This window comes from Gymnogyps californianus, chromosome 4, assembly GCF_018139145.2.
Source record: "Gymnogyps californianus isolate 813 chromosome 4, ASM1813914v2, whole genome shotgun sequence".
In the NCBI taxonomy this organism is placed as follows: domain Eukaryota; kingdom Metazoa; phylum Chordata; class Aves; order Accipitriformes; family Cathartidae; genus Gymnogyps; species Gymnogyps californianus.
The window spans coordinates 50,954,184-51,059,202 of record NC_059474.1 but is presented as its reverse complement, the minus strand read 5'-3'; the positions used below and the strand labels follow the sequence as shown (position 1 = coordinate 51,059,202).

Here is a 105,019-nt window from a genome sequence, read left to right as displayed (position 1 = left end):
AACAGAAAGCTGTGATGGTGTGGCAGCATCAGCCGGGCATGGGATGGGGACCCTCCAGCTCAATGGGGACAACAGCTTGGGCTTCTGCCAGTTCCCCCTTTCCACAAAAATACACCCTGCAGCAGGGTGGTGCCTTTCCCAGAGGATGCAAGCATCCCTGCGGTGTCCTGTCTGCTCCAGGCGGGTGAGGGGACAGGGGTTAGCTCCACACGGGCCACGTGCCCTGGCTCCCCTTGGCTGGCAGCTGGCATCCTCCGAAGCGCTCGTTCCCCTCTTCCTGTCGCCACTGCCGTGCCACCAGCTTTCCTGTGCCGCCCTGGCGCTTGAGGTGAGTGCTTGAAGTTTTTCTTTACTGATTACTGTACTGCAACTTAAAAGGAAGCTTTCTTTTTCTTAATACGTAACAATGTCCTTTTTACTGAGCTGGAAATTCATAAATAATGCCTGTGTGTTTCCAAGGAAACATTTACTTTCCTAAAGAAAAAAAAAGCACTAGCCTAACAGTCACTTCCAAAAAGGTTTATATCATTTACTGGCATTTCAAAGAGGCAGCCTTCCCGGTCCAAGAGGGTGTGCATGTGATACCCAGCACAAAGTCAAGACAGAACAGGAAGTAAAAATTCCTGCCACCTTCTCACTTTCAATTTTTACATTCATCTAAAGCACATTCTGCACCAAACGTGAAAGACCTTGACTTGTTCAGCCTATGCAATGCATCTATTTGAAATACACTTACATCAGCCTTTGACTCCTCTTGTGAATGGCTTCCCTGTATCAACGAGGACAGAAAACACAGATACACTGTCATGCATAGGCAGCTGCATAATGAAGGAAGAACACAACTACAGGTGTGGAAATTTAATCTATCATCATTTAATTCAACACAGTAAAAGTCTTCTTTACATATATATGTCCACTGACACATTTAACACGCCAAAGGAAAGAGAAGACTGCTCAAAAATCATGATTGTTGTCTCTCTCTCGCTCTTTTTTACGCAAAGCAAAATATACAGAAAAAATACACATCCTGCCTTTACATCCTGCCTGACATTGTCAATATCCTGCCAGTGCTATGCACTGTTTCGACAATGAGATTTCAGCAGCCCTGCAAGCCTCATGTCCACAGGGTTCTGTAGACAGAGCTATTCTGCAAGCAAAACAAAACAAAAATTTTGTTTAATTGCCAAACATCTCCTTAGAAGATATACAGAAACATGACAAATATCACAGTGTTATCACACTAAATAATAAAAAATCCATTAATGCTTTACAAATACAGCTTTTGACAAAGTCTAGGAATGATCAAATCCTCATCCTAAGAACTTCTCTCAGATAAGTCAAAGGCCATACCCAGGTGAGCACAGACTGCTCCTTCAATTCACAGTTTGCAGGAACATGTCTCCTTAGTGTTAGTTGCTCCCCAAGAGAATCCTTAACTAATACAGATGAAAACTTTACCCTAGCTTCCTCTTGCAACGATGACTGCTTAGCACATACTGACTATATGTTTGGTAATGTACAAATCACAGAATCCCTGCTGCTGAAAGCTCACCAACTAAACAAGACCACCACAGAGCAGACAGGATGCACATACCTGTAAATCTACTTGGTTATCAGCTTGCTTCTTGAAAGCATGTTAAATAGGATTCTTCTTTCTAACTTTATAATCTAACAATCAGGTATCTGGTCTAAGCTCATTTTTATAATCAATACAAAGTCTCAGTGAATACACACACTCAAGTGTTTATAAAGTGCAGTAAAAATACGGCAGGGTAGAAACCAGTAAATTGGAATTATTAAGAGAAAAGTACGACAAGTGAAACAAAGACTTGTTTTCTTATTTTTGCTTTAAAGTGCTCCTGACCAAGAGTTAGGACAAGCCAAATTTTTCATTATGCTCTATGGCATAGAGCAACTTCTTCTTGAGTATTCTTTTCCTGCTGTATCTGGGGAGGAACAAAATGCGGCTGCAGGTATTGGCAAAAGGATAGACCTCATCTGGATTTTCTTCTTGAGGATCTTCAATAGAAAATGTAAAAAGTTCCAGTCCATATCCAGGGATTCGATCAGATCCTGACAAAAAAGCTGAAGGAAGAGGAAAAACAAAAATAAGTTAGCAAATTAAAAAAACAAAGATAATGTTATCAGAGGATGAAAATCATGAGGGAAAATTAGTGTAAAAATATGGCTATGCCCATAAGCTACTTATTTTGCTTTGTTGAATTTGCACCTGAATATAATAAAGTCTCTTGCTGATTCACAATAATTGTAAGTCCACTTTTACTTTTACTTATACAGACTTTGTGGATGAGAAAGGCCAGGCTAGGTTTGACCTTCTACATTTAAAAACGATGAGCTAGCTTCTGCAATCCTTTGAGAAAGCTAAACTGCTTAGGTCAACATAGTCTGCTCGCACAGGTTGAAGCCTCTGACCCAGCAACTGATAACCACAAAAGTAAGGGATAAAGTAACTGCAAGGCTCAAGGCAGTCAGATGCACTCAGGCAAGGCTCAAGGGATGTGAGGAGGGTCAGAGCTGTGTCTGTGCAATTCTTTGTGTCACTTCTCTGTGCCTTTCACTAGAAAATGTGGCGGGGGGGAACATGTCGAAAAGCTGTTTGGAACTATAGTATTTGCATGTGCAAGCATGTAAAATGTGTGTTGTGGGGGAGAGAAAAGGGCTATGAAAAGTTTAAAATGCCTGATATATTACCAAGAAACATTTTCTTTTTTTCTTCTGGGAGTTTGTGAAACACAGTCCAAAAATTCCTGATGGTTTGATCAAACTTTTTATACTGTCTGTACTTCACATTCTGTCAAAGAGATAAAAATAAAACAGGCCAGTTAATCCTCACTATTTCCATTTTTATTTAAAGCAACAACAGTTTATCCGATAAATTTTATAATCCTGTTCATAGATATTCCAATCCTCTTAACCTCTGGAATCTGCTTGTTCATTTGTTTTTCAAAGATTCATATGACAATCCTTGAGCTACGACTTGATTTTTAGTCCCCTTTATTCTTGTACATGCTGTAGATTAGAAACAGACTCGAAACAACAACACAAATCAAAAAAAGAGAAAGTCCCTTGAGCTTCTGTTTTTCTGTTCATGACCTATGCACTCAATGAAAGAACAGGTCAGAAGGAGTTTATGCTCAGCAGATATAGCAGAAGTACACTGTGCTTCTATCCAATACCTTTTCCAGCAGATGCCAGTCAAATGTTGTGTGTCCCTGGAGAACAATCTGGAGCTCTACAGGGAGAAACATCTTCCACTTCCTAGCTGGGCAGCCTCTTAAAAACCCTTGCATAAAGTCCTCAAATGGCTTCCGTATCGATTCATTGAACACATAATTCACATACAAGTCCACAAATTCTTTCCTGCAAGGATATTTTGAATTAAACAAGCAATGCAATAGGTGCTTTTTTAAAAGGAGAATTATAGAGAACTTTATTCCTTATTCCTTTATTCCATATGACCTGCTCTACTGTAAAGACTCAGTCTTTACCGACAGCAGTCATCACTGGCAATTATTTATTCACTGAATAAGCTGGGAGGATCATCACAAATAAAAAAGAATGCTGGCCAACACAGATTCATTTTGATAATACTCCTTGTACTTCATGTGAACACTCCAATGAAATCCTATCAGACACTTCACTATTAAGATGGAACCTAGCAGACCTATATGGTGTAAATTCAGCAAAACTCCCACTGAATGCCCAAGAATTACCCTGAAATCAAAATAAAGATTTGCACAGCTGCTAATCAGTACAGTTTCACTCTTCTCTCTATTTGTGATGGGGATTTGTTTAGTGACATTGTACTTGTACAATCAACTCAATGTAAACACTATACTTCAAGCTTCCTAAACAGCCCTTTCATGCATCCCTATGGGTCCTCAGATCATCTGCATAACTCAGGCCACAGAATTTCTCTCTGTCCCCTGTGCTGAGTTTAATATTGACACAATACCTTATTGATAGATTGCTCCTTCTCTGTTATATACAAGATACATTCCATGTACGTAACTAAGCAGGAAACATTTTGCTCGTAAAAAAACCTTATAGAGGTGTACCTATAGCTGGATTTCCCAGACAAGTTGTCTGTATTTCCCTGAAAATATTGTTCAGGGTTATTTTATACATTTGCTAGGAATTTCCCTGATAAGGCCGGGCATCTCTGTATATGCAGATGCCAGATGTCCAACAATCCCCTTCTCATCCACTGCTTGCACAAACTGCTGATGTCTGGCACATATGCAGCACATACAGCAAGAACCGAAAGCATACAACCTATTGGACCAAGACCAATGGCACAATGCCGATGTTCAGTATTTTCTAAGAGTATATGGGGATAGGTATAGATATGGTATTTCATACACTCATAACAAGACAACAGGATAAGAAAAAGAAAAATAAAACCGACCTGTTATCCTTAGTGACAGGAATGTTGGCACCATTTTTTTTAAGTTCAACAGCAACCATGGAACCTCCTTCTTCCATAATCTATGCAAATAAACGAAAACATTGGATGCTATATCTATATATGACAGATATATATGTGCTACATCTATCATTCTTTCTTTCTGCAGGGCCTGACGTAGCACTCTCACTAGTTTGAGTTTACAGACAAGTTGTGTCATTTGCAGTGGGACATTGTCTTGCCTGAGTACATGCATGGCATATCTGAATGGCACAATAATGTCTTACCGTGAAGTCCATGTCCAGGCTCTCAAGGATATGATCACATTCTTCATCCAAGATTCCCTGAAGACTCCTTTCGAAAAACAAAGGGGAAAAAAAGAGAGAAGAAACATGACCATTCAATGCATTTTCAAATTCCACTGAAAACCATCTTTTGACAAGCAGTATTTAAATGCATATACATACAGAACACCTATGCTCACACAGAACCTTCATATATGGCCCTAAACTGATCCACACGCTTATGTCCCGCTGCTGCCATGAGCTGAGGGCAAATGCCTTCACCACAAAGGATTCCAGGCAAGTCCATCCCCAGGCCCTGTGGGGATAACTTTACACAAAGTTCCATGGCAAGTGGGAGTGGACCACAGCCTTGTTCTTCCAGGTATCATCTAGTGAGGAACTAAGTGTGGACCAGTGGGATGATCTGGGAGAACTGTTTTGGGGTGCAGCACCTCTCGAAGTATTGCAGGCAACCTGACGTTTCAGTCCACTGAGGACTCTTTTGCACCTCAACACAGTCACTGGCTTGTGGGAAGGGGTTCTCATCTTCTCGGTTGTTTATAGCACTTGCGTGGAAAGCTGGGCTTCAGGGGCCTAGAAGCTTTATGTTGGTGGCAGCAGCACGTCTCCCTGCTATATCTGCCTGAAATCTCCTTTCCCAGTGCATGGAAAGCCTGCACGCGGGTTCTCAGATTTGGCACAACTGCAGCATATGGTAATACTGTGCTTGTGCATAGCAACGTTGTGGAAACTGATAATTAGTAAATCAGAGAAAAAACCAACATTAGTAATTGGGTGCTTAGTTCATCCAAGTCCGAACTACAGCTCAGTTTTGAACTATATATTCACAGCGTGGACTTAAGCTCACGCGGAGCAGAAATCTGACCCCTTCTAAGCCATGGGGCTTGACTTTCTATTTTGGCGATGCCAGCCTCTGTTCGAGAGCAACATCTGTACCCTGGGCAAGGACCACCTTGGAAATCTGTAGCTTTTAGCAGCTCTGCAACGGCAAACATAGCTGCCATAGGTACCCCGAATACGGCCTTGGGGATCCCCGTGCGCATCGTCAAGCTAGGAGACCCGCCTCGGCCGCAGCTTCCCAGCAAAAGCTCGGGCCGTGCCTGGCTCGTACCGGCCTGCGGCTGGCAACAGCTCCTCCAGGTCCTCCAGGGTGGGCGCCAGGCCCAGCAGCTTTGTGTAGAGAGCCCTGGGGAAGGGGAAGGGCGCCATGCACTTGTTATACAGGGCCATTCCGCACAGCGTACCGATTCGGAAGAAGGTGTCCCCGCAGCCCGAGGCCTGGTTAAAAACAAGCACACAAAAAAAAGCGGTGACTGCCGTTTCCCGGGAGCAGGCTCCCCACCTCCCCGGGCCGCGGGGCCGCCGCGGCGGGCCGGCCCCTTACCTGGCTGGGGAACCACACGAGGCCGGAGGCGACGCGGCGGAAGGCCCCGGTGCCGGGCTGGCAGAGGGTCCTGGCGGCGACGCTGAAGAGCTCCTGGGACAGCCCGCCGTCGTCCAGCCCTGCCTCGCCCACGAACGACACCTGCAAGCCCCGAGACACCCATAGCACCTGGGAGACCGGCACCGGCAACCCCGGGGGAAAGCGGGGGGCGGAACCACCGTGCGCTGCACCGCAGCCCGGGGCGGGTTGGCGAGCGCACCGGAAGCGGCGCGGTGCGCGGCGGGCGGAGGGGCAGCGGCCATGCTGCGCGGCGGCGGGCGCGGCGCGGCGGCGGTGCTGCTGCTGCGACGGGCGGCCGCGGGCGGCCGCACAGCGAGCGGCGGCGGGCAGGGCCAGGACCCGGGCCAGGGCCAAGGCCAGGGGCAGGGCCAGGGGTCGGGCTCAGCGCGGCCGCAGCCGCTGGAGCCGTCGCTGCTGCGCTTCCTGGTGTGCCCGCTCTCCAAGCGGCCGCTGAGGTGAGGGGCGGGGGGTCGCGCCGGGCCCTCCACGGCGGGAGGGCAGCTCTCGCTGCCCGCCCTTGGCCTGCCGCTGCCCCGAGTCGAGCGAGGGGGGCTGCCAAAGGGCAAACCCAGGTTATTCACTCTTCCTTTTGTTTTGTTTGTTTGTTTTTTTCCCTGACTTGCCTGGCCAGGTACGAAGAAGCTACCAACGAGCTCATTAACGAGGAGCTGGGCATTGCATACCCCATCATTGACGGCATCCCGAACATGATCCCAGAGGCTGCCAGGACGACTCAGAAGAAGCTCCCAGCTGAGGACGTGAAGCAGCCCTGAGGACGCACCAGCCACAGTGGTAAACTGGGGCCGATGGCCAGAGGAGGCATGCTCCCCTCCCTGCCCACACTGACTGTACTTGTTCCCCTCCTGTCCCTAGCAGGCTTGTTTTACTCAGCCAGCGTAGATGAAACCTTCCCACAGGGCTGCACCAGCACAAACAGCTTATGTTTCTACAGTCTCCTCCTTCCTGTTACAATACCAGTTTATGTATTCTTCCACCTGTGGACCTGGATGGGGATTAAGCTTTTTAGGCACAACTAGTGCGATGCATTTGCTCACCCCTGGGCTTCTCTAAAGCAACACAGTTTATTTAATCTAATGAGGTATTGCAGTTGATTTGAGAGAGTCCCCTTCTGGTACTAGTGACTGTCGTCATTTTCCTAGTAGTATCTGGAACTGTATGAAGTCTTCTGCAGCAGCCTATTACTTAATTACTGCTAGGGCAGATAAAGAGGAGGAATAACAGGAAGGACTAATTCCTTCTCGTGTATCCCTTCAAGAGTGTTGTGCGTTTGTAGTGGCACTAATGAAAATCTAGGTGGTGACCATTTTTACGAGGAAGAACTGTATCCTGACTGAAATAACTGATCTTAAATACTAAGCAATGACAACATGCAGCGATAGGAATCTGTCTTTGATTTACGAGCTTCAGTTTTGTTTTGAACTGATGTGTGTATTGAAATGTATTTGTCTCACTGTCAGAAGAACATAAAATAAATTAGGCTGATGTTTAATAACAAAACTTGAGTTAAATGGAGAAATTAACTTGGATGATACCCATGTCTGTATGTCCAGTAGCTAGCGCTGCAGAAAAGATTGTGCATTTGGGGGTTTTGTTAGAGTCGCCTCCAACACATTCCAGTGTCTGCTTAGGAGATGTATGTCCCTGTACTATTTGTAAAATGTGTCTGAGTGCCCAAGTTTGATTGCCAGGCTGGGTCATCTTCATTGAAGAGGCATCTCCTGACGGGTTAGAGGAAAAATAACTCCAACTGAGCCCAGGATTTGGTAGCCAAGTCGGCAGCTACAAATGCTGTTTAAATATGTAGAGTATCTTTCCCCTTAGCACTATCCTCCTCAGTAGAGAGGGAACAGAAGATACCTCTGCTAAATACTTCAACCTTCCCTGTTTTCATTTACAGCAACACTAGAGAATGGAGTGACAGACCACTATGAGGGTGTCAGGTGCAAAGAACTATGTTCTCAGCATTGTCTGACAAAATGTCTTCACAGGACACAGCTATGAAGGGGATGGGTTAATGCTATGATAATCTATTACAAGGGGGGGGGGGTGTTTATATTTTGTTAATGGGTGGTTTATATCTGCAACACAGACACGTGAATGTCCTTTACCTGCTGAAAAATTCAGAAATGCAGCACCAAGCTGTAAATACTGCAGACTTCAGTGTCTCTTGGTGGGATACTAATAATGCAGTCAAATTGATCAGGCTGCTGCTGGGCAAATAATGCTGTGATGCACAGTATGAAAGGGAGTGCCCACAAGAGGTGTATTTGAAGGCTGACTCTAGCAGCTGTTTGTCGGGGCTCCTTGTACAATCAGTGGAGAGAGACTGCAGATCTAGAGGACAGTACAGAGCACAAGTCTTATTGCCTCCGTAAATAAATGCCTCTTTCAGCTGATGCAGTGAGGAAGGGGAAGGAAAGGTAGCTCTAGGAGCCACTGTGAATTGTCTCCTAAGTGTACAGGAAAGAAAAGCTTTGACAGCTCTGGTTGGCAAGAAGGCTCACTTGGAAAGAACCAGAACTGGGTAATCGGGCACTGAGGTTGATAGTTCCCGCTGCGCAGGCATGGTGCCAGACTCTGACGGCCCTCGCGTTAGTGACTGATACGGCGCGAGGTCCCTGCGCTGAGCTCCACTCTGGGCGGGTGCCCCATTCCCACGTCAGCCATCTCATGGCTTTTGCAGGGCAGGGCTAGCATTGTGATACCTGCAGAAAATACAGCTGCCAGAACCTTTGGGTTTGTGTGGAAACCACAGACTAAAGCCATGTGGAGACAGCAGCATTGTAATCAGCTTTTCATTTTTTTTCTTGCTGGCACTATCCTTCCTTTCCCTTTAGGCAGCATCTCCATGAGAGAAATGGCTTTTGTGGCTATGTTGCTTGCTGTTCTCTAAGGCTGGCTCCCCAGCCACCAGGTTTTTCACGTACTGCAAGCTAGCCTAGAGTCTTTAAAGTCAGTCTAGCAGTAATATTAATGGATTTTGCCAATTACCGGTTTCCTGAGCAATCCTATTACATTACCCCAAAGCAACTTCACAGTAAATATCACTGCCACTTGCATTTAACTTATGCCAACAAAACTTGATGGCTACCTGGAATAAGAATGTAAGATACTGTCCTTCAGATTTACTCTTCATCCCCCATGGAACATGTTTTATAATAATTTGATGAACAGTTGTTTTGTTGTATGCTCAGTGAATACTGAAACCCTTCTACCAATACTTCAGTAACACTGAAAACCAAAGAACACTGCAGCAATATATTCAGAGCTAACAAATAATACAATTTGGTATCTTACCTTTAAGATCTTCCTGAATTGCTGGATTGGTGCATTATTTAAATGGGTCCATATGTCTTGCAGAAGGCACTGTCTTCTGACCGGAAAAAGCCATAGTTCCTGGCCCATCAGTATTAAGTATATCTGAAGATTGAAGTAACAGTCTGTTAGCAGTGTGTTTACCTCTTCTAAATTGTAAAAAAATTGGCCACACTTACATTATAAAAGGGGCTGTACAGAGCGTCACATTCTTTATAATGAACAACAATCTTGTCTTGTATGTCAAAGATGCATGGATATTTGGTCAGCTTCCATAGGGCCGTCTGAAATGACAAGGAAGAAAGAAAAAGATGTGTTGATTTTCTCTTGCAGAATCAGAGTTCGGGGGTACATGTGGAGACTGAACTGCCAGTCTGTACCCTGGCAAACTCCTGTATCTCTGAAACATGCCCCTGTTGTGTACATGAACACTACACCAACAGAGGCACACTTTCTAAAAGCAGCTTCTAAACATTTCTGTGAGTGGGAAACCCTGACAGAGAGGCATCTGAACTGTCTGTGCAGGCAGACACTTGTGTTACAGTGCCCCAAGAATAAAACAGAGAGAGAGTGATTTTAATAGCATCTTCCGTAATTCAGCTAAACCAAAACACATAGTAAAAATGTCCTGGATACCCAGGTTATGGTACATTGTTGTTAAAAACTGTTGGGTTTATTATCTGTAATACCAAAAGTAGATACTGGTATACAAAATAACCTAATTCAAAGTGTTACACCTCCAGTGTTATAAGGCAGCAACTTCAAGTAATGTCCTATTTGGCTTTTGATTCTATACTGTTTCTCAAACCTCCTCCTCCGCTCTGGTTAATTGGTACAAAATTGGTACGTTAGCAAATGAAAGCTTATAAAAGAATTAGGCAGTTGCCCTGTGAATTCCAGCCAAGTTGCCAGAAAACTGCATTTTTTTGCCTAGGGAAGCCCCTACTATCCACGTTTCCATTTCATGCTGCTTCCTGTGACACTGATTGCATTTGGTAGCTAATTTTCACTCCTTCATGTCATCAAGAAATGAACCATTTCACAGATCATTTTTTGTTAACACGGCTTTGGTTTTAGATGTAAGTAAATTGAAATGCTCAATAGGGTTTCTACATAAACGATTAAAGAGACCTCTCAATATTTCTGTTAATTAAACATAATAAAATCCAGAGTATTTTAGCAACCATCCCTCACGGTGCTATTTCACACTGATCACCAGTTCAAAGCAAGTAGAGCTGCTTAAGATGCTGGAGGACAGCTCCAACTCTCAGAACCAAGGGTCGTCTTGGGAAAGGCACTATAGTAGCTGCTAAAATACTGGGATGGTAAATGGCTTGCATAATTTAGAACTAGGGAGAACTAGGAGGACTAAGGAGGACTAGAGAAAACGCATTGTCTTTGAGATATACTGGGCTAGAGTCTAGAGTTGACTTTCATATATATCGACTCATTTAAATAAAACAGAAAAAAAAAGTGTTTTGCACTGCTGGTAAGGTTTTGTACTTACTTCTACATTAAAGCCCCAACACCATCTGATAATTGTTTTCACTTGAGGCACATAGAAGTTGTTTTCTTGTACTCTGAAACCAGTTCTGGAGTTCACCTGCATTGATACACGCAATATGAAAAGAGGTGTCAGCAGATCTAGTGAGCTATGCATCTGTGTGGCAGTGTATAAACTACCAGGAAAGCAATTTTCATTTACAGTGAAGACCCCTTAACAGGACTCTATCGGGAAAGGTATGTTTCACTTTGAGTGTCTTTCATGTTGCAGGACAATCTGAAGTTCCCTACTGACGTTCATACTTGTTGCTTGGCAAAAATATGATTTGGGGGGGGACAGTGAACATGTAAAGCTCCAATGATGTAACCACTTACAGAGGAGTAGGCCTGCTGCACTTCTGAGTTTATTTATCTGGAGAAACACAGATTCAAAAGTCTAAATTTCGAGGCTCAAATCTGCATTCTCAGCCAAAAGGATATTCAATTCTGAACAAAATTTAATGACCATCTGTGATTCATATCAAGTGCATGCTTGAGCTCTTGACTTTCATAAACTTTGAACATCTCAGCAAGATGTTCTGTCAAGAAGAATACAGTTATTGCCCCCTTTCTTCCCCTTGTTCGTATGCAGCTAAAGATGCTCTAATTCTATTGTCCCATAACATTTCTCAGGTAACAGGCTCTTAAAGCATCACGCAGCGTTACTGTGGCAGCCACGATGTGCCAAGCAGGTGGGTTGTCTTTTAAATGCTGTGAGCAGTTACTGGGGTGAGGGATCTCACCAGCAGAAAGGGGAATGGGCATGCTACTTAACGGACACCACATCCATAGCTCTGCACACATCAATGCATGCACTCCTCACACCACTGAAAGCATCCCTCCCCCTGCCTGGGGCTATAACATGCTTCAGCTCTTCATTTCTATAGAGGGTCAGCCAGGCACAACTCAAGAGCAGGATTCCTTCAAAGCTATGCTGGTGTAGAGCCAAAGAGATTCCTGAAGCAATGTCAAATGACAAGGCCCCATGTTCCCTTGTAAGAAGGAAACCCAGAGAATTCAACAAGTAAAAAGGATTAAAATACTCTAACTCGTACTGATACGTGCTATCTAATCAGGATCCAAACACTTTCTCACCTGGTAAAGAATCTGCAGTATTTGCAGTGTCAGTGTTTCATGTGGGTGCAGGTTCAAGGGGTTTCTTCGGTGGCTGCTGACTTCCATGATAAATTGAGACAGATTTTTCTGGGACACCCTCTGATATAGAATGACCAGCTCCTTGAAAAAGGATGTTTCTAGATTTGACCACAGGCGTTCTGTAAAGAAAACAGCTAGTGAAGCATCCATCACAGGTAACATGCAAATAACTGCAATTTCTGGATGAAGCTGCATTTTCTCTTTTTATCAAATGAACTAAACCAAAAAAATGCTTAATTTTGCACTACAAAAATTAGTAAACTTCAGACTGAGAATTTTTTTTTCTTGTGTCTTGCTGCGTAGTACCCATGTTTCTACTTCTACCGAAAGCATTTCTTTCAGGCTGAACTCCGGAACAAATTATGTCAGCGATACTAACTCCTGCTCCGCAGCTGAAAATGACCAAGCATTTAAATCATTCAGTTCTATCACCATAAAACCCTACCAAGAGCTTGCAGGGCCTTTGGCTGGAGCTTTGTGATGGCTTGTGCTAGAAGCCTGAGACAACGGTAAGAGCTGTCATCCTCTCCCTGCAGAAGGAAAGGCAAGATCAAGTAGACTCTGAAATTTTCAGGTGAGACGGGAGAGGAAGACAATGATGGCAGTAACTTCTCAATCTCCTTTTGCACCTTCAGAGGAAAAAAAAAAAGAGACAAGGGTTAAAAATGCAATTTTGTTTCGCCAAAATCATCTATGAATTAGGTTGGCACGAAATTCCCAAGTTTCATGCAGAAATCCAGAGCTCCTCAGCGTCTGCGTAGTGAGAATCCTTATATCGAATCCTCACATCGAATCCTCACCTCCTGGAAGACCTTTGGCTTCTTGCTGACCTTCTCATAAAAACGTTGCACTTCTGACATGTCTACACCCGAGACTTCTTTGGAAGTTTTGAAATGTTTGTCTCTATCACAAAGGAAAAAAAGAACACCAAATGATGTGAGAAGCTGTTTTTTATTACTGACTGAATAGTGAAGCATCCTAACATCAGAAAATACTTGGAAAGTTCAGCCCCAGCTCCAGTGGGTATAATTTCATCTGTTCTGAGAAGACACTCTCACTGTGGTGTGACCTGATTAATATTCTGTCCTTCCTGTCTTGTGTGGCTGTGCACTGTTAATGGTAGGCTTCCTGTATTTCACGCTAAAACGACTTGCACTTCAGTGCCAGGAGGACCTATGATGGATCCTTTGGGAGTTGTAATATTGCCTAAAGGGATTATCATCATCTGTCAAATGTCACTATAGGATAATCTGCTAGAATGTGAGCTTCTATAGCAAATTTAAATAGGACTGGGGGGATAAAAAACTTAATTTTAGCTTGGGCTTTGAAAAATAGAGACTTGCTTCTTGCAAATTCAGATATGACTAATCTTCTCTACATATGTGGCCTAAAATAACACTTTCTGGTCAGTTTACATGCAGCCAATATATTCTGTTATGTCTCCATCAGCGCACACTACCTTTTCTCCAGGAAGCTTCCGTTGATGCAAGCCTCAGATGAAAAGATCAGTCTGATATTCCTGATAGTAAAAAACAAACCAAAGTCAATTCTTTCAACATGAGTAGCAGCTTCAGGTTTTTAATTCTGAAAGAACAAAAACTGTGTGTACAAGTATGCCTGCACCTGACCACATAAAACTTTCCTTGGCACCACCGCATTGAGAGCATTGCAGAAGACATTGCATTTGAGGAGTTAGTGATCGTCAGCAAGCCACCTCTGCTCTCCTGGGCCTTGTAAGGGAACCTGCTCAAGCGCCCCATGCCAGCCTGTGTTGCAAGCTGGTGGGTGTTGTGATGGAGATATCTTCCCCTGACAGGTTGGGACGTTATCTGGTTTTGTTGGTTATGCAAAATAAAAGGCACTGCGGCATGGGAGGGAGGAGGAACCCCTCCACGGACGGGATCTTTGTAGCACGCTGAGGGAAAATCCATCAGGGTATCCATTTGCTGCTGCACGAAAGCTGGGTTCCCAGCATCTGAAGGGACGCTAGACTTACTCACTACCTGAATTCCTGGTTCTATTCTTATTAAAGCAGCTATTTTATCAAGCAATTTGCTGTCGGGCCCTTCCTGTTGAGATCTGGAAAGAACCCCCTCTCTCTCACCCTCTCAACAACCACTTCCCATATGATCCAAACCATACTAAAGGTGGTCAGGGAAACATATAGATCCACATTAGCCAAGATTTTTAAATGCTCAAAATCAGCAGCTGGAGTCAGACTTGCCCAAAGAAAGTAACCTCCCACGTAAGATCTGAAAAAAGACTACGTAATCATAATTCTTAGCCATAAGTGTAAGGCTTCCCACAGTAGTATATACTTACTGCTTTTGAAAATGGGTAACTAAAGAAGGGATCGCTAATTTTTAAATGCTGACACACACAAAACATTCCAATTTGGGTACTCTGGATTATGATTTTTGCACAAGGCCTCGGACCTCTGCGGACCGAATCTTTCACTGATTTAACTTGTTGGCTCTTCATCAACTTAACCACCATTCTGTGCAAGAAGAGGAGGACGGGCCCCCAAAGCCAGGCAGTACGTCTGCTCCGTTTCCTGCAAAAGGGTTATCGAAGGGCTGTTGCTTATCAACATCTCCTTTTCCTGTGCAAAACCTAAGAAAGAAGTGCTGGTACAAGATTCTGTCTCAGCTAAGTTCTTGAACATCAGTTCCTACAATAGTCTCCAAAGAATAATAATTTTTAGAGAAAATCATGTATCAGGGCAAAAAAAAAAACCCAGCAGGTTTCTGACTTACTTTTGTATACTCTCCCAGCGTTGTGAACTAGAATTAGAAATCCATGTGTCCACATCTTCATCCTTCAGAGTGGCAATTCCATTCAAATAGGAATTCTGTGTGAAATGCATGAAAATATTGATGAGATTACAGGTCTAGCAGATGGGATTCTTTTTTTCAAGCCAATCATTACAAGAAGATTTCAGCCTAAGTATGAACAAATTAATGGTCATCCAGCATGATCCAGATGCATTAACCACAGAACAGATATATTATTGCACTACAGGTTGGTTTCTGTGTAAACATGGAAAGAACTGCAAGAGACATATATGAACTTGGTGTGCTAAAAGCAGGATGGAAAATCCAAATGTTTCAGCAGTAATAATGGAAAACAATGGTAAAATTAGAAGCCATGATCAAATATGCACATACCTTGTTCTTCTTGCAAAGGACAATACTTCGGTTTCCTCCTGCAATAATTTCAATCACCTCTTGTGACATGTTGTTTTCTGTGAAAGAATAAAAATATTTTCAAAGGAACATTTGAAGAGACAGTCAATATCTTCAGAGAGTTCAGCGCACAGATGTGGAACAGTAAAAAAATCCCTCAGATAGTAGCTGTCTGTCTAAAAGTTGATTCTATGTGGCCATTACCCACGATGATAAAACAAGCAGCAAATGGAATTATCCGTTGCTAGAATCTGTTGGGATGACCAAGCAAGCGTGAGACATAATGTTAGCCTCTCAGTGTAAACATGAAATCAAGAAAGCAAGCATCTCCCTGGAAGAAACGAATACAGATTGTACACATCTGCAGTAGTCATTACCCTGACAGGATTTTCCAGTATTCACTGGTGAATTGATAGGAAGTGGTATCAACTGATTAGGCTTTCTCTCGTCTCCCAGCTGTCCTTCTTCGTCAGAACCAAATGAATAGACTTTGTCCAAGGAGGGGACATAGACCAGGGTGTGCTGTCTGTTCAGAAAAAGAAAAATGGTCATAATAAGCTAATACCACTGGGCTAGTCAGAATAAAATTTACAGATACGTTTTCAGAGTGGATAGCTGAGGCTTGTCTTTAAAAGTCCTGACAGTCAGCTACAGAATCCCTTTAACCAAAGTCTTAGGACCCTTCCTCGCATAAACATTCAGCAATAAAGAAACATAAGGACTCAAATTTCCTATACTATCCTCTAATGTTTGTGATTTACCCTGGTTCCGCATACAAAAATGAAGCGTTATGCCTTGCTAGCTTCACACCCTTCCATTTTTTCAAGCGCAACTTCTATGCTGCTGAGCCTGATACAAAGCCCAGGAAAGTTGACAGGAGACTTTTTCTGGCCCAGTTCCAGAAAGGCAGAATGAAATTGGATAATTATCACCACTCTCCGGTTCTTTCTAAGGACCCACCAGTTTGTCAAAGTGGACGGGAACTCTGTGACTCTCCTGACGCAGGCTTTTGACAGTCTTTTGCCCTTTGGAACCCAGTACACCCTTCATTTCTTAAAAGAGCAAAAACCAAGGGCTTCTGGTATTTTTTGCAGCCCTCTCCCTCTGCTTGGCACGGGCCGAGGGTTCGGCTTTCAGAGGGGCTGTGGCAGGAGGGTGGCTTACACATGAGGAATGGATGATATTCTGACAGTGCTGACCTACTGGGGTAGAGGGATTTGAACATCTTGGTGACTCCCCTCCCTACTGTTCCTCAGTGATTCCCCTAAGACCTTGACCTTAGAAGGCATGTTATTGGTACTTTCCCACCTGCCGCAGGCAACCTGTGAAACTCTTGCTCCCCACAGCTCGGCCACCACACGAGGTGTGAGTTCAGTCCGGGTGGAGTTGTGACCGAGCTGGCCAGCCCCTCCTGCTCCAAAGGTGCACACCAACCCCTCCTTGAAGATGAAGAAGCAAACAACAGGATCACTGCATTATTAATGGCATTCAAATGGTCACCACTGAGACTGAGAGCCAGCAAGACACAACATGTTATACGGGACTTGATTGAAAACATCCCTGATTCAAACACAGGTACAGTTCACTTTGCATCAAGCCTAATCTTACATTGTCTAATGTCCAAATCATTTAACTCCTGAGAAAAGCACTTTAACTCCTGAGAATAATTCCCTGTTGTTTAAGAGTTTTACTTGTATGAGTAAACCCTAGTGAATTAGGTATTGTTCACATTTTCTGAAGTCTCCAATATGCTACAAAAAAGATAATATTTTTAAAAATACTGAGAGTTGAACTGCACCTCTTTGCCCCAGGATTCCCATTCACCATCTCCCTGAAAAATTTTGCATGCAGGTGACGGGAATCTGAGAAAAGGCCAGTTTTCCCAATAGCTTAGTTAGCATCCCTTGGGGATCGTCTTCAGGCTCGGATGGAAGCAGGCGTTGCCATCCCAATTTCTCCGTGCTGACTTCTAGCAGTGTATCTTTTCTCGCAAGGTGAGGTCTCAGATGCTGACTTTCCATTTCAGACTCACCTTGGAGAGAACTGCAGTATGATCTGCCCCACATGAGATAAATACAGTCTTCCAGTGCTCTAACGCTCCAACGTATGACGGGCAGTTCCTGTCTGGAAAGAAGATAGCACTGCTAAAGTGAAAGAGTACTGGGGGGTCTCATACAAAGAAAGATTTAGAAAATAGGGGGGTTTAGCACTTTTCAGTCCTCTCTTACAGCAATTCATGTATTTAAATCTGCTTGCCAAAAGGTACTTGGCTTCAAAATATCTGACTCTCAAGGGTGTGGACTCATTCAGATCCCAGTGACTTCAGGTCCGTCTGGCTACAGCAACTCTGCTCTAGCCTTCTATGTTTGAAGACAATGGGTGATTTTAATTATTCTCTCACCTTGTGTTTACAGAGAATTAAAGAAGGCAAAGAAGTATAAAATTTCTTTCTTTCATGCAAGACTGCCTGGAGAGAGAATGGGAGTGGCAAGAGACCTCTGAGACATATGGTTTTAAGAGCCCACGCTATCCAGCTGGCCACATAAAATGATTGGAAGTTCTCTGTAGAAATACCACCCCTAAATCCCTTGTCCCTCCATGCCTTTCCTGGCCAGGAAACAAAGAACTTATCCAGATATACTTTCTTCAAAAGACTTCACTGTCCATTGCTGCTCCAAAGGGGCTTGACAGTCCTGAGGAGCCACTCCTGTGTCTGCAGTAAGCTCACTGACCAGGAAAACACCTTCCTAATGCTCTCCTTCCTTACCTTCTGTGTCTCCGAGTCCCAGCTGTCCAAAATCGTTCTTTCCCCACGAGTACACAGCTCCAGAGAGTGACACGGCAGTGCTGTGAGCTCCTCCAGCAGCAATGTGAGCGAGTGAGATGCCCTTTAGTCTGTCCACCAGCTGTGGCTGGGGGATGAGCGTGGTTTGGCTCCCCACTCCAAGCTGTCCGCGGGCGTTCTGGCCCCAGGTAAAGAGCTCACCTCCTTCACACACAGAACAAAAGAAAACAGCTCAGCCTCACTGCTTCCCTTGAGTCTTTGCACTTTGGGAGTGGGAGCGAAAATCAGTGCTGTTTTCAGGGACCCAGCTCCAAGGTGAGACCGTCATCTGTAGCCACATCTCCCTGTTTGCTTCTGACCCCTTTGGGGCAGCCCCATGCTGCCCGTGTGACTCGGCACAGCAAGAATAAAGGCAGGGTGTTTCCACCTCTAAAGCCATACTTGCAAAAAGTTCCCAACCAAAGAGGGGCTCCAACTTAAGAATGAGCAGTTGTGGTGACGGCAGAGTGGGGCGGCCACGTCTGCTCTCCACAACACACCTTTGCAGAGGGGTAGTGCTCAGGAACTGGACGGAGACAGAGCTGCAGGTCCCTGGGTGCTGGGAGGAAAGGGCAGCGCTGATAGCCAGTGCACTTTGTGTCCCCTGCCCACCGCTCATTACTCTCTAATGGTGTCACCAACTACTGGAAGTAGTTCAAACACTCCCTTCTGAGGGCAAGCCTGCCGTAACGTGACTCCCATTTGGAGGAAAAGTGTGCTGGAAAGAGGAGGCTACCTCTGGAGAGCGCCACGGCGTGCTGGTCCCCACACGCTATTTGAACAATATCTTGGTTTCCTAGTTCTTTCACCAGCCTACAAAAAAAAGGGAAAAAAAAGCCAAAACCAAATCAAAATAGATAGATGCTGTGCCATCAGACAAAGTAAAGGAAGAAGATCCTCTGCTCACCAAGTTCTAGCATGTTTAGCGGGAATTACGTGGAAAAATATAGATCACCTGTAAGTTGATTCACCCTGCTCTTATGCTAGCCTACTGCACCTGGGCTAAGTGATTTGATTGTGGTTTGCACCACAGGAAGCTGGAAGAGAATCAAGCTCAGCCCTGGGCAAGCTAACAGAAAATCCCACAGCAAACTGCTGTGCCATTTTTAGATGATGGTTACCTTCACAACTTAATCAGAAGGTGGCAAGGTTCAGGTGTGCTTGGGTCTTTCACCCGCAGCTTTGCCAAGCCATGTGTGGTTTGCAAGTCATCTGCATTACTCTGGTATGTGCTACCGGTCCTTACTAAGCTTGAGAGAAACCTGTCTCGTGTGCATCCCAAGCAGCTCAGATCTTGGTAATATCCTCAAAATCAGTGCACTTCTTGCTGGGTTAAAAAAGAAGATAAAGTTTTGGGTGCTAGGACTGTATGTGTTCCAGTTCACTCTCTACAACAGGAACACGGCTCAGTCTCTTGGTTGTTACCTTTAGGAAAAGTGGGCCACATTTTCTGATCGTTACCATCCACACCTCCACCCCGTGAAAGCTTCTTACCTGGTCTTAGAGCAGTTAGCTGAAGCTGTAGCCCAGTGTTCAGAAAGCTTCCCATTAGGGGAGAGAACAAGCGTATGTGTTGCATCATGGTTTGAGCACCGCGCCTTCTCATTCCTCTGCGACTGCGTGTGCTCTGCAGAACAAATACAGACAGGGCACAACAGTCACGCTAGGGCAGCAGGCATCTTAACCACCTCGGCCCCCTCCCCAAGATCTCTGTGTGTTACTGCTTTCACCAAGAGCTTCTGCTCCTCAGGAAGAAGTGAGACAAGTGTATATGACTTATTTTCTCAGGCCCCTTGGGGTTTCAGTGTCCAACCCACTGCTTGGTTTCACAGGATGAAAGCCAGGATAGCCAGATGACTCTCCTGGCTATCACTAAAAGACATTTCTCTATCTCTTAGGCTGCTGTGCCACCAGCTCCCAAGACGATCAGTAAAATGTCAGCAGAAGCACACTCCGTTACTTTTGCACAGCTGTGGAGAGTGTCCTGGGGAGATAAAGCACTTCCTGAGGTATCTGACCACCCCAGATTTGTCACAGCCTTGGGGACGGATGCCTTGAAGTCAGATGTTTTACAAGACACTGGAGAAGCAATGACGGACAATTCACACATTGCCTATTTACAGCAGAAGGAAGTCCCTTCTTGTCTACAGCTGAGGGGCTGTAGGTGCTTCCCTGACCCTGAGGCACCAGATCTACTCAGCTACTCGCGTGTAGCCCTATCGCAGCACAAGTGTCTGAGAGGCAGGATGCCCAAGCGTGAAAGGTGGTCACCAGCAAAGCCTTCCCTGGTTTACCCAAGACCTCTGGAGATTCACTGTGCACCCTTCTCACACCTCCCCAGCTTAATCACAGCATGTAAGCAGCGAGGAAAATTCATGTCTATTGCCCGGCATGGTCTCCCTCCTTCCAGCCTCCCCCGATTGCTGCACACTGGGACATGTTTAAGCGCCTCATGCAGTGGCTCGCTCCCCCTGAGAGGCAGCGCAGCAGATCATTGCCACTTCAGCGGTTTCATCTCCACGGACCCGTCCTCGCCCACGCACGGACCCGTCCCGGAGGGTCTCACCGCCGAGCGCGACGCGCACGGCTCCGGCGGCGGGTCCGCCCTCGGCCAGGAGGCTCCCACCCCCGGCAGGGCTCTAGCCGCCCCCGCCGCCCTCCCCGACCGCTCCGCCGCCCCTCTCCCGCCGGTCGGTACCTCCGGTACTCCGCGGCCGCCGCGGGGGGCCGCTCCCCCGGCCCTGCCGCCGCCGCCGCCGCCGCTGCTGCCGCCGTCCCGCCGCCATCGCCCGCTCGCCGGCCGCCCGACAGCTCGACAGCGCCGAAGGCAGCGCCGGGAATGGCCCGCCCCATTGCGGGGAAACGGGAACCGAAACTCGTCGGGTGCCGCGGCAGCGGGAGGAGGAGCGGGCCCGGCCGGTTCCCGGGATCCCCGGCAGCTCAAAGTCCGGAGCCGGCACACTCTGTCCCCTGCGCTGATAAGGTGTGAGCTGCTGCGCTTTGGTGAACTCCCGGCTCTCTTCGGTCTGCGGGAGGCGGCTGCTGCTGGGGGTGGGAGGAGAGGGGAAACCAGAAAGCGGGTGGAAGGATGCCGGCGTTTTCCATTTGAGTTCATTATTCACCTCGGAGAGTGACCCGCCTGCGTCCATCCTCTATAGCTTTCTATAAGCTCAGAGACCTACTCTGCCGCTCCCTGTATCCTGAGTAAGAGCCGGCGCAAATTCAGAGGGGCTGCTTGGCTGGGTGAAGTCAAGCAGCAAGTGAAATGGCCGGTTTAGAAATATATCAACATCTAAAAGCCGTCTGCTTCCATTCTCACATAGTCTCTCCCATCGTCTGCTAAATCTCCCCCTGCCTTCAAAGACCCTGGAAGCTTCCCCCCCAGGAAAGGCCACCCGGCCTGCCCCACCTCCCACACTTTCTCACTGGAGTGATGCATGCAGGACCATCTTGATGATGCAATAAGGGATACCCATGTGAATGATGAAATGGATGGAAACACAAGAGCATTTTTGCTGTATTCCTAATAGCTTCCGCTGATGAATTAAATTCACCCTGCTTAAGAAAATGTTACGCTGCTGAATACTAAGCACAGATTTTCTCATGGCACTCTACAAAAGTCCCAAGAAGCACAACATGAATCTACAGGTTTATACTGGCATTCACTGAAACACCGTGGAAAATTTATTACTGAGACGCCAGAAGCATTTAATGTAATATATTTGAATGGAGCAGCCTGTGGCGCACAAAAAGGCACACAGAGACCCCTGGGGTGAAGAAAAAAGGATGTGGAGGAGCCGTGGAAGCAGAGCAAGGTGAACCTGGGGCATACAGTAATTTACTTCTCCCCAGGGAGGACCAACCCAGCCTGTCTTTCCCAGCCACTTCCCTACACACACGATGGGGACCTTATCTCCTTCCACAGTACATAGGAAGGTCTTGAGATGAAGAAATGCCGAGCTAGAGCTGTGAGGCCAAAGCAGGAGCTACGAAGGGACACTAGAGGTCCTTCTGCACCAAAGCATGAACTAACGCCTCCTCCGTGGGAGGAAAAACTGTGCTCCAAGCAGAGGCAAGGGCACTCGCCTCCTGTTTGGCACAGAAATGAAGAGATTCAAGGGGAGGAAAGGAAACACGTTGATGTCCTTCATCCTTTCAGAGCTACATTTTTCCTCCTGCCAAGTGGACTGCTGACAGTGACTTCATGTCAGAAAGGTTTGCTCTGCTATAAGCTACTGCAGGTTCCTTAAAGACCCTGCAGTTCTCTGCCCAAGAGGTATCAGGGCTTGTGACACTCTGACCAAAAGGACTCTGGGGGGACCATGAGGGAGATGCCTGGCAACTGGTAGGAGACAGAGGAAAGAGGAGAACTGTACAAACTGCTTTTCATAGCTAGAACTGGGTTTGACAGATGTGTCCATCTGTACTTTGGCTATTTCACCCCTTTTCATCACTTCTATAGTGACTTACCCACACAAAAAAACCACCAAAACCCTCATGTGTCCAACACCTCGAGTTTGGCGTAGTGCTTGCTTATGAGGGCAGCCCTTCTCCCAGGAGAACAGCACGGAGCACTTCCAGGGTGAGAGGAATGGAGAAATCCAAGGAAATGTATGCAGATGCCACGATGTCCCAGGAGGAATGTCCCATGGTGGGCCCCAGGGAGCCAAGGAAGCATGCGACGGAAGCCCATTCCCACAGTGTTGGCAGCTGAACGGGCATGAGCAGGTCAACCTCTCCACAGCAGATTTGGGAGCGTGAGGAACTTGCAGCCCCTCTCAGCCGGCCTGTCTGACTCACAGCCCCCAGCTGCTCTACATGGGAAGGGACATGGTGACCCGGGAGCCACCCAGCAGGGCTCAGCCGCTGGCAACCCATACCAGGCACGGCCGCATCCTCCAGTTTCACAGCGAGGGACACCGACTACCTCCATCCTTCTCCACTTCAGAGTGCCAAAGCAGCGCCCGCCGCGCAGGCCCCAGCAGTACCAGGGCTGAGCATCGCCTCGGCCTGGACTGCCCAGCACAAGATGAAGCCCCCGCAGGCGCAGCCAGGCCTGAGGGGAGGGAACAGGGCAAGGGCAGAAGAGAGCACTCTGTGCCACCCCACCGCCCGAGGGGTTTAACAGCACCACGATGCTTTGGGGCGCTGCACTGTCAGGGCACTGTCCCAACAGACTCAAGCAGCATCGCCCAGCGCTGCCTGAGGAATATTCCCAGTTTCTGCTGGTGGCAACAGCCCTCCGCCCTCAGCCCCTCAGGGACCCCTCAGGAGCCATCCCGGGGCAGGTGCCACAAGCCAAGGTGAAAGGCGGCAGCGGGCAACTTTGTCCCAAGTATGTACAGAAGAAACCCGACAGCTCTCCTTTTGTCTCTCGTCCCCACTCCCGCAGGAAGCCGACCCGTCTCTCGGGCTCACCGGGGCCTCTGCAGCCCCTCGCAGCCCATGGCTGTGAGCTGAGCACGGGCGGGTGGCAAGAAGAGAGGGGACCAACGTGATGCCAGAGCTGAGGGGCAGCCGGGACAGCACACGAAGGGGCCGAAGCCGGCGGTGCGGAGGGGCCGGCGGCCGCGGGAGGGCGGCGGCGCCTCGCTGCCGTGGCGGGGGCCGTGGCCGGGGCCAGGGCCGGGCCGGCGCCGCCGGGGAGGGGTTTCCCCCGCCGCGGCTTAAGTGCCTGCCGGGGGCGGGCGGCTGCCTGCCGCCATGCCGCCCTCCGCGCTGTTGCTGCTGCTGCTGCTGCCACCGCTGCTGGCGGCGCTGGCGGTGCCCGCTCCGGCGGCGGCGGCGGGGGGCTGCGGGCCCTGCGAGGCGGAGCGGTGCCCGGCGCTGCCGCCGCGGGGCTGCCCGCTGGGCCGGGTGCGGGACGCCTGCGGCTGCTGCTGGCAGTGCGGCCGCGGCGAGGGCGAGGCGTGCGGCGGCGGCGGCGCTGCGGGAGGCCGCTGCGCCCCCGGCCTCGAGTGCGTGAAGAGCCGCCAGCGCCGCAAGGCCAAGGGCGGCCCGGCCCCGGGATCCCCCCTGGCCGCCGCCGCCGCCGCCGGCCCGCCCGGCGTGTGCCTCTGCAAGAGCCGCTACCCGGTGTGCGGCAGCGACGGGCTCACCTACGGCAGCGGCTGCCAGCTCCGCGCCGCCAGCCTGCGCGCCCAGAGCCGCGGCGAGCCTGCCATCAGCCAGCGCAGCAAGGGAGCCTGCGAGCAAGGTGCGGGGCGGCGGGCGGGAGCGGCGGCCGGCGGCGAAGCGCTCGGGGAAGGGAGCGGAGCGGGGCGCGGCGGGCGGGGCGGGCGCTGGCGCGGGTCGGGAGGGTCGGTGTCCGGCTGTGCTGCCTGGCCTCACGGTGAAAAAGCTGGTCCGAAGCGCTCCTCCTACTGTTTTATCCTGTCGGGATGCTCATTTGTAAAGTCAAGATGATTTCAAAACCACCTGAAATGGACCTGAGAGTCCCAGTCGGATGACGCTGCCTAAACTTGGAGTAAGACTTCAGACCGGCCCCAGAAATGCAGAGAAACTTGGCCACTCACTCCTGGCTTCCAGCTGTGCTGGAACTGCACTGCCCTGCTTTTCATACTTTGCCTGCAGCTTGCAATTTAGGATGCTGTGACATGGGACAAAAGGGTTGAGCTATCCAGGGGAGGGTTCGGTAGAGGAAGATTGCAAACAGTGAGAAAAGGAAATGATTAAACAGATGTGAAAGCTACAGAAATGCAGAGCTGACATTCACTGGCTTGCTTTGGTTCGAAATGAAAACAAGCAGTGACTTTCCTATGAGCTGCACATAGGAGTTTGCACTTGCAGCATTTCCAACCAGGAGCTCGATTCTTCCCAAGCTTTTGCTTAGGGATGGTGCTCAAGGAAGAAATTGTTCTGCTACGTAGCCTCTACTAGAAATCCTGGCTTCTGAGAATGGGTTTTGCTGGGAGGGAGGGAGGGGTGGGACATAGCACGCAAACCTTCTAGTGAACGTCTCAAGGACAATATTGCAGTGCCAATGCCGTTTTGGTGGAGGAGTGTTTTCATAAACACAGTATGTGTGGGGTCACAACCTCCACCTCCTCCTTCTCTTTCTTCCCATAACTGAGGCCAAGTATGTCTTGCAAAAAAACGTTTCTGAAACTCCCAAGGAAAGCATGAAAGGCTGGGTGAGGACTGGGTTATGCACTTTGATGTTGTCCATTAAATGCCCTGTGTGGCTTTTCACAAACCTTGTGCAAAACATCAGGCTTATATATTAGCCAGGAACATTGTGTTAACTCCTGGAGGGAAGGAGCTTCAGCCCTCGGGCTAAGGTGGGATGAGATGAGAACGGCCTCTGTCTGGGCCTCTGTCTAGCATTTGGAAGGAGCCTTTCCTGCCCAGCGGACTCAAGAGACGGTCACAGCAGTCCTAAAAATGGGTGCTGCTTCTTGGCCCTGCCAGCCCAGACCAAGCGTTTGAAAGATGTCTGCGGTCACACTTCAGGTGTGTACTTGAGAAGAGGGCTGCGTTGTCACTTGTCATGCCCAAAGTTACCTGGGAGTTCGTGGCAAAACAGGTATTGATACTCATATTGTAAACTACTGCCCCAACCCTTGGCTGCACTTCCCTGTGTCTGCCCCAGACTGGATGCTGGCTTGACCTGGTGGGGCTTTGACCCAGACTATGGAGACAGAGTTTGATGAGGTCAATGCAAACACGAGCCGCTAGGCAGGATGGTGGGAGGCCACTGACCTGCCAGCCTCAAACAGCTCCTGCGAGACTTTCTCCATCCTCTGGTCATCGCAGCGGCAGCTTCTCTGAAGAGGCTCACAGTGCGGGACAGCCGCTCCATGCACAAACTGCATCCCTTCTTTGGAGAAGGTCCCTTCGGGTGTGCAGATGTGCAGCGAGACACCTTTGCAGGCTGTTACCTGTTGTTTAACAACTTCGCTGGAGCATGTGGTGCCGAGCCACTGGCAAAATGTCCCCTCCTCTGTCACTCTGAGGAGCTGCTCTTCTTTTGGCTCCTGCTGCTGGGAGAGCTCTGACCCAGCATCTCGGGGAAGGGAGCAGGAGGGACATGGGCTGCTCAGCAGTGGTGTCGGAACTGACTCTTCTGAGACTTCCCTCGGCTGCGTGAACCTTCCTTGTGCTGTGGACCTTCTTCTGGTGATACGCATCGCTCCGTGGCTTGCAGCTGAGGCAGGGACTCAGCCCACACACGTGGTAGACATCTGGAAGTATTTCTGCAGCCCTCAGGGCCTCCTGGCAGTTAGGACTGTTGGGTGGGGAGGGCAGGGGAGTTGTAATCTCCACACGGATTTTGAAACAGTGGCAGGAGAGGACATCCATCCCATCAGCCCCGCAGGGTCGAGCCTCTTTCAGTATCTTTCTGGATAGGAGACAGCAGTTTCCTGGCTTTCTGAAAGAACCTAGATGCTGTGGGAGTCAAAGAGTGGAAGTTCTGGCTTTTGCCATTTCCCACCACAAAGGGACGTGATCTTCTTAAGGCACTGTTTAGGGTGGGATCCTGCACAGGGAGACTGCAAACAGGCGGGATCCTGCCTGCGTCGGTCATTTGTGTGACAGCTTTTGCACAGAAAGAAGTCCTTGGAGGACAGGGGACTTGGGCTTCCTGCTCGTGGCAGATGGGCTCTGAGGTGTCTGCATGCACTTGCTGGACTATCAGGATCACGTCCTTTGGGTCCAAGAGCAAGCAGCCTTTCAAGTCTGAGAAGAGATCCAGAAAGACATGTTTCCAGCAGTGGGTCCTAACTGCGTTTGATCGCTCTTTTTTTTTTCCCAGTGGAGCTGGAGAGGGAGGGCTTGTTTTGCACAACCTATTTGAAAGCTGGTGCTCAGGAGGAGGAAATGCAGAGCTGCGGCTGCTGTTGGCCTTTGCTGTCGTCGGCAGGAAGGGCGGCAGCTGGAGATGGGGCATCCAGCAGAAGAAGGGAACGCATCTGGGAACGGCTTATTGGTAGATGCTACTCCTCACCCACCCGAGCACTACGGCATGCTGGGGGTGGCAGGGCAGGAGACAGGACACGGACAGATGCAAATGGGGCAAACAGTGCCGGTTTATCCCTTTCTTGATTCCTGCCGCTGTTTGCTCAAACCTCACCTCCCAGGCAAGGTGGGAATGAGGCTTACTGCAGCCATCTCCTCTTCTGCCCTGAAATATATGCTTGAGACAGGGATCAGCCACAAGCAATTAAAAGACTTGGGCTCCTATTCCTTGGTTAACTGGGGTTGCATTTCATACCCTCTCTCTCGCTTTGTCTCCCTCTCTGTCCCATACGTACCAGGTATTCAAAGGGTCTGAAGGAGGTATACCTGCTGGGAGGGGCAGTCCTACTGATTTGTCATAGGCAACACCATGTGGGCATGAGTAAAGCCACCTGGAAACAAAGCATTCAGCTACATAAGGCTTAACATGCAAAATACTCCTTGAGACACATCTTTTTCTACCGCAGATATATTTCCAACGGGATAAAAGTTCATTAAAATTATATTTGACAAAGCTGACCAAATGCATGTCCAGTTGAGCTTTTCATATTCATTACAGTGCCTATCACAGGGTTTTCTGTGCAATGCTCAGCAGTTTTTGCTTGCTAAGAGATACTGCCCACCAACTGGGAAAAACTTGGATGTTTCTTTGTTGTTAAATAGCAAAAGGAAGGAGCCAGTTCTCGGCCCTGCATAATTCGCCTTGACCTTGTCCTCGGGATTCTCTTTCTGCTGCTTGTTTCCCAGACCTCTCGGATCTGATGCCTGTGTTCTTTGTACAAAAATAGTGAAGCCATGCAGAAAAAGATATTTCCGTTGCAGCCAAAACTTCCTGCTGGAGGGCAAAGGAAGACACAGTTGAGAAGAGTTTGAGAGGATGGAAATAACCCTTGCTATACCTGCACTTGGCAGGTGCAGGGATCCAGCCAGTCCTTCCTGGAGTGGGGTGCACATGGGCAGGACTGTCAGGAACGGCTGGAAAAAGGCACCCTACTTGATTCCCAACTCCTTGAGGCTGCCTGGCTGCTGTCGGTTCTGTGTCAGCAGGGCACGGCAAAGCTGCCTGTGTTTGCTCTGGGGGAGCAGGCAGCGATGCCGTGGTGCTCCCTCCCGGCTGGGCTCGTGCTGTGCCCTCACGCTTGCACTCACAGCTAGCTCTGGGTTTGCCCCACTCCCTGCCAGGGAGCCACTACCTGCATCCCCTCTCTACCCTTGCGCCGCGGCAGCCTCTTTGTAACTAATCCCAATGCCGAGGCCGCGCAGATGGATGCTGTGAAGTTTTCCAGCTGCTTTCCAGCATTGCCTTTAAATGGATTGGCCCTTTGCTCTCTGCCTATGAATACGCATAGCTATGCTCAGGTCTGCTGCCAGCTCTTGCCGTCAGGGCAGGCCCGGACACAAAGCAGAAGCCTGCTGGTGGGGCAGGTACAGGCGGTCAGGGGTGTCACCTCTGGTGGTCCCCTCAGCCAGAGGGGAGGCTGCCGTGACAGCCGGGGAGCTGCCCTCTGCTGCTGCCGTCACCCGGCTGTGCACAGATGTTCAGAAGAGCCTCTTATGGAGTTGGTGGCTTCAGTAATTTAGGCTGAAATTCATTTTGCAGTGCACGCACTGAGGCTGTTTATGGCCAGCTAGGGGCAGGAGGACCATGGCACCCACGGCCATGCAAAGCCAGCTGGCATAAAGAATTAGGGTTGCGTGGCTCAGCTCAAGCCAGGCAGAAAAACAACCTCAAAGCACCAACCCCCATCAAAAAGCTAGCAGGATTTTTGGCACGACGATCTCTCTGAGATGAAAAATACCAGGCACGGACTTGTTGCCTCTCCAGCACAAGAAGGGACAAATACCCCCGAGTCTCTCTTATAATTAGCTACCAGCAAATACCTGCTTCGAGGGACATGTCATGACTGCTGGAGATACTGCTGAAGTTGCCTCATTACAGCCCAAACGCCTTATGGTTTCAAGTCCCTGATACTTGTTCCAGCAGGGTTGGGGTCTCCAGGTTGTTTTGCCATTGTCAGTCAAGGCTTTGTCTATATTTTATGCTCACTTCTCTCTTGGTGGAAGCCAAGTGCCTGTTCTTGCCCAAATGCAGCGTGCCACAAAGTGGCTCTCGGCGGACATGAGAGGACAGCGTTTCACTCTCCAGGGAACTGGTGCTGCTTTGTACCTACCTACAAAGACCTCCCGGAGGTAGAAACTCAGGGCCTCTCTGGGTGAAGGGTAGATTTGCTGGCTCACCAAGCAGCCTGCTTTATTTCTGTTGATCTGAACGTGGCTCGAATCTCTGTGGCTCCATGAAAGTCTTTCTCCAGTGTTGGGAACGTGCAGGGGTTTGCCCTGTGGTGACGAGGGCTCAGCACCTTGCAGGATCCATCCCATGGGCTGCAGAGCTTCTGAACAGCAGAACCAGGAGAGAAATTCTTTTAAAGCTGGCTGTAACCAGCACTAAACTTGCCTAAATCTCTCTTTCACGAGCAAAGAGATCCCAGTCACCGGAGCTGAGCTGTCCCCGCAGAGGGGTATCATTTTGGCTTGCCAGAAGCCCAGACAGCATCCCTTCTAGAAGGGTGTTTTTGCTAAGGTGCCACCCACCAGCTCTGGGGCTCAGGAAAAGGTGGGTGCAAGGTTTCTTGGCTGTCCACAGGGCTTAAAAAATGGGCTGATGGATGTAGGATCGTGGCTGCCAGGCTCTCGCGGAGACTCAGAGCCCCAGGGGCAAGTACACCCCGCCAAATTCCTGCCACTTTACCCCAGCAGTGGTTTTGCTTTGCTGGTGCCTCAGTGTCCCGTAAAGCTACATCTGCACTGCGAAGGAAGAGGTGCCGAGTTCCCACAGGTCAATTTTAAAACAAGAACCATAAATCACATCTGTTGGCTCATTCCATCCAAATTCAGCTGTCGAGGCTTTGCCAGAAATATTTTAGTTTTGAGGGTGGTTTGTTTTTTTTTTTTAATCCACTGCCAGAGTAGAGCAGAAACAGAGGGGTTTGGGCGAAAACCTTCCGGGAGATGGCAGACTGCTGTTATCACTGACGTTGGCTCATCTCCTGATACAGCTGCCTTAAATTCAAAGGCTCCCAACTCTTTTAGACACCAGGGAGCATAGTTCATATCCGATCACATTTTGCAAGACACTCGTCTGGATTTGTGCTTTTTAGTTAACAAGTGGCTTAGGTCGCTTTAGTTCTTTCCTCCCGTTCTTTCTTTCCCGGATTTTAAGGGACTTAAAAGAATATCCACATTTTATGAGTGCTTTCTTCTTTGCTGGTGAAAGAGAGATTTAGGGAAGTTTTTGCTAAGTCATCTGTGGTTGGAAATGAACTGAATTCCCTAATTCTCCTGGGAAGCTGGTTTGGATTTCTGCATCAGCTGGGAGTGGGGGGTCTTGCAGCAGTGGCCTGCTACCTGCTTTCTCCCACTGCAAAGGAAAGCGTTGCATTTTTATGTGGATCTTGCCACCATTTTTGTGCTGTGTCCAGAGAGTCCATGGCAGAGCAGAGCTGCGCAGGTGCATGGTGGGGTTACACCTTTTGTTTTGTACCACGGGGTCCTTTCAGCTGGAGTGTGGTGTGGGGATGTGATATTTTTCAGTGTGGTGCTTGCTTTCCCAGCACACAGTGCGTTGGGATTTTGAGACAGAGTTTATAGGGCTGAAGCTTGATGCTGGTATTTTTAAAATTCATCTGTAACTTTGGGTTTTTCCACTGTTGTAGGATAGGCCATAAATTCCTCCTTAAAAGGCATTTAGTTATTTGAAAAGGTTTTGGTTCATTGGAGCTTGAGTTTTTATGGTTACTGTGCTAAAATCTTATTAGAGAAGCTGTTTAATATATTACTCGGCAGCTCAGAGTCTTGGAGAGCACCAGTATGCCGGGGACTATGCAAACACCTCCACTGCCCAAGAGGATCCCATATTTCACCTGTGTCTTCATTCTCAATCATCATAGCGTATCCAAAATCACTAGGAAGGAATGATTACAGATCAGCAAATTCCTCCCCACGTTTGTTTTTTCTGTTGCTGGAAAGGCATGCTGTGTTTAAAAAAATGCGTTTAATCCTTTGTTGGGCTGAGGTTGATTGAGGTTCATACTAAATAGGAGATTACCACATAACAAGTTTAATCAGGTCGGATTTTTGAAAGCCCTGCTTGCTTTTCCATGCATAAACGCTGCCATGCCTTGTTTCTGTGTCTCCCACCGCAAGCTTTTCACATTCTTTCCAGGCTCGTGGTCGTCCTTGTGCCATAATGACAATTTTCTTAGTAAAACTGAGCCAAGGTCACACGAAGAGAAGAGAGGATGTGGTGGCTGGGAGGAGAGAAGTTTCTTGATAGAGCTTGTCCGGCAGGTCCAGGACAAAAAAAACCAAATATGCATCCAGATATGGCTGGGAAGCAGCAAGCGTGTTTGTAGAAAGCTACTGCCTGTTTGACCCCGGGGACAGCATACTTCAGAGACTGGCAAAAGGAAGGGGAGGTGGGAAGAAAGGGCAGGATGATGGGAAAAGGCAGGAGAGAGGTTGGCTTGTGGCAGTCCGCTAGCAAGGGCAGTGTCATCTCCACTCAGAGGGCTTGCCCTTTCCCCATTTGGCTGTTTCCAGGGGCAAGTGTGGTTATAAGCTTGCATTTGAGCTTCAGAGCAGCCTCAGCCACATCGGCCTCCCCATTGCCCCAGCTTTGAGATTCGGACTGTGTTGAGGATGCTTCTGGATGCGGCAGAGCGCTGAGCTAGGCACGAGGCATGCAGAGGCGCAGCCTTTTCTCTGGGCGCAACGCCAGGGCCAGCGCAGCCCCATCCTGCGTGCTAGGTAAGGGAAAAAGGGCTTGGGGTTTTGTTCTTTGCAGGGCCACTCCGTTCTCTGGGCCATCCCGTTCTCCGTCCCACCCATACGTAAACCCCACGGAGGACCGATAAGTAGCTGTATAAAGGTCATGCACAAGGTCTCTGAAGGCAGCGTTCCCAAACTATGGTAAAACAGCAGGGGTGGGATTTCCAGCTGTATTGGTCTGCTCCACGCTGAGCCTGGTGGGGTGGGAAGCAGGAGGAGATCCATGGCAGATAGATGGTGGGCCAGGGCCCTGCCTCACGCTGACTCAGTCTCAAGTCTCCAGGGCTTGGGGCAAAGCTATGTTCGCATTTGCAGCCTTTCCAGGGTCACTGGGCTGCTGAAGTCTGAAGGGGAGCATCCGAAGAGGCTTAGCATCCACCATCTCCTTTGGTCTGAATGTCTCGGAGCTTCCTTCTGTAACTCCTTAGTCTCTTCAAGGCCAGGTTAAAGGAGAAGGAGAAATGCCTTCAGAAAGAGGTAAAGAAGGTGGCTTGTAAATCTGCCAGAAAGCAGCAGGCAGCTTTGGGAACGGGGAAGGCCAGAAGCTGCTTGCGCTTCCCATCTGTTTCTGCCTCTCGCAGAGCACTGACCTGGGAGGGAGCAGCTGAGGCCATGCCAGCTAGAATGAGTAGATGCTGCTTACAGAAGGTTTCCCCTTCTCCATATAAAGTCATTTTGAAGGGAAAATACTTTCCCGGCAACTTAGGAGACTGGAGTGGGTCTATTTTCAGACTTGCAAGAGCTTGTGAGGGTGAACGATGCCTAGGTTTTGCTTTGATTTGCTGTCTCACGGGGAGCATTCCCAGTCTGTGTTTCACCCGGGGCTGTGGCACAGCATTGCAGTGCTCAGGAGGGCTGGCTGGGAACCAAGCTGGCGCTCACGCGAGCTTCAGCATGCGGCACACAACTTCGTATGTTCGTGGTCAGGACTTCCCACGCACACCCAAGCTCCAGGGCATACCCCACAGTGCTGAATGTCAAGCTTATTTTTGCCTTTAGTGACATACCTGTAGCCCTCTTGATTTTAGCAAAAAAGTTATTGCTCTGCTTGCTGGGGTGTGATTTATTGGGGGGGGGGAGGACGGACATGACACCAAAGGAAGATCAGCAAGGACCAGCTAACCCTGAGCTGTGACAGACCATCCAGGTACCAGCGAGGGGCAACTGGGTGGGCTGGGAGATGCCAGATCTCTGCCTGCTGTGGCTGAGCAGAGAAGAGGTGCCCACTGCGGGAGGGTTGTTGGGAACAGATGCCAAATGATAGCCTCTTCGAGGAAGTCACAGGCTCCGCCGCATGCTGCTGCGGCAGAAAAGCAACTACGTAACAGCAATGGGAACTCCTCTCCGGCTGCTGCTTTTGACATAACGCAGGCTGTCAGCTCCCCGTGATCTGCAGAAAAAACAGTCTCTGCACTTTCAGGCTCCTCTCCCGGGGTGAATGAGGTCGCTGGCTCTGTAAATAAGCCCCTTCCAGGGCCAAGGAGAGCCATTTGTCTTACAAACAATGGGCAGAGCGGGGAGGAAATGCCTAAAGTGCCTGAGGAGAGCAGCTGATCTCCATCAACAGCCTGCACTGTCCTCTTGGCCAAGGAGCTCCTGCGCAGTCAGGGCAAGTCCTGGCAGGGAGCATGCTGTACATCCACGGTGCCCCTGGCTCAGTCCCTGGTGGGGAGCAGAGACCACTCAGCCACATTGATGGTGGTGACCATTTTCATCAGCAGGTGCAACCCACAAGTCCCCAGCCCAAAGGAAGCGGATGGAGAGGCATTCCCCTTTGTGGGCACTGCTGCAAGTAGAGCAGCAAGGCCTCTAAGATGCAGGCTGTAGGATGAGGGCCAGGGGACTCCTTGCTGGCACGAATCAAGTCATCATCTGCTCTGTACGAGGTGGGCTTGTTTCCAGTCCTGCTGAGCGCATGGTGGCCTCGCTCCCTTCACAAGGACCCCTGAAGCAAGAGGGGTGACTTGCAGGAGGGCATTTCCTCACATCTTCTGAAGTCCCTGCAAGGCTCAGGCATCCCCTGCCTCTCCTGTTATGGCAGGTTGCCATGTCCCCTGTCCATCTCTGGCTGCTTCAGGGGACTATGGGAGGGAGCGTGAGTGGGACCAAAACAGGCGGTAAGCAGGGTGGCTCCCATGCGCCTGGGTGTCAGCTCGCCGTGGTGGGAGTATAGCTACTGCTGCAGCCTGTCGTGATTTGACTTTAAATCTGCTGACTTCTTGGCCTTTCTCATTTATTTTTAGTGGAGGAAGAAGCCCAGCTCTAGAGTTTTGGCTGTCTGGATTTAAGTCCAATATCCCAAGAGACCACACTGACTCTTCCCATGACACTGTTGCATGTCTCAGGATGTGTGTTCCCTCCCGACCTCAGGGCTGTGCTGGATAGAGGCAGAGGCCTGTGAATGCTCCCAGTTCATTTTGCAGCCAAAGGCAGAGTCTCACGTTCCTCCTGGTTAGATCAGGATGTACATCCTGAGCTCGAGCTCTGGGCTGCCTCATAACGGCCAGGCTCTCGCTGTGCTGTGGCTGCTGTGCCGAACCAGCCAGAGCTTCGCTGTGAAGCTGTGCAGGCAGTTCCCCTTTCCAGGGAAGATAAACAATTTCTCCTCGCCCAGGAGGTGGGTAGAAATTCCCTCTGTCTTTTCCCCTGCCAGCAGTTGCTGCTGAAAAATCCTTCTGTGACCTGCTCCTGGCAGCGCGAGCAAACGCCCATGGGCAAAGGGTGTCCGGGCCCTTGATGCAGGGGGAAACTCGGTGGCAGCCGAGACAGAGACACCTCAGGCAGTGGATGTTGTGGTGCGTTGAATGCTGCCAGTTCCCAGCCAGGGAAGAATTGAGCCAGATCTTCGAAGAGCATAACAGTGCCTTAAAATCCACCTGGCTTTTAACGTAAGAATCAGAATCTGTCCTTTTCTGTGGTGGGAGATGGTGGTCATTTGGGGGCAGCTGTATTTCTCCTGCCTCATGAAGAACCCCAGCGACTGGTGATAAAGAGGACAGTGTCATACAGGGGCAAACGTAGCCCTGCCTCTTGAGGACAGGCCCCAAGCTCTCCCCTAGGAAGGGCACCTTGGACGTGGAGGGTTTTGCATGTCTGGAGCAGAAGGCAGCAGCAGCGGCAGGCTGTGCTGGGTGCACATCTGCTGGAGGTCCTTGCAGAGCACGGGGTGAATTAAGCCACCTGGGGACATCTGGGTCCCACCAGAGCTGCCAAGTGCCCTATTGTCCCTGTTGTTCAAGGGACACCAGAAAAAGAACAGCAGAGCTGCTCAGGAAACCGTCGTGCTGGGGAAGGAGAGCAGAGTGCGTGACCTGAGGTGGCCCTGTCGTGGGGATGGCAGTACCCTGGGCTGGCCACAGCCCTGCTGCTGCGCAGGGGCCAGGCAGCGCTTCGGGCAGGAGCGTGCTGGGGGTGCTAGCCCCACGGATCACCCCACTGTACTACGCTATGGTTATACTCGGGGGAACAACCTCCAGCAAGGTGTTGCTGAGAGTGCAGAGCTGGGCACGGTCTGGAGGTACAGATCTGCTCTGGGCCACCTGGAGCAAGGATAACTCCAGCACCCTTCCATACAGGAAAGGGTGCTGTGACTCTGACATACGCCTCTCCTTGCCAGTGCACAGGAATCAATTCATGCAGCAGCACAACCAACAAGAGGGTAAGGGAGGTAACGAAACGCTGCTTAAATCCTTTTCTCAGCTGAGACATTCAGTTCTGGACAGCTGAGGAGCACCTCGGTTGTGGTGTCTGCCAGGAAACCAGCCTGTACTGATCGTTAGGTGTGGTTTTAACCATCGCCTGGGGCTACACATAAAACTTCCCTGCTTCTACGCAGCTACCTCCTGTTAAAACCAGGACTGGGATACCTCTGTAACGGAGAATTTGGACTGCAGCCACTCCTGGTCTCTTAGCAGCTTCCCACCAGCAGGCCGTGTACAGTCATTCCTGAACAGGGAAGTCTCGGAAGAGAAGAGCAAACACTTCTCTGGGATCACACCAGCTGCTCAGGAGTGGGGAGCCACCTCAGCATCCCTTGGGCTAAGACTGAGGGATGGCTGGTGATAGCAGTGTGGATCTGCCCCCAGATCCCGAGGAGGGAAAAAGATGCCAGATTTCTGCTGGAAGATGTTGGTGCAGTGGGATGCACCCGAAACCTGCTCCCCACTGCCGGCAAGAGGGCTGCAGGGCAGAGTGCACATGCGGGGCTGATGTCAGTGCATGTTCAGGACCCCAGAAGGAGCATCAGGACCCAAATCTGCCCCTCTTTTATGGGGCTGGGAATGAGCCATGGTCTGTGAGCCAGCATACCCAGGGGCTTCAGTCAGGCTGGCTCTGGAGTACTTGTTCTCATAGGAAATGCCTTCTCCCGGTGGAGCCTAATGGGAGCTTCAGTTTCCTGTTACTACCTGCATCTTCAGAGCAGAAGGGGAAAAGCTGCTGTGTTCTTCAAGCTATCAATAAGTGGAAATAAACACTATGTGCTCCTTTGGTCTGCACTTCCTATTGTGGGGAATTAATAGCTGCATTTTGCAAAACAGCCCCACTAAAGAGGGATTGAACAGAAAAGGCCATTCTTCCCTTCCTGGGATATGGGTTACGTCTCCAACATTTCCGAGCCCGAGGGATAAACATCTCCAACCAGATCTGCAAAACAAGCTCTGTTCCATCTGGCTTTGGAAACAACTCCCTGTTTAACCAGGGATTGGAGCTCTCTGGGGAAAAATGGAGCTTCTGCATTCTCCTGGTCCCTTCCCAAATCCCCCCAAGGAGAGCTCTGCCACCCTCCAGCCAGCCTCCTTTGGCTGAATATTGCACACGGGTAAAACAGGAGCAGCATAATATTGAATTCTGCTAGCCAGCTGCCACGGGCTTTGTTGCAGATTAAAGTCATGCTGGGAAAAAGGATGCTGCAAAGCTGGCCAAGCTCTCCGTGGCATGGGAGAGTGAGTGGGACCCACCCTGTCTCCTGGGGGGTCCTTTCCTCCATGCCAGCTGAGTGTCAACGATGCACTTGCTGGCTGCATGGTGAGCAGAGGCAGCAGTTTGTAAAGTCCTGCTCAGCCCCTGAGGTAACAGAATACAAGCACTATCTTACCTGTAACCTCAGTCTTGCAAGTAGATGGACCGATCACCTGAACTGCTCAACACTTGAGTTTCCATCTGGGGCAAGTGCCCATCAGCCTGAACAGCTTAAGGTCGGATGTGTGTGTAGCTTTGGAAAGGGAAGTGCTGTGATGTGGGATCAGTCCAGCAAGCTTTGCTCCAAGCAGGGACCCCCTTCACCTCATCCTCAAAACCCATCAGAAGTGATTGGCCCCACTTAAAAGGCTAGCAAGGAGACAGGCTTGCAGTCATCCGGTGCTTAAAAGCATTTCTCCCTTTCTGCAGGACCCTCCATCGTGACCCCTCCTAAGGACATCTGGAATGTGACAGGAGCACAGATCTACCTGAGCTGTGAGGTCATGGGCATCCCAACCCCTGTCCTCATCTGGAACAAGGTAAGGGCCCTGCTAGGGGTCCTTAGAGCATAGCAAACCTGAGGCAGCTGAAACTGCCTGGTAAGCATAAATTAGGCCATAGCAGATCCCTCCATAGAACCACACATCTTTGATGAGTTCTCCCATCTGCGCAGTTCTGTCCACCCCCAAAAATCTGGCTTTGCTTAGTCGTTAGTCATTGCTTTTTCTAAACTCTTGTTGGTCCCGAGGCAGAACAGGACTTGTGTTTCTCGTGGTAGCACCTGATATTCAGAGCACGCGGGGAATGTCCCGTGACCTGCTGTCACCCTGCTGGCGGCAGTGACTCTGAGGTGGCTGGACATGGCTCGCCCACGTCAGGAACAGGAACCGCATGGGGCAGTTATCTCCGGTAGCTGGCAGCACGCCGGTAACACCTGGCTTGGGGCAGGGGCCCATGTTGAGCAGAGAGGATCCTAGCTGTAGGGCTGAGAGCCACTGCATGGCCCCTGTAGCCTCTTCAAATGCCACAGGTTTGTGGACACTTGGGAGAGGTCTTAAAATTAAGCTGAAACAATGCTAGCTTAAGAATACTACAGAGAAAAAAACTAGATTGGCCCAAAGATTGCTCTGTTCTGAGACAGCAAACTTGATTCATAGGGGTCCCAGAGCAGACTGTCAGGTGGGCATACAATGTAGGCATGTTGACCCAGGCAGCATTTTCTGCTTGTTTACAAGCAGACGCCATGCTTACACTGACTGTCAGTGCTGCTCTGCTTTTTGTGCCTCTTCCTCACGGCCAAGAGACTGCCTGACCTGGTGATAACAAGGGCTGAGCGCCACTTATCCCATGCTACGCTCTGGGCTCGGATACACAGCACTGGGGAATGACTGCGCTGCTGCTCTCTCATCGATGCTGTGCCCACCAGGAGCAACTGCCTGGTTTGCTGCAGCAGAAACCTACAGGGCTGTTCCTGGCCTGTTGAGAAGAGGATAGGTCATGCAGGGAGAGCCCATTCCAGGAGCAACATGCAGACCCTCGGTCCTCTGCTACTGCCATGGTAAAAAGCCTGATCGTCAGGAAAGTTGCAGGGGAGCCTCTCCAAACAAGGACAGCAGTCAGCTCCTGCTGTCCCCCCAGTCCCAAGCCAGAAGGCGGCTGCTCCAGCCTGCTGATGTATGGCTGGACTGATGTATGGCTACCAGCAGCTGCAGGCAGCCAAATCCTCCTTGTTCAGCACAGGCATCATTTCATGGGCTAAACATACCCTTGGAACACACACACAAGTTCGGTGAGACCAAGTCGGTGCAGGGCATGTTTGCACGCCCCACTGCCCAGCACCGTCCACACCAGAAAGCTGTGCTGCTCTGTCCGTTCCTGCTGAGGGGAATGCAGCCTCAGTGCAGATGCTGAAGCATTGGGGTAGTGGGGCCGCAACGCACGGAGGATAAGGTGAAATGCTGGCACTAGAAAAAAGACTGCTACTGCGCCATGTAAAGTTTTACACATTCATGTAAAACTACTGTTGATCTTGTCTGTGTGCAGGTATGGTCCTAACAGTTCTAGCATAAATAAGCCCCAAAATTCTTACCCCTTTCTGCCCTTCTGTTTAGATAATTCGGGGACAGTATGGTGTCCAGAGGATGGAGCTTCTGCCTGGGGACCGGGAAAACTTGGCTATCCAGACCCGAGGGGGCCCTGAGAAACACGAAGTGACCGGCTGGGTGCTTGTAAGTACTTCATGTATGCACAGAGCTGCACAAACAGTACAGTGCAGTTTGCAAACAGCTCATGAACAAAGAACAGTACAGAAGACACATGGCAACAGACAGGGCATTTAGAGGAAAACAACCTGTGTGAATTAGGCATGAAGGGTAGGGGTGGCTGCTGGCTCCAGTCTTACCCGTTGCAGTTTTTCACCTCTGTCTAGCATGCAGCAGAAGCATACATTCTATGATCAGAGAAGGCTAGACTTAAATCAGCTCTCACTCAACAGACCTCCTGAGCTACAGGAGTACCTGCAGGCTAATCAGCGATTGCCATACGTTAGAGGGAGCTGCTGTGCATCCCAGTAAGGGAATTGCAAGTATGATGGCTCCTAGCTGCAGAGAAGCTGGCAGCAGGGGAGCACAGCTTAGGGTGTTGGTTCCCACAACACTTGCAAAAGCAGAGGTGGAAACCAGGAGAGGGAAGGGTTTGAGCTAATGATTTTGCTGAACTGAGTGACTGGATGCAGCATGTTGTAGGAAGGCTTTTTCTTCCTGCCTCCCTCCCCTTACCAAGCATACAGTGCTCTGACACACCTCCAAACTAAGTAAACAATAAAAGACAAGGAGGGAGCATTACAGCACACGTCATCTGGCCTAGCAGAGGAGAAGAAAGCTAGGCTGATCCACGGGAGCGGGTGCTTGTCCCAAACCTCACTGGAGAGCGCCATGACAATCTGAACCAGTTTAGAGCAGACAGAAGAAATCATGCAGTCAGTGTGGTCCCCAAGGGTTAACCGCTACTTCATGCATTCTTCATTTCATTATGTCTCACGCATTTAACAAGTTATATAAGATACCTTAAAACAGAATCACCTCTACCTATGCACAGGATACTTACTGGCGGATGGGGGGTGTGCTTCTCCCCTAGATATCTCCTCTGAGCAAAGAGGATGCTGGAGAATATGAGTGTCATGCATCAAATGCCAAAGGAGAGGCAACAGCTTCTGCAAAAATCCATGTTGTGGAAACTCTGCATGAAATAGCCCTGACCAAAGGTACGTAGTGCGGTTGAACACTCAAGCAGCTCTTTCCCCTAACAGTTTCCTCAGTTATTTGATACAAAAGGACCACCTCTGTTTAATGCTTTCTGAAAAAAAATACACACACTAGAAATACCAGTTTAACATGCAGCTTTTACTGGGTTTGGCAAAACATTGCCAGCAAATCTCAGCTGCTAGAGTTCTCAATTGATTGTTAAATAACCCCCCAAGTGTTGTAAAGTACTGGAGAACTTCAAGCACTTAAATTCCTGAGTCCCTGCACCTCCGTATTGTTCCCCACCCTGGAAACATCCCAGTCCCTGCCATTCTCTCTGCATGCTGGAATGTCAAACCAGGGAGGGGACAGATAATCCATAGCAGGCCTTTAGGCAAGACCTGAAGCCTTTATCCTCCAGCCCTCAGCCAGTTTTCAAACCCAGGTCCTCTTTGCAAGGCTTCGTCCAAAGCTGATGGCAAACCAACCACCCTCATTCCAGCTGCAAAGAGGATGGCTAATACCACAGCCACATGTGCTTCGGAATAAATCCGGAGAGCTGGAACAGTAACTGTAACCATGGTAGAGGCAGAGGCACTGGGAACAAAGCATCCAGCTAGAGAATACGGTGCTGCCCAAATACACTTTTGGACACAATCCTTAGCTTTAATCCCAGTAGCTTTATCCGAACTATATAGTCTTGACTTTCTGTATCCTTATATCCCTGAATAGCTGAAAGACTTCCTTTAGGAGAATATTAACAGCACCTGGCATTGAAATAAGAGCATAAAATGAATCCCAATATCACGCATAGGAACTTTGCTAAAGGTTTTTAGCTAGTCTCTAATCCCTTTTCAAACATCTTATTTATGGATGTGAATGAAATTGAGTTTTACTGAGTTGTGCCATGAGCAGCACCAGAATAGAAGATGCTCACTCCCCCTCTCACAGTAACTACTTCGAGGTTGTAGTACCATGTATATTGCCTCATGGTTTATTTCTTATACGCACACCACAGGTTACAGCTGTTTCTTTTCAGCTGTAGGAAAGCTCTGAAGTAAGCATGCTGTAGCTAAGCAATAAGCTGGCAGTCCACAATTACTTAAAGGAAATTGATAACGTTAATGGAACAAACTGTCAGACGTTAACAGGCTTCTCCATAGCTACACACTACGCAGTTAGGGAGTCTGCATCCCACGTCCAGGTGATCTCAGCACAGAAAAATGCCATGTATTACCATCCCCCCGCTGCTGTAGTCCTGCGGTAGGGAAGGAAGGAAGGAAGGAAAGAAGGAAGGAGGGTCAGGACCGAGTTGTCAGGTCTCAGCTAAGACATCAGAAAACTCACTCGCTGTGCTGCTGCCCAAGTTGTGGTATTACCCCTTGGACAGTCCAGAGCGTAACATGTCTTTGTTTTTCCACAGATGACGGTGCAGAGCTGTGATGTGAGGACTTTCACTTTGCACAGTTTTAAATTAGTATTTTGGAAAGCTGCAACCTCTGCCTTTTTCTAGCTCACTAATCATTGCCTCTTAACTCCCTTATTCTTTGATTACCAACTTGCTTGCACACGTCTTTCACAGATACACAAATAAAGAGATTCACAAGTTTGATTACAAATTTTAATTCTATTTACAGAAAATAAACATACTTTTGAACAGCACATAGCAGATGAGTAAAACTGTATTTAAATGCAACGTACACAAAATGAAACAAAACCTGAGCACTTCAGTCCCATCATTTAAAAAAAAAAAAAAAACCCTTTTAAAAGGCTAAACACTCATCATACGAGGTGCAATACTCATAGACATCAGTTCTTGGAAGAGGAGTTTGCAGGCATAGGGCATTCGAACCAAAGATATCTGGAAAGAGATTTCAAAAGGCTTGTGATAAGCACTCCTAAAGCATCAACTTCCACCACCCTCTACACAAGTAACTTGTCAAGTTTTTGGCTCAAAAGTGAATCTGAAGTTATGCATGAAAGCATTTAACAAGAATTGCTCACAGACAGTAACAAAGCAAGAGGGAAGCTGAGACTGTCTGTAGAGGCTACACAGCAGCTAACCAGAACACATTTTTAATGATAAAACCTGTAGCCAAGGGTTCTGATCTTAAACAAGAGCCATTTAACAAGGGAACATGTGCATAGCAAAGTGTGCCTGATGTGCAGTAAATGCAGTGAAGATTTCCAGCACACATCTCTTCAGTAACCCCAATGCCATTGTTAGAGTTGCAGCAGTCAGTCCCTAGCACAAGAACAAGCCTGTTTAAGGTAACTATTTTTATCTCTGCTGCCACTCTCCCTTGACACAGTTCTGTAACCAAGCACACACTCCAGAACTTTTTTTTTTTTTTTTTTTAAATTTAAAAAACAGTGCAACACAAAAGACCTCCCATGGGAACCCAGCTCTGCAAGCATAAATATCTTCACGGGGACAGTCACAAGGGCGATGGCTCTAAATTCCTGTGATTCTGAGTTTTACTTCTAAAAATAAGCTCTCAAGCGTTTACTTTTAAAGTCTCTAAAAACTGTGCACTGCAAAATACTTGAACAGCATTTCCTGCCAAGTGACAAGCCAACACTGTAAAATTAATAAGGAAACAACCAAATTAAATAGGACACTATAAACACTTAAAACAGTTATGAAACTAAAATAGCAATTGTTATGGTGCTTCTTTAAATATTTACTTCCCTATCCTCCTGTTCACCCAAGTGGCCTTTCCTCTTACCCACAAAGAGAAACACTGGCTGATGAAAAACACACGTACCTGAGTTTTATTACGGCATCCCCGGCATTCATAGGTGTGAGTCCTTGTGTTTGCAATTGCCATGATTCCACAGAGGTTACAGACATGCACTTGGTATGGGTCTGAAGCTTCAAACAATCTTTCTCTCAAGAACTGGGCTGCTCCATGAGCAATCTGGCAATCTCGTTCCATTTCTCCAAAACGAAGGCCACCATCACTGAAAAGAGGAAAAGAAAAAAAGAAAAAAACCTCAACTTTTTGAGTTCACTGGCAAAATACAGTTCTTGTTGGTGGAACAAGTAACTTATCAGAAACACAACAGCAGTATTACAAGGCAGGAGTAAAGCTGTGCATTAATTTTCCTCTAACACCTCAGAATAAAACAGTTAGGGAGAATGCAAACACAGTAATTTGTAACTGCTGCTGAGCATTTCTAAAGCAGATGTCAGGCAGCTAACAGCCACAGTACAACTGTATAGCAAAGTGAGGTAAACAACTAAATCATTCTCTACTTCTCTGTGGTGGGTTTAACCTTAGCTGGCTGCCAGATGCCCACCAAGCAGCTCTCTCACTCCCCCATGTCAACAGGACAGGAGGAGAGAATAAGATGGAAAAGCTCGTGGGTTGAGATAAAAACAGGGAGATCGCTTACTAGTTACCATCACAGGCAAAACAGACTCAGCATGGGGAAAATTAGTTTAATTTATTGCCCATTAAAAATGGAGTAGGATGGTGAGAAATAAAGACAAAACTAAAAACATCTTCTCCCCTACCTTCTTCACAGGCTCAACTTCACTCCTTCATTCCCAACTCCTTCCTCCCCTTCCCATGGTCACAGGGGGAATGGGGGTTGCAGTCAGTGCATAACAGTTCCTCTCTGCTGCTCCCTACTCCTCACACTTTTTCCCTGCTCCAGCATGGGGTCCCTCCCATGGGATAGTCCTTCACAAACTGCTCCAGCACGGGCCCTTCCCACGGGCTACAATCCTTCAGGAACAAACTGCTGCAGCATGGGTCCCCCACAGATCACAGCTCCTGCCAGGAGCCTGCTCCAGCATGGGGTATCAACACTGCAGCCTGTGGAAATCTGCTCTACCGTGGTCCTCCATGGGCTGCAGGCGGACAACCTGCTTCACCATGGTCTCTCCACAGGCTGCAGGGGAATCTCTGCTCCAGCGCCTGGAGCACCTCCTCCCCCTCCTCCTCTGACCTGGGTGTCTGCAGGGCTGTTCCTTTCACATTTTCTCACTCCTCTCTCACAGCTGCTGCGCAGTGTTTCTTACCCTTTTCTTAAATATGTTACCACAGAGGTGCCACCAGCATCGCTGATGGGCTTGGCTTTGGCCGGCAGTGGGTCTGTTGGAGCCAGCTGTAAGTGGCTGTGTCCAGCACAGGGCAACCCCTGGTCCTTTCTCAGAGGGGCCACCCCAGCAGCACCTCCTGCTACCAAAACCTTGATACCTGCACCCAATACATCATCTTAAGCCAAACACATGAAAATGGGTGGCTAATTGGGGTGAGCTAATTAAGTTCTAGCTGCAAAGTTGAGGCAGCTAATTTTTAGCACTAAAAACTTCAAAGAAAAAGAAAACACTGTATAGAAACTAATAAACATCCTTACCGAGATCTGCCTTCCATGGGCTGTCTGTTAAGTATCTGGATTGGCCCTCTTGCACGAGAATGGATTTTGTCATCTACCATGTGCTTCAACCGCTGGTAATATGTAGGACCAATGAAGATCTGCGATGTGATTTTTCGACCAGTGAAGCCATTGTAGAGGACCTGAAGTAGTCAATGCAGTCACTGAATCATAACCCTTACTATCCATCAAATGTATATTAAAAAAGTTACAGTGAATTGATATTTTGATTATACCTCATTTCCTCTTAGATGATAGCCATAATCTGATAAAAGATTGGAAATCTTCTGCACATTGACAGCATCATTAAAAGGTGTAGCATCACCAATTTCTCCCTTGTTTGCGGACACCTACAGGGAAGAGATTTGCCAAAGCTTTTCAGATTTCTGAAGGACCGGTCAGACAACATTAAGCTGTTTCAAACAGTTTTAACTCTTAATGCCAGAACTTGAGATTCCATGCCCGTGATAGTACCTTATCTTATGTTGTTTATCAGCTACAGAGTTTATAGTGAGATTTTAAAAAATACAGAGTATCAACAATTTTGATACTCCTTTTTCTAGGTCACATGAAATGTTTGGAATAAAAGCAACAGATGAGAGAGTACACTGTAGTGTGACTTGCTGCACAAAATTTACAGGACTGTAGGTCTTTCCCAAGAAACCTGCTTTTGCTATCAAGTAACAGCTATTATTTACTATTATTTTTTAGTGGATTAACACCTACCAGGGAGTAGTATTGGGGGGGGGGGGGGGGGGGGGAGGGGCGGGAGGAGGAAAAATACTCCCAAAAAACATTTTAATTCATATTGCTCAGACATGCAGCATAAAAGATTCTTCTTACCTTCCCCTGAAGACACTCAATCAAGTGACCAATGGTCATGCGGGAAGGGATGGCATGGGGGTTGATAATTATATCAGGTGTGATGCCTTCACAGGTGAAGGGCATATCCTAGAGCAGGGAAACAGACAGTCAGTACTTCCCAGAATATCAACTTTAAGAAAAGCAGTTGCGTGGATTCAAATTAAATTTTTTAAAGCATTTCAAAGGCACTGAAGTACCACGTAAGAAGCAGCTATGTCCCTTTCTAAACATATTTTAGCTAAATTTAAGCCAATATAATGCACCTGAGTAGGTACTCCACAGACAACTCACTTAAGGCAGTTCCAATGCTAAGAAGGAAATATGTTAAGAAGGAAAAAAAAGAAAAAAAAAAAATCACTACCTCTTGCCTGTACTGGATACCACACGTTCCTTTCTGACCATGTCTGCTGGCAAATTTATCTCCAATTTGTGGGATTCTTACAGAGCGTACCTGTAAGCCATAGGAAAACATTCAATTGGTAACTTAAATACAGAACAAAAATGATTAAAAGTAGAAAGCACACGTCAGTGCTCACCCGAATCTTGCAGAACTTGTATCCTTCCTGGTTAAGAGTTACCATGACCTGATCTACAATACCAGTTTCACTAGTTCGCAGAAAAGTGCTACAGTCTCTCTTGGTGAAACGTCTGTTAGTGCTTTCCAGTTCGTCTTCATTTTCTGGCAGCGTTACTGTTTTGCCAATGATGACATCATCCCCAGACACACGTACCCCAGGTGCTATCAAACCATCATCATCAAGTTTGTCATAGATTGCGTGTCTCATACCTTGGGGAAAAAAGAAAAAAAAAGTAGACTCTCAAATTTTTCAACATATCGACTCTGATGTTCTGTAGAAATTCAACAAGTCTGCTTGCAACTTCAGAATACTGCTAAAATGTCTAAAGATAATTTTATGCAAAAAATCTCAGCTGATGTATTTTGCTATTAATACAGACATTTCGGCTATTTTATACATCCCAAAATAACAACTGAATCAGTTCAACAACATTAACAACCTTGCCCACAAAAATTTAATTTAAGAACTCAGTCTTCATACACTCCTATATCTTACCTTGGCAAGTTTCACGTGTAGGCTTTTCAAAAACTTCCTCTTGGTCATACCCTTTTTTAGACTCTTGCTCTTTGTATGAGCGATAGAACACAGACCTGAAACAAAGTTATAAAGCCTTCTCCAGTGAAACCAGCATCACTCTTTCTCATCCGTACATCTCAATTTCACTATAATCACCCTTTTATCACATATTATGGCTACTGTTACTAATGACAACCAAAACAAGTAATGTTCACATGCCACACAACCTTTCCTCTAAAGTCTTGTTAATCTGACCATCACTGAGGAGGGGAAAACAAAAACAACAAAACCCCCCCACCAAACAAACAAAAAACAGTTTCAGATGGCATTTTGACGGTCACTTTTCAGATATTGCCAAAGTACCTATAGATAACATGCTAATTTTTGATGAACTGCAGAGACCTTTGGATCTGCTTGACATCTCAAAAGTAGTTATTATTCCTAAAGATTATTCCCATCTTCATCATATCATTCTCATATTACTTTTCTCCTTATACCTGCCATTTTGCAACCATTTTTAGGCTTCTACTGCTACCTTGCAGTGCCACACTCAGTACAACTGAGCTGCAGCGGAAAACTTTCAATTTATATAGGCTTCTTTCTGGGGCTTTAGGGGTTTTTGTTTGCTGCCTCAGTTGCCAGCACACCAAAGCCACAGCTTTTCAGATAAATATTATCCACGTTGAATTGCTCCCACGCACACAGGAGGTTCTACAAAAGCTTCATGTGAGCCGTAAAAGTCTAATAGTTTCATACTTATTCTACATTGGAAGGCAGTAGATCCAAGATACCAAGCACACACTTCTTAGGTTCAACTTGGACAAAAGAAACTGAACAAAACTAGAAACCCATTGACCAGCTATACAGCTAACCACAGCCATCTAAAAAACTATAATGCACAAAGTCACATCAGTTGCCAGTTGTCCCAACAGCAGTTCCTAGTAAGGAGAGGAACATGCCAATCCTCACTGGTAGCCACTGTCATGCTACTAAAGACAAGACTGTATTACAAAGCTGCAATATTGCCATTAAAAAGTTCGTATAACTGGCAGGAGTTAAATGAAAATATAACAGCAAAGAGTCCAAATATGTTTTCATTTAACCACCATACAAAGAACAGTAAACATAGTAAAGAGCAAAATGGAAGAGTTGGGAAGACAGAGCGGGAAGTCAGGTTACACAAAGGATGAACCATTCCTCACTGTGTTTTGCTAAGATACACATTCACCATTTTTATTGTGCTGCTACCTCCACCCCCGTTTACAAAAAAAAAAAAAAAAAAGCTTCTCAAGTTGGAAAGTTTTGGAGAACGGTGTCTTCCATCGTAAGATAAACTTTTCTTGAGCCTCTGGACAACTCAGTATACTTTTTTTTTTTCTTCCAAGGAGTTAAAAAAATTTACAAAGTCTTACCTGAAAAAGCCTCTGTCGACAGCAGAACGGTTCATGATGACAGAGTCTTCCTGGTTATAGCCTGTGTATGATGCAATGGCTACAATCGAGTTGATACCTATAATACGCAGAGCAAATACTTTGAAAGGATGCACACGCACCAGACAGGCATTACTTGTAACTCAGAATAAGCTGTATTCTCTACAGTGAAGCTGTTCTACCCTTTCTGAGATAAAATCTCCATGTCCCACACACAAAAACCACGTGGTATCAGCAAATACAACTTTGGGTAGAAAAGAGAGTAAAGAGTGACCCCTTGTGAAGAACCTAGCAAATACCAATACAGAAAATGCATTTTTCCAGTTAGATTTTAGCAGACTATATGGATAAAGTAGTTTCAGCTGCAACACTAGCAATGTATTTTTTGCAGTCTAGGTATCCAGCTACAAGTTAAAATTTAACCGATAATTAATTTTTAAATTACATACATTTGCTAAATATTCATGTATTCTACACACATCATTTGTGACATAGTTTAAACAAAACAGTAGTATTTTTGTTTAATAAACATTAACTGACAACATACCTGCTGGTAACTCTCTAAATCGCAAGTACTCCATGGAGCGTGTTGTTACAAGAGGCTTCTGAGGATAATACAACACATGTGCCAGCGTATCCATACGAACATGAAAGTTTGTAATGTAAACTCCCATAGCCTGTTTACCCATAGCAGACTGGTATGTGTTCCTGGGAGACTAGACAGACAAGGGAAGACCAGTATATATGTACATAAAGCTCTTTACACATACACCTGTGGGTTGTCTATCAGCTTTAAAAGCAGGATGTCAGAAGTGATGCACTGACCTGGTTGTGATCAGGGAAAGGGATAATAGATGCACATACTCCCAGGATCATAGATGGGTGAATCTCACAGTGCGTGTATGTTGAACAATATGCCACACCTTTCTCTTGCAAGTCATCTGGAGTCATTGCCAGCATCACAGTCTCTTCTTCCAGCGTATCAATGTACTCGACTACGCCACTGGCCACGAGATCCTGCCAACTGAATAACCAATGTCTGAAATACTCACATAAACTAACACATAAAATGGGTCTCTTCAGCAGTAACAAGAACAAGGACTTCTCTGGCTTATTATTACTACCACTGCCTCAGTGTGATAAAAAAATGAATTAAGCTACCAGGCAGAGAAAGCATCTTTGAGCTGCACAAAGCTTTAAACATTTCTCTCTCCAATCTGAGGGAACTTGCAGCTTCCAAGACAGAAAATTAGACATTCAGTTGAATTTCAGGAACATATCTCACCTGTAATTGTTATACTCTCGTTCCTTCAGTTGGTCAATATGCCTTTTCTTCAAAAGCAACTTCTGTTTTTCCACAATTAAAAGGGGTCGACAAATTCTGCCTGCATCAGTATAGATGCGGATTTCTCGCTCACGAATATCTCTAATCATTGAGACCTGTACAAGAAAGCAGCACCCCATGAGTATGAAGTCTCAGCCCGGAATCAGAACTATGGAACTCAAAATAGGGTAACAAAGTTCCCTAAAGCAAAGACCTTACAGGTGCTATCAGCAGCACAGAACAAACATTAACACTCCTACAAACAGAAGCATTTCAAGAGACTATTTTCAACTGTTTTTTCAACTGGATCCTCTTTAAAAAACAAACAAATAAACAAACAAAACCAAACAAACAAAACCCAAAACAAACCAAAAAACCCCACAACCAAACCACAAACCACACACAACAAACAAACAAACAAAACCCCAAAAAGCACCAACCCCCCAAAAACTCCCAAAACAAAACAAAAAGCAATGTGAAGTATGTTCAGAAAGAGACTTGCAAATAACGCTATTTGGAGCTTGCAAAGTAGTATCAAGGCATTACCCTCTCGCACCTAAAAAGACATCCAAACTCTAGATGTAAAATTTATACCTCTGACACAATGATGTCCATCTGACGACGGAGCTTCCTTAGGGTATTCATGAGCTGCTCTGGATCTTTGTGTATTCCTACCCAGCAGCCGTTAACAAAGATCTTGGTAGCACTAGAAAGAGGGAAAAACAAACAAGTAAAACCAAAACCCTTGAAGTGTTGTGCAGGATAAGAAGCTTAAGTCTGTTTAAACGGTTTCATTTGCACATACTCAGCTATTGCTGCTGGAGATATTTCTTCCAGGTTTTCCATACTCCACTCTTCCAAGAATTCCAAAATTGGGGATGGCTGAGACCCCACAGAAATGTAAGCCATCAGGGCTAAGTTCTTCACAAGTCCTACTGCATGACCCTAATAGAAACACAATGTTAAACTTGCATTTCCAAATCAAGAGATTAGCCCAAGAAGATCCGAAAACTTAAAGTCCTCAAGGAACTGAACACAAAACATGCTATTTACTTTATTAATTTCTACTATTCAACTACAGAGTTAGCTATAAAGCTAAACATTCATGTCAGCATTTAAAAAAAAGTGCAAGTGATCATCACAAGTGCCATGGCTATAAAATGACTAGCAGATAAAAGCAGCTAGGCATGAGTAAGTACTGACATAAATACTACTTTCATTACCTCTGGGGTCTCAGCAGGGCAAACCATTCCCCACAGCGTATTGTGCAGCTGTCTGGGCTTTGCTAGTTTACCATCTCTACCAATTGGAGAATTCAGGCGTCTCAGATGGGAAAGCGTGGATGCAAAAGTCAGGCGGTTTAACACCTGCATGTAGTAAGGAATTCCGTTAGTCAAAGCTTCTTAAGTGTGTTGTTGACAGGCATCATGACACATTAGAGCAAAGGATCAATGCTCTCTAGAAATGATGTACTTCAAAAGAACTAAAATAGCTCTGATTTTTGTTAGCTACACTTTTTAGTTCACCTCCATTAATCTTAGACTAAGTTTACCCTTAAAATCTGTTTTTTTGTAGTATAGCTTACTCTGATCAGGTAACTAGAATGAGTGATACTTGTAAAAATACTTTAAGCTGCATTTTCACCAGGAGGGTTTGCCAGTACAATAACACAGAGATCTTTTCAAACTTAGTTTGAAAAACTAAGACGACTTAGTTATTAGGAGCAAGTCAGCATTTACATTCTTTTCAGAATGCTCAAGGCTTCTCAAAAATTTAAGAAAATTTAAATTTACAGCCTGAAACATAAGAGTTTATTTAAAAAGCAAACAAGCCCCTCATACACATACACCAACACACACCATCCAGGGACAGCTACCATCTTCGCCCCTTTCCTAACTTTGCTTTCCCCAAATTATGATCTCACCAGGGCTCCAGACAACAAAATGTGCTGGCATTTAAAAACTGTCACCTCTGTCCTGTTTCCACCTTTATGAGAAACAGGCTCAACTAAGCACTACTCTGGGCTAAAGTCAGTGCTCCTCATCATTAGCTGTGGAATACATAACTGTTATATTACAAGGTGTCACTCAACTTTCTTTAACCACTTGTGAAGCACTGGAAGTAATTAAAGGAAAGAAATCCATCCTCCCTAAAGATTCCCTGGGACTAGGACTTGACCAGACACACAAGCATATGCTCTAACACAAAAAGTCTTTACAAGAGTTACACCAACTGTTCAGCAGTGAACACAATGGCTAAAACCAAAACCAAACAACAACAAAAAACCCAAACCCCACACCAGACTCAACTATTTGGATCCTCATCTGTTTCAGCTATGGAAGTTTTCTTTTAAAAATGGTTCTATTTAACATACAACATGCATGGCTGCCAAGCAATGTTAAACTCTTCCACAATATAGTTTTACTCTTATGTAAATCTGACAAATGCTACCATGCCTTATTCAGCTACTGTACCTGAGATACTCCTGCTCTGGCCTGATGAGCTTTCTTCTGGTCACCCCAGTTTCCAGTTGCCAATGAATACTTCAAACCATCTGAAATAATTCTTGTTTTAATCGCCAGTTCCAAGTTGAAATCTTTCCCTCTGTCAATAAACTTTTGTGCATATATTCTCACTTCCTTCAGCAAATTCTTAAACATCCTGTGGAAGAAGATGCCAAGAAACATGATTAAACAGTACTGTAGCAATTCAGCCTACTCAGCACTATTTGGAAAAAATGTCACTGGCCTCCTGAAAAGGAGCAAGTAATTTGTAACTAGAGGAAGAGGGAGAAAAAAACCAAAAAAAATTAACCTGTTTGTGAACATGCACAAAATATACTTCAAGACAAGTTGATGCTAGCCACCTACTATTAGAGGAAACCTACCCACTCTGTGAAAAAGTCGTAATCAGATACAGGCTGTGTTGCCCAAGACTGGCTATCAGACACAACAGAATAGTCTGATTGATTTAGAAGCACAGAGTTGGCAATGCCTCTACGATTAATTATCTCTGAAGAAAACGTATGTATTATAGTTACCCTCTGAACAGGAAAGCTAACAGTGGCCCAGCAAGATCCAGTCTTTTGTTGCCATAATGATCTCTGTCATCCAGCTCTCTTCTTCCCAGTGCTGCCAGCAACAATCTATGAACCATATACCTAAGCAAATGAGATAGTTGATGTTTTAAACTGACAGCAGACATTCACAACAAAGATCACATGCTTTCATAGACAAATCAGTGAACTGTTTCCTAAAGGCTGTCCATTCTGGATCTTTAGGACACTGCTGTCCTAAAACAGACCTCTTCAGCACGTACGTCCTTAGAGGTGAATGACCCACTGCAAGTTCAGGTAACTACAGAGAGAAGTTAGTATTTACATCATGACTGCAATGCGTCTTCTGCTACATGTCTGTCCTGTACTGTAATATGGGCTATGTTTAAGCACATGTGTGCAAAATGCTAAGTCTCCTGATGCTACAGTTAATCTGCATACCAATAAGCAGTGATCAAGAGGCTGTGTCAATAGTTTTAAAGAGTGGGTTTACATTACAAATAGCTTATCAGTAGTTATCTACATATTAGTTATCAACCTCTACATGTTGTCCACGCAACACAATGTCAAAGAGTCATTTAACACTATCATCACATCTAACTTAAGATCCAGAATGTGTTGGAGGCTTGTTTTGTTTCAATTTTTTTTCTATTTTATTGACATTTGCATTTTCTCAGCTACGAAAATATACCAGTGCCCTAAAGTTTATCACTGAGTATCCAGAAGACTGAGGTTAAAAACAAACTTCCATTCAGTGCGTTCTTCCAATCATATACATATATGTGAATAAAATCTGTATTCAGGGTCCATTTGCAGATGTGTGACAGAAAATACTGACATACCCTAGAAAATAGGCCTTTTTGGTTTCACAGAAGTCACTGACACCAACATGCGGGAGCATTTCTTTCTGCAAGACTTCTTTAGCGTACTTGATTCTCTTTTCTTTGGTGACACCTGGCTTTGCACCTCTTGATCCAATGAAGTTTAGAGCAACATTTTGCTCCTGAATGACAAACGCTTCATCCAGAGAAGGTTTGACCTAATGCACAAAATATAGCAAAATCCTGTAGCATCCAGTGCCTGTTGGGGTTGAAGGAAACTACGCAGTAGTTCGCTGATGATTCTTTTCAGGAACTGCTAATTACTGACCCAGTTCTTTCTGGCTTTACTATAGTAGCTCTTTCAAGAGCAGCAGAAAACAGTAATGGAGCATGTAGGAAGCACACAAAAAATAGTTTAGACTTCAAAAAATAATTCTCATTCAAGAACATTCTAGGCCTGTTGCTGTTTCAGGTATAAATCGGGATTTTACAATTAATGGGAGCAGGATAAGACCCTACCTCTCCAAATACATGTTAATTCTCTGACATTTCCATTGCACTCTGTTCACTTAAAACACTTACTAGAATAGGTTTAGGCAGAGAACTTTTGACATTTCTAATAGACAACCCACAAAAATAATAAAGTAATAAATTACAATTGGAAAATGAACAATACTTTGAATGATTAGCCACACCTACACATCACCAAATGTCACGCCAGGAAATAACTTATTTAACATATATTACCATTTCCATCATTTCTGGATCTTCAAAATCATATATGATGTGCTCTAAAATGTCCCTGTCGGACACAAAGCCTAGTGCACGAAAGACAATTATGATGGGGACTTCTTGTTTGATATATGGCAAAGTGGCTACAATGCGCTGACCAATAGCACTCTTCTTCGCACCCTGGAAAGATGGGGAAAAACATACATTAGTCTTAAATGATCTTGCTTTAAATAAAAATATCTCTCTGGATTTGGATGATACAGCATAAGTGTATTTATTCAGGCCCTACAGTAAACCATGACTTCTCAGCAGGCCAACTAAGGAGCTATTCTGAAACCTTACTCCAGCAGTGACTTTTTTATTTTAAAAACATTTCTAACTGTAGAAGTCTGCAAAAACTTGGAAGGTTTTTGCTGACACAAAGGAATTTAGTAGTACTCATTCACCCGCATGCATCGGTTCTCTCCCTTTGTGTATTTGCAAAGAGCAATCCTATTCACCTTCAGCTCTCCTTCTGCCATCTTAAGCCCAGCTTTTCTAATCCACTGTGTAAGACTCGCCATTGTTGCGATTATTCAAGTAGCTGCCCTCCCCTCCCAGAAAGAAACAAACACTGTGGGATGCAGAGGGACAAGAGTGCCCCAGCCATCAGGAGCAAGAGTGGCGTACGGCTTCTATTAAAGTTACCCTTGGAACATGTTTGGGAATTTCCAAACATCAGTGCAACGGCAAATAAGTATTGACACCTTCTGCTTTTGAAGTTACAAATAGCACTTATTTCCCCTCACAGATGGCACATTTAGATGTTAAATATGAATTAATAAGCTGTCTGCAAAACACATCTAAACACTAGGCTGGCCATCAGCAAAGACAGGGTCCCTGCCCCTATTCTTGTCCTTTGTCAAAAAACAGGATGCAGCTTGTTTGGATTTTCTAAAAACTCATTTACAGTAATTGTAAAATTATTTTTTAGCCTTGCCCTAAAACCTGCCACAAATTGAGTCTTCATTTCAATCCTCAAATTATTTGTCCCAGAGACAGGCATAATCTATGACAAACAGAACACATTTTCATTTAATTTTACGTTCTTTACAACTTAACATCAGAAGAAATTTCTTCTCAAAATCCCAAAAGTAAATGACATGAAGAGACAGGACAGTAACAAAACTCCTAAAACAACCTTTATTGTAAGCCCCAGGGCAGGGGTTATTACTGCTTAGGCATACCTGCCCACCTCTGGCCAGCATGCTAACCCATATAGTACTTGTTGGTCGAGAGGAATTTTCCAGACAAGATCTACATTCTCCTGTGTAGGCATATTTTGAATCTTTCTTTGCAAACACATACACTGTGTTTGTAGCCATTTTCTCTTGAGCAATCAGAACCTGTGTTAGAAACAAGAACACTAGTAAATAACTGACAGAAGGGCATGCTGAAAGTAACAAGCACAGTGTGTTTCTACTATTCCTTCAGGTGCCTTAAGAGCACTGCACAGCATGAAGTCAATTTGCCAAACTCAGCTGGATTATACTCTACATTTTAAAACTACAGTATTAAGCAAAGCACACACCTAGTTAAGATAGAATAACCAAAAGACTCCAAGAACACTGTTCTCTATGATGTACTTACTGCATCTGCTAGCTGTGCCGAGACATTTCTGTTAGCTTTAGGCACAACACTGATAAAGAAAGCATTTCACTATCTGTTTCCAAGGCCAACGCACTACACAGGCATTTAAATTTAAATGCCAGCTCTGACAGTCAAAGCCAGATTTTTTTTTTTCCCCCCAAGAAGAAAAATACAATTCTATTTCTTTTGCTGTGTTTGCCCAGGTGTCAGTTACAAAAAACTGGCAGTTTCATTTGTGAGGCACAAGCATGGAGAGGATACGATTTGCTGCAGCTGAATCCACAGCAATGGAGGGAAGAACCTATTCTTATAATAAAATGCATCTATATAGCTATGAACAAACTGGAGAGACTCCAAGTGAAGAGGTACCTCATTTTAGAGTGCATGCTGCTCTGCAATGTTGAAAATGGAAAGGAAAATACCTAGAGTACTTAGTGGCATTCAATGCAAAACAGTTTATGAAACTGAAGAAGGGAAACGTGCCTCAAAGAAGAAAAGGTGGCTCGAGAAAGTCCTAACAGAGGACTAAAAGCCCACCTTTCTACAAGATCATGAGCACCCAGAGTAACTGTGACACACTGGAATAAAAGTGCATATGCTCCTGGCAAAACACATGGAGACAAGTAACAGAACTTTCAGTGTCTGTAAAGATGGCTGTGCAAGGTATAATCCCTTACCTTTTCTGATCCATTAATGATAAAGTAGCCACCAGGATCAAGTGGGCATTCATTCAGTTCACAAAGATCACGGTCAGTTAAGCCATTCAACAAACAGTATGTTGAACGTAACATAATAGGAATTTTTCCTATAAAAGTTTTCTGATGCTGTGTCTGTAACTGATCCTCCCCTTCTTTAATAACTGTTTTAGTTATATCCACATACAAGGGGGCTGAATACCTACAGAATAAAAACACCATCGTGTTATCTGTCAGTTATTACTCAAGGTTGTACAGAAGGATAATGAATGCAGTTATTCAAGCACTCACTGGTAATATTAAGCATTATTACCAAATCATCAATCATTGTCTGGATTTAACAACATTGAAATTTAAATAGAGCAGTAATTATTACATTTTCAAGGCACTACTAAATTGAGAAAGACTATCAATTAATAATGCAGAGCCAGTCCTTCCTTGTGTTTATCCACTACAGAGTTTGTTCTTACGTAAGGTTTCTCAGTCTGGCTTCATTGGGCATCATAGGCGAGGGTGCTCCATCTCTTTCCCAATGTGTAGGTTTGGAGAGATAGATTTGTTCAAACTTCAACAGATACCGGGGCTGGAAAAGAAGACAACATTTGCCTGTAATGGAAGAAACATCCATTTTGGTTGTTCAAGAGTGATCCTAGAGCTTAATATGCAATGCTGCTGCATGTCCTCAGCTCAAGGTATGGAAACAATCCCTCTTCAGATGACTAGATCAAAAAAGCACTCAAAAACTTTCAATAATTTTTAAACACCTCATTAATAAAAAAAACAGAGGAAACTGAAGGGTCAAAACCATTGGTAAGAGAAGAACCAAGTACCCAAATAGGTCTTCTTCCTATAAAACAGCTAACAAACTCAAAATCTGCCAAGTCAGTGAATACATTAACAAATAGAATATGCCTTACATATGCCTACTTAGATATTTATTGTTTATGTAACTTTAGATAAAACTGCTAGTTTTATGATGCAAAAAGGTGAATCTGCTCCAACACATACAATGAGATAGCTGACATATCAAACAAGGTGTGAGTTTTTGTAAAGCTTTGCTCCCATGCATAAAACATTAAATTTAATAGCTTTGTTTTAGTTCCACAGAAATCCTTTCACGTGTTACAGTGAAACCATGGGCATGAAAGGACAGATACCTTTCAGCAACAGAACAATTCTCAGGATCTTCATTTTGCTCTGAGAGCCACTCACCCCTCAGAATCCTACTGCAATGAGATTTAGAGCCTTCAGTTCACTTAAATCAAAAGCCTTGCATTTAAAATAAAGGGGTAAAAGTTTTAAAAAAATACTCTTACCAAAGTGCATTTGTGTATCTAGTAGGGGGAGCTAGAACTTAAAAGAAAGCAAGCAGTTGCACAACAGTAGCTTCGTTCAAGTGTTTTGTTATGTGTGGTCTCAGTCCTGGTGCACAAGCTGCTGAGGCAACTTGGCTCTCAGCTTCCTTGCATGCAAAAGGACCTAGAGATGAGCCACTCTACTCACAAAGCATTCCTTCACAGACCAAAATCCAGGAGGGTAGAGAAACATAAGCAAATCATCAGACCTGCCTGCATACAAGTTGAAAGGCTTGTTGCCTTACATTTTCTTCAAGTTGCTATTTCCCACTGTGTTCCTTTGCAGAATAGAAGCTAACACAAATAAAGAACTACAGTGCTGCCACCCCAACTAATTATCTGCCTAGAAGCCACCTGAGAATATCTATTACTAAAACAAAACTTGAATTCCATGCAGGCATTTTACCATATCTCAGCCATAAGGACTCTGCTGTAGCACACCACCAAAGCAACACTTGCTCTAGCAGAGCAAGCTCCAATGCAGAGAAAAAAAAAAGTCAGTTTACGGTTTATGTCGCAAGTGGTTTTAGCCTTTCTAAAATATATTTTCAAAGTCCTCATATTCAGCCCTTTCTCTGGACTCACTATTAAAGGCAAAGGTGCAAATTATCCATCCCATACATTTTGTCTTACACAGAGCCACAGAAACCACCTTTTTAACATCTGCACTAGGTGGTTTTGTTTCCTATAGAGATTAAACAGATTATTGCATCAACTGTTTGTCTAACAAAGAAACTAAAAGAAATCTCAGTTATTATCTCTACAGGATAGTTGTTTGCCTGAAAAAAAAATGCAAAGGAACAATCAAAACATGTAACAAATTCAATGCTTAGGTGTCCTAAAGTTCCTATAAATCTCTACAGGGAAGCAGCAAGGTAGTGACTGATAGCAGGGGAACGGATCACTCATGGAACAGGGATCACACCATGTGAGGGACAAGGATGAAAGCATCACAGCCACTGTAGAAGGTGCACACTCATTGCAGAAGAGCCATCACACAGCGCAGACCTTAGATAATTTGTTCTCCTTTGGAACATGGTGCCAATGGAAGATGATGAGCAATGGCACCCTTTGAAAACCTGGACCTAACTTTGGACGAAGAAAGCTAACAGAGAACTTTTCAACCTTGGTAAAGTAAACCTTCCTTGACGTGGTAAAGCTACTGAAAGTCAAAATCCCCCCGTAGTTTGCTTTTGGCTACCTGACTTGCTCTACTACATCCCTGTCGGTGCACTTTCGTACAGAAACTGACAACATGAACTGTAGCAGCCAATTGTTCTTAGTCATTTCTCAACTCAACCAACAATTTAACCAGCAGGAGAGAGTAACTCTGTAGGAGAGGGAAGTTGGATTCCATGGATAACAAAGCTCTTGCATGTGTTTCTCAGCTATATACCTGATTATCTGGAAACTTAGCCATGTACCTCATAGACTCCAAAGAGTTCATACTTCTGTCCTATTTACTGCATGAGCAGTGTCATAACTCAGATGTATTTCTACCTCTTGAGATGGGGGCTGAATAAAACCCACCTAAAATCACTTTGCATTGTAAAAACACACCACCTCTCCCAGGTGTCTCCACTTACCGGCTCTTCCACTTCTCCTGTGGCATGCTGGGCTTCAGCTTGTAAATCAATTGGTGGAGCATCTTCAACAATTCTCTGCACAGACATCTGAATAAACTCATCAAAAGAATCCAACTGTTGCCTGACTAAACCCTTTTCATCAAAATAGGAGCTAAAAAAACCCAAAAGTGCATTAATGAACAAGAGATCTTAATTTAATTCATGTACTTTATACATCAACAAGCTTAAGATGTATTTATTACAAAACCTTCAAAAGCCATGAAATACAGTACAGAATCTAACACATTCACTTTTCCCAAGGCATGAGTTTCAAACACAGATGGTCAAAAATGCTAAACAATTCTCTCAGTGTTTGAAGGCACATACGCTACAAAGTGACAGACTTGCTGCCACCTCTTGGCTAAGCCATGACTGTACGCACAGTCTACCTTAAATTAGAAGGGAATCGCGATGACAAACCTCAGTAAAAGCAGCTTCAGCTAAAGTTTTCAATAATGTATGTAAATTACTTTGCTTTAACTAATTTTCCAAGCTGCGGTAAACTGAGTGCATGCCCCTAAATCAAGGTAATAGTTCTCAGAACCTTTCTTAGCTTGGATCCCTTCTGTTCCAGCCACAGATTCCCACTCCATCTCCAGATTTCCCTGAGCCTTTGTGTCACCTAACTTCAACCCAGCACAATCTATCCCTTGGCTATCGTTCTGTTGCCACAGTGAATCTTGCCAGCACAGTCTGCTATAGCACAAGGGGAAGGAGGAAGGGAAAGGGCAACCTGTATCACAGAACAGTTGAGGTTGGAAGGGACCTCTAGAGGTCATCTTGTCCTATCACCCCCCTCAAGTAAGGTCACCTAGAGCTGACTGCCCAAGACTATGTCCAGGTGGCTTTTGAATAACAGTAAGGATGGAGAAAGAGACTCCATGACCTCTCTGGGCAACCCGTGCCAGTGCTCGGAGACCGTCACAGTAAAAAAAGTGTTTCTCCATACGGAGTGAGGTGCAGCCTCGGCTGAAGGACTTGCCTCAGTTACCTCCCACCTGACTGAAAGCAAAGGTAGCACTCTTCACTGGGCTGCAAAAGAAAGGATCTCCTTCTGCCTCCAAAGTTTCTCATCTCTGCTCTCCATCCAGACTGCCTGTGGGACCACTCCCACAGATCTAACCTGTTTGCAACTGCTGCTCTAAGACACCAGTCATATATATTTTATGAATGATGCAATTAGCAAGAGAAATACTTTTTACTCAGTTCCACACAACATCCCACTCCTTAACAGTCACAAGAAGCTGCAGGTCCTGCACATTGATGTCTTGCTAGAAAAACACTAACACGGTGCAATAGCCAAGTACTGATTTCCTAATGCCAGCATCAGCTGTGAGAGTAGTGGGCAAAATCACGTGCTTGATATGGAATCAAAATCACTTCTTACTTCTTTCAAAACAGCGTACCCCACTGGGGGTCAGTACGGCTTCTTAAGTCCTAATGACAACCCTGCTGTTTCTGCTTAAAGCCCTTCTGCTCTGAAAGTGATAAATTTAGCATAACCAAGCCTGCAGCTTCCATGACGTGCTGCTAGCGAACCGGACGTCACCTGTAAGACCAAAAGCACATACGCTAAAGCGTTAAGAATAGTGAGTTTTAAGAAGTCACCTAATAACGATCCAGCAGGCTTCCTGCCACAAATCAGGTGTGATTTCATCATCATCTTCATCATACTGCATATCTGTCGGGGAAGCACAACATTTAAGCCACGCTCCAATTACCCCGGTGCCTCTCCTCGCCTGCGGGGGGGTGGGGAGGGGGGGCGGGGCGGCACACGGCGAGCTCAGGGACGCTCCGGCACCCCAGCAGAGCCCTTGGCCGCCCGAGGGCCGCAGGACCCTGCGGGAGACCCCACCGTGCCCGGAGCACCCCCCCACACCGCCTTCCGCGGGCCCTGCGCGCGCCCAGCGGCTCCCCTACCCAACCCCCCTCGCCGGGCTGAACCGGGGAAAAGGCCCAGCGGGGAACGGCCTGCAGCCGCGGCGCCCTCACCTTCGTCCGCGTCGTACATGGTGGCGGCGGGAGGAGCCGCGGGCGGCAGCCGAGAGAGGGGCGAGGGGCGCGGCGGGGCTCAGCGCTCAGCAACCCGCGCCCGGGTGAGCGGCAGAGAGACAGAGACGACGACGACGACGACGGCGCCGGCGGCGGCGGAACAGCGCCTGCGCACTCTGCCCGTGTCACGCGCGCCCCGGGGCGCCTGCGCGCGCCGTCTCCCAGGAGGCAGCGGGGGAGAGCGCGCATGCGCCGCTGCTACGCCCCGCCCTCCTCCCTCCCGCCCCGGTGGGCGCGGGCGCCGCCATGCAGCGCCTGGCCCCGGCGTTCCTGGGCCGCCTGGCCCGTGCCCAGTCCTGGGTCCCGGTGCGGTGGCGCAGGGCGGCAGCCAGTGGTGAGGAGGAGCGGTTTGTCTTCCTCGAGTACGAGCCGGAATCGAGCGAGGCGGCGGCGGCAGTGGCAGCAGCAGCGGCGCCCCGCCGGGAGCGGAAGCCGGGCAGGGAGTGGCGGGAGAGGGCCCCGGCGGCGGGGCGGCCCGACCCCTCGGTGCCGCCGAGCGGCGTGAGCTGCTCGGGCTGCGGGGCCGAGCTGCAATGCCGCGACGGCACGGCGCCGGGCTTTGTGCCGGCGGAGAAGTACCGGAGCCTGTCGGAGGGCCCGGCCGGCGCGGCGGGGCTGCAGGGCGCCGTCTGCCAGCGGTGCTGGCTGCTGGCCCACCACGGCCGGGCCCTGCGGCTGCGGCTGCCGCCCGAGCAGCACCGCCTGGTGGTGAGCGCCGCCCTGCGCCGCCCCCCGCGCCACGGCCGCGGCCCGCTCCTCCTCTACCTCCTCGACGTGCTGGAGCTGCCCGACCCGGTGCTGCCCCAGCTGCCGGAGCTGATGGGCCCTGACGTCCCCGCCGCCGGGGTGCTGGTGGTGGGCAACAAGGTGGACCTGCTGCCCGCCGACTCCCCCGGGTACCTGGGGCGGCTGCGGCAGCAGGTGGTGGCGGCCTGCACCCGGGCCGGCCTGCACGGAGCCCCGCTGGTGGATGTCCGCCTGGTGAGCGCCAAGACGGGCTTCGGCCTGGAGGGGCTGGTCAGCCGGCTGCAGCGCTCCTGGAGGTGTGCCGGCGACGTCTACCTGCTGGGCGCCACCAACTCCGGCAAGTCGACGCTCTTCAACAGCCTGCTGTGCTCTGACTACTGCAAGTCCCGTGCCCCCGACGCCGTCGACAGGGCCACTGTCTCCCCCTGGCCAGGTCAGGGGCGCTGCTCTTCCCATCGCGGTGGGGGTCACGCGTGGTGTCGGGCGCTCAGAGGCCAGCTAGCCCCGGGCCTCCTGCAAGGCTGCCCTCGGCCACCACTGGGGCAGGAGGACCTGTCACCGAATGGGTGCCCGCCACTCTGAAGGATCACCATTGTGGGCAGCGAGCTCCAGTGCTGCGCTGTGCTTTGAATCGTCACCTTCTTCAGGGCAGCAAGGGTGGGAGGCATGCACAGAGCGTGGTGTGCATCTCGTGGCACTAAGGGGCTGGTAAACCAGAGCTAGCCTGCGTGCTCCCCTGCCAGTGGGGATGGTACCCGATCCATGTGCCTTGCCATGTCCCTATCAATTAGGGGTGCATCCAGTCTAGAGAGGCCGGGAGGTGGACTGGTGAGCACCTGTAAAACAATTGTAGGCCAAACCAAGCTGCCTGGAGGTGGGACTTGCCTGGTGTGTATTAAGTCAGTCTTGGCACCACTCGGCTTTGAGACCAGTTTCATCGAACCATAGGTGAGAGCAGATCTCAAGTGGGTGGGTGCTTCGTTTCTGCTGCCCTGGCTGGGGAGGCTAGTACTTTATGGGAGCGGCTGTAGTTCCACCTCCAGCTTTGTGTTACTGGGTTTCACCCAAAAGTTGGAGAAGCAATTTTTTTTTTTTCCTTGTTCCTCGGAGCTTAAATGAGCCAGGTAGTCAGAGACCCAAATGTGCCTTCTGTTTTTTCCAGGAACAACACTGAACCTGTTGAAATTTCCAATTATTAATCCTACATGTGACAGGATATTCCGAAGGCAGGAGAGGCTGAAAGAGGAGGCAACAAAAACAGAAGATCAGCTAAGCAGTGAAGAAAAAAAGTACCTTAATCACCTTAAAAAGCAAGGTTACTTAGTGGGTGAGTATTGCCTGAGTAAACGTATTGCTCCTCTGCCCCAATGAAAATACTGCATTACACAAAGGACTGTTAACTTCTTCATTTGTTGTAGAATCCAGCTGGTTTTGGCAAGTAATTTCTTCCCGCTCTGAAAGAACTCATTTCCATTTAATTATTGGAAGAACATGCTATCTGTAGTAGCAATAAAAAATTTCCAAACTTGCATTCAAGTTATTTTGACCAGTTTTTGTTCCCTGAGTAATGAATGCAAGACCTCTAGCTCCTCCGTAAGTAGCATCATTAGTATTTCTTTCGAGTACTTATTTTTAAGATCCTGTAGTAGCATTGCAGAGGTTTCCTCTGTGCAGTGTACCTCCCATTAGCATTCGCTAACCTAGTTCAGATAGCTTAGTAGTATACAATGATATTGCATTATAGGTCATCTCTTGTTCCCAGAGGAAGAAAACAAGCTTCATTTTTAAATAATCATGTTTTGATTGTAACATGGGTTACAACATGTTGTAACAACAAACACTGGTTGTACATCATTTTAGTATGTATCCAAAAGAGGGGGTTGCCAGAAGATAGCTCTGATTTTCAGGTAAGTCTGTGTTTGACAGTCTAAGGCACTGAAAAAAGAAGGCAGCCTGCTTTACTGTAAAACAAAAATCATGCAGTGTCTGTGATCTGGTCCCTGCTAAGGTTTTGGGGCTTGAGGAGTGCTAAGCAAGAATTATAGAAGGGATTTCTCAGTATCTTGGCTTTTTAGCACACAAATTTCTAGCCATGTAGCATCTTTATCACCTTTATATTATCGATGTGCATCCCTTTTAAGCAAGGGAAGGGACAGATGTCCAATTGAAGGAAAGGCAAGTTAATAAATTAATTACCAGGAAACCTTTCATTTTAATCCAGGAAGAGTTGGAAGAACATTTCAACGGCAGAAGTCTAGCCCTGTGGTTGACTTTGACCCTGACATGCTCTCCTACAGCATAGATGAAGATCCCAGACATTCCCCTAAGAAGCAGAAGGAAAGGGAGGAGTTCACGTACAACGAAGTGAAGGATGCTCGCTGGTGTTTTGACACTCCAGGGATTGTAAAGGAAAACTGTGTAGGTACTCTGTGGTGCTGTGTTTCAGGATGACAGGGTTTGGGAGGGTTGTTCTGCCTTAGCTGTGCATGTGGGAGAGTATTTCTGCTGCAGTCCTGGGGTTAGGATTCTTTTGGTTTGGGCAATTGTGTTAAAATATGGTTTGTATTTACATGGGGAGGGTTCATTGTGTTAACGCTGTTGCATTTCTGAGTAGTGCATACTGTGATCTTTGCAAAGGAACCGTATGACTGCATCATCAAACTTTCTTCTAACATCTAAATGAAGGGAAGTAAGCGGTAGTGCTGTAAGCAAGTTTATACCAGCATCACCCAATGAAGTTTGCACTTTTTTAGCTCTACCAGCCTCCTGAAAAAGGTGGAGCTTAGGAGGATAACTAGTGTTGTGTGACTGAACCAAATCTTTGAGAAAGCATTCTCCTGAAGCTAACAGGATCTGCAGTGTTCCAGCTCCAATACATCAGGCCTACCTCAATGTTTCAGTAGAGCAGTGGCTCTGAAGCCAGTGCTCATGTAGTGCACACATCCAAAAAAGTCATGTTTTGATTTTTGATCACTTTGATATCTATGCAGAGCTGCAGATCATCTTTTTGGGAAGATTAAAAAGTAGAAGGAGATAGGAAGGCTCTGAAGAGAATGAAGTGCAAGAACTGTACTGAGACTGCGCAGCTCAAGTGCAGATGCTGCTTTCATGAACACTAGAAAACTACTGGTTTTCTAGTAGATTTATTTGCCAGATCATAACCCACTTTACTGTGGCACTTTGCTCTCTGATAACCAATGTAAAGACAGTCATCAGCTTAGAGACCCGGTTTGGTAACCGGAGATTGGATGTGTTCTTCCCCTCTTCTGGAGTTGAGTAAGTGTGGAAAACAAGTGGGCTTTCCCGCATCCAGAAATACTTGCTGCCATTTTTCTGATTTTGATTATCCTTGCTGTGCCTTTGGAGAGCTACATGCCAAGTTTCAGATCAAATTTTGTTCCTGCAGTCAGTGTTCGATCTGACTGGAGGACAAGCAGATTGTCTATGTTGCAGGTTTTGGCAGGGGAGATTTCTAGTTATAAGCAGGTTTGGGTTTGGTTTTTTTTTTTGGAAGAGGGAAGGAGAGTGGTTGTTAGCATATGATGGAATTAAATTTTTGTCCTTATTCCTTGGAGGTTGGTTTTTAGCTGCTTCCTCATGACTCCTTCCAAACCTAAACTTCTGGAAAGCCTAGAAGAGGATTACTGATAACTCAAATTTTGGTTTAAGCATTGCCAAACACATGAGAGAACCTGCAGCTAGCAGGGCAAAGCCTCCTCATCTTCTAGAATCGGTGTTGAAGGCTGCCCTGACTTTCAAGCTAAAGATTGTCTGGTTGTGAACACAGGAAGAGCATTAGGGGTTCTGGCTGCACCACAACCCTTGTTAATTTGGTCTTCTAATGCTGAATTGAGGTTAATCCTCATGGCCAGACTGCTACGAACTTGTATTTTCATGACTGTGGGATGCGTGGGGGGCACAGTTGGAAGCATTTCTGCTGTCAGTTCTGTGTATTTAGGAAAGAGACACCATCAACCTGGAGACTAGTTGTTTCCTTCAAGGCACTGCTTCCTGAACTTCTGTGCCTGCACGTTGTTTCATAGCTGGGTTTGAACAGTGCTTCTGTAGAAAGTGATCAGACCGCTGTGGCTGCAGCACTGCTAGTTAAGTCACTGGCTTTTAAGTAGACTTTGGGGTGGATCATTTCACTGAAGCAAGTTAGCCCCTACACAGATGAGCCAGTTAAGCCAGGAGATGGAAAGGAAGAGGAAGGAGAGGAAGATGGGCAGCAGGAGCATTTGGGAGCCCTCACAGAGGGGAGAGCTTGTTTCAGTGTGGTCAGGGTAGGGATCCACGCTGTGTGGCAGGCTGGTGATCCTGCAGTTTGAGTTGTTTCACAGTGTGATCCAGCACTTTTCTCTCAGTGAGATATTTGAGACTAGCTTTGCTGCTAGTATTGATTTGGCACTTTGCGTCACTACCTAAGTGGAGTAACTGAAATGTCATAGCCAAAGGTGGTCTCCAGTTCTGCACATGACTGCATTCATGCTAAAGCACAGTACATCTTGTAAATCTTGGGTGAGCTTGTTCCAGCCAGACCCAGGATTCCCAAATTCGTGGTCCAACAGGCTGCTGGCCGGTGCTATACTTTGTTATGAACCCTGCATTGCCATGGAGATTGGTGACCTCCCTACCTCCTCCTGTTTCTCACTTACTGTGTAGACCAGAATTGAACTGTTCTGTTAGATGTTCTTCACACTGCTCTACTTGATCTTTTTCCTCTATCAATATAATGCCAATATTAATTTAATTACCCCTATTGAAACATCTGGAATGAGTTATGGCAGTACAATTTATTTTGCAGGTTTTAAATCTCCTGACAGAGAAAGAAGTAAAGCTGGTTTTGCCAACACATGCCATCGTTCCACGGACCTTCATTCTCAAGCCAGGAATGGTGTTGTTTTTAGCAGCCTTGGGACGTGTAGACTACTTACAGGTGAGGGAAGAAAGGATTTTGTGAGTAGCTGCTTCATCTCTTATTATAGTACCAGACAATGAAAGACTTTCTGGGTAGCTTTCCCAGACGCTTTCTTTGCTGCTTTTGAGATGATGAATATGTTAATAAAGCACCACATAAAGTCAAAATGCCTTGGGATGGGGAGTTGCAGTTGAAAGGTTTGATACTTATTTTATGTTGTGTAACGGTAACTGCTTTTGAATGCTGACAAACGCCTTCAGCTTAATGTGCTTCCCATAACATACAAAGGCACGAGGCAGGGAGGGAGGAAGGAAGGAAGGAGAGTGCCAGAATTAACTGGGAAAATAGGTGGATTTCCTCATTTCTGTGTTTTGTGAAAGCTGTCTACCAAGAGAGAAAAGCATGGGCATTTTTCTTTCCTGACACAGGCCTCTGTGAAGAATTTGCCCAAGGAAGCCATTAAATGTACATGTATTTTAGTTTCTGTAAAAATATTTTTAAAAGGTGCTCTCTGTGTGTGTGTCCCTGCCAATTTCTTCTATTTATTAGAAATCCCATGCCATAGACCTTTATTGAGCTGTGTGGAGCTGACTTCCCATGTTGTTTCCTCTGGAAGGGGTGGTTTCTTCCAGATAGGGATCTAGCACTTATGATAATGCCTTCCTCAGTAGTTTGCCCCATTTTGGGAAGGGCAGTGTGTATGGTTATTCGTTTGTTTCAGTCAGCTTTCCAAGGTGACCACAGAAATGTTGAATTGGTACTTGGCTGAGGATGTTCTTGACCTGCTGCAAGAAAACCAGAAAGGTGGAGGGGACAGGATTCTGTGAGTAATAATGTACTAGCGTGGCAGGAGAGCTCCATCATAGTTAACGTGAGAATCCAGAGCCCGGTCCCAAAAAACAGTGTGGCAGTGTAAAGGAGTAATGCCTCAGAAAAAATGCTGTTTGTGAGGAGAGCAACCCAGCAGAAGAAAACCTGTCTTTATCCTTACTGGCTTGGGCAAAGCTCTCAGAAAAGAAATTCCCAGGCATGTTGGTTGGGCACTATCAGGGACTCAAGAAAGCACCTGGATTTGCATCCCTGACAAAATAGGGCAGCAATACAGGAGACATCTTGCTGGCAGTAAACACCCTCTGCAGAAATGCTGCGAGATCAGGCAGCCACAGGGCTGCCCAAGGGATTGTTTTGTCATGAGGAGTGTTGGGAGTTGTGGAGAATGCAGCTGGTGTTGGCAGCCTGGGGAACCTGAGGTCAGGGTAAAGAAGTGTCACACCATCTCCTGATGAGACCATCAGGCTCGGAGACATGTCCAGTGCAGCAGGGCTGGCAGTTAGGCTTTGTGCTATAAGCCTGTTCTCCATGTAATGGTGCTCCTAGCAAGCTGAGCTGTGCACATTTAGGGCCCCACAGGTCCTCAGTATCTGTCTCAGCCCATTCCTGTATCAGTCTTGCCTATCTGCATCTTCCAGAGACCTTGAAGGAAGACAGTTGTGCTCGGATCATGACAGAGGAGCCCCTGCGTCAGATTAGATCTGTGAGGAACTTGAAGGAATTGCTGCACTGGGGTTTCCTTATTTCAGGCTGCTAGCAGTGTTTGTAGAGGTTTCTCCCCTGTCTGACCTTGTTTGCTTTGTGTGCAAAAGTTATGAGAGTGCCTGCTGAAACTGTTCCACATTCAGTCTTTGCATAGCTTGAGAGCAGCTTGGAACCAAGTATGGTTTGATGAGAGCTGCGTGTTAGACACGTAAAGTGATAGAGAAGCAGCAGACAGGAGATGTCCATCACCTCTCATGCTAAATAACCGCACTGAGTTTGTTCTTGGGAATTAAACTTGAGCAAGGATGCCTCTTGGATGATTTGCCTGAGCTGAGCAGATGTGATGGCAGGGGATATGGTATTGGGAGTGCTTTGAGGCAGGATGGTGAAGCCGTGGGTGCTTCTCTCCGGGAAGCTCAGCTCCCCTGTTTATATAAACCCTGGCTGCTCTGCAGTGACAGAGGCAAGGACCCGTCGGACAAGGAGGGGACATCAGTCAAACAGGTTTTCCACATGCAGGAAAGAAACGGAGCAGGAGAGAGCAGTTCAGGGCTGCTTTTCTGTTATTGTAAGTAACATCCTCCTCTTGTTATTTGTTTCAGGGAGAAAAGCCTGCCTGGTTTTCTGTTGTGGCTTCTAACCTGTTGCCAGTCTACATTTCTACCCTGAGTAACGCAGATGCCATCTATGAGAAACATGCTGACCAAGAGTTACTAAAGGTAAGAGGAGGTGCTGTTGTGGGCTCTTGGTTGCAGATAGGCAGGCCGTCCTGGCTGGGGCACAATTGACAGGGAAAACCAGCATGTGTCAGGAGTTTGGGACTTCTGCGGTGGGAGAGTGGAGATCTGCAGTGCGGAGCAGTCTTGCACAGGCTGCATGGCTGCAGCTGTGTTAGGAGAGAGCACCCAAGATGACGAGTTTTCAGCAGAGCTTCTGTTTCTAGCATTCAGGCTGATAACATTTGCAGTGCTCTGCTCTCTGATGCTTGGCTTTTCTTGAACAGCTTTAAAGTGCAGGGAGCAACAGGGATATTTTCCATGGCAAACTTCAGACTGGGGTTTCAGAACAGATTGCAGTTGAAAAATGTACCTTTCTTATTCTTTCCCCGCTGGATCCTCTGCACATCCCTTCATCTTTCAGTGGTCTGACTTTTTCCTTGGTATTGCCACATACTGTGTAGCACTTGCAGATTGATGGGGGACAGCATGAGCTGTCCTTGTCCTGGCAGCTCTATTCCTGTGCACATTGAGAACAAGTGCTGTCACTCACATCAAGGCGGCTGGCTTGAGCCACCAGCTGGGTCCTGCAGTGGGCACTCCATCTTTGCTCACCTCTGAGCTCCCACTGGGTTGCTCTGGATGTGATCCTGATTCTGTTCTTGGCAAACCTGAAATAACTCCTGTAGGGTATTGTTGGTTTCGGCTGGGACAGTGTTAACTCTCTTCTTAGTAGCTGGTACAGTGCTGTGTTTTGGATTTAGTGTGAGAATAATGTTGATAACGCACTGATGTTTTAGTTGTTACTAAGTGGCGCTTATCTTAAGCCAAGGACTTTTCAGTTTCCCATGCTCTGCCAGCAAGCAGGTGTACAAGAAGCTGGGAGGGAGCATAGCCGGGGCAGCTGACCTGAACTAGCCAAAGGGATATTCCATACCATGGAACGTCATGCCCAGTATATAAACGGGAGAGTTGGCCGGGAGGGGCAGATCGCTGCTTGGGCATCCGTCAGCGGGTGGTGAGCAACTGCATTGCGCATCACTGGTTTTTTTTCTCCCCCCCCCCCCCCCTTTTTTTTTGTTATATTCCTTTTCATTACTATTATTATTATTATATTTCATTATTATTATTGTTAGTATTATATTTTACTTTAGTTATTCAACTGTTCTTATCTCAACCCACGAGTTCTACCTTGTTTCCTGATTCTCCTCCCCATCCCACTGGGAGCAGGGGGGGAGTGAGGGAGCAGCTGCGTGGTGCTTGGCTGCTGACTGGGGTTAAACCACGACAGGTATTCAAGCCAGCTCTTACTTGGCGAATTGTCTAATATCTTTATTCCCACTTGTGCCTTGCTTGCCAGTTTAAGGTAGGAGTGCTGAAGCATCTCTTGACTGTTAAATCTTTTCTCCATGTTTTGATCTTAGGTTCCCATGGGTGGAGAAGAGCGAATGAAAGAGTTCCCCCCACTTGTCCCTCAGGACATTACACTGAAAGGAATTGGTACCACTGAGGCAGTCGCAGATATCAAGCTTTCATCTGCAGGTAATTTAGTATTTCTTCATTAGTTTGCTTTGCAGGGTCTGCATCCTAGAAACTTTGATGGGAAGAGGCCTCTGAAGGGATGAAGCCGTATTTCCCACGAGAGCAGGACTGTCACCAACACAAAATCAGGGCAGCCATGACTTTGTCCAGCTGAGGCTTGGCAACCTCCAAGAATGGAGATTGACAACCATGCTTGTACAGGATGACCACATTGGAATACTTTATGCTCTGGCTGCCATACAAGTTCCACAGCATCAGGAATGGCTGTGACACTGTCGGCTGTCCAGGTGAGAGGGAAAGGACCATGGATTGGAGAGCTTTGTTATTGTGTTTTTGGTAGTTCCCACCGTCACTCTTAAGTTCACCAGAAAAGAGCTGTGTCTGGGGAGAATAAGATGTGGCTTTAGGTGCTGCCTTCTATTGGGAAAGGGCTGGATATTACCTTTGAGCTTGGTTTCTCAAAGAAATCACACCTGGGGAGCTCAGGTTCTTAGCCAACATGGGAGGCACTGAGTTTGTGTCAGAACCCTCATTCTGATATTAGTGACTCATCTTGCTGACTGTATTTTTTTTGGCTGTGCAGGCTGGGTGGCAGTGACGGCTCACGCGGAAGAGAAATTGCTGCTCCGAGCGTATACTCCCAAGGGCACTGCGTTGGTGGTGCGGGAGCCTCCCCTTTTGCCGTACATCAGTACCATCAGAGGGGCCCGAATCCCAGGCACTGCTGCCTATAGGACCAAAAAGCCTCCCACCCTGGTGGAAAACCTGAAAACCACAGGGAGGAGATAGCGCTTCTCATCTTCTGAGCAAGGCAGAAGACAGAACAGCCTCTGGAGAACTTTGTTGCTCATTGATATTCAGGAGAGCTTGAACTCCTTTTTAAAGGCAGACAGGCACATTTTTGAAAGCAGGCCTGGGGGGAACTCCACAAGTCCATACCTGATCCAGCTGCTGAACTGCAGCCATTTTGAATGAGTTGAGTGGCTGGTACCTTGCTGTGAGAGGTGAAACAGCTTCTCCCTGGGACCTGCCGGTATCTATGAGCAAATCACTTTACCTGTTCCCTCTTGAAATACGGGATGGAAACTCGCCTGCCTGCCCTGGGCTGGCTTTGCTGCTCATAGAGTAGGTCTTCTCTTGCAGACATGCTCCTGCAGGTCAGAAATCATCATCTTATTCTTGGAGGCTTTACAGTGTTTCCAAAGTTGAAGGAGGTGGAGGGAGTGGGGAGGAGGAGGGAATGCTCCAGTGTGGGTATGACCCTCCTAGTGGCCGACAGTAATTCAACAACATCGACCAAAAATCAGGTCCTTTCAAGTCCTTCAACATCTAGGGCAGATGAGGGAGTGCAACGCCCTGCTTTTGGACACAGGAAAGGTGAATTAATGAAAAGCAGGTCTGCTCATATGCCTGAAGAGGAAACTTTTGCAAATCACTGCTTTGATTGGTTTCTGTAGTTTGTGTAAAGGTTTCTGAAACTGAGGGTGTAGAATAAAACTTTTCAGAGACACTCCTTTGTATCCTTTTCAGATTGCTGACAAAGCACTCTTGTGTGGGCATAAGCATCCTGCTAACTACACGAAAGCTCCAGCAGGAAGGCCAGTGTTAGAGGAAAGTGTATCATGCCAGGTCTGACAGCTGAAGAGAGGTGATGCTGCTGCAGCTCCATCCTGTCAGGTCCAGCCACTAGTGAGGCTGAAGATGTATTCCCAGCAGGCACAGAGCACACATACGCACCACATACGTACACATCTGGCCACGCAGATCACGGAGAGAGACACAGCACTTAATGGAAGCATAGCACCAACGGCCTGTATGCACACGTGTGCACACATGGACACACACATGGTGGACTTCAGCTGCCGGGCTAGATGCTCGGTGATGCCACTTTCCCGGTTGCTGGCACCTGGAGATGTGAGCCCCTGAGGCTGCAGCCCCATTCCAGTTACTGGTACAGACAGTCTCGCTCATAGACATGCAACTGGCCAGGACTCTCCTGGTCCCATAGCCTTATGCTTTCCTAGAGCCATCCAGGTGCTCTGACACCCTGAGCTGGCCCTTAGAGACCCCCATACCCCTTTTCTCCCAGCCCATTTCACCCATTCTCCAGCTAGTCCAGCTTGGTCTTCGCTAGCGATAGTGTCCTGGTAGCACACCTGTCCCCACTTCAGTTGCTCCACTGTGGACACACAGCTCCTCCGACCCACGGTCTGACTCCGGTTGCTGCCCTCACATCCCCATATGGACACATGGACACAGAATACAGAGTCCTCACCCACAAAAGTTAGGAAGGAATTTAATAAGGAAACAGGACAGATTGTGCTGATCAGGTGCAGGGCATGGCCAGACAAGTGTACCGACTAGCCAACTGTTCACACACAACTAGCCCTTTTTATCCCCTTACCCCTCTATTTCCTGCACATGTTCCCCAAATCACCTAAATCCCTCCGTTTTCCCACCTTTGATTCCTCCCCTCAACAAGTCCTGTGCAATCTCAAAATGTTCTTCCCCTACATCCCCTGATGTGTCCCACACCCCTAGACAGCAATCCTCCTTAGCCCAGAAGGTGACCTGGAGAGCTCCATGATACACAGACTCACAGCACGGTTGAGGTTGAAGTGACCTCTGGAGGTCCTCTGGTCCAACCCTCCCCTGCTCAAGCAAGGCCACCTAGAACAGGCTGCCCAGTACTGTGTCTAGATGGCTTTTTATTGTCCCCAGGGATGGAGACTCCACAACCTCCCTGGGCCACCTGGGCCAGTGCTCCGTCACCCTCACAGTAAAAAAGTGTTTCCTGATGTTCAGACAGCACCTCCTGTGTTTCAGGTTGTGCCCACTGCCTCTGGTCCTGTCACTGGGCACCACTGAAAAGAGCCTGGCTATGTCCTCTTTGCACCCTCCCTTCAGGTGTTCATAAACATTGATGAGATCCCCCCAAGACAGAGACTTATGGTGATGGATTTCGCTCCTGGACAGAGGGGCTGATGGCTCTGCAAACACAGGCCTGAAAGGGGGCCAGACAGGCTGTTCGTTCCTCAGGAGTGCTTCAGTTGGGTTCCTCTCTGCCATTGTGCCCCTGTGCAGCTCTAGGCTTGCGCAGATGGGCCTTTGATGGGCTGATGGCCTTGATGATGGGCCCGGGAGTGGCCCGGGAGTAGCCCGGCAGGGCATTATTTGGGCTCCCCCTCCCACCACTGTCTGTGTCTGCTCCTTTGTGGGTGTGCAGCCTGGGCTGGAGAAGTTGCTGTAGTTTGGATGATGCTTAAAGATGCCTCTTCACTGGCCTGCACTGCAGCTACGTTTAGACGGCTCAACAGGGCCAGCCTGCAGAAATCTGGCACTAGCTCCATCTTGCTACTTAAAATGACATTTCCAGCCAGAGCTAACCACAGGCATCGGTTTTCACTTACGCTGTCACACAGATACACGATGTTTTGTGCCTTGAGGAGAACCTGCCTTGTGCTGGTAACACACCTGATTTAATGGGGAGGTGGGGAGGGAGTGGGAGAAAACAGTGAAAAGGAGAAGCTTGCACCTCCTCATTTGTTGGGGTTATGCGGAGCAGTCCTAGGAAAGCAGGCATGGAAAAAGGCACGGCGCTCTCAGCTAAACTGGGAGGCAGGAAAAGGGTCTGGCTGCCGTCTGTTCAAACTAGCCTGACAAATCCAAACCAGGCACCCCCTATAACATTCCTCTGCTGCTGTAGGTCTGGGAAAGACACAACATGAAGGCAAAAACAGCTCCACATGCGGAAAGAGTAACTGGAAGACCTGCCTCTGTTACAGCCGTGGTCCTCAGCCCAGGGGCTGGACGTGAAAAATTGCGGCCAAGGCAAGTGTATGGTGTAGCAGGTCCCTTGGTTTTGGGAAGAAAAAAAGCCTTTCTACAAGGGCAGCTGGGCTGCACATGAGCTTAGGGGGTGCCGGAGGCGTACTCAGGAGAAAAGGCTTGCTGCCAACGTGGGGATGTGTAGGGAGGGGGCATGCAGGCCTCCCATGCCCAGCGTCCTTTTGTGTCCAACCCAGACGTGGAAGCAGTGAGCTGGGGCCGCACAGGGGCTTGGCGTCAGGCAGGTGTTGAAGGGCTTTTGCAAAAGCTGTGCTGTGCCATGAGAGCAGCAGCCAGCTAGCAACAGCCCCAGCTGGGAACTAAAATGGGTGCTCCTGACAGATGCTAAACCTTGGCATGCAGGAGGTTGTAATGTGGAAGCAATTAGTGCCTCAATGAAAGCATAGACGTGCCTTTTATGAGCTCCCAGGGCTGAATTACACCAGAGCTGAAGACCTGCTCAGAAACACTTCTCAAAGGGAGGGTTCGTGTCTGGTTTATACCAGACAGCCTGAAAGGTAAGAAAATTTTTACCATGCCTGTGGACAACGGCCAATTTCATCTTAGCACGGGAGCCAAAAGCAAAGGTGGTTTGAGTCTGTGCAAAACTGAGGCATAAGGAGAGGGCTGGGAAGGTCCAGTCCCCTGGGAAGGTCTGCTCTTCATGGGTGTCCCAGTGTGTACTAGCAGGGTGCAGTCATTTATAGCTGCTCCAGAAGAGTGTATTCAGCAGAACCGCTCAGTTTGCTGGAGAACTGCAGAAAAAAACAGCTCACAGCTTCGGATGGGGTAGTTAAAATACAGGTAAAATCCTACAGAAGGACAGATTTGAACGTATAACAGCTAAAGCTGGCTGGCAGTGCCTTTCAGCCGGTGGGGGGGGTTGCAGCACCCAGGGATGTTTGTGTACCTGGACGGGGATGCTCCTCGACTTCCCGGCAAAGCGCAGAGCTGGGCTGGAGCGGGGCAGTGTGGTGCGCAGAACTGGGCCAGGCAAGGGAGGGCTGCATCTTCCCGCCACCTTGCAAGCAGGGACGTGCCGCTGCGGCTGGGAGCCCGTGGGTTGATTTGCTTTGGCACGCATCCGATACGGCGCCAGCTCACCCAAAAAAAAAAAAAAAGCAGCTTCCTTTCCCTGCCCAGTGGCTATTCCCTTTTCAGAGCTGCTCACAGCAGGGGACTCCCAGGCTAGGAAAATGGCCGCTGCTTTCAATGGCAAGAGCAGAACAAGTCCCATGTAAAGTTTGAAATTTTGCCAACCATTAACACTCCGAAAATACCCTCTAATGTGGGGAGAGATGCATTGGGCTGGGAGCCTAATGGTCCACCAGTTTCAAGCATCTGCTTCCTGCTGATTTTCCTGTGATTCACAGCTAGCAATTGCCCATAAACTTCCCTCACCAGCAACTGTCTTCACTGATCTTGTAGCTAAACTACTGAGGGTTGCCCAACATGACTGGTGCTGGAGCAGAAACTTGATGGTGGGTCCGTGCCGGTGGTGCACTGACCCATTCCGGTGGTTCCTCTGGTGGCAGAGGAGAGTTGTGTCCGTGCAGGTCAGCTAGCAGCGTCCTGAAACACCAGGGGGAATTCTTGACCGGCTGCTGTTGAGGATGAGTTGGTAGTAACGTCCCATGCCACATATTGGGTGCCACGGTGTGGCTGTGGCCATATCTTTGAATTATTCTGTGCCTCAGGTCCCCAGTCCAGCCTCACCAGGCAGCATCGAATCAAGAAAGAGGAGAAAAACAAAAAAAAATGCCCTCAAACCATCAGGGTTATTCTGGCCAGCACTGAGCAGGCCCAGGGTTTAGTGTCTTTTGGAAGGACTAGAGCAGCATATAAGCCCTTTATTAAAACCAGGACCCCCAGCACAGTGACAGGAAAGGGGCCGAGCCTTCTTTTTTGGTTTTCCTCCATGATTGCAGGGCTCAGGGATGCTGAACAGAGTGCAGACAGCCAGGCCAGATCAGAGGGCAGGCGAACATGTGCTATGCTGCCCGTGCGTTAGCTGGGGAGCGTGCACTATGCTGTGAGCGTGGGGTGCATGCCTGCAATGCCACAGCTGTGCGTTGGGTGCACTGCGCAAGCGCACGCTATGCTGCAAGTGCGTGCTCCTGGAATCTCCACTTAAAAATTACTGCCCCTTGGCAGTTTCACCTCCTGAGTCCCTGCTTAAGGCAGCACACACCTGCGCCAGCACTCGGGAGGTGGTCCTGCCACTTTGTAACCACCCAAGGCACTGCCGATGTCCCTGTCCCTGGCACCCACACCACCGGACCGGTCACCATCTTCCCATGCAACTTTTTGCTGCAACTCTCCTTCGTCTGTTTGTGATGGCAACAAACCCAGCCGCAAACCTCATCTGTCCCCTCACCTCCAGCACGGCCTCTGCTGCAGATGACAGCAGTGTGAGTGCTCTGACCTATACAGGGCTAAAGGAGACCAAGAATGGCTCCTTTGACCAGCCTGTTGGCAAAGGACAGGCTCAGCCACCTGGCTTGAGCCCGAGGGTGTCAGAGCACTGCTACGACATTGCCTTGCTGCAGGTCTGGTTCTTCCAGCAAAGGAGGGAGATGCAGGGAACTCAATTTACCAAGCTTAAAAATACAACCTGGCCAAGGGAAAGGTCTTGCCCTTCTAGAATTACCTTTTCCGATGTGTAGGTTATATTGTACATGAACAAGATAAAGCCACTTGTGTCAGCATGGCTAAGCTTTAAAAACAAACAAACAAAAACCAACCACCAAACCAAAATCGGGCACCTAGCATTTTGGCTCCTTCAGAGGATCAGCAAAGACTGAATAAGGCAGCTGAATTAAGACATGAGCTTGCTCTGTCCCCATACAAGCCGGCAGGAAGCTAAGCCATCCCCTGCTTGAGCTAATTCACCTTCTGGGCATCTTGGTGTGTGGGCAGGAACTCACGCTGGCCTGCAAGGTACCGCGGAGCCATGCACTTGTGCTCGGCTACCCAGTTCTATAAAAAAACAACTTAGCATAAAACAGCTTCTAAGTGTGTTTTCAGCCTAGCAGGTTTTATCCTGGTTTTCTATCAGGAAAAAACTAGCAGGTTTTCTGCCAAGGTGCAAGGGGCTAGTCAAAGATAAGGATGACCTGACTGCAGGTTTAAGGGAAAATGGTTTCTCAGGTTGCCAACCCACTTGTGTTCTCTCGTTTCAGCTAGCTTGTCCCCAGAACACCCTCCTGGGGGTGGGGGGGCAGCACTAGCTGGTGGTACAAAGGGCAGGGCCCCCTCTATCGATCCAGTTTGAAATCATTAACTCGCACAGCACAGGCAAAGAGGCACACAAGCACCCAGACCCTGCCATCCCTATGCCACGCTCTCAGAGCATCTCCCTTGCAGTCCGTGGGCAGGCTTGGGTACCACTCCTGTTCCCTGTCTTTACACCAGCTTTACCATAAACTGCATACACACCGTCTACAAGACTTCAAGGGGAGCGAACCAAAAGCTGCCCCTTACCCAGGTGATGACAGCCCCTGCCACCCTGCAGCCTTCCAAGGCTATGTCCTGTGGTAGCGGTGCACCCTGCTCTTTGCTGCTTGACTACTAACTGCATGGCTCAGAAACCCAAATTCCCACTGACAGACTAAGACGACTCTGGGAGGGCATTGCTTATGAGAAAACATTTATAATCAGAGAAGACAAAAGCTCACTTCTTGTGCTTCTAGGAGCGTCCCAAATTGTTCAAAGCTGCAGCAGCTGCATATACAACTATCCCCACAAGTTCATCAGATGTCGTTTGCCTTGATCCCTTGGCAAACAGGAGTTGTGCTGTGTTAGAAGAAGGTAAGAATGACCAAGCCCTAGAGGGCAGGTTAGCATCATGCGCTAATCCAGCTCAGGTTTTCTAAAAGGGCCAGGCTGGCAGATGAGAAGTCACCCTTGCAGGCTATACCAGGCTCCAAGGCTCTCAAGACATTTTCAGTATCTATATAGACAGTATCATAGCCGTAGGGATGATGGGTGACATCATAGTATTTATAAATCTACTGTTAATTCCCCAAATGAGACAGCGCCAGAGACCCTTTTGGAATGCAGGGGAACCGCCACGTGCATTACCTCTGAAACTCAAATTTCAGTTCTGCAGCTTCCATCAAGTTGCATTTCGTTTCTTCTCACGTGGCAGGGAATATGCCTTTCATGTCCATCGGGCTTGTCCTGCCAAGTCACAAACAGGTCCAGCATTAAGTCTGAACCTCATCCGTATGCGTACCTCTCGCTGAAGCGGGCAGGGAAATGAAGACAGTATGTTGAAATGGAAAAAAAACCTATTTCTGGAGCTGTTGTCCCTGTCTGCAGTCGAGTCTGTGTGTGCAGGCACATGGCATCTATGTACTGGCTCCCCCAGACCGTGCTGGCTTGAGGTCTTGAAGAGCTCTGTCAATGATGCTCCTGCCTTTAGTTACAAATGGCTTTCATAGCCATTAATAAGTGGGAGATAGAAGCTGCAAGTTCCTTAATAAAGTTTATTTAATCATAACTATGCTTAGGAAAATACACTTGTAAGGGTTAATATAATGCAATTTAGTTTAACTTTATACTACATTTTGGACAAAAGACTTCTTATACATGTTTTAGGTAAAAACAGGATGTATGATCTGGCTTGTTTTACATCTATTACAAACGTAGAAAAGACTGTCATGCACTACAGTAGAGAGAGCATGAAAAAAAAATTACCTTTGGTTTAATTCAGAGAATACAAGTATTGCACTGTAAAAGCATCAAACATGGTGCAACTAAACATCATAAACATGTTTCCATGCCAGCTTACAAAAGTTTGTTAGCTAGTGTAATTTCAGAGGGGGAAAATATATGTACACATAAAACAATTCCATTAGCTATTTGGATTCTGTTAATATTGTATGCACGCCACTTATCTACACAACTGACATTCAAGAAAACTCTTGAATTTGATTTAATACCTTTCAGCTAGATTAAATCTGTTGAAATCAATGACGTTACCGTATCTTAACTGGCCTGTCAGTTGTTAAACATTCTTCTTCTTTAAACAACTGAAGTTCCAGCCTAGATCATCAAAATCCAGAAATAGCAATTACAATACCGTGGATTATTAATGCCTAGCTACCCACTTCTAGACCATTTCTCAGGGCAGTTACATTGAGTGTATAGATTCATACAGCAAAAGCCCCAAACACCACATTGCTCAACTGAGGGCTGGCAGTGTAGGGGTATCAGTGTGCTCACCCTTCCAACCACATATTGGAGGCTGAACACTCGTACGGGTATTATTGCCAAGAAACACAAAAATGCTAGCAAAACCAACACAAAATAATTTAAGAATATTGAAAAAGACAAAAAAAAAAAAGGCATCATTTAGAGGGAGATACAGCAATGTAAGACCACCGTATATGGTGGGTTACCTGACCTGCACCCCCCCTCAAATACTCAATATTAGCAATGTCTAACATTTTAGGTACACATAATGCATTACATCCTTGCTGCTTTACCATAACGTACTCCCAAACCTTGGTCTTAACCAAGCAGAGAATTCCAACACAGTTCTGCACCAACATTAGGTATTTCAGGACGTTGTTGATGGGTCTCAGATAGAAAGAATCAACTTTTCTTCTTCTTAATATGTTAATAATTTATTTTCAGTTTCTAATCTTGTGGTGAGAAACACTGCCGAACAGGAGCTGACTGTCGTCTTCAAAGAGTTCTTGTCAGATCAAGCATTGAAACCTTGACCACTTCACAGAAATGTGCAGCAGAGTATCTCAGAGAACCACATCTTTGTTTTTATCTCATAGAGAGAGATTTAAAGTCAGTTAACACCATTATTTTCATTTAAAAACAAACCAGAAAAATTGTCAGGCCAGTCCACAAGTTTATTTGAACATAGCTAAAGTCCTTGAAGTCTCTCACAAGATGGCAAAGGCTCTTCGCAAGGATATGAAGGGAGCTATAAAACCTCTACACAGTACTGGAATTCCCAGCATCTGCTCACATCGCTCACAAATGGTGGCAACATTTATATATAAAGGAAACACTATTATGAAGAAAAAAAAATACACCTAAGATTATTACAACTGGTTGTTTAGGAAAACAATTCAACTAGGTTTATTTTCTTAATGTTTAACATAAATATAGTTGCAACTTGATCTTCAGTTGACAATGATTGTCGCAGCCAAGGTAAGGATTGAACACTATCTAAGCAAACAAAAACTCACTATACATTATACAATTTATTTCTGCCACGAGGGATGCCTTCCCTCTCAAATCTTTGGCCTCCTATTACCAATCTCTCCCAAAAGCAGAAGCAATGTAGCATTGTTGCTCTCTACTCATTCAAGGCAGTGGGTTTGTTTGGAGGGGAAGATGCTGTGGGGACATGCAGAGAAGCATAGGGTTTATTCCAGAGCTTACATTGAGAGTATTTGCCATAAAGTGCTCTGGCAAATACTGCCCGAGCTCCTCAACTCCACTCTCCAAATAGCACCTGCCTCCAAACTTGCTTCTTCAGAGTTGACAACCAGACAAGCTGCCCCCCACTGCTCCCACTGGAAAGGCGGCTAATGACAGTCAGAAGAGTGCACAGACGGGACTGGAGGGTTTTGCTTTTTCCCTGCTGGTTTGGATTTTGTTTACATTTTGCCACTGGTTGGCTACAAGCAGCAAGTATCTCTCTTGTGTTTGTGCGTGCCAGAAATTAAACCTGTTCAGAATTAAAAACTCCTGGTATGACACGTAGACCTGAGATGACACTCTGATCACTTGTGTTTTTCTCTCTGGATGGAAGCAGGATGATTTTATTAAATGCAACTTGAATGAATAAGGAGCAGGAATTCCTACAGTTTTTAATGCCAGGTTTGTTGCTTACCAGTTGATTTATCTTTATTTGTTTTTTTTGGTGTGTCAGATGTTAGATTTTGATGAACCATACTTCTATCACTGCTACTGTTTTTTTTTTTTAAGCTTATGAAGTTTGACTGTTGTCCACCACAGAAATGAAAAGGAGAGGAAAAAAAAAAACTATCATCTGGACTTGCAAAATCTGCAGACCATTTCCACTGAGTATTTTTCTTTCTGGTGATCCCAAATTATAAATTAGAATTTATTACTCTGTATGTGTATTCAAAATATCAGAAGTGGCATTTCCATGACAAAACAAATCCTATAAAATAGTGTTTTGAAATTGCATTGGTATCCTTTTGCTCAAGAACTATACAATTTTAAAGCCAGTCAAAAATATATAGCCAAGCAGTTCAGAATTTCAGCAACTTCATGCACAACTAATAATACCCCAGGAAAACAAGAAAAATCTGCAGTAAAGAGCATCACAGAAAACTGTCCCAGAAAACTGTCCCATGGTAAGCAACGAATCTGAACGTTTCCAAAGAAAAAAAAAAACTTACACAAACAAAACCAAACATGCATATATAAAGTGTACATGTACTGCACAAGCGCTATTCCTAAAGGATTAAACTGCATAGGTAAAAATCAAAACCAATGTGCAATATTTTAAGCCCTTAAAGCACAATTAAAAAAAAAAAAAGCAGAAATTAAAAACAACAAACTTGCTCCCCCACAACAAAGCCAATTACATATCATAGTCATTAAGATATTAATCAAGACAGAGGTTCTCCAATCAAAAGTTGGAAGGACTACTCCCAAATTTTGGCTCACCATTCACACTTAGGGGATCTGAAATGTACGTTCACAATTATAATTATCTTAAACAGTTATGTTCATCACTAGCCAACTTTGATTTCTTTTACAAAGTGCTCTTTATGTAAGAGAAGCTATCTTCCTGGTAGAAAAACCATCAAGTAGTTTAACACTTTGAACATCAAGACACATCGAGAAGAACTAAAAAAAAGGGGGGGAAGGGAAGAGGGGCGAGAGAAGGAGTTGGCTGCTAGAACAAAAAGCAACTAATGCCAATGGCTCTAAAAATATCCAACTTGTGTATTGTTAGCTACAGTCTTGTTCCTAAAACTCACTTGATAAAAGAATTGCATGAGCTAATAGACTAGAAGCTTACACTGACTTTACAGGAGACAACCTCGTACACCCTACCTGCCTTCTCCAATGAAGAAATCCAATAGTTAATGAGTTCACCATTACACAAAAAGTTGTCAAAAATATTTTCAACTTAAAAAAAAACCTAAACCAAAAAACAAACCAATGCAGACACTAAAGCAAACCGTGCTTAAAAAAAAAAAAAAAAAAATCTACAATATCTGTACATAAGCTGTATAAGATCTTACAAAAGAAGGTTCCCCCAAACCACAGCGATTTCTACTCCTGCCCTTTTGTTGCCTTCTCAAGATAATACACATTGACTAAGTGGCGATTGAGGTGCTTGCTGTATTCACCTTCCTTTTTAAATGAGCGGTCACAAAAAATGCACACATAGTTCTCCCTGGCCACTGTGGTGTCTGCAGCTCCTTGTGATGTCTTTGGACTTGTTTCCTCTTGTACTGAGCGAGCACCATTTAACCCCGAGTCATCGCTTCCTTCTGATATGTTGTCACTTATGTCGCTGCCTTCATGGCTGTGGATGCCCTCATCCTCATCCATTTCCTGAGATTCATTCACTGCTGTGTTACCCGGAGATGATACAGCCAGAGCTACTTTAGGGCTTTGCGTACACCCTTCCGGGGGTGCAGGTGCCGGCACGGCATCTCCTGTTGGCTCTGTCGCTGGCAGGCACGTCTTGGTCAGGTCCATCAGGTCTGAGTTACTCACAGTTTCTGCCACAAAGGTTTCCTCTGGCTCATTCTCAGGCGCCAGATCTGGTACCACATCCATGGGCACATCCAAGCTTTTTTCAGAAGACACTGCATCGGAAGATTCCTCAGAGCAAGCGTCTTGCCTTCTGTCCACCCTTCTCTCCTCCTCTTTTTCACCAACAGTGTGTTCACTCTCTCCTGCTGCAGCAGGCATTTCTTGGTCCTCTACCTCCGCTTCTGTGTTTGCATCCTGAGCTGGCAGACAAAGCTGCCCTGGGTCTTGCATGCAGCTTCCTTCGGCATCAGTGCTCTCCCCCTTGAGAGCGTGACCACCATCGTTGTTTAATACTGCTGTGTCAGTGGGATCTTGCTCCTTCTGGTCGCTGGCCTCAGTGTCAGACTTCATGCATCCATCTTCTTCTGTGATATGACACTCATCTGGCATCTCCTCTTCCTCGATCTTCTCCTGATCGAGCTTACTGCTTTTCTTACTGTGCTTATTTTTCAGAGCTTTCTTTTTTCTGTTTTTCTTGAGGCAAGAATTTTGCTTTTTAGGCTCCTCCTCTGGTACATCATCACTTTTTTGAGCTTCCTGGCAGTCTCTGGGTTTAGCTTCCACTTTCTTTTTCTTTTTTGTTACTGCTGAGGTATCATTTGCAGGCTCTTGCTTTGAGGAAATTACTTCAGCCTCTGCCTTTCTTTTGATCTTCTTTGTTTTACATGTTTTGTCAGTATTTTTCTCAGTTTTAATATCCACCTCTTTGTTTTCTGAGGCTGATTTCCGACTTCTGGTTGTGACCTGGCCTGCAGAAACATTGCTCGTCGGCTTCTTTTCCTTTGCCAAATTATCTTTTTTCTCCACTTTCACAATTTTCTCAGGTTTTTTTGCAGGTGAATCCCCTTTCGTTTGTTCCTTCTCTGCTTTGTCATTAATGCTCTCAGAAAAGTCAGCTTCGCTCTTTTTAGTCCGTAGCTTCACCTTTGAAACATCCATGGTGATGTCAGAACAATCGGGATGCCTGGATTTGATGTGATACTGCAGGTTACATTTTTTAGATGCTGCGTAATCACAAACAGGACAGAGAAACTGGCGCGGATTGACGTGGAGCTCAACGTGCTTTTTGAAATTGCTGCGGTCAGCTGTTTTGTAGTCACAGTGTGGGCAAGTCAGAGGCTTCGGCCCATTGTGAACCTGCCTTGCATGACGAGTTACTTCATGCTGGTTTGAGGCCACATAGCTGCACTGATCACATTTGAATGGCTTCTCACCTAAGGAAGGAAGGGCGGAAGGGAATGATGGTGATTATTAAGCATGGGGGTGGAGGGGCAATCAGTTCCCGCTAATACAGATACAGAAATATGAAACTCAAAAAGAAAAAAAAAATTATCCATGCGCCTTTAAAATTAAGTGAGGTCAACATAAGAAATCCACAAGTCACAAACACATTCACAAGACACCAAGAACAAAATACAAAAAAAGAGAGAAGGGGTGAGGGTTGGGAGGAAGGGGATCCAAAACCAAACAAGCAGTAACAACGTCACAGGTTCTGGCTATGCATACATACCGGCAGAGATCTCTCTACAGTAATATTAGCAAATGGAATCCATACCCAACTGGTCCATTGAATGCATTGTAGAAAAATGGAAATGTAACATTTGATGAATAGCAGTTTCACACAAACGTTTCAATAAAGTCCAACTTTACACAGATTTAGCATACTTCATGTTTGCATTGAAAAAGAAATGAGGGAAAAGAAGCTAGCAAAAACCAAAGCACGTGAAAGGGGCACACTGCTCAGATGATCTTTACCTCTGATAATTCAGTTCACTATTATGGTGTCTGAAACACATGACGTACTGGCTGCAGGCTACTCTCGGCAAGCCAACCAGATGCAGTCCAAAGCCATCATGTTACTACTGAAACCTGCATTTACAGTTGCGCAATGACTTTTGCAGAAGTGTTCCTGAAATGTTCTGCTTAGTGCATGCCACTGCAGCAGAAGTGGCTTTCCATTTACACATCAAAGCAAATAGGAAAAACACTTCTAGCGCAGCAACTGAAGTCCAGAAATACTTTGAGAACATCTGTGCATGTGCAAATTCAGCTGAGGAATTTGGGATGCTCCTGAGCTCTGAACCAGCATCTCAAAACTGACCTGCAGAACTAATGCATGCAACTTCTAAGTACGTTGAAAATCCACTCCAGCCCCTCCTGCTCACAGCACAACAGTGCTTCTCCCACCCCTGCAACCCACTGCCCCAACACTGCCCATACTCATGCTGCTCCTCTGCAGCACGACTCCGGAGACCAGAGCCAGCCTGCAGCGAAGATGAAGTCACTGTGACTGTGGTGTCTGTTTGTCAGTTAGCCACATGGCTGATCTGCAGCGCCCTCACAAACTCTATAAAAGGCTGTGCTGCCTCCCTGGCAGGAAGGATGGGGACACTTAAGAGTCTAGATCATTTCACGTCTGCCTGCAGCATCTCTTTATTATTTAAAGAAGGGTTACTTTGATTCCCTATCATCTTCAGCCTATTCTTTCCTTCCTTCCTTCCTTCCTTTTTCCTCCCCACTTCCTGGTGACATTTTCCACAAGTTTAAGCTTGATGTCCTTCACCGCTCATCCTTCTCACAAGTATGGACCTTTATCGCCTACACTTCAAGGAGCAGTTCCATGTTACACAGAGTGAGGACAAGAACAGCCTCTCTCTTACATACACATGAACAAGCTGTTGTAACTGCACGGAGTGCTCAGAGGTAGCTGCAACAGGCTAACTCAAAGGTTGCATGTGAAGAGTTTGTGTCCATCACCTCTACTAAATCCAGGGGTTTTGTTGCACAAGTGGAAAGGACATGTACCAAGATGGCTAAGAACACAGCTGTGAAGTAAGCTCTAAACCACTGTCGTTCACTGTCTGACATTTGAAGAAAGCTCCAGCACCAGTTTGCCTTAAAAGGCCAGCCTGTGAACTGCAGGAGTCCAGAAATTGCCACAGAAAAGGTTCAGCTGCCTGGGCAATGTGGCACGACATGCAACAGAAGTTATGAGAGCTATTAACAAAACACCCCTGATAGCAAGAGTCCTATGTGCACTCCCACTTCTGTCAGCACAGCTCACGCCCTCCCTCCCAGACCTTTGAGTCAAGGGCCAAGGGCAGATCCCACTTCTCATCTCCTTTGGATTTGAGACTTCCTCGCACAGACTCATCTCCTTCAGATTTGAGACTTCCTTGCACAGAGAAGGGGAGAGTAAGATGTTCATGAAACGGTTTCCAGGCTCAGTATTGACCAAATCATTGGTAAATTCGCGTTTAGCCCAGAGGTTCAGCCAAAAATGATTTTTGTTTCTGGAAGCAGAATACTTCATTCACAAAATTCTCAAACCAAAATACTGGCACGTCATTTTAAAGCTGGCTGTTTTTAATGGGTCCAAACCTCCCCTCTACTACAGTTAAAATTGCCTGCCTTCTGGTTTCAATTAAAAGCCTCATCTATTGAAATTGAAACAATTACTGTTCAGGAGACTTTCACTACTGTTTGCTAGGATTAGGAATTCACCTAGGTCTGGTCAATTCAGATATTAGCAAACCAAAAGCACAGGCTGAGATCTACCTGAACTCCCCTATGAGGGTCACAAAGGACAACTGTGCTTGTGTCTAGCATGCCTATGCTGTTGCAACTCACAAAAATGCTATTAATTCATTCAAAAAGCGATTCACAAGACAGCAAGAGCAGATGTTTGTAACACCACAGCTTATGACCAGTAATGGGAAACAAAGGCTAGCAAAAATTGCTAATTTGGTTTTTAGTGCCACAAGACCGAGTCACTTGTGAACACCCTCTGAGTTTGCTTTTTTCTCCTCTGTGTCTCCTTGCCATAAGCAGACACTATTTTACATCTTTCTGTAACACTAAACAAAAGCTAAGGGTTCCTTCAGAACCCCTGGATGAGATGAAACCGCAGACATCACAGAGGAGACTCTCAGCTGCTCAAAATTTTCCCAGCTTCATTGATTTGAACTGAGTTATGGCAGCAGACAGAAGACAAGAATCTGCTCCTGTATCATCACAATGTTGCATTTGCTACTAGATTACTAGGACTACTAGAGCAGCCCTATGAACCCCAGAATACACCTTGGAAAGTAAAAGGGAAAGAAAAAGATATATTCCCCTGTTATCACTTTTATTAATGATACTTAGCATTTCCTTAGCAGGTAAAGACAACCTTCCCTGTTAGGAGCTAAAACTCAGGCTGTACTGGATGAGATGACATCTCACACAGAACTGGGCAGCCTGCTCTAAGTGGCCCTGCTTGAGCAGGGGGGCTGAACCCAATGACCTCCAGAGGTCCCTTCCAACTTCAACCATGCTGTGATTCTGTGAACCATCCCCTTTTCCTGAGTCATGCTGCTGCCGCCCCTTACCAACCTGAGTGGGTGCGCATATGCCTGGTTAAATGGGTCTTCTGAGAGCTGGAATAAGGACACATAGCACATTGATAAGGTCGCTCTCCTGCAAAAACAAACAGCAAATTAGTTACTGAAACACAGCTGATTCCCAAACTTGGTTACCAAGCCATACATGTGAGGCTGTCACAGATCCCCAAGTTGTATTTGAGGGCATATTATCTCTCAGCAAAAGGGACACAGTGAGAAGCATATGCCCGAGCTGGACCCGTGCAATGTGTCATGCCTTATGAACGAGGTTAGTGAAGGGGCAGAACGTGAGAGAGGCACATCCTCATGTCCATCTGGGGTCAGGCAGTAACCTCAGGCAAAGGGTGATGAGGACAGCCACCTTTAGGAAGCCCTAAGCCACCAGAGCTGACTTTCCTACAGTATTTTCTCCCAGCAGTCAGAAGATGCACAAAAGATACAGACCCTGTAAGAAACCAGATATGTTCTTGCTTCACATAACACCTTACCTGAAACCTCCATGTTTAATTTGGATTAAGATGGGGAGCAACCATCCATTCAGCATGGATTTGCCAGAACACAAGCGCAGACAGAGACTGGGTCTCAACTTCCAAAGTTTTATTGGCAGAGTGAAATTAGCTTTGGAGCATGGAAAAGCATGATGCCCTGTGCTCAGTGAAACTATGCTGCTAGCAAAAGCTCAAGTGTAGCAGCAACATTTATTTTGAAGACTCAAATCCCTCTGCCTGCAGAGTTATTGTTTCTGGAGAACTAATGGAAACTAACCTGTCATAAATTAGGTCTCCACAAGGGACAGTTAGCTTGTGTAACTATCAGTACAACAATACTTGAAAATCCTTTTCAAGTGAAGACAAGCCCCAAATAAAGGCAGACATTTTTAGAATTAACATCTGTTAGGCAGGTCCAGATAAGTACCAGGGGTGTTTGCCCCAAACTGCTAGCACAGCCGAGAGATCTAGGTGGCCTTGTCTCCACTACAAGTTGTAAAAACACTTTTTAGTCTCGGGTGAATACCCCCAACAGAAGAGGGGAGTGAAGCTGGGAAGGAAAAAATCAGTTACTCGGTTGTAATATTTATTCTAGTCAGAATTACACTACAGCATTTTGCTACATCAGTTGAAGCATACAACCAACGTGTTCTCCAAATCACTGAGACCTGGACGTCAGCAAAAGCCCTGCATACAGGCTATTTGTTCACTTTCAGAGGCATAGCTCTATCTGCAGCAGCAAAGACCTTCATCTGCCAGTATGTGATGTGAGGCTCCACTGCTGGCCTTTGCCAAAATAGCAGTAGCAGTCGTCTTTGTAATGCAGACTAATCCCATATTTCTTCGTCCCATCAAACATTTAGACTACCGTTCTTGATTAGATCAGCAGTTTAAGGGTAAATTCACCCTAACAACCATAACTCCCCTCCCCTGCCAGTTAAAACAAGGTAGGAGATTGGTGCAATACACACAGTAAGATTAAGTCATGTACAAGCAAGGGGTAGTCCTTTTGTTACAAAGAAATGGGTTTGGTTTTAAACAACTCCTTACAATCTGAAAATATGTGGCCAAAAGGTCCTGGAATATTCAGTCATCTCTTCTTCCCATTACCTGAAATTTCATATCTTTAAAGTTACCTACAACGTTAGGAATGCGGAGAGGGCTTTCTTTCAGGTATTTTATATAGGATACAGCAACAAAACGTACTAGATTTAAAGTATGATGAATGCAACTAATTTAAAATGTGTTATTGCCACTTGAGAATTAAATGCATGACTACATTGTAAGGGCTGTTTTATAAAATGCTATTCCCCAAAGGATTTTTATTGTAATTTTACAAGCTCATTATATGCAAACAAGCCACCAAAAAAACCTCTCCACAAGACACTTAAAGAATAAGCCCCAGCCTAGCAAAAGCTTAAGCAGGCACTTAACTCTATGCAAATGAACAGGCAGACTGACATCAGTGAACAAGTTTAAGATCATCTCTTTATAAAGCTCTTCTTGTAATGCCATTAAAAGTTTTGTCTGCTTGAAACGAAACTGCTTCCATCAAACTTCCAGCACCGTGGCAAGCGAGAAAGATCCCCTATGACAACCAAAATAAAAAAAATGACAGCCCAAAGCTACGCACTGAACACTGCAACTGCCTGAAGTAGATGTCTTATTTATGTAGCCCTGCAGATGATTTTCAATTAAGTTTTCTAGAAATTGCTTCTAACAAGTAAAATGGAAAAAATTGAGAACAATGCTGCACTGTCTTGCATGTAGTACAGTTCCAGAATCAGCAGTGTGGATAGTTGAGGTAAATAAAGTCAAAACTTGGTCTAAGATGTCTAATGAACACAAACGAGTCCAGGTAGATCTGTCCCTGACACAAAGGGTCCTTTCTGCCCCATCAGCAGAGGAAGGGATGGATGGCCCTGAACATCTCCAGCCACCCCCTCCTGGGCAGCAGACAGGCTCTTCCAGATGTAGCTTTCCCAGCTGACAAGCTTATGACCATCTGCAGGGTCCTTAAACCACCTCTCTGCCCAAGGTCCCCCACATTTGTCAGCAGCCTGCCACACAAGCACTGTCACAAGCTGCAAGGTATCTTCCAGTACTGGGCGGGTTCACGGACACCTGCTTTCCAACATGGATGCAAGCAACAGGCAAGCAGATAACCTCTGCCTGCCTTCCCGTGGTCCCCAAACATGCAGAGGATACGTATTTCTCCCACCATGCAAGGTACTAGCATGCAGCCCGCTTCCCTGCTCCTGGCCATGTGCTCTGGCATTTGTATGTGTCCTTAGTAAGTCGATTCAGTTCACTAACCAGCAGAAAACCAGCTTGGGGAAGAGGAAAGGAGTATTTTACTGCCATTTTAGTGAGCTGAATCAACCAGTCCCAGGATACGGGGAGAACACTGAGACTGCCTTTCTCCAGCAGCAGCAGAGCATCTGCTCCTGTGAAACTGCACATTCTGTACAGAGTCAGTGCTTCAGAAAACTGGATGGCTCAAACACAGCAGAATCCAATTATCTGCAAGGAGGCATTTTCCCACACAGAAAAAGTCAGGTGAAGTACAAAAAATAGGAGAGAAAGAAAAGTGTCTATCCAAAATTATTTAATCTATTAGCAATCAGGAAACCAAAGATACGAACAATTCCAACTTTCTTCTTAACATTCTGAACCCATAAAATAGGAAGAAAATGAAGCATGTATGTATCCCTCTCATTTTTTTTCCAACAAATATTTTTCTTAAGTTTTAAATGAAAACTATAATCCAAAGATATTTTAGTATAATTCAGACATTTTTTATTAAATTCAGTACTGTTATGTTAACAATCTGCAAATACTTTTGACTATAAAATATCTGTGGGTGTTTTTTCTGTTTTTTTGGGGGAGGTTGTTTGTTTGTTGGGGGGGGGGTTGTGCGTTGTGGTTTTGTTTGTGGTTTTTTAAGGCTATTGATTACACATTAATACCAGCAGAAACTTTTAGCCTGGTGTATAAATATACCTGCCAGTAGCTTATTCATTCTTCCTATACTCTTCCTTTAGTTTTAACACTCTCCCCCACAAAATCAATGTTACTGGAAACAAGGCATATTCCTAAATCAGTCTACTAACACACTTGAAAGATTTTTATCAAGTGAGAACTGGCTGAAAGATCTTAACTTTTTAGTTAAGACCTAGCAAAAAAACAACTACTAGGGTGGACTAAAAAATGCTGAAATCATAATCATAATCACTCATTTCAGCTTAATTAAAATAATGAAAAGACATGGTAAACCAAAGAACCAGAAACCTTGATTGTACCACTATTTTTAAAGGAGAAAAGAGGAACTGGACAATATCCTACACAGTTTAACATGCCGGATTTTTTTTTCTTTATTTTAATACAGTTCACTGGTAAATTGGTCAAATGCAGTGGTAACAGAGCGCTTCCTCAGCAAACATGCTTTCATGGTTAGTTCCTGTAAAACTCAACAAGAGCTTTCAGAGATCAGAGGGGGGACCTAATGTCATGTACAAACACAAGCAGGCATGAATTTAAAGTCGAGACGAATGTAAAACAGACAGGCCCTACAGCATAGGCTCACATTTGGCCATGAGTTCCCTGGATTATTTATTTAGTTTTTCTCCTATTATTTTGTCATTTTTACCTGGTCTATTTCCTGTTATCTCCCACAATACACACAAAGAAAACAAACTGGAGGATAAACCACACCATTTTCCCAACACCTCTCACAATAATCTTTGTTTACTTGTTTAGGAAAAAAATATTTAGACAGGACAGATTTTTAAACTGATGGTATCCTCTAAACAACAGCATGTGGCTATTGTTAAGAGAAGAATATGTCTTAACGTAGCAAAAATCCCAGCAGACCCTCCCAACCCCGTCAAAGCAGATACTAAAGCACGCTGACGAACGCAAACTTCTGCACACTTGAGCTCAAGCCCAGCCCCGAGGCCGCCCGAGCCCAGCCCTCCCCTTCCAGACAGCTGCAGACAACTGAACTGAAGCCTCCAAACCATTCATGTCACTGCTGTGACAAAACATGACTTCAAAGGAGAAATTCCCCAGTGTTTTGCTCAGCCGGCACAGCCTACAATAAAGGGGAACCGAGTCAGGTCAGCATGCTAGAAGATGGTTACCAAGTCTGACCTCTCCTCAGCAAGCCTTGACAAGGTGGAAATAAAAGCTGCTGAGAAGCTGCAAGAAAGGTCTGAACTGCCCTCCCGCTTCCACAAAAGGGAACAGGAGGCAAAGCAACTGTACCTCACCGCCCGAAGAGGTGAGGCGGCTACGACGTCCCCTCCTAGAAAGGAGCCTCAAGTTTGGGTATGCTTCAGGACTCCCCATGCGAGAGGCTGGTGAGGCTCTCTGATACAAAGCAAGGTATTTCCTCGATCACCTGCAGCCCCAGCTCACAGGACGGCAGCAACACTGAAGGTCCTCCGATTCCACTTGGTATAAACCAGAGTAGAAAGGGGCCTCACGCTTTTCCTTGAGATTACGATTACAAACCGACGTTAGGAGAAGACAGGAAATCAGGCCAAAGACTCCCTCGAGGGCTTCCTATAGGCCAACAGAAGTATGTGTCTACTTCTGGCTACTGCAGTGATGCAGACCTTAGAAAAAAAAAAGAGGCCCCTGTACATTAAGAGGAATTCATTCACTGGGAACACTACTCAGCTCTTATTCTGACTTTGTAGATGCTGGAGGGCTCCTTTGCATGTGTGTATCAGCTCTTTCTTCTCTGTAATTACAGCTTAGTCAAGTTGCAGCTCAGTCTGAAGGTACCATTTTCAAAACTACATATGTGATTTCGGCACCTTTTGTCAACCTGCTTGTTTTGTTTTTACAGTACATCAGGCTTTCGTGCTGTAGACCCTGACAATCACCACAGGCACACTTCTGTCATGCCCTCTTCAAAAAATTGGCTTAAAATTACTGAACAGGATGCTCTTCATCTCCTCTTGGGCCCCTGACATTGAGAGATTTTCTCAGTCCTCTAGGACTGCAGACTGGAGCTCAAACCAAATCCACACTTCCATGAGGCTACAACCTGGTAGCACCAAGAGGAGAGAGCGCAGAGCTTTATCAGGGTGGAACGAACTTTGCAAATAGAGGACTCTCGGCTTGCTTCATTCATCACAGTTCCTCAGTACTCTTACCATGCTTACATCAAAAAAGATGAAAGACTTACCCGTGTGAGTTCGAATATGTTGAATATAGTTGTTCTTCCTGTCTGAAAAATAGGAGCATTGTGAGCAGGTATACACTTTCCTGGGAAAATGATTTCTTAGGTGTTTCTTCCAGTGATATTCACTGACGGTAGTATAAGTGCATATGGTACACTTGTAGACTCTCTCATTTTCCCCTGCTTTGTTGTGGTGCTTCAAGTGAGCCAGATAGTGATCATATCTGTTAGTGTTATAGCCACAACGATCACAACGGATTGGGCCCTTAGAGAAATCCACCTCTTCTGCAGTGCAAGAATCAGACTCCTTCACCTGGGCTTGCTTTTCTGCATTTTCTTCCACAAAGAATTTCTTCGCACTGTGAACCCTGATATGATGCACAAACTCCTCTTCAGACTCTGCCTCGTACTGGCAAGGCTTACAACGAAACGGCTTGCTCTTCAAGCTCTTACACTTGTCCTCTGTGCTTTCTGGAGTACCCGGTGCTTCCAATGAGACATCTTTGTCCACACTGGGAGTCTTAGGAGGGGGGCAAGCAGCTGCACCTTGGGTTTCCACACTAGGAACTTCAAGAGAGCTTAATTCCACATTTTCAGGTGCTTCACGGTCACTCTCCGCAGCCTGGGTGTCTTCCATACCCTCTCCATCGCTGTCTGAGAAGTTGCTGTCCCCCACCGTCGTCAGTTCTGCCATTTGCCTCTCTTCTCCAACCAGGTAATCACAGCAGTTGCCATTGACTTCTCCTGTCAAGGCCACATTTGCCAACATAATAAGCTGAGGAGCTGCCAGCTCAGCTTTAGAAAGGTCGTGTAAGTCATACATGTCATTGGACAATGCCATACCAATATTAGCACTGCCAGGAAAGAGGCTGTTCCCACCAGACTGTCCCAGAACTTGAGTTGCCATGGCAGTAATTCTGTTGGAAGAGCAAAGGAACACCTGTAAGCACCCGAGTTGCGGAGAAACCTCCTCTGCTTCGTACCGTCCAAGCAGCCCTCCAGGTAGCACCAGAAAATTAAACCTCTTCGCTGAGGCACTGGGGCAGCAGGAGGCAGAACCCGGGGCGAGGGCTTCCCCGCTACCACAGGCCACGCTGGGCCTCAGGGGGCGGGTGGGGGTCCCGTTCCTCTCCCGAAAGGGCTGCCTGGTTCCGCCCTACGTGTGGTGCAGGATCCCACCGTGTGGAGGCCGGGCGGGGGGGTCACTGACAGCGGGGTCCCACGTCCCTGGTCCCGCAGGGCCCAGGCCGGGCTCCGGGCCGGCGAGTGCCCCCGCGCCGGGCCGGGTCGCGGCGCTGCCCGCTCCCACGGGGGCCGCCGGGACCCAGCAGCTCCCGCGAGGCCCGCCATGTCAGACACCGGGGGCGGCGCAGGCGCCCGCGGGTGGGTGCTGAGGCCGCCGGGCCCCGCCGAGGGCCCCCGCCCGGCTGCCGGCTGCCCGAGGGACCCCGCCGGGCCCAAGGCCGCCAACAAAAGGGGGCGGCCCGGCCCGGCCGCCGCCCCCCCCCCCGCGGCCCGGCGCGGCCCGGCGCACATCCGCCGGGGGAGGCGGCCGGGGGAGCCGGGCCGGGCCGTGCCCCCGCCGCCGCCGCCCTCCCTCCCTGCCAGGCATGCGGCCATTTTCTGCCTGCCCACACAAAGCGGCCCTCCCCGCGCTGCCCGCCGTCGCCCCCGGCCCGCCCGTCGCCGCCGCCGGGGGGGCCTGGCCGGGCACGGCCGCCCCGCCGCTCCCCCTGCCGCCGGCCCGCGGGGACGGGAGGCGAGGCAAGGGCTCGGCTTCCTCCTCCCCCCCGCGGCGGGCAGGGCAGGGCAGGGCAGGGCAGGGCAGGGCAGGGCAGCGGCCCCGGTGCGGGGGCGCGGGGTGGGGGAAGCGGCTCGGTACCGGCAAGGTCACGGCGGCCGCACCCACCCGGTGCCCGGCGGCGGGAGGGCGAGCGGCGCCCCGGGCCTCCGCCCGGGCCCGCGGCCTGGGGCTGCGCCCGGCCCGGCCCGGCCGCCGGCGGCGGCGGCGGCATCGCCTTCCGGCGGCGGCCAGGCCCGGCGAGCGCCCCCGCGGCCGGCGCGGCGCAGGCGGCGGCCGCGGCTCCTTAGCCGTGGTGCTGATCCCCCCGCGGCCCGGCCCGCCCCGCCGGGCCCGGCCGCCCCCGCCCGCCCGCCGGCCGCAGATCAGCCCTGGACAGCGCCTCTCGCCCGGCCCGGCCCGGCCCGGCCCGGCTCCCCCCCCCCCGCTCCCCCGGGCCCGGGCCCCGCCGGGTCCCGCCGCACTCACCGGCGGCGCGGGGCCGCCCGGCCGCGCGGCTGCTGCGGGGCGCGGGGCGGTGCGCGCGGGGCCGGGCGCGCGCGAGGCGGGGAGGCGCTGCTGGCGGCGGCGGCGCGGCGGGAGGCGCCGCGCATTCCAGCACACAGCGCGCAGCGGCGGCGCCGCCCCGCCCCGCCCGCCCCCACCGGCGCCGCGCGCCCCGCCCCGCCCCCGCCCGCGGCCTTGCGGGGGGGGGGGGAGGCGCGGGGCCTAGCGCGGGGGGGGGGGGCGATGCGGGCTGCGGGAGGGGCCGGGGCCGGTGGGGTCACCCGAGAGCAGGGGGGTGGTGGGGGGAAACGGGGCTGCGGCAGCGGTAGGGGCACCGGGGGCGGTAGGGGTGCGGGGGACCGAGGGGTCACACGGGGGAAGGGGGCCCGGCAGGGCGGAGCACCCCCCTCCGGCGCTGGCGTTCGTGGCCTCCACCCGCGGAGAAGGTTCATCCTGAGGGGCAGAACCGGCAGCGGCGGGGGGTGTGTGTGTGTTTCTCCGTGCCCGGCCCCGCTGCCGTGCTCTCCTTTGTCCCGTTCAGGGCAGACAGAGCTCGACTGACCAGCGCCCCGGTGCTGCCCGTGGCGTCGCCTTCACCGTGCTCCGCCGTGGCACGCGCCAGGCAGCTTCAGCGTTATCCGAATGGCCCTTAAAATGTAAAGCGCCTCAAGCAATCGCAGGACCCCAGACCTCCGTAGCGAGTCCTCTTTGTTCCAAAACCGGGGGGTAAAAAAATAACCGAAAACCAAACCCCAAGCAGCGGCTGTTGCCGGGCCTGGCCCAGCACCCGCTGGCTGCGGCAGGTCCCTACAGCGGGGAGCACAAGAAGGGCGGCCAGTCCTGGTTGGGTCGGCGATAAATTCCGGTCCTAAATGAGGAACCCAAACTTCCTACTGGTTCTTTCTTCTCTTGGGCGCTCGCGCGGCGCCTCGACATTAATATCCGAAAAGTCGCCGTGGGCCTGAAATTCTTCAGGTTGAGCCGATTTGTAAATCTCAAACCTTTCGGCGGGAGCCGAGTGCTTAATGAGCTGACATCACGGGGAGGCTGCAAAAAACCCTCTCCTTGTTTCATCTGGCCAGCTTCAAAGCGAGCTTTGCGGCACCGCTGGGCAGTGGGCGCAGAGATGGGGGCAGCTTCCCCGGCTGGCAAAGCGGAAACTTCTCCGAAATCGGGGAAAGCAAATGGGGTTTTTCCTAGATGCAAAAATAACGGGAGAATTCAAACTACGTCGGGAATTGTTGAAGGAGCGTTTAAGATATTTTGTCGGATGTTTTGTCAGATACTTAAATGGGGTAGCTAACGAGCATCCCTGATCCGTTCCTGTTTAGTCTGTATCCCAACAGGAATTTCAGCTCAGCTGAGCCCAGTGGGTGCCGATACTCCCGGGCCGCGTTTCAAGTTGTGGAACATTTTGAAGCTTCTCCCCCAGAGGGCTGAGGGATTTCACATGCCGTTTTCTTCCCCGGGTTTTGAAAGTTGTTTCTTTTCTAACCGTCGTCTGCGGAGGCTCTGACCGAACCAATCCCCCGGAGGCTTTAGAGCAGGGTAGAGGAGTTCGGCTTCAAAGCAACTGTACGGGTGTTTAATTTAACCGAGTAGTGCAGGTGCTGGGGTCAGGCTGCGAGTACCAGACCACGGGATGCAGACCACAGCCTGGTAACTCCTCCAGAGGCGCTTGTATCTGTATTTGTCAGAATCCAAGCCCACATAATTACTTAAATCCATACTTAGACGAACACCGGGATTCTAGGACTCGCCCCAAAGTGTGATGAATACACTTGTGGATGGCGACTATTAACCTTCCCGGCCCGCACAGCAGAGGTTTGGGGTGTGCACTGGACGCGCCTTGCCACCCTCCTTGCCAATGCGCCTGCGCCAGGCACGCGCCGTTACCCTTCGGTTTAAAACACCGCCATGGTTCGGCCACGAGTCAGCTCTTTGCATCTTTTTTTCAGTGTCTGATGAAGACCCGCGGTGATTTGGGTTTTATGCTGGAGGGTTTTTTTTTCAGGAAAGCATAGAAGTGGATCCTTGCACAACTTCAGTGCTTTTTTAACTGCAGCGTGGCACTTCTAGCTTTCAGAAAGCTTCTGGGTAAAACTCAGCAAAGCATATAAATAACCGAAGAACGTTTCTTTCAAAAACGCTTCATTTTCTAAGTCATTTTAAAGGAGTTTTGATGTTTCCCACCTCTTCTGAAAAAATTTTAAACGCCTTTTACAATTTACATTTCTAGAAGGGTTTCTTCATTGTATAATTTTCTTTTTTTTAAAGACTTGTCCATTAGCAGTTACAGAAATGCCAACCGCGCTTGCAAATCTTCCCAGCTGGCCCTACTTCTACTTACATATTTCTGATTCCCAAGGGCAAGCTCCTTTCTCCAACCCCCATATACGCCTGCCTGTGATTTTCTTCATCCAGAAGAGGAACTCTGTAATACAGGTATGTTATGTTATGGATTTATAGATATTTATATATATTATGTTATGTATTTATTTGAAAGAGGTTGCCCTAAAATCTTAACCTGAGGTCCCTTGCCAAAGCATCACGCTCTTGCAACCTCCATGTGTCTCTCCTCCTGCTTCGCTGCTCTCAGGATAATCTCCCCTAGTCTGGAGTGGGGTGCTTGGACCACAGCCGTGCTCTGGTATGAACACAGGCTACAGCTCTGAGCGGCTCTTCAGGCAGAGAAACTTGAGCGCGTGGGAGGACAGACTCACAGCAAAGCGTTGCCCTTCCAAAATACACGGATGCGACTGCCTCAGACTACTTGGCTCCGAAAAATCTAACCCAGCTTTTAGTCCAGCTTCCGTAAGTCGTGTCGACATCGCCGTTGCCTACCCCTCTTCCCGAAGAACTTGCCTTATTCGCAGACAGCCCTTTGCTCAATGCTCTCCTTATCCCAGCCCAACACAAAAGATACGTTCCCCGGTGAAAAGCTCCTTTGAGCTCTAAGTTGAACATTGCCCCTAAGTCAAGTCTGAGCCATTCACAAACCCCCTTAACTGTAGTGGCTGCCCCATCAGATTTATAGGTTAAAACTCAAGTTACACCACTCCTTAGCTGCGCCAGCAGTCAAGTGCTGTTAGTTCTCCAGTGCTTTCCAAAAAATCCCACATGTGCACCCCAAGAAATCTTAGCGGAATACGGAAGTGGCTACAGCAATTATTTTGTGGTCGGGATGCTTTCGAGCAGCCTGAATGTAGATAATTCTGCAGTGAATGTGTGTCCTGAAAGAAATGATCCACATCAAAGCCTGTAATGGCTGCAAAAAAATGCAATAGTAAATAAAAACTTCTGCCTAAACAAGAAACTTGACGTTAACGCTAAGATGTATTGTTTCCATTCTAGATCAGCTGGGGAGCAGGGAGTTGAAACTGGGTTTGTAATAGAAAGCATACTTCAATATTAGCATCCATCTGTTATAAAAATAAAGGCGCTGCATTTAGAACTGTTAAAGCATTTTAGATGACTCGAGGTTCCTACGGGAACTTAGGTTCTTTCCTTTGTGTATAATTTCACAATTGGATTTGACATAAGTGCCCTTTTAGGTTCATTCCCTGGAAGCTTTTTTTTTTTTTTTTTGCACCGTCTGGTTTTCCTCATCTGTTTTCTTTTTGAGTGACCAGATTGCTTAGGCTTCTCTGAAAGCACCACTATTAATGTTATCTTAATAGTATTTTAATGTTTATCACTTCAACAGAGATCTCGTTTGCCTTTCAGAAACCAGTCTGACCAGATTTCTCAACTTTTGTACTCTGCAAGCATGCCAATTTGCTGTAACTGTCTATGTTAATGTTGTAAAAATGTGTTTATGGTTCCAGTGTTCTAAAAAAACTTAAATATTAATTGCTTCACTGCCAGGAAAATAGACCCTACAAGCACTTGCTTTAAAAATACAATGTGGGCTCTACTGAACTTCTAAAAAGCTATTCAGAGCATCACACGGTATATACACTTTGCAGTATTGTGCTCTGAAAGGACTCCCTTTTGGTGCTAGTGGAGAAAAAGCATTGCTGCCTGGGTTAAAAAAGGTCTCCATTTGTTTTGTTTTGTGTCATTTGCTACTTATAACACATCACCTGTTTGAAGGTCAGAATGGGACAAGATTTCAAGCCCTGTGCAGCATCACTTGCATTTCAGAAATTTTGGCTTTAATGAAAAATCTCATTCTACAGCTTTCAGAACATGCAGGTCTCATGACGACAGGAATATAATAAATTATTTTTTCAAATAGTAAAATTCTCCGACTCGCAGCCATTCCACCGTGGCATCTCCTCCCTCCTTCCAACATGAAGGTTTCTGTGTCTGTGTGGTGAACAGGATCAGTAAAACAACACCTATTAAAACTACCTCTCCAAAAAACTCCTCTTTGGTCAGCAGCACCGGCTTATCCCACCTTGCAGGGTCAGGGGAAACACCATGTTAGCTCTTCTGCCTAAAAATGAATGTAACGCAGGGTCAGTTTGTGAGAATACCAGTCTACAGATGGTTATCCGGACTTAGCTACTCATTCTTAGCTCTTGCAGAAAAGCACATAGAATAGATTGCATTTGTTATGTTTTTGCTACCTGCTTGGACAGCAGTGGGTACTGTGAAGTGGCAAACTTCGGCGAAGCCATAATTTCATACAGTACAAAATATCATGCTCAAAGAAGGCAAAGACTCTTCAGGTAAGTACTTACTGAAAGTCATTTTTCTACTCACGGGGCATTTCTCTACAAGCATTTAGGCTAAAGATTTCCACGTATTTTTACATAGCCCTTTCAAAATGTCTTTTGGCTCCTGAAGTACGCCTGTTACCAACTGCTGCGGCTGTGATTTTACCGAGCAGTAAATCCAGTGTTCAGGCTGCCACTGCTGGACCTAACCCGCCACAGCCATCTGACTCAAAGCACGAACCTGGCACAAACACATCCTGTCAAGTCCCGTTCGTTTCAAGACGCTCTGAACAGTTCATTTTGTGCCATCAGACTTTACACAGCTCCCATTTGGGTGGTTGGGTTTCCAACTGATTTCAGGCCACGGAAGGGAGAGCCGGTAGGTACCGAGTGCTGTGGAAAACCTGCTCTCGAGTTTGCAGCTGGAAGCCGCGCAGTCGGGTGTCAGGGCTAGGCACATAGCACCTAATCCTCTGCAGCGATTCCTGGCTTCTAAACCAGACAAATAAAGTTGCCTGAGTAACTGTTTGGAGGGGACGGTAATGTTGTACTTGGAGTTACAGTGCCACAGCCTAAACAGAGGTGCAGCTGCAACGCGTAAAACTGTTTTTAAAAGCCTTTCTCATGTGGGAACAGAAGAGATTGCACTGGTGTAACTGGATTTGGAGCGGTACATCTTTTGTCTTGGGTGACGGCAGGGTAGGGAATGGTGCACCTGGTGTTTGACAACAGTTCTCTGGATGAGCAATTGTTTCTTAAGCAACAGCCCTCTGCTCTTTGCCACTGGCTAATTGACAGCGACAGGGATTATGTGGAGAGGAGAGAGGATGTAATGGGCAATTACAGGGTAAGAGGAAGAATAAGGGAGGAGGAAGGCCCTCTTTAGAAAGAACATGTGGTTGCGTAGTGGGGCTCAGCTGTTCTGACCACGGTCCTGTCCCTTGGTTTCCCCGTCATTCCCAGCAAGTGAAACTCCACGCTGCACGTCTGCTTTCAATAACTCTCCTGCTGGGAAGAGTCTGGTTTATTCACCTCAGGTTCAGAAATTCCACCTAACTTTCCTAAACACCTCTGGGTTTAACCCACAATCCTCTCACTCCTGCTGCTCACCAGGCTTCCTATGCCCGCTGGCTTGGAACTGTCACTCAGCCAAACACATTTGGGATGTTCACCCCATCTTTAATTGAGTGCTTTCTTCCTCCGTTCCCTCCTTCACCGAGTCTTCGCCGTATCTTCCCCAGCACAGGGGCCGCTTGCCTGTTCTCCAACACGCTGCAAGCACAAGCTTGCTCTCTTGACAACCAGGCAATATTTAACCCTGAGTCTGACTCTCTGGAAGAGCTGTACCTTTACAGTACCAGGGAAAAAATGGGTCAGAGGTTGGACAGTAGTGAGGGGAGGGTACCCTAAGTCATGCGGTAAGACTGTAATACATCCAGCATTAGATGTAGAGATGCAGTAAAAGCATCTTTGCCACTTGCTTCAGTGCACGTGTTTTTTTTCCAGAAGACGTGAGGATGCATCTCATTGTATCAAGTCACTGTTCACTCCAGCCCAGCTCTCCAACCTTTGCTGTTTGCACCAGTGCAACTGTACTGGGGGAAAAAGAATGAAAACGTAGCCTAGATAAACATATAAACTATGTGTCCTTTCCGCTTCGCCTCCAGTAATTGTTCAGTCAACAGAAACATCGTTTCACCAGCCTGAAATAATCCCTAAGAATCCGTGAAGTGTACGAGCATTTTCCCAAGCACGCTCTCTGCGCACTTCCCTGGAGTTTTACAGGCTTTTACAGTTTAGCTGTACAAGCTTTTACAGTTTACGGTTTAACTCTCTTGGTGATGCTGTGGCTTTCGGCGCTGGGAAAGCCGCACAGGACAGGACACGCATTTCCCGGCTGGACAAAGCCCCCGAGGGTGTTTTTTGCCTTTCTGTTCCCAGGGTAAGTTGTGGGGCTGCAGCACGGTTTCAAGAGAGGTTTCACCGATGCAGCCACACCAGTACAATACTGGCTAATGCCCAGATTTAAGCGAGGCCAAACATTTCTTTTAAATATGGAAAATTCAGTGCTCTGTGCGGAGAAAATGTCTTTTCTATTGTGTCCCCCCCCCCCCCCCTTTTTTTTTTTGAATGGGAAGCCAGAAAAAAAAAAAAGCCCCAAACTGATAGCTCTCGGTAACAGCTGCCGCTTCCCCGATTGACCTAGATGGGCAGTTCAGTCTCAAACCCCAGTTATGAATGTCTCCCTTTTCACTCTTTTCTTGCGAGTATCTCTGCAGCTCATCTCGGACTAACAAAACTCTGCCCGCAAGGTAAGAAAGGAACCGGAAAAACCGCATCCCACCCGTCCCTGCAGGGTGATCCCTGCCCCCAGCCTTTTGTCTGGGGACCCAGCGGGACGGGGATTGTGTCTTACTGGGGGGGATACAGTGCCCAGTACGATCGGTTTCCTCTCCCAGTCTGGGCTGGGGCCCTGAGGCACTACTGCAGGATAGGAAAATCATGCCAGTCCTGTTAACTCTCCCCTTGCCAGCCCGCCCGCTCGGAGACCTCCTCTGGGACAGATGCAGTTGTCATCTGAACTCAGTGGGCTTCAGTAGCATGGTAAGTTGTTAGGGAAAAATAAGCTGAAAAAGCTTATTGAACAAAAATAGTGAAGAGAAAGCAAAATGCAAGCTCTGCTTCATGCTAATAAAAGGTATTTTATACAGTTCTCACCTGGCTTATAAAAGTAGACTGCTATGGCTAGAAGAAGCTCCTACAACATCCCTGTCTCGGGTGGAAATGCAGACTAGTGCACTGAGATTTTATTTGTTAAGATCTATGAGATTGGTGAAATCTATGACATTTTAAGCTCTATCTTCTGTAGATCTAGATGTTATGTGACCACTGTAATACAGCACACACTGTAATACAGCACAGACTACAGCCCCATCTCTTGAAACACAAATGCAGTATTTAATAATTGGCTTTTCGTTTATTTAGGATGTTGAGTAAAAATGGCATAGTTGTCCAAAATGTCGACCATGCCTTTTCTCCTGATTTCAGTGGGAAATCAGGCCACTTACTGAGATGAAAGAACGTGGATTTTATTTCATCATCAAAATCTTAACATTAATGTTTCATGTACAAACTTTCCTGGAAGACAGGTAATGTTACCTGCCCTTGTCTGGCACTTTGAAAAATTAACACTTGTTTAGCAGTCTTGTCTGCAAAGTGTGAAGGTGTCTGAATGCAGTAAGGGCAACTGCTTATTCAAATCATCGGTCTAACAGAAATGCTGAATAAGGAGGTGCCAACTATCATAACTTTATTACGAAGTTTGGTCTACATTTAAATTTTATGCCAAGAACATATATTGGGACAGGAATGCAAAATACCCATCCTCTGCTCTCCTGCCACCTACGCCAGCAAAAGCTCTAGTACAATTACAGGTATGCTGTTTGCAGAGTTTCATAAACTGTACTGGGAAAAGCACTTTTCAGCTAGCATTACCTTTCTGTACTAGGAGGCTGTGCCAGGAGACTTGTCCTCCGTAGACAAGGATGCAAGAGCTGTCTTACTGCCTTAGAGGAAAGTTCTGTCTACCCCAGTACCCCAGCTCTGATGGAGGCCATTAACACCTTCTGCTTCTGAAATTCAAGATCTAGGGATTTTTGAGCCAGAAGTCACATAATGGCTCAGTCACTGATGTGTTGACTCTCTGAGAAATTGCCTAATCCTTTCCATCTCATCTTTGGTTTTGGCCTTTAAAACATGCTGCGGTAAGGAGTTTCATAAACCAGAGGGCCTGTATTTTGAGGTGCACATATCTCTGAGCTGGCAAGATTGTAAAAATGTATGGTTAGGCCATACATGCGGGAGGAGAGGAAGAGAACGGCAGGGACTACCTGACGCAGCAGCTGAATGTATATGGTGTCCTCACAAGCCACGTGCAGACTGGGGGATGCAGCTCGTTTAGCGTGCTGCAGCCACAGCACACAAGAACACCCTCCAGTATGTCGACCGGCTTCACCAGAGCATCCTACATCGTTTTTCAAAGGTCTCTGTTGCTGACCGTTCCTTGCCCTTGCTTCATTCGTCATTCCAGGGCATGAAACATTCCTGTAGCTCAGCTGTCTTCCTGCGCCTCTCCTGACATGCTGTCCAAAGGTCATCAAATACAATCTTCCCTCGCCCACAGCCTCTTGGCTTGGAGGTCCGCCAAGCTGAGGCTAAGTGATAGCACTCATTGCTCCACGAGGCCTCTCAGGTGCTTGAGCAAACAAAGACTGGAGAGGAACAGATGCCTCGGTAGCATGTTCAGGCTAGAAACACTCACCGGTTCCTGTCTGGGACTCCTTGCTCTCCCCTGCTCTTCTCAGGTTGAACACTGTTGGAGATGGTTCACGTTGTGTGTTTCTCTCTCAGCTGCTGCAGAAAGTTCTGTTTCTCAGTTATGCCCAAAGCAGCTTTGCAATGTAAAAGCCAGTATCTGTCCAAACCCTAATTTCTCTTTAGCACCTGCATCAGCTGAGCTAAAGGGAATGCATTAGTATCTTGGGTAAAACTGGATTACTTGATTCAAGTGTGGTCTTCCTCTCATCACTTACGTTTGCACCAGTTCAGCTCTATACACATTCACTTAGTTACAGCCCAATCTCCAGCTTCTTGTTAAAAAGGAAACAAATCCTTCCACCT

The 105,019-nt window shown here is 47.2% G+C and overlaps 6 protein-coding genes across 6 annotated transcripts; 3 read left to right on the top strand and 3 right to left on the bottom strand.

Annotated features, from left to right (window-relative positions):
- Nucleotides 1-851: 851 nt before the first annotated feature.
- Nucleotides 852-21,093, bottom strand: LOC127016105 (probable E3 ubiquitin-protein ligase HERC4). The gene is made up of 23 exons (XM_050896431.1): nucleotides 20,916-21,093; nucleotides 19,712-19,844; nucleotides 18,954-19,030; nucleotides 18,161-18,382; nucleotides 17,426-17,517; nucleotides 16,702-16,832; nucleotides 15,771-15,919; nucleotides 15,376-15,452; nucleotides 14,965-15,059; nucleotides 13,668-13,727; nucleotides 13,009-13,111; nucleotides 12,654-12,837; nucleotides 12,149-12,327; nucleotides 11,019-11,114; nucleotides 9,685-9,795; nucleotides 9,494-9,616; nucleotides 6,116-6,256; nucleotides 5,843-6,009; nucleotides 4,714-4,780; nucleotides 4,430-4,509; nucleotides 3,198-3,381; nucleotides 2,713-2,812; nucleotides 852-2,085 (listed from the first exon to the last, which is right to left on the bottom strand). The coding sequence occupies exons 1-23, from the start codon at nucleotides 21,001-21,003 to the stop codon at nucleotides 1,871-1,873; spliced, it is 2,874 nt and encodes a 957-aa protein (XP_050752388.1). The 5' UTR covers nucleotides 21,004-21,093; the 3' UTR covers nucleotides 852-1,870.
- Nucleotides 6,908-7,693, top strand: PIGY (phosphatidylinositol glycan anchor biosynthesis class Y). The gene has a single exon (XM_050896432.1). The coding sequence runs from the start codon at nucleotides 6,982-6,984 to the stop codon at nucleotides 7,210-7,212; it is 231 nt and encodes a 76-aa protein (XP_050752389.1). The 5' UTR covers nucleotides 6,908-6,981; the 3' UTR covers nucleotides 7,213-7,693.
- A 2,806-nt stretch (nucleotides 21,094-23,899) lies between the features above and the next one.
- IGFBP7 (insulin like growth factor binding protein 7) lies at nucleotides 23,900-41,865 on the top strand. The gene is made up of 5 exons (XM_050895260.1): nucleotides 23,900-24,413; nucleotides 37,391-37,500; nucleotides 39,073-39,189; nucleotides 40,097-40,223; nucleotides 41,627-41,865. The coding sequence occupies exons 1-5, from the start codon at nucleotides 23,921-23,923 to the stop codon at nucleotides 41,644-41,646; spliced, it is 867 nt and encodes a 288-aa protein (XP_050751217.1). The 5' UTR covers nucleotides 23,900-23,920; the 3' UTR covers nucleotides 41,647-41,865.
- POLR2B (RNA polymerase II subunit B) lies at nucleotides 41,811-61,281 on the bottom strand. Its single transcript, XM_050895259.1, has 25 exons — nucleotides 61,206-61,281; nucleotides 60,822-60,894; nucleotides 59,175-59,325; nucleotides 56,704-56,816; nucleotides 56,216-56,435; nucleotides 55,136-55,294; nucleotides 53,925-54,089; nucleotides 53,199-53,395; nucleotides 52,342-52,461; nucleotides 51,776-51,962; nucleotides 50,525-50,668; nucleotides 50,107-50,246; nucleotides 49,896-50,007; nucleotides 49,263-49,417; nucleotides 48,803-49,001; nucleotides 48,525-48,693; nucleotides 47,960-48,056; nucleotides 46,527-46,621; nucleotides 45,990-46,240; nucleotides 45,815-45,904; nucleotides 45,433-45,540; nucleotides 44,826-44,939; nucleotides 44,572-44,732; nucleotides 42,972-43,167; nucleotides 41,811-42,064 (listed from the first exon to the last, which is right to left on the bottom strand). Exons 1-25 carry the CDS (start codon nucleotides 61,222-61,224, stop codon nucleotides 41,975-41,977), a joined length of 3,525 nt encoding a protein of 1,174 aa, XP_050751216.1. The 5' UTR covers nucleotides 61,225-61,281; the 3' UTR covers nucleotides 41,811-41,974.
- Nucleotides 61,282-61,511: 230 nt separating this feature from the next.
- Nucleotides 61,512-72,232, top strand: NOA1 (nitric oxide associated 1). The gene is made up of 7 exons (XM_050896568.1): nucleotides 61,512-62,445; nucleotides 63,175-63,339; nucleotides 64,234-64,430; nucleotides 66,817-66,948; nucleotides 69,069-69,185; nucleotides 70,607-70,724; nucleotides 71,308-72,232. Exons 1-7 carry the CDS (start codon nucleotides 61,512-61,514, stop codon nucleotides 71,511-71,513), a joined length of 1,869 nt encoding a protein of 622 aa, XP_050752525.1. The 3' UTR covers nucleotides 71,514-72,232.
- A 10,553-nt stretch (nucleotides 72,233-82,785) lies between these two features.
- Nucleotides 82,786-95,677, bottom strand: REST (RE1 silencing transcription factor). The gene is made up of 4 exons (XM_050895892.1): nucleotides 95,658-95,677; nucleotides 93,395-94,305; nucleotides 87,702-87,785; nucleotides 82,786-84,541 (listed from the first exon to the last, which is right to left on the bottom strand). Exons 2-4 carry the CDS (start codon nucleotides 94,293-94,295, stop codon nucleotides 82,839-82,841), a joined length of 2,688 nt encoding a protein of 895 aa, XP_050751849.1. The 5' UTR covers nucleotides 94,296-94,305; nucleotides 95,658-95,677; the 3' UTR covers nucleotides 82,786-82,838.
- Nucleotides 95,678-105,019: the final 9,342 nt, after the last annotated feature.

Excerpts from the sequence above, each read along its gene's own strand:
- PIGY (XM_050896432.1), top strand. The coding sequence starts at position 6,982 with ATGGCCAGAGGAGGCATGCTCCCCTCCCTGCCCACACTGACTGTACTT.
- LOC127016105 (XM_050896431.1), bottom strand. The coding sequence starts at position 21,003 with ATGGCGGCGGGACGGCGGCAGCAGCGGCGGCGGCGGCGGCGGCAGGGC. Across the intron at positions 15,060-15,375 it reads TCCTTTGCAAGAAGAACAAG|AATTCCTATTTGAATGGAAT; the intron begins GTATGTGCATAT and ends CATTTCACACAG. Across the intron at positions 4,781-5,842 it reads CTGTTGCCAGCCGCAGGCCG|GAGTCTTCAGGGAATCTTGG; the intron begins GTACGAGCCAGG and ends GTTTTTCGAAAG.
- IGFBP7 (XM_050895260.1), top strand. The coding sequence starts at position 23,921 with ATGCCGCCCTCCGCGCTGTTGCTGCTGCTGCTGCTGCCACCGCTGCTG. Across the intron at positions 39,190-40,096 it reads AAGTGACCGGCTGGGTGCTT|ATATCTCCTCTGAGCAAAGA; the intron begins GTAAGTACTTCA and ends CTTCTCCCCTAG. Across the intron at positions 40,224-41,626 it reads TGAAATAGCCCTGACCAAAG|ATGACGGTGCAGAGCTGTGA; the intron begins GTACGTAGTGCG and ends GTTTTTCCACAG.
- POLR2B (XM_050895259.1), bottom strand. Across the intron at positions 56,436-56,703 it reads GCCAGACTGAGAAACCTTAC|GTATTCAGCCCCCTTGTATG; the intron begins GTAAGAACAAAC and ends TTTATTCTGTAG. Across the intron at positions 48,694-48,802 it reads CTTTCCCTGATCACAACCAG|TCTCCCAGGAACACATACCA; the intron begins GTCAGTGCATCA and ends TTGTCTGTCTAG.
- NOA1 (XM_050896568.1), top strand. The coding sequence starts at position 61,512 with ATGCAGCGCCTGGCCCCGGCGTTCCTGGGCCGCCTGGCCCGTGCCCAG. Across the intron at positions 69,186-70,606 it reads CTGACCAAGAGTTACTAAAG|GTTCCCATGGGTGGAGAAGA; the intron begins GTAAGAGGAGGT and ends TTTTGATCTTAG. Across the intron at positions 70,725-71,307 it reads TATCAAGCTTTCATCTGCAG|GCTGGGTGGCAGTGACGGCT; the intron begins GTAATTTAGTAT and ends TTGGCTGTGCAG.
- REST (XM_050895892.1), bottom strand. The coding sequence starts at position 94,295 with ATGGCAACTCAAGTTCTGGGACAGTCTGGTGGGAACAGCCTCTTTCCT. Across the intron at positions 87,786-93,394 it reads ACATATTCGAACTCACACGG|GAGAGCGACCTTATCAATGT; the intron begins GTAAGTCTTTCA and ends TTGTTTTTGCAG. Across the intron at positions 84,542-87,701 it reads GCATATGCGCACCCACTCAG|GTGAGAAGCCATTCAAATGT; the intron begins GTTGGTAAGGGG and ends TTCCTTCCTTAG.